The 144,179-nt window shown below is 45.0% G+C and overlaps 1 long non-coding RNA gene across 1 annotated transcript; it reads right to left on the bottom strand.

Annotated features, from left to right (window-relative positions):
* Positions 1-26,640: 26,640 nt before the first annotated feature.
* Positions 26,641-118,527, bottom strand: LOC141917721 (uncharacterized). Its single transcript, XR_012621416.1, has 4 exons — positions 117,837-118,527; positions 109,464-111,891; positions 108,729-109,010; positions 26,641-26,655 (listed from the first exon to the last, which is right to left on the bottom strand). It is a non-coding gene; the product is annotated as an uncharacterized LOC141917721 (long non-coding RNA).
* Positions 118,528-144,179: the final 25,652 nt, after the last annotated feature.

Below are 144,179 nucleotides of genomic sequence, written 5' to 3'. Positions count from 1 at the left end.
CCGGGAAACCCAACCCCAACCGAACGGTAACCGGCCTATACTCACGCAACCCTGCGTCTTCGTCCGGGGCTTCATGCACAAAGATTACGGGGTTACCGGTATTTTTTTTGCTCGTTGCTGAGTTTTGGAGTTCGTCGGTAGAGGGTGTGATGTGATAGCACTCAGCCGGGGCCGCTGAACTCAGCGGGGCGCCTCCCCGTATGGGGCTTCCCACCAGATTGCCTCTATCCGAGTCACGGCACCAATTTTGTTATAGACTATCTTGCCAAAATGATGCAAGTTAGGACAAATTAAATTTCAATTATTTATTTTAGCAAGCGGCAATAAGCAAAACAGCGCTGGGCGGCCGGGGAGTCCCTGCTCCACCAACGGCGCGCACTCACTTCCCGAGGGTCCGTCTTTTTTATATCCTCCGCCTTCCGTTATCGGGTCTCTCTGAGAGGTGTATCCTGCGTCTGCGCACTTTGCAGCTAGGGGGTCGCTCCATCCGGGTCTTCCTCACGTCACCAGCTTCTCGTATTTCCTACTTTCCTGAGAGTGGCTCACAAAGTCTTTGTTTATATCTTACAGAATATAGACACTACCCCCTTTTTTTTCTTCTTCTTCTCCCCTTTGTCTTTCTCCCCTTTGTCCTTCTTCCCTTTCTCCCTCTTTTCAGTCTTTTGCCTAGTAGGAGTCCTTGCTTCAGCATTTCAACTTAGATAAGCACTTACAGTCAGTTAGTCGTTACACAGTGTAATAGTTAAGATTAAGCTTAGGCCTACATAGTTTATGGAATAACATGTCACGAGCTCCCAGTATCTTCAATGGAATTTGATGAACAAACAGTTTACTGTCTATCACATGATCCATTATTTTTCCGCGGTTCTGGCAATGTACCACTGAGTGTTGGCGGCCCTGGCAGTCCACACGGTCTGTTGCCCTGGTCTGCTGAAGTTGGGGTCAGCATACGCAGCAGGAAAATCACTTTCCACGACCTCTTATTGTAAAGTGCATGCGTCGTCTGGGCCTAGAAACTTCTACCCCAGATTTAAACAAAGGTAAATGAGCAATAACACTACAAATAACAAATAAACCAATATTAACACTAACAATGGTTAACAACATTCTAACCAAACATATAATAAAGGTAACAGTAACAATAAAAATGTCAATTAACAATATTTTAACCAAACATATTTAACCAAAATGTGTCCCAGGTTGGGCCTAAGTATATGCTCTCGGTCCTTGGGAATTGGGGGGAGAAGGTGGTTGTCTGCATGAACAAGTACAATTACAGGATGTTTTACATGGACACTTACAAGACCAACACATACATATCACAAGGGAAAATATTCTGGTTGCTGTTGTCAATTGTGGAGCCGAAGATGGTGGTCTGGCTTGCTGGAGCTGGGGTCTGCCTACGCAGTAGGAAAATGGATTTCCATGCCCCCAGCCCAGAGTGCATGTGTGGTTTAGGCCTTGGTACTTCTGTCTTGCCTTCATGGGCCCAATAATGACTTTTTAAAGCCCAGGCCCCATTAGCAAAGGGACCTTCCCCTGATTTGGTGTCTGTTGTTTGCTCATAATACTGGCAACAGAATGACCTAAACCCACAAATTCGTTTTCCTCCCATTCTTGGTTAACACTTAGGAAGCCGGAGCTTCCCACAGAACCAAGGGAGAGGGGAACAGTTACCCAAAGCAATTTTTGCAATGATAGACAATACATCTTAGAAATATTAATAAGACAATGAACAGCAACACTATACAAAAATTTAAATTCACATAAGGATCCCCCGTCGTGACTCAGAATATTTGTCTCCGGGGGGTTTTACCTGCAAGAAAAAGGAAAGAAAAGCTTCTCGGTTCATTTTGAGAACCGGAAGTGGGTTATAATTAGAAAGATGGGATAATCCACCTTGTATTAATTTTGTGCACCTTTCCATGAGCATCTTTGGCTTTCCAGGTGTACTTGTTTATTTGGGTATCCAATACCAATGGTACTGCTCCCACCATGGGGAGTTCGACTAAGACAGGTTGTCCTGGAAAAGGAGATGGATTTCTGGGGTGGTCAAGGCCATGTGGGGCTGGCATGATTGTTGGAGCCTTTGGACAGAATGCTGTGATCTTTGGGCATCTATTTACTGACACATTTAACTCCACTTCTCCTTTCTGCAGAGGCCAGAAATCTAAAGCCTCTTGAATGGTTTCTTTAGCTAATTCAAAAGCAGCTTGTTCATTTCTCCATTCAAATTCATATTTTTTCCTTATACAAAGGGGTTAAAATTTGTCCCAAATGGGGAATATGTTGCCTCCAGAAGCCGAATAGCCTAATAAATCTTTGAGCTTCCTTTTGATTTTGTGGTACAGCAAAATCCAAAATTTTGTGTTGGGCTTTAGGCAGTATTTCTTGATGCCCATAATGCCACTGAATTCCTAGAAACTTCATCATCTGAGACGGTCCTTGGATTTTTTGCAGGGTTAATTTCCCAACCCTTCTGTTTCATGTGATCTACCACTAATTCAAGGACTTGCTGTACCTCCTCCTCCTCATTTCCTTGAATCAAAATATCATCTATATAGTGGCTTAATTGTGTGTGAGGAGGCAGCTGTATTTCATCTAAGTGTTCAGCTACAATTCTATGATAGATAGTGGGGCTATGCAACACCCTTGTGAAAGCAAATTGGTCCCAATGCTCTTCTGCAATTGGGATAGTAAAAAAAGCACTAGCTAAATCTATTACAGCGTACCGAGTTCCTGGATGTTTCTGAACTTCTTCTATTAAAGTGACTGTGAGAGACGAGAAACCAGGCCTGCGAGAAACTAAGAAAAACAGCCTGAGAAAGCAAAAGTTGAGGCTGATCAAAGAAATGCCTCAAACACTCGCAAGACAAAACTATGAGTCACAGGGTGGATAGTATGGAGGTCGAAGCTGATAAAGCTGCCCCAATAACACAAGATGCAGCTGGAGGAGGGAGCCCTGTGGAGACAGGACGGCTCTGCTCTGGTGCACCTGGCCAAATTTCAAGGGCCATCTGTCTGGTGAATGACCTTTGCTTCATTATCCACGAAATGCATATTAAAGTTAACACCCCTCAATATGCTAACGAGGGCTAACATGATCATGCTAATTACATCATCCCATGAAACACCTTACCCCTCCCTGTACATGGGATACGTAGGTATGTGGGTTGACCTAGGGGAGGGACCCAAGGAAAGTGGGTATAAATAAAGAGGGGGGAGAAAGGGGGGGCCTGGAGAGTGCAGTGAAGCGAAGAAGATGGATGCAAGTGAAAAAGACGGCTGCCTCCTGGAACCCTCACTGGCAGGATCAGCACAGAAACCCAGACCGGTGATCTGTATTTCCCCATTCCCTCTATCTCCCTCTTTTCCCTTTCCCATTAAGAAATGCAAGGCGTATTATATTGCTTGCCACAACTTGCTATATACTTAGCCAACTATCGTGTGTTCAATTAGTACATTGTGAGTAGTTAATAAATGTTTAGACTTGGAGACTTGTTGTCCGCTCCATTGGGGATTTGCGAATCTGAGTCACTTGTCTCCCTCGTCTGAGCGGGATGTGACATTAAAATTGGCGTAGTCGGCAGGATCCCCTTCGGTGTCGGAAAGTCTTATGAGATACTGGTTCTCTGTCCGACAAACTTGGACAGGGAGAACTGGGAATTGGCCCCTCAGCTATATGCTGGGAGAGGGTCAGAGGGATACTGATTCTCTATCCGATAAGGACAGGGAGAATCGGGAAGTGACCTCTCAGCTCTAAGCCAGGAGAGGTTCAAGCAGTGGCAAGCCATGACTGGCCAGGAAATGTCGGTGCTTGACTGCTCCCCTATTTTTGAGAAACTGAAGGAGTATAAGGCTTGTCCTCCTTCTTTAGTAGAGGTTTGGGCCCACGATAATTGGCATAATCCAGAAGTTGTGGCAAGTTATATTAGTGCACTTGTGGGGGTGCAAGGGTCGCAACCAGGCAAAGGAAAAGCTGTAGTGTGCGCTGTATTAGGGGCAGCACTGACTGCAGCCCAAAAAGATAAACATGTTAAGAAACAATTAGAAGGGGAAATGATCAAATCCTTACAAGATCTGGTAAAAGCTCTCCAGGATCAATCGGTTGAGGAACGTAAAGTTACTGAACAAGAAGCTAAACTCTGGCTAGAGCAAACTGAAGTTCTGAAAAGCCAATTAGCTGATGAGCGTAACACCTCTCAGCGATTTCACACGGCTCTGTTAGATGCCTTGGACCGAGAAAAAATCTCACGGTCCGAAAAAGAGAGGAATGAACAAGAAACCTGCAACCGGACAGATCTCAGCTCTGTTCCGGATAGTGAACAGGGAGTTACGAGTCTGGCAAAAGCAGCAGCCAGACCCTTGTATCCAACAAAGGATTTAGAGATAAGCCGAGAAATTTTTTACCCCGAAAATGAGGGGGCAAATTTAAGACCATTAATTAAAACGGAGACCACCGAGGGTCAGGGTGGAAGAGCTCCGCAGGTCACCATTCGAACTACACCATATCCAGCGACTGAGCTTGCAAAAATTCAGGAGAAATATACCAGACGAGCTCAGGAAACCGAGACTGAATACGTGTGGAGGGTATCTTTGACTGGTGGTGACCGAATTTTGTTATCAGAAGATGAGGCCCAGGGGTACTGGGGGCCAGGGGTTTTCTTAGTTACTGACGACCAGAGAGAGCTGTGGTCGTTAACTCAACGAGCTACTTATTGGGCTGGGGGTCTGGACCCCTTGGAAAGGAAGGATCCAGTATGTATTGAGACCCCAACCATAAATCATTTGACTGAAAGTCTGCAGAAGGCTGCTCGTCTCCAATTAATGCATGACAGGCGTTTGGTTCCGCAGCAGCCTTCCCCGATGCTATTAATTGCTAACCCCGATCAAATGACTCCCCTGATTCGGGGCTTGCCGGACTCTTTGAAATCACATGCAGTACAATTACAAGATCATTTGCGGAATGCATTAGCCCCACGAGGGGGGAGACGGGCAGGGGGAGAACCTATGACTTGGGGAGAGATAGCTCAGGACTTAATAAATTACGGCCGGAGAATGGGCCTTACCAGGGGAACGGGTAAACCTAAGCCCTCGGTACACAGAGTGGAACAGCAGGAAAATCCGTCTCCTTCCCCTCCGCAAGTGTTAAGGGCAAAGAGAAACCTCTTGTGGACTGAGGGAATTGGACAGGGGATTCCCTGAGAGTTAATGGATGGTATGCCTACTACAGTTTTAGAAAAGCTCATTCGAGCCTGGAAAGACAAAAGGAAGCTGCCCCCCCAACTGAGCATGTGGGTGTGCATGCTGGCTTACTGAACTTTCTGCCCACACTGACAATGGAGAAGTACAACCAGCACTCCGGTCAGAAGATTAACGATGTCTGAAAACAAGAAATAGTTACAAGAAGGCCAGAAGAAAAGAATGTGCTCGTTAAGGAAGAAACTGATAAAGAAGGGACCTTTTGGAATTGCAAAAGCAGGAACTTCTCTACTGGCTGTGTGCGGGTAGCAATGTTTGTGGAAAGTACCAAGGGGAGCTATTTTTAGAAATAAGCATGCACAAGAGTATATAAGGGCTTGCTGCTATTTTTAGAAGGCACAAGAGTATATAAGGGCTTGCTTGCTAATAAAGTTTGAGCTTGACTTCCAATCATATTGATTGTCTGTAGTCTTGTCTGCTGTGGCCTGTACGGGAATTCGTCCCCACAAATGGTGACCCTGACGTGATCTGCTATCAACGTGATCGAAGTGATATACTACCAACTCAGTCAGCGGTGGGGACAATGCCCTTCTTGGGTGAAGAAGGTAAACCCAAGGCAGGGAAGAAATGGCTGTGGGGTGAAGAAACAAAGAAAAAGAGACGAAAGTACGCACAAGGTGAGCAGCCAGGGGAAGCGCGGTATCCGCGGAAGAAAAGTCGTTCCAGGGGTTTTTAATGAGATTAGCAGACCGGCAGGGTTTATCAATAAACCCAGAAGTGCTGTCCAGATTATTAAAATGGGGACAGTGGACAGGACTTTTTTTTCAGACCACGAAATGTGTTTGACCTAGGACTTCGGGACTCTTTGGGGGGAGAACTATGGCAAGTGATCACTATAAGAAATTCTCAAACACCAAAGGCAACTCAGACTTGGGGAATAGTTAAAAAGAGGTTGGAAACTATGAAAGCTGACACTGCTACTGATGCTGCTGTAGCTCAAATTTTTCATGCGGCTGCCGAAATGAAGGATTTGGGGAGCAGAGAGTTAGGTACTACTCGGACAGAATCGCCCCCACCTGTTGCTTTATCAGTTGGGGCCGCTGAATATGCTGTCTGTAGACTGTGATAATCTTTTAGACCCTGACACTGTAAATCCTAAAAGAGACTCTGGCCTGTGTCCTCCCTTAGCTGGGGATGATCTGTGGGTAAAAGTGAGGCAAGAAGCCTTGGCGCAAGGGGATATGGACATGGCGAGAAAGACTGTTGCTCCTGTAATCTATGAGCTGGGACGTCAGCCACGTTGGGAAGGACTGCATTTTTCTGTTATTAAAGAACGACAGAAAAGCGTTAATGAGGACGGGCTTCAAAACTCCTTTACAACAGGTATACTGGAGGCAATCGCTCATGGATATCAATTGGTCCCGTGGGATTGGCTGGCACTTTTAAAAACGGTACTAACGCCGGCACAGTATTCTATCTGGAAACCGAGTGTGTGGATCTCTGTACTCAGCATTCGCGCCCCCCCACCTGCCAGCACGGAGTTGGCGGCGGCGGCCCGGGGCCTTCCCGAGCCCCACCCCCGCCACGGAGCAACCACCTGCGGCCAAGCCCGGCACCGCGCTCTCGGCCCCCGCCCACCAAAAGCAGCCGTTTTTACAGAAGCTGCTGACACTGGGATGCAGCATCCCTTGTCTGCCAACACCACATAATCAACAAGCAAAGGCTTATATTTTCTCAATGGTGGTTTGATGTTTGTAGTATTTGTCACTTTATGTTGTGTGAGTAATAAGTGTAAGGAGTCCCTTTGTGTGGTTCTGTGATTGTTCTGCAGGTGTGAGACGCAGCCCAGCTGCAGCTGCGGAGTGCGGAGTTCTCTGACCCGCAGTTCCGTTATCCCGCGAGGGAAGCGGCCGGAGAGGAACGAAGCGCAGGGCAGACTCTGTACCAGTGGGGGGGTAGTGCAGGACCAGTGAACATTCCTTAGTACAGAGCGCCCTAGTGCCCGCCCGCTGGGTCACTGGTGCTGCGTGTTTGTTCATGCTCAGTGTTTGAAGTGTCACAGGTGAAATATCTCCTCTAGCAGGAGGCAGTAATTCTGTGTTAGTTGTTGTCGTGAATTTAGGTGCATACTCTGTGGGGAGAGTGCACCTTTGTACCATCTGCCTGAGGGGGATACTGTCAGAAAATCATCTACAACCTTACAGGGGTTGTTCGTTTTACCAGGGGTCATAGATGCCGATTATGAAGGGGAAATCAGAATTATGGCCTGGACCCCTGGACCCCCATGTTCAGTAACAAAAGGGTCAAAAATTACTCAGCTTGTTTATTTTACTGCGGCTCCCCCTAATATTATGCCGAGAAGCCGGGGTGACTCAGGATTTGGATCAACAGGTACTCCTCAAATATTTTGAGCTCAGACAGTGACACAAGGTCGACCTCTGGTAAAATGTGCCCTCACTAAAGCAGAAGAATCTGTTGAACTGACAGGCATTTTACATACTGGTGTGGATGTGACTGTAATATCTGCGAGCAGATTGGCTGTTAGCTCGGGTAACTCGAGCACTTTTCGGGGTTGGTGGTCATGCTGTAACATTTCAAAGCAAAGATCTCATTCATGTAAGGGACCCAGAAAACTGGGTAGCAAATATTCATCCATTTATATTGGAAACCCCTATTACATCATGGGGTCGTGACTGTATGGCTCGATGGGGAACTCAAATTGGATCAAATTTGTCTTAAGGGCCACTGCAGCACAGCCCACCCCTAAACCCACCCTGAAACCAACCTGGAAAACAGAATCACCTGTGTGGGTGGGTCAGTGGCCTTTGCCAAGGGAAAAGTTGTGCCACCTTAATGATTTAGTTCAGGAACAATTAAGTGCAGGACATATCGTACCTACCACCAGTCCTTGGAACTCCCTGGTGTTCATTATTTTAAAGAAAAGTGGTAAATGGTGACTTTTACATGATCTCCGACGCATTAATGATGCCATGGAGGATATGGGTACGTTACAGCCAGGAATGCCCTCCCCAACAACGATTCCCCGAAACTGGCATCTTGTAATAACTGATCTGAAGGATTGGTTTTTTACCATTCCCTTGCATCCAGATGATGCACCTAAATTTGCCTTTTCTGTTCCCAGTATTAATGTTAGTGAACCTGCAAGATGGTACCACTGGGTTGTTTTACCATAAGGCATAAAAAAGTCCCACGATGTGTCAGTGGTTTGTTGCAAAGGCTTTGAGCCCTGTTAGAATGCAGGTCCCCCAGGCTGTTATATATCATTATATGGATGACATCCTTATAGCAGCAGAGACACAGATCATGGAAAAGCCTCTTGCTTTAACCAAAGACTCAGTATCTCAAATGGGGTGACAAATAGCACCTGAAAAGGTACAGAGATCATCACCGTGGCAGTACCTGGGGTGGAGAATTTGTGAACAGACCATTGTCCCACAACAGGTTGAACTTAAAACTGATGTTAAGACTTTAAATGATTTACAGAAACTGTTAGGAGCCATAAATTGGATACAGCCGTTGTTGGGCCTAACTAATGCTGATCTGCATAGCTTGCTTTATATTTTGCGAGGAGATCCTTCACTGACATCACCCAGAGTACTTACAGAGAAAGTGAAACAAGATCTCCACTGTGTAGCTAACGCCATGTCAGAAACACAAGCATCGCGATGTGTGCCCGGCCATCCGTATCAACTGATATTATTTAACCCTCCAGGGCAGCCCTATGCTCTGCTGGTTCAGTAGGATAAAACACTTAGTAACCCTCTTGTTATTATTGAATGGATTTTTTTTTTTGTCACACCAAATGCACAAGATGGTCACTACTCGTCCAGAAATGTTTGCCAAACTGATCATGAAAGGTAGGCAGCGCCTACTATTACTTGCTGGTCAGGAACCTGTGTGTATCATTGTTCCGGTTACTATGCACATGTTACAGTGGCTAATACAAATGTCTTTGAGCAAGCACGGCTTTCACATGCATTTTTTCCACCAAAATGCCAGGGCAATACAATAACAGTTTGCATTATCAAGGTGTCAGGCTAATGACATCGTTGCGACTTGCCCTGAATGCCAGAAGGACTCTCTCTCTTCAACAGCTAGTGGTGTCAACCCTCGGGGACTCACCTCCTCAGAATTATGGCAATCTGACGTCACTCCCTTTGCTGCATTTGGAACGTTAAAATATGTTCATGTGTCTGTTGATACCTTTTCTGGAGCAGTGTTTGCGTCCTGCCATACAGAGGGGAGTCAAGCATCTGACCGGCATTCCCCACTCACCGACCAGACAGGCCGTTGTGGAGCGTACGCATGGCACGCTAAAGCGTCTATTACAACAACAAAAAGGGGGAGATGGAGGGTATCAATCTACACCTCACGAAAGGCTAAATAAGGCATTATATGTCATGAACTTTTTAAACATTTCCCCTGACTCACAGGTGCCATCAATATTGCATCACTTCTCGTCGCAGATACCAGATCAACAAGAAGTCCAGGGCAAGGCTCAAGTGTTAGCAAAAAACCTGGAAAGTGCTAATTTGGAAGGACCATATCCTTTAATAACCTGGGGAAGAGGTTATGCTTGTGTCTCCACAGGTCACGGTCCCCGGTGGTTACCAGCAAGGTGTATGTGACCATACCTGAGGCGTGAGAGGCAGCTTTTGGTGGACACTCAGGAGCCGGCTGTGGGTGCTGTGGGTGCCCCTGTGCCGACAGTTTGCGGTCTCTTCAACTGATCATTTAAGCAGAATGGATGGGTAATGCTTGCTACTGCAATAGGACAAAATACACTATCTCTGTCCTTAATCACACTACAGTTGCCAACTCTTTTAAGGGAAAATGCTAACAGTAATTGCAACTCCTTAATGAAATATATAGGCTTACTAGTCACTGTGGGGATTCGGAAGGAGTCCCTGCGAGAAAATGGACGTGTGAGCAATCCTGCATATGAGCAAGACTGGTAAAGCCTCAGCGTCGGCAAGGAAATAACCCGGAAAGAATGAAGAAGAACACAGAAAGTTAAACAACTTCAGGGTGTGGGTTTGGGCAGAGAAGGAAGTTTGTACAATGTCGATGTGGCAGCTTCCATCCAATCAGAAGAAAGCTTAAGGCGGATGTGCAAAGCTAACTGTCCAATCAGAAAGAATTATACCATGTGATTATATCATGTGATTCTCACCTGCATTATAAAAGGCTTGCTCCACCATAATAAAATTGGCATTGCTTAATCACACTGATAGTCTGCACTGCCCATATCTCCCGCAAGTCACTAATGAAAGATGTAGCATAGACAAAATGTAGTTATTAATAAGGATGAAATGCTATAAGAATGTGTGTATTCAACTTCCTTTGTTTAGCAATATTAAGAATTAGGAACTCAAGTGTTTAACCTTATTAGAAACTCCCTTGGTTTTCCCCCTTGAGTGGTGGCCAGGCTCTGGGTGGAACCCAACAGGAGGATGAGATCAGATGTTTCCGCTCAAAGAAAATTGCCAGTTATTTTGGCCTGTTGATTTAGAGGCTGGACCTGCTTGCAGCGATGTTGGATGCCTCACCTACGGATGGACGCATCGCGTAGGATTTCCGGTTTGCGAGGAAGGGCACTCTAAATTCTCGCTGCATCCAGGGTTCCCCAGCAATTGCGGATCTGAATGTTAGTACCCCATTAAGTAAATGTACTATTATGTATCTTCCTTATTTTGTAATACTTAGTCAAAGACTGTCCTACTCTTTTCAGCTATTAACTGTAACTGCTATATTATTTTTAGACTTTTGTAGAATTATTTTATTTATACTGTGCTTTTTTGAAGTTTGTCTAAATCTTAATTGATAAAGCTCTGAAACAAGTCTTGCAGGTGCAGCTGTAAAACAAAGAAGGGGGAGATGTGGGAGACATCGGCCTGTCAGCCTTGCACAGCCCCTGAGAAGCAGCAAGGCTTTGATGAGAAACAGGCCTTGGGAGAAAGATAAGAAACTGCCAAGTTGTGCCAAGGTCGCAGGGAAAAACAACGGACAGCTGCAACACTGAACTGTGGAAAAGTACTGAACTGCATGAACAGCGCATGAACAAGAAGTTGATTGGTCTGCACAGCGCGTGTTAGAGTGGTCTTCTGCTGATAGGAGAAAAGGTTGATAGCTGTCTAATTGCTGATTTGCTAATTATGAAGTAAGAGCTTTGGCGAGAGCATAAGTATGTACTATTAGAAAAATAAAAGGCTTTGCTGGATATAACTCTCATAGAGTTGTGCAAGTCCAATATCCTCCTGCAACAGAGTAACGCTGGGCAAAAGTATAGAATGGGAGAGGAGTGGCTGGAGAGCAGCCCTGCAGAAAGGGATCTGGGGGTGCTGGTTGGCAGCAGGCTCAGTATGAGTCAGCAGTGTGCCCTGGCAGCAAGAGGGCAAACCGCATCCTGGGGAGCATTAAACATGGTGTAACCAGCCGGTCAAGAGAGGGGATGATCCTGCCGTATTCAGGGTTGATGCGGCCTCACCTTGAGTATGGTGTGCAGTTCTGGGCCCCACAATTTAAGAAGGATGTGAAGGTCCTCGAATGTGTCCAGAGTAGGGCAACAAAGCTGGTGACAGGGCTGGAAGGCATGTCCTGTGAGGAGCGGCTGAGGACTTTGGGCTTGTCTAGTTTGGAGAGAAGGAGGCTGAGGGGAGACCTTGTTGTTCTCTACAGCTTCCTGAGGAGGGGAAGTGGAAAGGGAGGTGCTGAGCTCTTCTCCCTGGGATCCAGTGATAGGATGTGTGGGAATCATTCAAAGCTGCACCAGGGGAGGTTTAGACTGGATGTTAGGAAACATTTCTGTACTGAGAGGGTGGTCAAACACTGGAACAGGCTTCCTAGAGAGGTGGTCGATGCCCCAAGCCTGTCAGTGTTTAAGAGGCATTTGGACAATGCCCCTAATAATATGCTTTAACTTTTGGTCAGCCCTGAATTGGTCAGGCAGTTTGGACTAGATGATCGTTGTAGGTCCCTTCCAACTGAAATAGTCTACTTTCTTTTCTATTCTATTCTATTCTATTCTATTCTATTCTATTCTATTCTATTCTATTCTATTCTATTCTAATAGTTGAATTTTAGCTACACACAACTGATTATTTGAAGTGAATCATTTTGGTACAAAGCATTTGCTTGAATTAGAAAAAGAGTATTTCCTCCTTTTTGTCTAAAAGGAAGACAAAGTGGTTGAGAATGGCAAATTTCCAACAACGAGACAGATGTAACAAAGATAATTTTAAGAAGTATTCACAAAAAAGCTTCAGACACATAAGTAGTTCTGAGCACAGGAAAGAGTTGGTGGGTATATACTGTGGCAGGGGATGACTCAAGAGAGGGGAAACTGAGCTTAAAACCTTAGCAAACTTTCAGCTGTTAAAGAAATTAGTGGATGGGAAACTGCCCTCAGGGATAAAGGAGCAGTAGAGAGCTGGCAGCTCTTTAAGGATATTTTTCTTAGAGCACAAGAACTTGATACCCATGTGCAAGAAATCAGGCAAGGAAGGCAGACCAGAATGGCTCAGTAAGGACCTCCTGGTCAAATTAAAGTGCGAGAAGGAAATGCACAGGCAGTAGAACCAGAAACATTTATTCTGGGAAGAATATAGGAATGCTGCCCAGATGCATAGACATGGGATCAGGAAAGCTAAGGCACAGCTGGAGCTAAATTTCACAAGGGATGCAAAGAATAATAATAAGGGCTTCTACATGTACATTGTCCAGAAAAGGAAGATTAAAGAAAATATACCCCACCCCCCAGTAAATGAGACAGGGAATCTGGTGACAACTGACACGGAGAAGGCTGAGGTACTCAACAACTTTTTTGCATCAGTTTTCACTGGTAATCTCTCTTCCCATGTCTCTCAAGCCCCTGAAACTCAAGGCAGGAAGGGACTAGGGGAACGAAGTCCCTCCCATTGTAGGAGAAGATCAGGTTCAAGACCACCTGAGGAACCTGAACATACACACGCCCATGGGACCCGATGGGATGCATCCCAGGGTCCTGAGGGAATTGGCTGAGGTAGTTGCCAAGCCACTCTCCATCTTATTTGAAAAGTTATGGCAGTCAGGCAAGGTCCCCAGTGACTAGAAAAAGGGAAACAATATGCCCATTTTTTAAAAGAGTAATAAGGACGATCCTGGGTACTACATCCAGTCAGCCTCATTGCCATGCCTGGTAAGATCATGAAACAGATCCTCCTGGAAGACATGTCAAGACATATGGAAGACTGGGAGGTGATTAGAGACAGCCAACATGGCTTCACCAAGAGCAAATTGTGCCTGACTAATCTAGTGGCCTTCTACGATGGTGTGACTGCATCAGTGGACAAAGGAAGAGCTACAGATGTCACTCATCTGGACTTCTGTAAGGCTTTTAATAAGGTTCCCCTACAACATCCTTGCTGCTAAATTGCAGAGACATGGGTTTGATGGATGGACTGTTAGAGGGATAAGGAATCATCTGGATGGCTGCATCCAAACAGTTACAGTCAATGGCTCAATGTCCAAATGGACACCAGTAACGAGTGGTGTCCCTCAAGGCTCTGTACCAATACTATTTAATATCTTCATCAGCGACACAGACAATGGGATTGAGTGCACCCTCAGCAAGTTTGCAGATGACACCAAGCTAAGTGGAGCAGTTGACACGCTTGAGGAGTGGGCCCATGTGAATCTCTTGAAGTTCAAGAAGGCCAAGTGTAATGTGGGAGTGTCAGTTCTGGGCAGCTGTGGGAGATTCAATATGTTAAGAGTCAAATCATGTGTTACTGGTAAATGATTAAGAGGCAAGTGGGCATTGGCCTGTCAGCCCTGCACAGCTGTGGGAGATTCAATACTTAAGAGCCAAATGGACATCAGCTAGTCAGCTCAGCCAGAGAGCTCAGTTTGGGGAGCTTGGTGAAGGTGGAGAGCTCTGCTTGAGAGAAATCTGCTTGGTGAGCCAGGCAGGAACTCTGTCCTGTGCTGGCTTGGAGAAGCGTCAGCTCTGCTCTGCACAGACCCGGAGAAGCAGCAAGGCTTTGAGGAGAAATAAGCCTTGTGTGATGGTGCAATTCTTACCCACCCCCACCGCCCCCCCCCCCCCCCCCCCCCCCGCCCTTCTTTGTTGGGCTGCTTGGTGCTAGGTGCAATTCCACCCACATCCCCTGAGCTATACACCAGCCTGTGGAGATAAGGACTGATAACATTAATGAGCCTGGCTCCTGCCCCCTGCCGATTGCTCGGAAATGGCCATAACGGCCCATCATCTCCTAAAGGCCTGGCACACCTGTGCCTGGGATGTGGTCAAATGGGAACAATAACAGAGTTGCACATTCATGAAGTTCTTGTGCAACTGCTGGAAGGCACCAGATGGTATCTGACAAAAGTCAATTATCTTGGACCCTATAAACTGCGACCACCAGGGAGACCCTTTGAGCTCTCCTGGATTGCAGCGGGCTTGTGACCAGCATCTCCCCTGAGCTGGGACACCTCTCAGGTACCAAACCCTTAAGGTGTCGTCTGCTCCAGACGGAAGGCCAGGGCGAAGTCCCCCGCTTGAGTCTCAATTATCGCCCGTTGAGGAATGCCAAGGCATTGTGAGTATTTGCTCTAAACTCGAGAAGAGGGAAATTTTCTTTGAGCTAGCTTCTCTTTCACCCGTTCTTTCTCTGTTTATTGGGGGGTGTGTGTGTGTGTGTACGTACCCTTGTTTCTGTGTGTGTATGTCTGTTCTGTGTTCATTCTACTGAATCCAAACACCTTTGTTTCTGTGTATGTCCATTTTGTGTATGCGCATATATATAAAAATTAAGGTACCATTAAGTAAGTTAGTGTGAATCTTGTCATTTTAGAATCTGTGAATAAGTCACTTTTCTTTCTTTCTTTCAGTATTTCTGAATTATTTTGTAATAATAAATTGCTGTTATTAATAAACCTGGATTTCTTACTAAATCATTACAGTGTCAATACTTTCATCTGCGATAAATTGGCGTAGTCAGCAGGATGACAAAAAAAGTCACCGAATACTTACAAAAACACGGTATCCAACCAAATCCCACCTTCCCAGAGGATTTGGCTTATAATAATTGGCACAACTGGGAAGAGGTAGAAAAACAGTTAACTAATGCTAGAGGTGCAACTAAATTTGAAAAAAATAAAGGTATGATTTGTAAAATGTTGGGAGTGTGCCTGGAAGCTGCCTGTCATGAACGAGAGAAAGTTAATCGTAAAATACAAAATGACTTGCGGAAACACGAGTCCACAACCTATAAGGTTATAAAGTAGGTACGTTTATTCAGTGCTGAGACGCATGGGGGATCGCTCCACCACAAACGTGCGCCCCTCTCGTGGCACCTTGTCTTGGCTTTATGCTACAAAGCATCACATATTCATAATACGCCTATACATATGCATGACCTATCCCCACTTCGTATTATAATGAGCCTGAAAGTCTTTTTCATATGTTCTGCCCCGGTCTCCTCCTAGTCGCGTCTGCGCAGTGTGTCCCGGTGGTCGTGGGCTGGGGTCGCAGAGATGAAGTAGCTCCTCTTCCTCACTGTTGAACTTTTTACCTCCATTCCTTGCGCAGTCTCTGTAGCCTCCTGGACTCGGGCTGGACCATAGGGTTGATTTTGACCAGTTTTTGGGGCTGTCTTCCTATTCCATCAGGAAGCGTTCCCTCACAGCTTCCATTAATCAAGGTTTCCATATTGTTCTGCTCTCTGGCCCATCGACTATGATCTATTATCCTATTCAATCTTAGTTATCTTTTAACTAATGGGCCTCTAGCCCCTAGCCTGATCTCTAAGTCTTCCATCTTTATCTCTAAACTAAGTTATACCTTCATTTCTTGAGTGCCTAATTTCTATATCCTATTTTAATTTCCTAGCTCCTCATGTCAAAAATTTACAAGATGAGATTACAGGGCACAAATCCACCAATCTACTGTTATCGATTAAAATAGATCAGCTGCAAGAACAACTTAAGGAATCCCAACTAAAACAACAAAAACTGGGGGAATGCGTTGAAAAGAAGCTAATACAGTCTCTGAACCCCCCTGATATAGTTGAAACCAGAAAATTGTGTCCTCTGAAGACTGGGATTGTAACATTTGGAGCGATACACATAATAATGACTCAGACGAAAATAATTATTTTCAACCGCCTGAGTCTCCCCCACTTGCAATCAGACCAAGTATTAAAACAGAAGAAACAACAGGACCTCGGGGTGGTGCAAGAAGTCACATCAGCAAAACAACCCCTTTTGATCCAATTCAAATAGCCAATTTACAAGACTGTCACGGCCGTAAGCCTGGAGAAACTGAAACTGAATACCTATGGAGAGTGTCTCTAAACGGGGGAGATAGAATTTTACTAGATGGTGATGAAGCCAGTGGTTATTGGGGTCCTGGTGTCTTTTTGGATGCTGGTCCCAACCCCCTGAGTGACCCCCACTCACTAACAAGCAGAGTGGCATATTGGGCTGGTGGCATTGATGCCTTAGAGAGAGGAGAACCTCTGTTAATACCTATCAAATCTCTAAATGACCTCTCCGCAGCTTTTACAAAAGCTGCCTGTGTTCAAGCCATGCATCAGCGTAAGCCTACTGATGTTCCTCTTTCGGCACCTGTAGCTCCTGCTATACTTAAAGTACTGATAAAAGGAGCCCCTGCCATGCTCAAACCTTTTCTCATTGCAAAACGGGATGAGATCCAGAGAGACTTAAATTATAATGAATTGGTAAATTTAACACAAACTATTGGAAATAGTGGGGAAGAAGAATTAGAACCGAGAGTATTACCCACTTGGGCAACTTTAGTGCCTGAAACTATAAATCATGCCTGAGAAATGGGATGGAATGAAATCCCCAATGAAACAAAAAATATAGGTCGCACTGTTAGGCAAATTAAACAGTCGCATCAAAATAATTCTCAGGAACAAAAACCCTCTGACCGACAATCTAGGGGTCGGGAGTGGAGAAATGAACTATGGAAGCAAGCATTGTCACTAGGAATTCCTAGAGCCGCGATTCAGAGACAGCCTACCGGCGTCATTCTGAGTCTGATTCAGGCATTTCAAAAAGGTATCGCTTCAAATGCTCCAACTCCCCCCATCGCCAGCTCCCAGAAAAAAAATAAGATAAGCCTTTCCTCCCTCAAGAGGATCAGTTGCAAAACATAAGATCAAAAAACTGTTAAGGTCTGGACGGCAATTGGGCCTGCTGGTCCGGCAAGTAAAAGCTTATCAGTGGATAAATGAGAACGGCCGTTACATTTTAATTCCAGTTGGTCCTCAACAACAATTAATAAAATTTTTAATTGATACTGGTGCACAAATTTCAATAATTACACAGCGAGATGCCGCTAAGCTAGGCATACGACCTGGCCGGTGAAAGGTTAAAATTACCAGAGTTACAGGAACTAGCGCTGTGTGCCAGACAGCAAAAGTTAATTTACTGCTCCCTGGCGAAAAACGTGTAACATCTCTTCGCTTTGCGATCAAGGAGCATTATGAAAATATCCTGGGTTTTGATGCATTGAACGGCCGGACCTGGCATTTGCCAGACAGCAGTCTGTGGTCTTTTGGTTCAATTGCCAGCCCTAACCCTAATAAAAATCAACAAACTGCCACAGTGCGTGTACTCCGTGCAGCTCCAACACTTCCCGAATCAAAAATTGCTAATGTCCCACAGTATCCAATTTCTGCTACAGCACGAACTGGAATTTCTAAAGTAATTGCAGACTTAGAAAAACGACAGATTATTTCCCGAACTCACTCCCCATACAATTCTCCTGTCTGGCCAGTCCGTAAACCAGACTGGAGGTGGTGTTTAACAGTCGATTATCGGCGTTTAAATGCCAATACAGCCCCATTGACAGCGGCAGTCCCCAACATTGCAACTTTAACGGCTACACTGCAAGGCGCCGTACATCCTTGGATGGCAGTGCTAGATATAAAAGACATGTTTTTCATGGTCCCTTTAAGGGAAAAAGATAAAGAAAAATTCGCGTTTACATGGGAGGGTATCCAGTATACCTTTAACAGACTCCCACAGGGATATAAACACCCACAATTGCTCATGCTGCACTTGCTGAACTTTTACAGACAGTTTCACTCCCTGCAGAGGTAAAACTATATCAGTATATAGATGATATTCTAATTGGAGGAACCTCTCCTAACAAGGTGGGAGAAGTGGCAGCAACAGTTTGGCAAACATTGCATGAAGCAAAAATTGAAATTCCACCTGAAAAATGTCAGGGACCAAGTAAAGAAGTGAAATTCCTGGGCACTTGGTGGATTGCTGAAAGTGCAGCAATCCCACCAGATACTCTAAATAAAATAGAACAATCAGAAATGCCCCAATCTAGAAAAGAATTACAACAGCTAATGGGCACTTTAGGATATTGGAGAAAACATGTACCTGGATTCTCCATCATTGCCCGCCCACTGTATTCACTTTTACGAAAAGGAAAATCGTGGAGATGGGATTCAGAACATGAAGAAGCCATTAAAACTCTAATACTGGAATTAAAAACCTATCAATCCCTAGGACCTGTTCATCCTCGTGACCCTATTATAGCAGAATGGGGTTTTGCAGAACATGGTACTTATTGTAACTTATTTCAAATCGGCCCTGATGGGCCAAAGAGACCTTTACTGTTTAGCTCAACTGCATTTAAAGAGATGGAACAAAGATATTCAGAGTGGGAAAAGGGTCTTTTGTCTCTAGTCCGTGCAATTAAACAAGTTGAGAAAATACGTCAAGAACAAGCTGTTCAGACCAGAGGTCCCTTCAATTTATTAGACACAATCCTAAAAGGGACTGCTCCCCCAGAGGGAATTGCACAAAACCCTACAATTAGGAAATGGTATGCCTATCTAGTGGGTGTGGTGGATGAAATGCAATTAAGTGAAGGACACACAAAAGTTTCTAAATTGCAAATGCCTGTTAATACTGACCCCCTGGCATTACAACAACCATTCAAACCTTCACCAATTTTAGATGCACCTCCCTTCACTGAAGATTCACCAACCGAGGGTGTCTGGTTTTCTGATGCCTCGGCAAAAAGAGTGGATGGTAAATGGCAATATAAAGCTGTTGCATTAGAAATCAAAACAGGCAAACAAGTTATTGAAGAGGGTGAAGGCAGTGCTCAAGTAGGAGAGTTAAGAGCAGTTGTTTTGGCAGCACAAAATGAAGCAAAAGCCATTTATGTAGACTCTTATGCTGTCTGGGCAGGTGCCACACAGTGGCTTTGTCAATGGGAAGCCCTAAACTGGGAGATAAATAAATCACCAATCTGGAGAACTGAAGACTGGCAATTACTATTAACCATGGCCAGAAAAACTCCATTCCAAATAGGATGGGTAAAAGCTCATGCTAATGACAATAAACCAGCTACAAATTGGAACCAAAGGGTGGATGAATTGACAAAAATTAGGAAAATAGACGTTGAAAATTCCTCAAACCCCACATGGTATCGATTGGGAGAATGGTTACATCAAAAATTAGGCCACACGGGTCGAGAAGCACTTTACTTTTCAGCTCGAAGCCGGGGATGGCCCCTCAGTAGGAAAACATGTGAAACCATCCTCACTGAGTGCCCCCAGTGTAAATTAAAATTGCAGATGGACCATCCTGCCAAAGCATCACCTTTACACATTAAAGAGGGGAAAACTTTGTGGTCTACTTGGCAAATTGATTACATTGGTCCTTTAAAATCCTCTGCTGGGTACAAATATATTTTAACAGGTGTAGAGATAATATCTGGACTCCTTACAGCTACCAAGTGCCAAAAGGCTAATGCACAGAATACTATCCGAGGCCTTTCCTCATGGTTCTCAATTTTACCTGTCCCTGATTCTATCCAGAGTGACAATGGCTCACACTTTACTAGTAAAGAAGTACAGGAATGGGCAAAGCAAAAAGAAATAAAGTGGGTATTTCACACACCTTATTACCCACAATCTAATGGTATAGTTGAATGAGCCAATGGACTGCTGAAAAAATATCTTAAACCACATGAAGGACAATGGGACAGACGTCTTTCTGAAATTTTACAGCAGTTAAATAATCAGTGTGATCCCTATGGAAGTCCAATTACTCGAGCCTTCTTAACACCTTCTTCAGGAAAAACCCTCAACAATGAGCTCACCTGGTCCTCAATGAAAGCAGGACAGCCTGTGATGGCAAAAATACCATCTGTAGGAACAATACCAGTAACCCTGGTCAAGCCACGAGGATTTCTAGCATGGGATGCTATTGATAATAATGGAATAAAACATAAAATCAGTACTAGATGGATTTATCCGGCATCCTAAGGGGTAACCTGTTCGGCCTCCCCACCCCCACACCCCCCCCCCAAGACCGTTCTCTTTTCTTTCCTTTTCAGAAATAACCAACTCCATCAACGACATCATGGAAACAAACACCACATCCAGCAAGCCCACCAGTAGCACTGTGAAAACAATCCTCGTCTTTAATATGAGAGTCTCTGCAGAATTGTGCCTACCCTCTAAAAACTGGACAAAAGGCTCTTATCACGGTCCAGCATGATATAGAAGAAATACATCAAGTGTTAACAAGAGTCAAAAGGGATGGAGAGCATTGATGGTGGGAAAGCTTATTTGGATGGTCACCAACTGCAACAGGACTGTTCAATTCCATGTTCCACCCGGTCATGATTTTCTTAATTCTAATTTTAATATCTTTACTGCTCATAATTGTATTGTATATTAAGGTTTGGAGGATGGTTAAACCAATTACTCAGTTGCAGAAGTATCCCCGTGTGTACACCATCCCAAAATAATTTTTTTTTTAAGTTAATCAAACACAAAATTTCCTTCAACTGTAATTGGATTATGGCATCCTCTGTTTATAGGCATAGAGGCAAGAGGCAACCACACTGCCACTCTATGGACAAGATAAATTGACTTTAGTCACGGGGTGGATTGTGGTGGTGCAATTCTTACCTCCCCTCCCCGCCCTCCACCCCCCCCCCCCCTTTGTTGGGCTGCTTGGTGCTATGTGCAATTCCACCCACATCCCCTGAGCTATACACCAGTCTGTGGAGATAAGGACTGATAACATTAATGAGCCTGGCTCCTGCCCCCTGCCGATTGCTCGGAAATGGCCATAACGGCCCATCATCTCCTAAAGGCCTGGCACACCTGTGCCTGGTATGTGGTCAAATGGAAACAATAACAGAGTTGCACATTCATGAAGTTCTTGTGCAACTGCTGGAAGGCACCAGATGGTATCTGACAAAAGTCAATTATCTTGGACCCTATAAACTGCGACCACCAGGGAGACCCTTTGAGCTCTCCTGGATTGCAGCGGGCTTGTGACCAGCATCTCCCCTGAGCTGGGACACCTCTCAGGTACCAAACCCTTAAGGTGTCGTCTGCTCCAGACGGAAGGCCAGGGCGAAGTCCCCCGCTCGAGTCTCAATTATCGCCCGTTGAGGAATGCCAAGGCATTGTGAGTATTTGCTCTAAACTTGAGAAGAGGGAAATTTTCTTTGAGCTAGCTTCTCTTTCACCCGTTCTTTCTCTGTTTATTGGGGGGTGTGTGTGTGTGTGTACGTACCCTTGTTTCTGTGTGTGTTTGTCCATTTTGTGTTTATTCTACTGAATCCAAACACCTTTGTTTCTGTGTATGTGTATGTCCATTTTGTGTATGCTCATATATATATATAAAAAAATTAAGGTACCGTTAAGTAAGTTAGTGTGAATCTTGTCATTTTAGACTCTGTGTATAAGTCACTTTTCTTTCTTTCAGTATTTCTGAATCATTTTGTAATAATAAATTGCTGTTAGTTATTAATAAACCTAGATTTCTTACTAAATCATTACTGTGTCAATACTTTCATCCGCGACACCTTGGAAGAGAGATAAGAGACTGCGAGGCGGTGTTAAGGTGGATGGAACTGTTTGTGGGATAAGAGTGTTGATGACTGTCTAACTGCTGATTTGCTTATTATGAAGTAAGAGCTAAGGTAGTGAGAGCATAAGTATGTACCATTTTAATAATAAAGGTTTTTCCATTTGCACTTCAATGGAGAGTCCGTGCCTCAGTTGCCACAGTGTAAGGTCCTGCAGCTGGGATGGTACAGTCACAAATATAGAATCACAGAATCATTTAGGTTGGAAAAGACCCTTAAGATTGAGTCCAACCATTAACCTAACACTGCCAAGTCCACCACTAAACCATGTCCCTAAGTGCCACATCTACACATTTTTGAAATACCTCCAGGGTTGGTGACTCAACCACTTCCCTGGGCAGCCTGTTCCAGTGCTTGATAACCCTTTTGGTGAAGACATTTTTCCTAATATCCTATCTAAACCTCCCCTGGTGCAACTTGAGACCATTCCTCTTGTCCTATCACTTGTTACTTGGGAGAACAGATCGACACCCACCATGCTACTATCTCCTTTCTGGTAGTTGTAGAGAGCGATAAGGTCTCCCTTGAGCCTCCTTTTCTCCAGGCTAAACAACCCCAGTTCCCTCAGCCGTTCCTCATAAGACTTGGTCTCTAGGCCCTTCACCAAGTTAGTTACTCTTCTTTGGACACACTCCAGCACCTCAATGTCTTTCTTGTAGTGAGGGGCCCAAAACTGAACACAGTATTCGAGGTATCCTGCTGGCCACACCATTGCTTATACAAGTCAGGATGCCACTGGCCTTCTTGGCCACCTGTGCACACTGCTGGCTCATATTCAGCCAGCTGTCGACCAACACCCCCAGGTCCTTTTCCACCAGGCAGCTTTCCAGCCACTCTTCCCCAAGCCTGTAGTGTTGCATGCGGGTGTTGTGACACAAGTGCAGGACCCAGCAATTAGCCTTGTTGAATCTCATAAAATTGGCCTTATCCCATTGATCCAGCCTGTCCAGATCCCTCTGTAGAGCCTTCCTAACCTCAAGCAGATCAACACTCATGCCCAACTTGGTGTTGTCTGTAAACTTACTGAGGGTGCATTCAATCCCTTTGTCCAGCTCATTGAACTGTCCCCAGTACTGAGCCCTGGGGAACACCACTTGTGACTGGCTACCAACTGGATTTAACTCCATTCACCACAACTCTTTGGGCCCAGCGAAGAGTACACCCATCCAAGCCACGAGTTTCTCCAGGAGAATGCTGTGGGAAATGGTTTCAAAGGCTTTCCTAAAGTCCAGGTAAACAACATCCACAGCCTTTCACCCATCCACTAAGCAGGTTATCTTGTCATAGAAGGAGATCAGGTTAGTCCAGCAGGACCTGCCTTTCATAAACCCATGCTGATTGGGCCTGATTGCCTGGTTTTCCTGTACATGCCATGTGATGGCACTCAAGATGATCTGCTCTAGAACCTTCCCCGGCACAAAGGACAGACTGACAGGCCTGTAGTTCTCCAGATACTCCTTCCAGCCCTTCTTGTAGATAGATGTTACATTTTCTAACCTCCAGTCAACTGGGACCTCCCTGGTCAGCCAGGACTGCTGATAAATGATGGAAAGTGGCTTGGTGAGCACTTCCGCCAGCTCCCTCAGTACCCTCGGGTGGATCTCATCCGGCCCCATAGACTTGTGTGTGTCTGAGTGGTGTAGTAGGTTGCTAACCATTTCCCCTTGGATTATGGGGGCTCCATTCTGCTCCCCATCCCTGTCTTCCAGCTCAGGGGGCTGGGTACCCTGAGAACATCTGGTCTTACTGTTAAAGACTGAGGCAAAGAAGCAATTAAGTACCTCAGCCTTTTCCTCAGCTTTTGTCACTATGTTTCCCCCCACATCCAAGAAAGGATGGAGATTCTGCTTAGCCCTCCTTTTGTTGCTAATGTAGTTATAAAAACATTTTTTACTGTCTTTTACGACAGTAGCCAGATGAAGTTCTAGTTGGGCTTTGGCCCTTCTAATTCTCTCCCTGCATAACCTCACGACGTCTTTGTAGTCCTCCTCAGTTGCCTGCCCCTTCTTCCTAAGGTCATAAACTCTTTTATTTTCTGAGTTCCAGACAAAGCTCACTGTTCAGCCAGGCCAGTCTTCTTCCCCACTGGCTCGTCTTTTGGCACATGGGGATGCTCCTGTGCCTTTAACATTTCCTTCTTGAAGAATGTCCAGCCTTCCTGGACTCCTTTGCCCTTCAGGACTGCCTCCCAAGGGACTCCGTCAACCAGGCCCCTAAACAGGCCAAAGTCTTCCCTCCAGAAGTTCAAGGTAGCAGTTCTGCTAACCTCCCTCTTTGCTTCTCCGAGAATCGAAAACTCTATTATTTCATGATCGCTATGCCCAAGACGGCCTTCAACCATCACATCACCCACAAGTCCCTCTCTGTTCACAAACAACAGGTCTAGCAGGGTGCCTTCCCTAGTTGGCTCCCTCACCAGCTGTGTCAGGAAGTTCTCTTCCACACACTCCAGGAACCTCCTAGGCCGTTTCCTCTCTGCTGTATTGTATTTCCAGCAGACATCTGCTAAGTTGAAGTCCCACACAAGAACAAAGGCTAGTGATCGTGAGACTTCTCCCAGCTGCTTGTGGAATAAATATTTCATCTGCCTCTTCATCCTGGTTGGGTGGTCTATAGCAGACTCCTACCACGATATCTGCCTTGCTGGCCTTTCCCCTGATTCTTACCCATAAACACTCAACCCTTTCATCACCATCATCAAGCTCTAGACAGTCAAAACAATCCCTAACATACAGGGCTACCCCACTGCCTCTTCTTCCTTGCCATTCCTTCTGAAGAGTTTATAGCCAGCCATCGCAGCACTCGAGTTGTGTGAGTCATCCCATCATGTCTCTGTGATGGCAACTATATCATAGTTTTCCAGCTGCACAATGGCTTCCAATCCCTCCTGTTTGTTGCCCATGCTGCGTGCATTTGTCTAGATGCACTTCAGTTGGGCTGTTGATCTCACCAGCTTTTTTTTGGGAGAAGCCCTAAATCCTATGTGACCATTCTCAGTTGTTTCCATGACTTCTAACACATCAATAACCCTTGCATCTTTGCTGCCACGTAGCTCTCCATCTCCTACCTCCACTGAGACATCAGCCCGAAGGACCTCCCTAGCACACCATCCTTCAAACATTGGCGTGCCACCCCCAGGATTATCTATAGAAAGCCTGGTTTTATTCCTTTCCCCCTTCAAATCTAGTTTAAAGCTCTTAGCCTTGCTAACTTCTGTGCAAAGATCCTTTTCTCCCTTTCAGACAAGTGTACCCCACCTGTCATTAGCAGGCCTGGTGTCATGTAAAGCGATCCATGATCAAAAATCCAAAATTCTGCTGGTGACACCAGTCTTGGAGCCAGGTATTGATCATATGGCTCTTCCTGTTTCTTCCCTCATTATTCCTTGCTACTGGAAGGATAGAGGAGATCATTACTTGTGCTCCTGATCCCTTAACCAGTCATCCCAAGGCCCTGAAGTCTCTTTTGATTGCCCTGAGACTTCTTGTTGCAACTTCATTACTGCCTACCTGAAAAATCCATAATGGATAATAATCTGAGGGCCATACCAGGGTAGGAAGTTGTTTTGCCAATTGATGGGATCAACAGAAAGGACACAGACACCAAGTTAAAAAGATAAGCTTATTTTACTTTAGTCTAAAGCAGCAGAAAGAATAAGCAAGGTAATGCACCTGACCATGACTACATAAAGTTAGCTATAGTCATTAAGAAAGATACATCACCAATTGCCCTAATACTTTACCATCATCCAGATCCGTGACTCAGCTGGGGAGCCCCGTCACAGCGAAGGATCGGAGAACCGCTCCCGGCAATTGGGAAGTCCCACGCAGTGCATCCACTCATAGGTGAGGTCTCCATCTTTGCTGTGAGAGGGTCCTGCTTTTATACAGTTTAACAAACAAATCATATAAAAAAAGGGGCATGGAAACATCTGGTAGATTGGCTTCACTTCACTCAGGTGCATCCTGGATCTGGCCAGGATCCCGGGCGTGTCTGAGGAGCTCCCGTCTTCTAGGAAACAGATGGCTTAGGGTCCAAAAATATATTTTTTTTTTTCTATAGTTTTCAGAGGATATTACCATGGTCATATTTCATGCTGATATGATGCTGGTCGGGAGGTTCACTCAGAAGTCAACTCTGGTTGGAGGCCTATGATTCAGGCCTTTTTATGTCAATCGGTCTTTTGACTTATGAGTGAAAATCATGACCCCTTTGGAAGAGCCCAATATGTTCGCTCTACCCATTTGATACGATACCATATATAACAGTTACATAAAGTAATAATAATAATGATAACTAACAATATTACAAGAGGATGTATCAAAAAATTCAATGCTTTGGTGTTATATATTGAGAAACCGAGACCAAAAGTTTCCAACCCAATCAGAATTTATTATAATTTCAGCAAGCAAAGTTAGTGAGCAAAAATCAGCGCTGGGCAGCCGGGGAGTCTCCGCTCGATCAACGGCGGCCCTCTTCCCTTTTTACAGTCCCTTTTTATATACAGTCTTCTTCCCGGTTGACGTAGTTTCTTTCGATATGCTCTGCGCATGTTCGTTTTGCTACTAGGGGGTCGCAGGGATGGAGGTTCTCAATCTTCCTTATTCGATCCTCTCAATATCTGGGTGGAGACTTGACCTGTGGGGGCTGATTAAGCAAGCCTAACGGCGTCTGGGTGGAGACCAGACCTGTGGGGGCTGATTAAGCAGGCCTAACGGCATCTGGGTGGAGACCAGACCTGTGGGGGCTGATTAAGCAGGCCAAACGACATCTGGGTGGAGACCAGACCTGTGGGGGCTGATTAAGCAGGCCTAACGGTATCTGGGTCTCACCCACCAAGAGGCCCCCAGCATATCCTGCCAAGCAAACAAGCACTTTATCCTGCTGACATTTTAGTGAACAAACCCACCCAATCTATCACATTGGTGGCAGATGGCGAATACCCTGTAAAGATGTCCCGCCAATGATGTGTAGTCTCTTTTTCCATCTGGCTAGCTTATGACATTAGTTGATTCTTTGTGATCACAGCCTGTATCATAGAGTCTGACAGAGTTTTATTCCGTCGTTTCAGGTATCGTCTTGCAAATGTTCTGATTGGTCCATGATGATTTCCAATGGAGTCAGGGATAAGCTGATTCCACTAAGATCTAAATTTTGGGGATGCCAATACATGTTTAGTTGTTCTTCATGTGCCGAATAAAAGGTATACATCTGTCCATGCCAAATGAGATAGAATACATTTCTAAGGCACCCTGAAAACGGAGTAGTAAAATTATACATTGTTGTAATAACTGATCTTCTGTTACTATACAAAGATGCTTAGCACTAATTTCTACAAACATATCAAAACTTCTAGGCAAGATTGTCCATAATAATAAATTCACTGAATGTTCCAATAAACATGGTTCATATAACCACAAGCTTTGTCCACACAATACACCATTTATTGTGGACGTACGCAAATCTATTTTATGGGTCCGATTGATTCTTAGAATCAATATAGTCTCCTTCCAAATGGGGTAGCCAATATTCTGTCTGAAATGGTGGTTTTTCACCAAAAATCACAGACAATACCACGAATTTACACATAACTTCTGGTTCGCTCACAGTATAGTGAATTACCTGGCCAGCACAGAATAAATCTGTGCACTGCACTGTCTGTGGAGATAATTTTACCCAATGGATCTGAGGAATCCATTTCTTAAAAATGTTTCTCCATAACAACTCATTATTTGCCATCAGGTCATTCTGGGCTTTGTTTTGTTGCATGCTAATATATAAAGTCTGTAATGTACACGTCATCTAATTAATAATCTGACTAATGTTATTATTGACATGCCACTGATTAATTCGAGTCCTATTAAGAAGCTTTAAAAATTCCACATCATATTTTAAAGATCCAATTTGTGGGGTCAAAGTGGTCAGAAACCACTTGTTCAAGGAAGAAACAGAATGACCAGACATGGGTTTGCTCTAGGTTTGCTTTATTAACAACTCAGAGTTGGGCCAACACCGCAGTGAATGGCAAATGTCCGAAGGACTCACGCAGTTTATATACTATTTCTAAATCTATTACCTAAGTCCAAAGTCTTTGTAAATTTCCACTCAACCTTTTAGTTCTTGATTCTCATCATTTATTAAAGTTCACTACAATCCCCTGTCTCAGCCTAATTCTTCTCTTCTGGTTCCAATCCTTGTTTCAGTTTCAGGGTCATCTTTCGGGTCATCATCTTCTTCATCTTTCTTCCACTGGTTTTCATCTCGCACAATTCTGAGAAAGACTTCAGGATGTTCTATTAAAAGCTTAGGTAGAGCAAGCAGTTTCTATATACTAAATTCTCTTAATCTAGCAAAACACCTGTGTTTAGTCAATTAATCATCCTCTGTTAAAACTGTCTCTATATGATTAGCTTGACTGGGTTTTAAACCAGCCTTGGGTTAGGACTATACAAGAAGCAGGCTAAGAACACTTTTCAGGCCTGTTGAGCAGCATTCCGGTTGCCTTGGTAATATTACAAGATAGCTAAAGTCCTGAACACATTTTACTAGGCCTTAAAATCTATTTCAAATACACCAGAGGTTATATTTAAAATTCTTCTACACACTGGGCTTGTAACCTAATTCCTTCCACCTCATCATAACTGTCATTCTTTACTTTGTTAGCTAAGGCATCAATGTCAATGGGATTTAAAACTCCCATTCCCACCCCAGCTCCTCCTAACAGGGTATGATACCATGCTTTTTTTAATCTACATGATGGTGGTGGTGGGGGAAAGAAATATTGAAACGAATAACATGCTTCTGATATTGTTGAGCTACTTGAACACAAGTAGATGGAATATGATACAAATGATTGGCAGAAATATGGGGTTTAGATTTTAACATAGTGAAAAAGTCACCCCAATGTGATCAATTTTGGATTACTGAATTATTATGACATATCAAGTTTTCTATCTCTTCCAAGGGAATGGTCACTGTTTGGGTAGCATTTATCACATAACCATCTGTTCGATTGACACATTTATAAAAATCTTTTGAACTGGGTAGGCCTGACATGCTACAACATTTGATAGATACTTTACTGGATATATTAACATTCAAATTATCCATGGGACAAGTTATAAACACATGTCCATGTTCCCTCCATTGTGACAAAGGCCCCAAAGGCCGCCAAAACATACAAGTTTCATTATCTTGAACCATAAATGTAAGATTTATTATAAGGCAGTTCACATTTGCTTCACATCTGAAATTATCCTGTTGTCTTATTTTAGTATCATTCTTCCAACTCCATGTGAACAGTGTGAGCCACGGTCCTTCCAGCAGCCATCCTGGGGTAAAAGCCTTTCCCAAATGGACCATAACAATAAACTGGCAAATCCATCTTAGGAGGACCCAGAAGATAAAATCTTGAGACATCTAGTTATTCTCGCAGATAACATCTAGTTGCAGGGACATATTCCCATTTTTCCTGTCCCAGTCTCATGATTAAAACGGTATTGTCTTTTCCTGTAGATATTACCTCAGCCAGTTCAGGAGGCCCACCTGATTTTGGACCCATACCTTAGCTCCATTATTAACATTAGTCCATCCAAACCCTTTATCTCCACGAATGGTGGTGACTTGAGGTGGATCCCCCTTTTTTACAATTGTTTTTAAAACTGGCAATATCAATAATTGGGCTACTCTGTCATGGGGATGAATAATCAAATCTTGTTCACCATTGTTTAACAGTGTCCTGGTTTCGACCAGGATGGAGTTGACTTTCCCTGGGTTGAGATGAAGCACAGCTCGAGGGCTGGGTCCCGATCAGTCATTGGAGTATTTCATACCATGTGATGCCATGCCCAGGGATACAGGTAGGTGGGCTCTCTCGGGCACGCACCGTTTTCGGGTTCCGGTGGGGTCGCGTGTTGCTGTGGGGGCGGTTGCCGCGCTCGGTAAGCCACTGCTGCATTTTACCTGTTTCTTTTTGGACTCACTATTGTTACTGTTGTTCTCTTGTTATATTTAGAAAATTCTTTCTTTTTATTCAACCTACGAATTCTCTTCTTTTTGTCCCTCCCCTATTTCACTGGGGAGGGGGGAAGTGAACGGCTGGCCACGTGGCATCTGGCTGCTGGCTGAGTTCAATCCTCAACAAACAGGATTACTTTAATTTCTCCTTGATAATCTGCATCAATCACTCCTCCCATGACATGAATGCTTTTCAAGGCTAGGCTCGAATGAGCAGTTATTAAACCAAAGTGTCCTGGAGGAATTTGAATTCCTATTCCAGTGTCGATAACTGTCATCTGTTTTTGATTTATTCTGATCAATTCTAATGCATGGAGATCTAGTCCTGCAGCCTCTGGGGTGGCCCGGTAAGGGGCCATCGCACCTGGAACAATTTCCCAGTAAATTAAAGTCTCACTTACTGTCAAAGGTTTTATTTGCAAATTGGGTGTAGTCATGCGCATCAAAGGGGTTTCCATCTCCCCAATGGGCCTACTGTTAAGGATATGTAGCGCATCTGTGAGATGGGCTCTCCATCTGCACAGGTTCCCATCTCCTAATTTTTTCAACTGCTCCTTCAACAATATCCATTCAGTCAATCCTGCAGCTTGTGGACAGTATGGTATATGAAAAACCCACTGAATATTTTGCTGCTCAGCATATTGTTGAACAAATTTGTTTTGAAAATAAGACCCATTGTCAGTTTAAATCTGCAAAGGAATTCTATAATACAAAATTATTATGTCTATAGTACAGATAGTACTATGATGAGTAGCTTTCTTACAAGGATGGGCAATCAAATATCCAGAATATGTATCTACAGCAGTACAGATATATTTACACCCTCAGTCCAGGGGTAAAGCTCCAATATAATCTATTTGCCAAATTTGTCCTGGCAGTTTTCCTCTCCCCAATTGTCCTTTCACAATATTTGGCACCGGGCGTTTGTGAGTATGTTGGCACACGGGGCATTGGGCAATTATAGTCTTGATCATATCAAGTGACATTGTTATGCCACGCTCTTGAGCCCACCTGTAAGTGGTTTTTTCTCCAACATGCCCACACTTTTGGTGCGTCTTTTTTGCCAAGCCTTCATGATCCTCCTTCTGAGGGAATTCCAGTCCAGCTTGGGAAATTTTTGCCTGGTTGTCTGCAACAGAGTTATAAAGTCATTCTAAAGGGTCCGTATTACTATGAGCATCAACATGAAACACAGTTGCTTTAGTCCTTTGTACTATTTCCCAAATATCTTTTCACAGTACCTTTACCCAGAATTCCTTGGAGTATATTTTCCAATCCTTGGCTACTCATGTTGGGAGCCAGGTAGCTAATCCATTAGCTACTGACCAAGACTCAGTATATAAATGGTATTCTCCTAGATCTTCTTGTTTTAAGGCCGTATAAGCTGCATATAATTCAGCATATTGGCTGCTTTTCCCTTCTCCTGTTGTTTCTAAAAATGTCTCTGAATGAGGATGGTAAGCTACCACTTTCCAAAACCCTTTTCCTCCTATACACTTAGCTGACCCATCAATGAACCAAGCATGTTCTTTTTCAAAGGGTGCTACTTGATCTAAAGTTTTTCCCCATCACACTGGGGGTTCCCATAGGACTGTAAAATCAGGGTTTATTTCTTGATCACTCGTGGGGGCAGCAGATACTTGCTCATGGAGGGTACTACCCTGCCAACTCCTACCTTGGCTCTATCCTGAATATACCATTTCCACTTTATGATACTCAATTTTTGATCATGACCAATTCGATGGGTTTTCAGAGAACTTTTATTTTAACCCATTGCATAATAGGAATTTCAGGATGAAGAGCCACTTCATACACTATTGTAAGTTGTTCCGTTTCTACCAATGCCCAATAACATGCTGTTGTGGTTTGATATTTCTTTGGAATTCTATATTGCTTCATAGTCACTAGTTTAGTAGCAGCTGGAATCTGTACAGGAGGCATTTTCACTTTCCCTACTAGAATTGTTCTAATACTGATATGATTTTTCACCCCAAACTGATACTGACCGTCAGGGAGATTCAAAGTTAATCCCTTCAAAATGTCTATTCCTATTATATATTCAGGAACGGGGACAATCATGACTGAATACAATCATTTTGGGAGATTTCCTATTTTCATTTCTATTTGTGTTTGTACAGCTTCAATTTGTTTTCCTCCCAAACCTGTAATAATTACACATTGTCCTTTAAATGTCTTGGGATTCCCATATATTAAAGGAGGCCTCTGCTCCTGTGTCAATTAAGGCTTTTAAATTTTGCGAGGACTGTTTTTTTCCAAAATATTTGGAGCTCCACATGGGGTCACCGGTCCTTCCGTGCCCATTGCACTGGTGCTTGGCCGTCACTTCAATCTTGTTTATTACACTAGACTATTTCCCTAGTCTCTTTCCATTGGTATAAATCAGAATACAGCTCCCAATCCTCCTTTTCCCCTGGAACAACTGATATGCCCATGGAGGGCCCACTGCGTACAGATGTGGAGTCCCGTTGAGGTTCAAGAAGAGGTGCTGTAGGCTGAGTTACCCCTGGATCCTTAGTTTTAGAGCTCTGCACTTTCTTGCTAGGTTTATTCAGCCCTCTCTGTGTATATATTTTCCACAACTCATTAGTTAGAACACCGTCAATTTTTTCACGAGACATGCCATCTTTTAACAAAGCTGTAAACATTTCCTTATGAGAAATCCTGTTTTCACTGCCTTTAGGGCTGTCTTGAGTATCTTGATTTCCTGCACTCCCTCAGGGGCCCCACTCTCCAAGGTCACCCAGCTGCTGTATTTTTTCTATCACATCACAAAGGGGATTTCCTGTCTCATTAATCAAAAGAGTCATGATTACATTTGTATATGCCAGTGGGGCAGTCTTAATTAATCGATTCCTGTGAGTAACCATTAAAGCACCAAGCATCATTGCATCGGGTTCTCCTACGAAGACTGCCATTTTCATCCCCTCCTCCTTCATTCGTTGTATACAGTCTCGCAAAGTATACCACGGATATTCTCCGTTTGGCCAATCATTCTCTGTAGGATACTTAGTATTACATCCCTGAGCTGCCAAAGCCAATAAATTTGTATCCTGATGATTATTCCAAAATGCATCTTGCACAAAAGAATCTGAAATTAAAATCAAAATTTCTTGGAATCCCCTGGATCTAGGATTACTCCTGCCGCTGCCTGATCGTAGAAACGCACCACCCAAGACAGCAGGGGTTCCCCTGTCTCTGTTTAAATCTTTCAATTGTATCATTGACTTCATGCTGAATATAATCTTCTACCACATCCTTCCTCACTTGTTGCCCGTTAACATCTAATTCTGTTTTCTGTCTCCACACTGGTTTCACATCCATTACTTCATCTGAGGGACCAGCCTCATCAGAATCCATAGAATCCCAGATATCTCCATCCCATCTATCTGAATCCCACTGTACACCCACTTCTGCAATCACTGCATGCACTTTCTTACAATTTACTTGTCCCCTTCTTTTCTTATACTGCACGTAGCCAGCAGGAACTGATCGGGTTGTGAGTATTCCTGAGGTTACCTGTGTATAATCCTTATGTGATGGGAGACTGATCCTTTACTAATGCACCTGTAGTGATAATTTGGTAAACAAATTTCTAGAGCTTTATGTGGACACCCAAACAGGACCTGTGCTAGTAAATTCATGGGTTAATTGGAACAAATGGATTGGGAAAAAAGATGTTTACAGAATATTAGAAGATGTAAATGACTCAACTGGCACAAAAAATTGTGCTCTAAATGTATATATTCTATACTTCTCTTTAGAAAAACAGAAAGCAAGAACTATTGTGCAAATAGACCAATCTTTGATCAATTTACTGTTAACATACTTCCTTACACACCAATAGTTTATCCTTCCTATAGCTACAAAGCTAATCAAGTTAAATAGCCAAAGGAATAACTTCTGATTTGATTGGTTACTTCTTACACTTTTCTTTGATACACTTCTGTTGGAAGTGCGGGAAAAGCAAAACAGCAAAACAACTGCAAAACACACATTTCCTTAACACATGGTGCCCAGAATAAACACAGGATGGGATGAAGACCCAGTGATTTGTGTTGCCATGGCACCAAGGAGGAATGCGAAGTGAGGTGGAGGCCGCACAGTCCTGTTCTTCCACTTTTCTCAAGGAATATTTGACACGACTATGAAGATTTATCTCCTGCTCTTCCTCTTCTCCCAAGGACTGTTTTGCACAACTCTGCAGACCTTATCTCTCATTCTTCCTCTTTTCCCACAAAATCAGCGCACACCTTGCACCAAGGAATGTGCTTGTGTCGTTACTCAAGAAACAATGGCTTGACCACAGTCCCACCCACTCACACATACACACTTAGATAAATAGTACACCGAGTTTGTATCATCTAACTCAGAAGGACGATAATCCAATACCAAATCGGAGGGACAGATCAACGGGTTTGTGCTCCTCACCGCCCTAGAAGGGACGCCTTCTGGTAAGATTTGGGCCCTCGGCTATGCTGAGTGATTACCCGGGAATTAAGTGTGTGTGATTGCAATCAGTTTTTGTGTGCAGTGCTATATAGCCAACCTGCAGTTTGTGCATTTATCATAGGCAATCTCAAAGAATCTGTAGATGTTGCATAAGAATAAACCGTACTATTCGTGAACCTGACTGCTTCTCCTGAATGCAACCGGACCTACATCATAGGGACTGTTTGTGCATCTTGTGTCAGGCCTATAGTCATGGCCATAATTGGCATAGCTATTAAGAGGTAAGTCGAGCCACCCCTAGCCCCTCTAATCTCTGAGGACCGGCTAGAATGCAAGGGGATTCATCTCTTACCAAATTAATTCATTACCTGAAATGCAACAGCTACTAATATAATTCAGATACAAACTAGAACAATTTAAGAGGTAGGGAAAAGCATAGTGAAAGGGAATATGGAAAAAGGTCAAGTTACTCTATACAGACTTCTGTATTAAGGGAATCCTGTCAATTTATGCACCTGTAGCCTATACACAATCTACCTGCATAAGTAGCATTAGAGCAAGCCTAAGAGGAATAATTTAGGAACTATACAACAATGGTATCATGATATCGAGTCCTATTTGGCTCTACATATTTGTAAGCAATAGCCTAAAAAGCATTTTTCTTGTTGCAACATTAACTAAAGCATACCCTCATCTCCCCTTATTCCTCATCTTTGCATCATGCTATTAGAATTGTTTGTGGGGCTGCTGCTGAACTGATCCTGTTCCTGTTCCTGTTTTGGTTTTTGTTTGTTTGTTTCCCCCCCTGCTTTTAACAAGTATTGTAGAACTCAATTAATTCTCTGTGGGAAAGGAGCAAGTCAACATCGGCCTGTCAGCCCTGTGCGGCCCCTGGGCTAGCAGCAAAGCCTTGATAAAAAGCAGGCCTTGGGAGTGAGATAAGAAACTGCTTGGGAGACAGCTGGGCACTGTTTGGAAGACAGCTATACTTAGAGTAAGATAAGAAGCTACCGAGCTGTGCCGACCTGGTCGAGAAAACAACAGGAAGCTACAACACCAAACTGTGGAAAATCCCCAGAACAGTTAGGGGTGGAATCTGAACTGTAGAAAGTATCGCTGCGTGAACAGCGCGTGAACAAGAGGGTGATTGGTCAGCACGGCGCGTGTTTTAAGTAGTCTTTATAGTGATAGGATAAAAATGGATAACTGCTTAATTGCTGATTTGCTAGCTAAGTAGTAATAACTTTAACAAAAAAGCATAAATATGTACTGCTGTAACAATAAAGTGTCTCTTGCTCTCTCTTTCCTGGCTTTTCGTTTCTCTCATCTTTTCCCACGTCTTTCATCTGGGAGAGTTCATGCCTTTCAGTACGCCACAATTCTCCAATCCAGTCCATCATCTGTCCCACAACAATACTTCTCCCATCAAGACATAGCCTAAGGGAAATTTAGGCTGCTCTAGTGAAAGAGAGAATAACTATACAATTAGAAATTGACAGACATGTTGATCTTCCTGTAACACACACACAGCAGGTTCACTAGACCACTATCATCACCCCCAAGCCCCCCCCAACCAATATCAACCAAAAAAATTTATTTTTTTAAAATAAAACTGTCCTCATCCAATATAGCCCGAAGCCCAGTGTAAGAATGTAATTTGATCAGTATACCTGGGATTCTAGTTATAGCTGTACCAATTTATACAACTAAACTAATTTTTAAGCCAGTTTGTAAACAATAGGAATCATAGAGTTTATGCCTATTATCTTAGAAAGTTTTCTCAGTTATAATCATCACAGTTAATTTTATCCAGAAAATTACACTCTATGCCTATTTCCAAACTGTTAGGGATATCTGGCTTTACTACAGCTGACTAGAAGTAGAAACCGTTAGGTTATGTGATAAAAAGCTTGTCTCCACATCCACAAAAGAGCACAGAGGCACAACAACAGGTGAGGGAACCCCAATAACCCAGGCAAAGAAATGAGTTCTCTGTCCTGGCCCCTACCAGGAAGGTCTCAGCCCCATAGGACAGGATAGTAACATCCCAATGAGTCAACAGGAACAGCTCTTCAGAGCACCTCACAGACTGAGAGGAGGTTACTACCTAGCACTATGGGACACATTATAATATACAGGCATTATGGGATGTTTAGGGGAGGAACCAAAGGCAGGGAAAGGGATGGATCTAGGTGATTTGGGGAGGCATAAAGTGTAGGAAAATAGAGGACTAAGAGAATAAGAAGAGCCAGTCATGTGTAAACAGTCAGTATGCTCGTTGGGCCATGCTCTGTGCCTGATCGATGCAGTTTCTCCTGGCTTATTATTAAATTTCATTTCTAACTCCCTTCCTGGGTGAAGGACTCTGTTCTGTGTGCATGTGTGTGCCAGCAACTCAAGTGAGTGTGGGGGTATGAGTGACTGCATGACTAGCCAGCAAGTAGGTTAAGTGGTATGAGAGGTGATGATAGTGATGGGGGTGTGTGTGTGTGTGTGTGTGTGTGTGTGTGTGTCCATGCGTCCCTGAGGATGAGGCATCTTGAGGAGTTTGCTACTGGAGGGACAAGAGGGTCCAGGCCAACTACCAGAGAGATCATAGGATCTGGCTGATCTGAGAGACTGACTCATATTGCTCTCTGTGTCTGTCTGCGTGGGAGAGCAAAGATACGGGGCCAGATATTGGATGGAAGGCATGTCTAAGCCCAACTACTGGAGGGATCCACATTCTGTTTATATAAAATCATAGAACAGCCCAAGTTGGAATGGACCTTAAAAGACTATCTGCTCTAACCTTCCATGGGAAAGGGAGCCTAGATGAGATTATCTAGGCAGCCTGTCCAATCACATCTTGAAAACCTCCAGCGATGGGGACTCTACCACAACCCTGGGGAGGTTGTTCCTGTGAATGATTGTTTTCACTGTAAAAAATGACTTTCTTATGTCGAGATTAAACCTCTCCTGGTGCAACTTGTACCCATTGCCCCTTGTCTTCTCCATGTGGCTCCTTGTGAAAAGAGCGCCTCTGTCCTCTTTGTAGCTGCCCTTTAAGTACTGGAATACTGTGATGAGGTCCCCTCTGAGCCTTTTCCAGGGAGAAAAGACCTAACTGCTTCAGTCTTTCCTCATAGGACAGGCTCTCCAGTCCTTTGATCATCTTCGTGGCCCTCTTTGAACCCTCTCCAGTCTGTCTGCATCTTTCTTGAACTGTGTGGACCAGAACTGGACTCAATACACCAAGTGTGGCCTGACAAGCGCTGAGTAGAGTGGGATGATCATGTCTCCACCTCAGCTAGTAATGCCCCTGTGGATGCAGCTGTTTTGCCAATTGATGGGGTCAACAGAAAGGACACAGACACCAAGTTAAAAAGATAAGCTTATTTTACTTTAGTCTAAAGCAGCAGAAAGAATAAGCAAGATAATGCACCTGACCATGACTACATAAAGTTAGCTATAGTCATTAAGAAAGATACATCACCAATTGCCCTAATACTTTACCATCATCCAGATCCGTGACTCAGCTGGGGAGCCCCGTCACAGCGAAGGATCGGAGAACCGCTCCCGGCAATTGGGAAGTCCCACGCAGTGCATCCACTCGTAGGTGAGGTCTCCATCTTCGCTGTGAGAGGGTCCTGCTTTTATACAGTTTAGCAAACAAATCATATAAAAAAAGGGGCACGGAAACATCTGGTAGATTGGCTTCACTTCACTCAGGTGCATCCTGGATCTGGCCAGGATCCCGGGCGTGTCTGAGGAGCTCCCGTCTTCTAGGAAACAGATGGCTTAGGGTCCAAAAATATATATTTTTTTATCTATAGTTTTCAGAGGATATTACCATGGTCATATTTCATGCTGATATGATGCTGGTCGGGAGGTTCACTCAGAAGTCAACTTTGTTTCAAGGCCTTTGTTCAGTCTTTGTTTCGAGGCCTATGGTTCAGGCCTTTTTATGTCACCATCTCACAGACCACCCATCCCCTCTGTATCTTGCCAGTTTGTCTAGGAGAAGGCTGTGGGAAACAGTGTCACACACTGCTGAACATCCAGTGCTCTCCCCCCATTGACAGAAGATGTTATTTTGTTGTAGAAGGTGATCAGGTTAGTCTGGCATGATTTGCCTTTGGTAAAACTGTGATGGCTTTTCTCAATCACCTGCTTCATTCTGTTTGTGATACTTTCTAGGAGGACGCGTTCCATTACTTTCCCAGGGACTGAAGCGAGACTAATGGGCCTGCAGTTTCCTGTGTCCTCTTTCGGGATTTCTTGTAAGATGAGTATGACATTTGCCCTCTTCCAGTCATCATGGATATCCCCTGATCTCCATGACTTTTCAAAGATTTTAGACAGTGGCTTTGCAATAATGTCAGCCACTTCTCTTAACACCCTGGGGTGGATTCTGTCTGGGCCCATAGATTTATACAGGTTGAGCCCTTGGAAGAGGCCACAGACCAGCCCTTCCTCCACTACTGGTGGGTCGACACATGCACTGTGGTAGCTACTTGATCTTGTGATCTGGGGTCCAGCTATGCTGCTGTATTTCCCACTACCAGACCTGTGACCAGTACTCCTTGCTCCTGATCCCTGGTAAAATATGCTTAGCATAACTAATGCCATTTTATAAGGCAAACAGACATTCTCTGTGACCTAGCTGATCACCTATCAGTCCCCTTTCCCCTTCTTATCAGGCCCTGAATGTCCTTTGCACCAGACAGATTTCTTCTTCCCCTCCCTATTTACCTCGAGGTACTTGGGCACCAGGCGGAAGTTAAGCAAGCGAGGCAGAAGGCCGGCTTGGCTGAGCAGGGATCTTCTTCTAGAACTTAGGTGGAAAAGGAAAGTGTATGGAGATTGGAAGCAAGGACAGGCAACACGGGAGGACTACAGAAATGCTGTTTGCCACTGTAGGGAGAAAATTCATGCGGCCAAAGCTCAATTAGAGTTCAAGCTGGCCAACACTGTGAAGGACAGCAAAAAGGGCTTTTAAAAATATGTTAACAGCAAAAGAAGGATCAGAGATAACATTGGTCTGCTACTTGATGAGGTTGGTCACGTCACAAATAGGGACAGAGACAAAGCAGAGATGTTTAATGCCTTCTTAGCCTCTGTCTTCAACACCGATGATGGGCCCTGGGACCCCCAGAGCCCTGTGTTGGAAGACCATGACTGGGGGAATGATAAACTCCTGGCTGATTCTGAACTTGTTTGAGACTTGCTGCTGCAGCTGGATGCACATAAGTCTATGGGGCCCAATGGGATTCATCCCAGGGTACTGAAAGAGCTGGCTGATGTTATCACAGGACCTCTGTCCATTATTATTCAGTGGTCTTGGGAGTCTGGAGAGGTCCCAGTTGACTGGAAGCTGGCAAATGTTGTCCCAGTTTTCAAGAAGGGTAAGAAGGAAGACCCTGGTCCTTCAGCTTGGAAAAGAGAAGGCTGAGGGGTGAACTCATTGCAGTCTACAAGTTCCTCAAGGGGGGCAGTGGAGGGGGAGGTGCTGATCTCCTCTCTCTGGTGACCAGCAATATGACACGAGAAAATGGAGCAAAGCTGCGTCAGGGGAATTTCAGATTGGACATTAGGAAAAGGTTCTTCCCTGAGAGGGTGGTCGGTCACTGGAACAGTCTCCCCAGGGAAGTGGTCATGGAACCAAGCCTCTCAGAGTTCAAGGAGCATCTGGACGACGCTCTTAGTCATATGAGTTAATTTTAGGTAGTCCTGTGAGGAGCAGGGATTTGGACTTGATGGTGCTTATGGGTCCCTTCCAACTTGAGATATTCGATGATTCTATGATTCTACTCCTCTCCTTACAGGCCTTGAAGGTACCAGGCATCCGGCCAACCAGGTGTTGTCGATGACCCCATCATAGAACAGGGAAGCATAGCAGCACACAGAGCACTGTCTATAAAATCAAGCAGTTTGTGGCAGGTGCATCCGCCCAGTGAAAGCAGAGCTTCATGGCTGCTGAAGTGTGGCAGCTTCTGGCTGTCTTTGTTTTCAAGGTCTCGTGGTAGTTGAGACCTTTGACCAATGGGAGCCGCTATTGACTACAGGTCAGATTCGGCCTGGGTATAAATGGAGTCCCCTGGGGGAGCCATTTTGAGCTCGTCCCCTGGAGCAGCACGCTGCGGTTGAGGACTCTCCCCTTGGGTCGGGACGCTGCCCAAGGAAACTCCTCGAGGTGCCTTGGGTCGGGACGCTGCCCTGAGCAGGTCCTCGAGGTTGAGAGCCCTCACTTATCAGGTGAGTGATAGAGCGTTTTGGGTTGTCGTTAAACCCTAGGTAGTGAAGTTTTGTTCTGCGTTTGGGGTTGCCGTTAAACCCCTAAGGAGTGAGGCTTTGTAAAGTGTTTTGGGTTGTTGTTAAACCCCAGAAAGTTGTTCTATTCTCCTCTCGCAGACATTCGAATCTGTAACTTACGGAGAGCTGGTTGGCTGTTTAATTAAAAAAATAAATATATTTATTTTTTTAAATTGGTGGTTGGTTGTTCATTTGGAAGCCTCCGTAACACAGTTACAAGTCCTAACTTAGACTGGAACTGCTGCTGGACAGCAAAACCCGTGATCCTCCGGTGGCCAGGGACACCTCCACCATCGTCTGCTTCCTCCGAAGATCAAGTGAGCCACTTATATTTTTTTATGTGTTTTGAGTCTAGATTATGATTGTTATGTTGATACAGCAAGCCAAGTATTAAGATTTGACCCAATCTACAGAGGGTCCAGGTGATTAGAAGCCATAAACTAAGCTGTGCTACAAAATTTTGTGCTACACTACTTATAAAATTGTGCTATGCTGATTCTGCTTATAGAAAACCTGTGCTACTCTGATCATAAAATTCTATGCTATGCTAATAATAAAGTTCTGTTTAAAAAATAAAAGCTTTAATTGTAACTACAACTTAGTGCCATCATCATTCTGCTAAGGATCCCCAAAAGAACCTGTCTGTCCCCGTAATGTCAGGTGACAGAACTTTTATCCTGAATAGCCAGACAGGGAGAACAGGATGAGGCCATTGATGCTGTTGGTGCGAGTGTTGAGTGCTTCCATTTGTGTTGATCTGTGGAGCCAGCCATGTGCATTGTATATACATGTGTGCTTGCATTCCTCCTGGGAACACATTCTCAGCTACTGGTTGAACCTGGTGGCATGGAGCAGTGTCAGTCTTGCCTCCATCAGACTGCCAGATTCAGTAACTCCATAACATCAACAAATCAAAGAACATTCCCATTAAATAGGATGAACCTTTTGTGCTCAACAACAAAACAAAACAAAAAATTATTTTATTCATCCCTTAATGTAGCTATTGAACTAAATCCATGTCCTGGTTTCAGCTGGGATAGAGTTATTTTTTCTTCTTAGTAGCTAGAATAGTGCTGTGCTTTGGATTCAGCATGGGATTTCGTATGAGAAGAATGTTGGTAATACACTGATGTTTTCAGTTGTTGCTAAGACATCAAGGCCTTTTCAACTTCCCATGTCCTGCTAGAGTACAGGTGTACAAGAAGCTGGGAGGGAGCAGAGCCAGAGCACCGGCCAAAAAAATGGTCAATGAAATATTCCATATCAGATAGCGTCATGCTCAGTCTATAGAGGAGGGTCAGCTGGGAAAAGGGGGCTCTCTCGCTTCTGGGATTGCAGTTTTGGAATCATGGCTTCTCTGAGATCTCTGGAACGGGCTGGGTATCAGTTGGTGAGTGGTCAGCAATCACGTTGTGCATTACCTGTTTGTATTTTCTGTTATTATTAGTATTATTATTTTATTTCAAATATTAAACTGGTTTTATCTCAACCTATGAGTCTCCTTACCTTTACCCCTCCAATTCTCTCTCCTGGAAGGAGATATATCTTGGTGGGAGTAGAGGTGGTTTCAGGATTAACTGTGGCTACATCTGTTAGCACAGCTACTGGAGATCAAACAGTCCAAGGTTTGCGAGGATGGTTTAGTATTTTGCCCATCCCTGAATGTATTCAAAGTGACAATGGATCACATTCCACAGCCACACTAGTGCAAGACTGAGCACAAGGAGAAGGTATCAAGTGGGTGTTTCATACACCGTATTATCCTCAGGCTAATGGCATAGTTGAACGGATTAATGATTTGATTAAGCGACATGCCAATGTCTCATGACATAACTGGGACATACGGTTATCACAAGCAGTTTTAATTGTGAATAGCCACTGGGGAAATTAAGGGAACCCAAAGATATGTGCATTTTTCCCTATGGGGTTATCTGTTGGTGATACTCCTATATTTAACAATCACGAGGGCCAGTTCCCATTGAAAATATATGCAGGCCAACCTGTTATGGTGAAAGTTACCTTCAGTTGGCATTGTGCCTATGACCTTAGTAAAACCTAGAGGTTTACATGCTTGGGAGGCCTTAGATAAAGGTGGAAGAACTCACCCTATTAGCGCCCGATGGATAATTCCTGACTTTTAACTTGAAGCCTGGCTGCATCAAGGCCCACTACTAGCACTTGACACTTCCTTTTGCAGCTTTTACTATGTGCTGCTAGTGTAGTTTCTCCCTGTGAATCTTGCTCATTGGTTTTATCTGCTGCCAAGGCTTCATATCTGTTGATGGTCAGTACATATGAGGAAGGGGAGTGAAGTGATATCCTGTTCCCATGGGTCACCAGAGACCATGGTGCCTCCTTCTCCAAGGTGCTGCCTGATCACTGTTGACGATCTTTGTCTGGTAGTCCTTGGAGATCAGTGCCACGGGGCCCTAATATTTGTTCTTGCAAAGTCTTAAATAATACTCTAATTTCTTGTTCACCCTCCCTAATACAGTATAGCCTGCTAACTTCCTCTTGCAGCTAGCTCCTCAACCCGCTGCCTGAGTGACTCCACCAGAGCACACCTTGCACAGGTGGAGCTCGCACCCTCCTCCACCCAGGAGGTGGGGGTGCAGTCTTTACAGACCTCCACCTAGACAGCAGCTTCCCTGATAGGAAGCTCTTTCTGAATGGCTGCCTCCACTTGTCCCAGGCTAGCCTGGCAGCTAGGTAGCTGATTCATGTCTGCTGCAGAGCACAGCCCTTGCCTGATATCTACCACCATGCTTCAGACAACCTCAAAGCACTGCCTAATAAGCCCTTCTAATTCCCTGGAGACATCAAGCTGCTGGGTAGGCAGCAGCCTGATAACTGGCAGAATATGCAGCCCTTCCCACACGCCCTGCTGTGCAATCTGCCAACGCCACTCCCAACAGACGCTGCTCCCTGTTTGCATGATCTGGTTTCTGGTGTTCCCTAGGGGCCGGTTATATGCAGCTTCCTGTAGTTTGAACTGGCCGCAGGGACAGCAGGCACCTCTCAACTCTCACTCGCCCCTCTTGTGACACCTCCTGCCTGCCAGCCTGCCCCTCTCCCCCACTCACCCCTAAGGGTGTCAGGGGCCCAGAAACCCCCTCAGACACCCCCCAGGTACCTCACAAGCCTCGCACTTCTCTCAGCACATGGCAACTGCTGCTGCTAGCGTTGGCATTGCACTGCCCTTGGTGAACTGCATGAGGTTCCTGTCAGTCCATTTGTCTAGCCTGTTGCCGTCCTTCTGGGTGGCAGCACGACCCCCTGGCATATCAGCCACTCCTCCCAGTTTTGTATCATCTGCAGGCTTGCTGAGGGTATACTCTGCCCCATCATCCAGGTCATTAATGAAGCTGTTAAACAGGACTGGGCCCAGTATTGCCCTCTGGGGTACACCAGTAGTGACTAGCCTCCAACTAGACTTTGTGCCACTGATCACCACCCTCTGGGATGGCCATTCAGCCAGTTTTCAATCCCCCTTGCTGTCTGCTCATCCAGACCATACTTCATCAGCTTCTCTATGAGGATCTTATGGGAGACAATGTCAAAGGCCTTCCTGAAGTCCAGGTAGACAATATCCACTGCTCTCATGCCAAATCAGTCATTTCATCATAGATAGTTATCAGGTTGGTGAATCCATGCTGACTACTCCTGATGATTTTCTTGTCCTTTGTGTGCCTGGAAATGGTTTCTAGGATTAGCTGCTCCATCACCTTTCCAGGGATCAAGGTGAGGCTGACCAGCCTGTAATTGACTGGGTCCTCCTCCTTGAAGATAGTAGTGACATTTTCTTTCCTCCAGTCTTTGGGCACTCTCCCAAACTCCATGATTGCTCAAAGATTGAGAGTGACCTTGCAATGATATCTGCCATCTCCCTCAGCACTCATGGGTGCATTCCATCAAGGGATCCCATCAAGGCCCATGGACTCCTCAGCACTGGTGAGGCCACACCTGGAGTACCATATCCAGTTCTAGGCTCCTCAGCACAAGAGACACATGGACATACTGGAGAGAGTCCAACAAAGAGCCACAAAGAAGATTAAGATTACTGGAGCATCTCTCCTATGAGGAAAGGCTGAGGAGAGCTGGGACTGTTCAGCTTGAAGAAGAGAAGGCTCTGGGGGGATCTCATCAAATTATATAAATATCTGAAGGGAGGGTGCATAGAACCAGGTTCTTTTCAGTGGTGCCCAAAGACAGGAGAAGAGTCAATGGGCACAAACTGAAACACAGGAGGTTCTGTCTGAACGTCAGGAAACACTTTTTTACTGTGAGGATGATGGAGCACTGGAACAGGTTGTCCAGAGAGTCTGTAGAGTCTCCCTCCTTGGAGATATTCAAAAGCCATCTGAACGCAGTCCTGGAGCCCAATATGGGTCTTGAAGGGTTGAGATAACGACAGATCTGTCCAGAGCGTATGACAAGAAATTTGTTATAAGTATTCATTATATTGGTTCAATAGTTGCTGGTCATAATGTTGGTTTATTGGCTCTTAGAGTCATGGCACTCATTCTTAGAGTTGTGCTATTGTACTGGGTCTGGCTGAGCCAGAATTGGTTTTCCCCTGTAGCAGCCCTCATGGTGCTGTGTTTTATGTTGGGAGCTGGCAGGGTGTTGATAGCACACTGGTGTTGTGGCTACTGCTGAGTAGTGCTTACACAGCACCAAGGCTCTTTCCAACATTTCCCCCCCTCAGTGGGACGGGGTGGGCAAGATCTTGGGAGGGGACACAACCAGGACAGCTGACCCGAACTGACCAAAGGGATATTCCAGACCATATGACGTCTGCTCAAGTATAAAGCTGGGAGAAAGGAGGAAGGGGGTGGGGTCACCCTTGGTCCTCCGAGGCATCCACTATGCTTATTGGAGCCCTGCTTCCTGAGAAGGCCCGACATCGCCTGTTCATGGGAAGTAGAGAATAAATCTGTTTTCTTTTTTTTTTGCTTCCGCGTGCGGACCTTTGCTTCGCTTTGCTTATATTAAAACTGCTTTTGTTTTACCCACAAGGGTTGTTTTTTTTCCTATCTTATTTTCTTTCCCCTCTTTGTCCTGTTGAGAAAAAAGGGGGAAGGGGGGGAAGTGATAGAGCGACTTGGTGGGTACCTGGCATTTAGCCAAGGTCAAACCACCACAGCTATAGTCCCTATGGTGCTGCTTATCACCCATGGGAAGTGGATTGAGATTTTCGCTTTGCTGTGCTATGTAACACTGGTTTATTGGTTATTGGTCCTGAGACTAGTCCGCTGTTTGTATTCAGCATTGTCATCACCTCTGTACTTCGGGGGTCATCTAGCAGAAAGGGTTAACAATTACACCCTTTACCTTTTCTCCTCAGAGAGCCAATCCATGGGGGAGACACCTTCCTTCACCTTCCCCTTCTCCTCCAGGCCACTTACGATAGCGTTTGAGAATTTTGGAAATATTGAATATCCTTGGAATATTGACATTAGCGTGATTGTCTTATTACTGTGAGCCAGCATGTTCCTGCATGTGGTTCAGGTTTTGTTCAGGGTTAAGCAACTATTCAAGAGTATCACCCGGAGATCTACCCCAAGGCTGGAGAGTTATGAGTGGCAGGGTGTGTGGGATAGCACAGGCAAGTACCTTGGACAGTGGGCACCTCTGGTGTATTGGAACTTCACCCCTGAAGAAGTGCAGAATCCTGAAAAACTATTTGGAAAAAGTCACGCTGGTAATTCCAGAGAGACACAGATCACTGCAACGTGCTGGGGCCTGGCCCATGCCTACTGAGCCCTGTTCAACACTATTCAGTACCCTCAAGGGGAAGAGAAGGGCTCTGGATCTGATAACAAAATGACAGGCACTGCAGCCACTCCAATCCCCGTTACAGGCAATGAAGCTGAACCAAAGGACCAACCTGCACCAGTATCAGGTGCCCCCATACGGAAGAAGAAATGGACACGAAAGTCATCACGTTTAGAAAGGGATGAAAATGCTCCTCCAAAGGAGGTGGAGGAGGAGGAGAAGGGAGGAGAAGATGTGACGGTAACCACCTCCACCTGATCTCTATCCCTGAGTGAGCTGCGGGATAGATGAAAACATTTCAGCCATTGTCCAGGCGAGCACATTGTCACTTGGCTGCTCAGATGCTGGGATAACAGGGCCAGTAGATTGGAATTAGAGAGTAAAGAAGCCAGGCAGCTGGGGTCCCTTGCTAGGGAAGGGGGCATTGATAAAGTGGTTGGAAGAGGGACACAAATCCACAGCCTCTGGAGGTGGCTCTTGTCAGGTGTGAGGGAAAGGTATCCCTTCAAGATAGAGATTGCATGTAATCCAGGCAAGTGGGTCAATATATAGAGAGGTATCCAGTACCTGAGGGAACTAGCTGTGCGGGAGCTGATTTATTATGACCAGACCAATGCACAGTTACATGAAGACCCAGATGACGTCAGGTGTGGACAACCATGTGGCGGAAGATTGTACGGAGTGTACCATCATCGTATGCCAACTCATTGGTGGTACTGGATTTAGGAGGAGACGATGAGACACCAACCGTGAATGAAGTGGATACCCAACTCCGGCAATTCGAAGAGACTCTCTCTTCCTCCCTACAGACCTGCGTCTCAGCTGTGGAGAAACTGCCAGACATCCTGGAGAAACATATGGAGAAACTGTCCCGAGAGTTCCAGCGATTCGAGGATAAGTTCTGCCCCCTACCTGTTGTGTTGGGCTTATGTGTGGCAGGATTTTGGTAGTGGGGCAGGGGCTACAGTGATGGCTCCTGGGAGAAGTTTCTAGAAGCTCTGCTGGCACGGAAGTCCCGGACACAACTTAGATGATCAATGTGATCAAGTTGATGCCACCTTATTAAAGGATACACAGCAATTTATACACTATTACAAAGCTTCACGCGCCGCTATCTTATTGCTAATAGGCTAAAGCTACTTGTTCACGTGCCCTTCTGCCCTCTATGACTGGTCCCGGTGTGGTGTCCACACGCTGCTCTCCCACTAGGTAGGCATCCTGTTTTCAACAGTCCAACTTCTTTATCTTTTGCCCAGGAATGTAGTTTCTCAATCTATCTCGGCCTTGCTTATGTCCTTGAACACAGTTGCAGCTTGTTGTTACAGTGAGGCCCCTTGGTCTGGATCGCTCACAACATGTTCGTTGTTCTCCAGCGATTCCACAAAGCTCCTCTGGCTCCAAGTTGGACCCGCCTCTGGCCAAGGCCGAGCCAATTAGTGACGGTGCCTCTGCCTCTGTGATAACATATTTAAGAAAGGGAACCTGGGAGGAGGAGGGGTTGTGAGGGAAATACCTATGCAAACACCAAGGTCAGTGTAGCAGGTGCACCTACCCAATGAAAATAGGGCTTCTTGGTTGCTGAAGTGTAGCAGCTATTGATTTCCTTTTTCTGTGCCCTTGTTCTCAGGGCTTTACCGTACTTGGGGCCCTCAGCCAATGGGAGCCAATATTGGCCAGAGATCAGATTTGGCTTGGGTATAAATGGAGTCCCTTGGAGGAGCCATTTTGAGCTAGTCCCCCACCTAGAGCAGCACACTGCTGTCGAGGACTCTCCCCTTGGGCCAGGCTTCCACCCAAGGAAACTCCTTGAGGTTCCTATGGGTCAGGGTGCTGCCCTAAGAAGCTCCTCAAGGTTGAGAGCCCTCATTTTTTTTAGGTGAGTGACAGAGCATTTCATGTTGTTGTTAAACCCTAGCAAGTGGTGATAGTTTTGTTCTCCTCTCACAGACATTCGAATCTGCTGTTATATGCTTGCGAAGTGATAGTTAATTGTGTTGACAATAAATTTTTATTTTTTAGTTGTTGTTTGTTTATTTGAGACCCTCTGCAACACTAAATTGATGAAAGGAGGAGGAGGGGAGAAGGTGTGCCGGAGCAGAGATTCCCTTGCAGCCTGTGGTGAGAGGGCAGGCTGTCCCCCTGCAGCCTGCGGAGGCCCTCAGTGGAGCAGATATCCACCCTCCAGTCCATGGAGGACCCCACGCCAGAGCAGGTGACTGTGCCCGAAGAAGGACGGGACTCTGAGGGAAGCCCGCGCTGGAGCAGTCTGTTGCTGGGAGGACTGCAGCCCACGGAAGGGACCCACGCTGGAGCAGTATGTGAAGAGCTGCAGCCCTGTGGGAAGTACTCATGTGGGAGAAGTTCATGGAGGGCTGTCTCCTGTGAGAGGGACCCCACACTGGAGCAGGGGAAGAGTGTGAGGAGTCTTCCTCCTGAGGAGAAAGGAGCAGCAGAAACAACAGGAGATGAACTGACGGCAACCACCATTCCCTGTCCCCCTGCACTGCTGGGGGGGAGGGGGTTGAGTAATTGGGAGCAAAGCTGAGCCTGGGAAGAAGGGAGGGGTGGGGGGAAGGTGTTTTTAAGATGTGGTTGTATTTCTCACTGTACTACTCTGTTTGATTGGAAACTTAAGTGGTGATGGTGGTACTGTTCAAATTAAATAGATGTTCTTTTTCTTCCCCAATTGAGTCTGTCTGTTGCCCATGACTGTAATGGGTGAATCATCCCTCCCTGTTCTTCTCTCGATTCCCGAGCCTTTTGTTGTATTTTCTCCTCCCCATCCCTGATGGGGAAGGAATGAGCAAGCGGCTGCATGGTGCTCAGTTGCCCTCTGGGCTTAAACCATGACACCTGTACAGACCAATCTCTCAGCTATTCGGAGCAAGCAGTCCCCTACTCAAGAGAAACAGTACACACCATGGGGAAACCTGTGGTATTGCCTGCACTACCATGGAGAAGACATGAGAAAATGGGTTGAAAAACCTACCTACCTCCTAGAAGAGCGGGTACATGAGTTGCAAGGAAAACCAACTACAAATAGGGGTTCTTTCAGGAGAATCGACACTCCAGTTTCCAGTAATCAGTTGCCCAAACAGAGCAGAAAGGTTGACTTTGCTCACGATCCTATGAGAAGAACTTCTGATTTGTATTCATGAGAGGTGAGTAACCAAGATGAGATTGAGACTCGCACATACCACACTAACCCATTTGTCGTTAGCGGGTATTATGACCAACATTAGAGGGGTCCTGCCTCCAGCCAGGCGGAGGACAGGGACAACCGATTTTACTAGACTGTGTGGATTCGATGGCCTGGCACATCTGACCCCCAGCAGTATAAGGCTCTAGTGGACACTGGTGCTCAATGCACCCTAATGCCGCCAAATTTTAAAGGGGCAGAACCCATTTGCATTTCAGGAGTGACAGGAGGGTCTCAACAGCTGACTGTGTAAGAGGCTGAGGTGAGCCTAACTGGGAATGAGTGGGAAAAGCACCCCATTGTGACTGGCCCAGAAGCTCCATGCACTCTTGGTATAGATTACTGTAGGAGAGGGTATATTTTAAGGACCCAAAAAGGTATCAGTGGTCTTTCAGTATAGCTGCCTTGGAGATGGAGAAAATCAAACAGCTGTCTGCTTTGCCCGGTCTCTCAGAGGACCCTTCTGTTGTGGGGCTGTGTGGCAGGTGCACCCGCCCAATGAAAATAGGGCTTCTTGGTTGCTGAAGTGTAGCAGCTATTGATTTCCTTTGTTCTCAGGGCTTCACGGTAGTTGGGGCCTTTGGCCAAAGGGGGCCACTGTTGACCACAGATCAGATTTGGCTTGGGTATAAATGGAGTCCGCTGGGGGAGCCTTTTTGAGCTAGTCCACCTGGAGCAGCATAGTGTGGTCGAGGACTCTCCCCTTGGGTCGGGACACCACCCAGGGAAACTCAGTGAGGTTACTTGGGTCAGGACGCTGCCCTGAGAAGTTCCTCATGGTTGAGAGCCCTCACTTGTTAGGTGAGTGATACAGCGATTTGGGTTGTCATTAAACCCTGGAAAGTGGTGCTTTGGTCTATGTTTTGGGTTGTCATTAAACCCTAGGAAGTTGTTTTGTTATCCTCTCACGGACACATGAACCTGTAATTGAATGGTTGCAGAGGGCTACTTAATTGTGTAGATAATAAATTTTTAATTCTTGGTTGTTGTTTGTTTATTTGAGATCCAACAGGTTGCTGAGGGTTGAAGAACAACGGCTGCCAATTGCTACTACAACAGTGCACCGACAGCAATATCACACCAACTGAGACTCCATAATTCCTATCCATGAACTGATTCATCGACTAGAGAGCCAAGGAGTCATCAGCACGACTCACTCACCCTTTAACAGCCCCATATGGCCAGTGCAAAAGTCTAATGGAGAGTGGAGATTGACAGTAGAGTATCATGGCCTGAATGAAGTCACGCCACCGCTGAGTGCTGCCGTGCCAGACATGCTAGAGCTTCAATATGAACTGGAGTCAAAGGCAGCCAAGTGGAACGTCACAATTGATACCGCGAATGAGTTCTTCTAATCCCTTTGGTGGCACAGTGCAGGCCACAGTTTGCTTTCACCTGGAGGGTGTCCATTGATGACATCATTGTATGGGGTAATACAGCAGAAGAAGTTTTTGAGAAAGGGGAGAAAATAGTCCAAATCCTTCTGAGCGCCAGTTTTGCCAGAAAGTGGAGTAAGGTCAAGGGACCTCCACAGGAGATTCAGTTTTTAGGAATAAAATGGTAAGATGGACATTGTCAGATTCCAATGGAGGTGATTAATAAAATAACAGCTATGTCCCCACCGACTAACAGAAAGGAAATACAAGCTTTCTTAGGTGTTGTGGGTTTCTGGAGAATGCATATGCCAAATTACAGTCAGATTGTAAGCCCTCTCTATCAAGGGACCCAACAAAAGAATGATTTTTCATGGGGCCCTGAGCAACAACAGGCCTTTGAACAAATTAAACAGGAAATAGTTCATGCAGTAGCCCTCGGGCCAGTTCGGACAGGACAAGATGCTAAAAATGTGCGCTACACCATGGCTGTGAAGAATGGCCTTGACTGGAATCTCTGGTGGAGAGCACCAGGGGAGACTTGGGGGTTGACCCCTGGGGTTTTGGAGTCGGGGATATAGAGGATTTGAAGCCTGCTATACTCCAAGCGAAAAAGAGATATTGGCAGCATATGAAGGGATTCAAGCTGCTTCAGAGGTAATTGATACTGAAGCACAGCTCCTAATGGTACCCTGACTGCCAGTGCTGGGCTGGATGTTCAAAGGGAGTGTCCCCTCTACACACCATGCAACCGATGCCATGTGGAGTAAATGTGTCACCCTGATCACACAATGGGCTCGAATAGGGACCCCCAGCCGTCCGGGAATACTGGAAGTGATTACAAATTGGCCAGAAGGCAATGATTTTGGAATGACACCAGAGGAAGAGGTAACACGTACTGAAGAATCCCCACCATATAATAAACTACCAGATAATGAGAAGTGATATGCCCTGTTTACTGACGGGTCCTGTCGCATTGTGGGGAAACATCGAAGGTGGAAAGCAGCTGTGTGGAGCCCCACACGATGGGTCGCTGAAGCTGCTGAAGGAGAAGGTGAATTGAGTCAGTTTGCAGAGGTGAAAGCCATCCAGCTGGCCTTAGATATTGCTGAGCAAGAAAGGTGGCCAGTACTATACCTCTATACTGACTCATGGATGGTGTCAAATGCGCTGTGGGGGTGGTTACAGCAGTGGAAACGGAGCAACTGGCAGCGCAGAGGCAAACCCATCTGGGCTGCTGAATTATGGCAAGAGATTGCTGCTCGGGTAGAGAATCTGGTTGTGAAAGTACGCCATGTAGATGGTCATGTACCCAATAGTCAGGCCACTGAAGAACATCAGAACAACCAACAGGTGGATCAAGCTGCTAAGATTAAGGTGGCTCGAGTGGATCTGGACTGGCAGCATAAGGGTGAACAATTTATGGCTCCCTGGGCCCGTGAGTCCTCAGGCCATCAGGGAAGAGATGCAACATATAGATGGGCTCGTGACCGAGGGGTGGACTTAACCATGGATGCCATTGCACAGGTAATCCATGAATGTGAGACGTGATGCAATCAAGCAAGCCAAACAGTTAAAAACCCTTTGATATGGAAGACAATGGTTAAAATATAGATATGGGGAGGCCTGGCAGATTGATTATATCACACTCCCACAACCACAGTACAGGAAACAGTACGTGCTCACAATGGTGGAATCAACCACAGGATGGTTGGAAACATATCCTGTGCCCCATGCCACTGCCCAGAACACTATTCTGGGCCTTGAGAATCAAGTCTTGTGGCAGCATGTCACCCCAGAATGAATTGAGTCAGATAATGGGACACATTTCTGAAATAATCCCATAGACACTTGGGCCAAAGAACATGGCACTGATGGGTATATCATATCCCCTATCATGCACCAGCCTCTGGGAAAATTGAGCAATACAATGGGTTGCTAAAAACTACACTGAGAGCAATGGGTGGTGGAACTTTCAAACACTAGGACGTGCATTTAGCAAAAGCCACCTGGTTAGTCAATACTAGAGGATCTGCCAAACAAGCTGGCCCTGCCCAGTCAAACCTTCTACGTACTGTAGATGGTGATAAAGCCCCTGTAGTGCGCATTAAAAATATGCTGGGGAAGACCATCTGGGTTACTCCTGCCTCGGGTAAAGGTAAACCCATGCGTGGGATTACTTTTGCCCAATGACCTGGGTGCACTTGGTGGGTAATGCAGAAGGACGGAGAAGTCCGATGTGCACCTCAAGGTGATTTGATTTTAGGTGAAAATAGCCAATGAATTGATTTTTGTGATGTGAATTGCTAAATAACCCTGTTATTGCATATCATCATCATTATGGTTGATATATATTATACTAATGGCATCATATTAAGAATCACCCAGATCAATGAAAAATGAACTTTGATAAAGTCAAGACTAATTTCCGCAATTGGTGCCTAGCAACTTTGAAATTAACGTCTTCAGACTGCAGACTGTGAGCATGGATTGCACCAGATACATCAGCAATGAGCTCCAAATGTAGCCATCCCCGGTCATCCACTCCACCAACTGAGCCAACTCCGCATCATCCCTCCTGCCTCGAAAGACTGTCATGACAGATGGAAACCAAAGTTATGGACTAAATGAACTCACTATACATTTTGGAGGGATGGCCCCTAGACTAAGGGAATGATATCTGTGTGTATACATCAAAAAACAGGGAAAGGGATGGTGATTAATTAGAATGTATTGGAAAACATGGAACCTGAGCATAATGTAAATGGTATGGAATAAGGGGTGGATACTGTCCTGGTTTCAGCTGGGATAGAGTTAATTTTTCTTCTTAGTAGCTAGAATAGTGCTGTGCTTTGGATTCAGCATGGGATTTCGTATGAGAAGAATGTTGGTAATACACTGATGTTTTCAGTTGTTGCTAAGACATCAAGGCCTTTTCAACTTCCCATGTCCTGCTAGAGTACAGGTGTACAAGAAGCTGGGAGGGAGCAGAGCCAGAGCACCGGCCAAAAAAATGGTCAATGAAATATTCCATATCAGATAGCGTCATGCTCAGTCTATAGAGGAGGGTCAGCTGGGAAAAGGGGGCTCTCTCGCTTCTGGGATTGCAGTTTTGGAATCATGGCTTCTCTGAGATCTCTGGAACGGGCTGGGTATCAGTTGGTGAGTGGTCAGCAATCACGTTGTGCATTACCTGTTTGTATTTTCTATTATTATTAGTATTATTATTTTATTTCAAATATTAAACTGGTTTTATCTCAACCTATGAGTCTCCTTACCTTTACCCCTCCAATTCTCTCCCCCATACCCCGGGCAGGTGTAAGGAGCTGAAGGAAGTAATGCCTCAAACATTCATTGACACAGGAAACCTCAGGAACAAGCTGTGGCCTTTGTGATTAGTCTAAGGAATGTCACCCAAGGAAGCGTGGAGTGTATGGAAGGATGCACGTCCCCACTCCCTTGCTGTTGTATTGACAAACTCCTTAGATATATGTAGGAATTAAGAACTGGTGGTTAGCAAAATGTAAACTGACCTTGAGGTTAGAAGAATGATTCTGAGAAACTGAGGCAACATTCAGAACACCGTGTTGTGAGCGTCAGAAACAGCAGGTCGGAACACTGCCTGCAGAATGCGTGATGAGAATGTGAGCAGTAAACAGATAAAACCTGAAGGTCAGTAGGATGTAGAAGTAAAAACAAACCTATGTAAACAAGTGGGAATAAATTGGGAGCTGGCACACAGTGCGGAGTGCGGCGGCATTTGCTCTTGGCAATGCCCCCCCTTCAACAAACTGGTGTGAATTTGTCTTTCTTCTGTGCGTTGCCCCGATCCTGGCTGGACTGAGACCGACAAATGGTGCCCCGTGTGAGCTGTACGAAAAATTGAAGAAGACAGCGGCATGCTTGTATGCAAAGGAGGAAAGTGGCATCTGGACTTCAATATTTATTTCGCTGGTAAGTACCAGACAGCAGCGCCCGGCTTTGGGGAAGCTGCCGGCATACGAAAGTATAAAAGGGGGTTTTTGTTTGGTTTTTTTTTTTTTTTCTTTAACTACCGGACAGCAGTGCCTGGCTGCGGGAAGATGCTGGTTTCTTTCTCTTAAGTTATCTGGTGGGTGCCAGGCAGCAGCGCCTGGTTGCGGGAAGCTGCTAGCATATGGTTTTTCTTCTCTTTCTCTTAAATCATAAGGGGTTTTTCTTTCTTTCTCTTTTTCTCGTAAATCACGGGTTCAGGGTTTTCTAAGGAACAAAAGCACTATATACAAGCTTTAAAGCAGTTATTGAACACTGCCCGATATTCAGTAACAGATGACCAACTGCATGAGTTACTGCACTATATCTTTAAGTATTGTAAATGGTTCCCGGTCAACAGAACTTTTGATTTAGCATTATGGTGGAAGGTCAGACAGGAGTTTAAAACTAATGAAGACCTAGGGAGTGCATTGCCGACCTCTGTCGTCCTTACATGGCGAGTGATTTACATGGCTTTACACCCACTGACAGGAAAAATACCAGAACCTGTCGGTACCTCAGGAGAAATACCAGAACCTGTCAGTACCTCATCCCGACAGGAGAAAGAAATAACTCCTATTACCCCCCTGGGAGAAGCAAGCGGGGATGAAAAGGTTAAAGATGAGGAATTACAATCTGTACCTTCTGATTTTCCACCTCCCCCACCAGAGGCATTCCTGTTAGAGATTCAGGGAGGAGAATCTAAGATAGAGACATGTCTTAAGGAGGCACTGAGCAATGGAGTTCCTATGGCGTTTCCAGCAATCTTAACACCCAATCAGCAGCCGCAGCATGAGCCCCTGCCATACCAGGTTCTTAAAGAACTACGTAAAAGCATTAATGAGGATGGGCTTCAAAACTCATTTACAACAGGTATACTGGAGGCAATCGCTCATGGGTATCAATTAGTCCCATGGGATTGGCTGGCACTTATAAAAGCGGTCTTAATGCCAACACAGTATTCTATCTGGAAAACCAAGTATGTAGATCTCTGTACTCAGCATTCGCGCCCCCCCACCTGCAAGCGCGGAGTTGGCGGCGGCGGCCTCGGGCCTCCCCGAGCACCCCCCGCCGTGGGGCGACTGTCTGCGGCCGAGCCCAGCACCGCGCCCCCAGCCCTCGCCCGCCCATCCCACCTCCCCTGAATGCCAAAAGCAGCAGTTTTTACAGAAGGTGCTGATACTGTGATGCGGCGTCCCTTGTCTGTCACCATGAGAAATAAACTGATTAAGGCTGCCCCACCAGCATATAAAAATGTAATCATGACTCTTTTGATTAATAAGACAGGAAATCTCCTTTCTAATGTGGTAGAAAAAAAATACAGCAGGTGGGTGACCTTGGAGAGTGCGGCCCCCGAGGGAGTGCAGGGAATCGAGACACTCGAGACAGCCCTAGCGAATATATACACAGAGAGGGCCGAATAGTTCTGAAACTAAGGATCCAGGGACAACTCAGCCCACGACACCTCTTCTCAAACCTCAACGGGACCCTCTGTCTGCTCACGGAGGGCCCCCGTGAGTGGATCAACGGTTCCGGGGGTGAAAGAGGATTGGGCATCATTTTCTGACTTGTACCCTTTGCAGGAGGCAAGGGAGGGTAATCGATATTATGGTCCCCACAAGCTGTAAATGCCCTGATTGATGCTGGAGCAGAGGCTTCCTTAATATATGGGAATCTCAGGAAAAGCTGTACAAACACAAATAGAAATGAAAATAGGAAACCTCCCAAGACAATTGTATTCGGTCATGATTCCCCCCGTTCCTGAATATATAATAGTATAGACATTCTAAAAGGACTAACTTTAAATCTTTCTGATGCTCAGTACACTAAAGCCCTTGATTTTAAAACAAAAAAGGGGGAATTCTCTGGACACACCACATAATCAACTGGCAATGGCTTTATATACTCTTAATTTCTTAAACAGAAATTCTTTTGCTTTGACAGCAGCAGTACGTCATTTTATCATCACAACAGACTCTACAATTAAACCACGGGTCTTGTATAAGGATCCCAAAGGAGACCCGACCTGGAGAGGACCAGTAGATCTGCTGGTATGGGGGAGGGGGTATGCTTGTGTTTTATCACCCACAGGTCCTCAGTGGATACCAGCAAGGAAAGTCAAGCCATATCATGAGCTGGAAGGAGCAACCCTCCAACCCGATGCCACAGACCCCTCAACTGACGATGCAGGAATCGACACGCAGGCTACGTTCCCCTAGGAACTCGGCAACTGCAGCTATCACTTGGGGAAGTCTGAAACAGCTACAACAGAAAGCAGAAGACACGGTGGCAGCGGTGGGATCCTGATGTACCAGTAGCAATAACAACACACAAGGGACTGGAGGAGCTTGGCTTCCTCCTCGAGACACAGAGAATCAGTCATATCATTTGAATGTTGCCAATATAGCATTGTATGCAGATGCCCCCCCTGTGTGTATGTCCACAGGAGGAGGGGGTGCGTGTGTACAGTCACCACAGCACCTGCATTTTAGACCGTCTGTGCAACTCATCCATATATTTTGTTGGCTAGAAAAGAAGTACGAATAAGATGAAATGCTTGTAGGTTCTGTGCCAATTTTCCACCACTGTGTACTTCATTACCTATAGATGAACTTTATAACTAAACATTATCCATTATTAGTTCTTGTTAATTAGTAAAATCTGTATTACTATTAGCATTAATTATTAGTATTTGATCATTAACAAAATATATAGGCTTACTAGTCACTAGTGAAAGATGTAGCTTAGACAAAATGTAGTTATTAATAAGGATGAAATGCTGTGAGAATGTGTATCCAACTTCCTTTGTTTAGCAGTATTAAAGATTAAGAACCCAAGTGTTTGACCTTGTTAGAAACTCCCTTGGTTTTCCCCCCCGAGTACTGGCCAGGTCCTGGGTGGAACCCAACAGGAGGATGAAAGCAGATGTTTCTGCTCAAAGAAAAGTGCAAGCTATTTTGGCCTGCTGATTTGGATATATGAGGCTGGACCTGCTTGCTGCGACTTTGGATGCCTCACCTACAGGTGGACGCACAGCGTAGGACTTCCCACTTGCAGGGAAAGGTACTCCAAATCCTCACTGCAACCGGGGCTCCCCAGCAATTGCGGATCTGGATATTAGCACCCCATTGTGTAGTAATGATTAGGTGCATTTGCCTTGTTTAATTATATATAGTAATAAGTAAGTGTACTATTCTGTATTTTCCTTACTGCTTATTTTTGTAGTACTTAGTTATATCCTTTAATTATTGGTCGTGAAATCAGCCTACTCTTTTCACTCTGATGTCTGAGTTTAATTGGCATCCTTGAAATTAATGCATGATGATATCATGAGAGAGTTAGGCAAAAGTTTATCATGGCTCAACCCTTGGCATTAATTTGCAGGTCTGAACCTATGGATGTGGGTTTTAGCAGGCCTGGGATGTTTGATTTGTTTTAGAGGATTTGCCATCCTGCAACACGTATGACACCTCCTGTCCACTGTGCGGAAGGCCGAACTGAGACTGATTGCAATGATTGCCATGGAAATGAAGCTATAAAACCAAGAAGGGGAAGATGTGGGAATTAAGAACTGGTGGTTAGCAAAATGTAAACTGACCTTGAGGTTAGAAGAATGATTGTGGGAAACTGAGGCAACATTCGGAACACTGTGTTGTGAGCGTCAGAAACAGCAGGCCAGAACACCACCTGCAGAATGCATGGTGAGCGTGTGAGCAGTAAACAGATAAAACCTGAAGGTCAGTAGGATGTAAAATAAAAACGAACCTATGTAAACAGGTGGTAATAAATTGGGAGCTTGCACATAGTGCGGCGGCATTTGCTCTTGACGATGCCCCCCCTTCAACAAACTGGTGTGAGTTTGTCTTTCTTCTGCGCGTTGCCCCGATCCTGGCTGGACTGAGACTGTCACTTGTTACCATAAAAGCTGGCAGAGGAACTCTCTAAGACTTGTTTTGGAGTGTTAGAAAGCAGGCATTCTTTATTGCAGCGCTGGGCACGCACACAAATAGCTTCGTAAAAAGTGAGTGCACCCCAGATCTATAAGCGGCAGCTAATATACAGTGAGATCATACATATTCATAACTTTTCCGAGAAATGAGTTGCATTTGCATTAGATTTCCTGGAACTAATTACAATATCTGCATCCTAATGACACATGCGCTTTCTTGCTGGGTGGTGGTCTCAAGGGGTCTCTGGTGGTCGTCAGTGATCTTCCTCACCGTGCCTGCTGGTTGACCTCAGTTGCTCACACATGCTCACAAAGGTCTGTTTAGGAGGTGTTGTGCAGCTGTGTTGTGTCTTGAGCTGGTTTGTTTTAGTTTGTCCCGTCCTTGTTCCTGTTATCTTCAAGAATAGGCCCCAACTGTCTTATTTATTACTGTCTTATCTTCAAACCCCTTTCTTCTTCACAAAAGCACCAACCTTCAGCTGTGTCTGCACATTCCAGAAGCTACATTGACATTGACCTACTTTATTCTCAGTAAAAAAATATTTATCAAGACAAAAAGCAAGTTGAAGAGGAAAAAAATTGTTAGCAAGACATTTTGGCTTACAGTCTGACCTGTCCTAAATTGTACTTGCGTTATTATGCATTTGGAGTCCCCACATTCTCCTACAATCTGACACTTACAAAGAAAGAACAACTGCTTAGGGATGCAAAGGTTGGGGTGCAGTGACTATGAGATGGAGTTCCAGATCTTATGGGGTGGGGGGAAGCAAATTTCAGGGCCACAACCCTGGACTTAAGGAGAGCAAACTTTGGCTTCTTCAGGGATCTGCTTTGAAGAGTCCTATGGGAGACTGTCCTGGAAGAGCTGGTTGATATTCAAAGATCACCTCCTCCAAGCTCAAAAATGATCCACCCTGATGAGTAGGAAAAGAAGTAAAGGTGGCAGGAGGTCTGCATGGATGAACAAAGAGCCCCTGACAAAAGTCAAACATAAAAAGGGAGTGTACAAAAGATAGAAGCAGGGACAGGAGACAAGTAATCCAGCAGGAATATAGAGACCCTCTTGAACCATACAGGGATGGTGTTAGGAAAACCAAAGCCCACCTGGAGTTGAATCTGGTGAGGGATATGAAGGGCAACAAGAAAGGCTTCTAGAGGTATATCAGCAGGAAAAGGAAGATTAGGGAAAATGTGGGCCCGCTGCTGCATAGGGGATCTGGTGACAAAAGACAGAGAAAAAGGCTGAGGTAGTCAATGACTTTTTCACCTTAGTCTTTACTGGAAAGATCAGTCTTCAGGAATACCAGGCCCCTGAGACCAGTGGGAAAGTCTGGAGCAAGGAAGACTTACCCTCCATGGAGGAGGATCAAGTTAGGGAACTTTTAAACAAATTGGACATACAGAAGCCCATTGGACCTGATCGGGTGTGTAAAAGGAACAAGCTTTAGAAAACTCTTTTCTCTTAGGATATTATTAATAGCAGGAATAATTAATAAATAGATATTGTTTTATAGAGCACAGGTGCTCTAGGAATAATACTGAAGATAAGTAACCATGATGACCAAAGACTGCATCAGAGAAGAGTGGTGTCCGAAGAGGAATTAGAACAGAACGATAAGAACTAGCCAAAACTGTGGAATACAATTGTGGTGGTTTGACCTTGGCTAAATGCCAGGTACCCACCAAGTCGCTCTATCACTTCCCCCCCCCTTTCCCCTTTTTTTCTCAACAGGGCAAAGAAGGGAAAGAAAATAAGATAGGAAAACAAAACAACCCTTGTGGGTAAAACAAAAGCAGTTTTAATATAAGCAAAGCGAAGCAAAGGTCCGCGCGCGGAAGCAAAAAGAAAACAGATTTATTCTCTACTTCCCATTAACAGGCGATGTCAGGCCTTCTCAGGAAGCAGGGCTCCAATACGCGTAGTGGTTGCCTCGGAGGACCAAGGGTGACCCCACCCCCTTCCTCCTTTCTCCCAGCTTTATACTGAGCAGACGTCATATGGTCTGGAATATCCCTTTGGTCAGTTCGGGTCAGCTGTCCTGGTTGTGTCCCCTCCCAAGATCTTGCCCACCCCGTCCCACTGTGGGGGGGAAATGTCGGAAAGAGCCTTGGTGCTGTGTAAGCACTACTCAGCAGTAGCCACAACACCAGTGTGCTATCAACACCCTGCCAGCTCCCAACATAAAACACAGCACCATGAGGGCTGCTACAGGGGAAAACCAATTCTGGCTCAGCCAGACCCGGTACAACAATAGACTTTGGAAATTGATGATGAATTGAGAGCTGAAAGTTCCTGGAAAATCACCAGACTCTTTGTATTGTATGTTAGATCATCTATAGAGAGAACGCTTATTGTTAGCTGTTGGCCACTCACCGAGGTGATGGCCCAGCTCTGAGTTGTTAATAAAGCCAGCCTAGAGATACCCACAGTCTGGTGAAATCCTTTAACAGGATGCACCCACGAGTGCTGAGGGAGCTGGATGATGTAATTGAAAGGCGACTCTTGATAATCTTTGAAAAGTCATGGCAATCAGGAGAGTTTCCTGAAGACTGGATAAAAGCAAATATCACCCTTATCTTTAAGAAGGAAGATTTGGGAAACTACAGGCCAGTAAGCCTCCCCTTGATCCCTGGGGAAGTGATCAAGTGACTAATCCTGAAAACCATTTTCAAACAAATTAAGGACAAAAAGGTGATTGGGAGTAGTTATCATGGATTTATGGAGAGGAAATAATTTTTAACTAACCTGATAGCCTTCTACAATGAGGTGACTGGTTTGGTGGATGAGGGGAGAGCAGTGGATGCTGTTTATTTTGATTTTAGCAAGGCTTTCAATACTGTCTCCCATAACATCCTGGTAGACAAGCTGATGATGTGTGGATTGGATAAGATGACAGTGAGGTGGACTGGAAGCTGGCTGATAGTCCAGGCTCAAAGGGCTGTGATCCCATAGTCCAGTTGGAGGCCAGTCACTAGTGTTGTACCTCAGTGGTTGATACTCCAGGCTCATTGGCTGGTCCAAGTCACTCATTGATGTGAGCAGCCATAAAGGCAACATGGTTAGAAGGGAAAATTACTGAACAGAAGAAATTATGTGGTGAAATACTGTGGGGACATGATCCAGACCGAGTGTTAGTGCTTTGGTCAGGGGTCTGACCTTTCGTTGCACTGGGCCCAAGCTTACCTGCTAACTGCAAGCACCAAGTTGTGGGGATTCTAAAGGATTTCCTGCTAGGAAATCGGCATGTGAGCAATCCTGCATAGGAGCAAGGCTGGTAAAGCCTCAGCTTTGGCAAGGATGTGATGAGGAGATGACCCTGGAAGAATAAGGAAGAACCCAGGAAGTTAAACAACTTCAAGGGTGTTGGTCTGGGCAGAGAAGAAGTTTGTACAATGTCGATGTGGCAGTTCTCATCCAATCAGAAGAGAGCTTAAGGAGCATGTGAAAGGTAACTGTCCAATCAGGAAGAATTGTACCATGTGATTGTATCTTGTGATTTTCACCTGCATTATAAAAGGCTTATCCGCCATAATAAAGTAGGCATTGCTTAATCACTGTGTGATCATTTGTATGTGTGTAGCTCCCACATCTGGCGCCCAACGTGGGGCAAAATCAGATTAGCACAAGTCCAAAGGGGACTCGGTGAGGTGATATCACGGGAAGGCCGGTCGAAATTAAGCCAGACGCTGCCCCGGTGTCTGAAGGTGAGAATCAGCACGCTGTACTCTTAAGGAGCTGCAGGAGGCGGCTAACGATCCGCGAGAGGCGGCGGCTGGGGAGGAATGGGGTCTACACTTACTAGAGACGAGCAAGCAGTAGTGAAACTCCTCCAACTGATCCTCTCTGTGAGAGGGATAAAATATGACAAGTCCGCGTTAGAAGGCTTATTAAAGTGGAGCCGAGAGAAGGGACTTATCCCCAGTGCAGGGCGTGTATTTGAAGCCGCTACCTGGGAAGCCACAGGGAAACAGCTATGGGACTCGGTCAGTGATGGAGGAAAGTCGGCAAGAGAAGTGAGCAGTTACACTGCGCTATGGAAATTAATCCGAGAGGCGTTACAGGAGATGAGTAGTGAGCGTACGGCTGCGGCGTATGCCGCTGCAGCTCTCGGACCAGCCCCTAATCTTGATATATCAGCCACGGCGCTGCTGCCGCCGCTACCGCCCTGCCCCGACCACGGCCGGAAGGACGGTCCGGCCCCTTCCCCCCCCTCAGCCCCCTCGCCCCGGAGCGACGAGAGACGGGGGTGCTCTACGCCGCTTGCGGCGCCCGCCGCGCTGGGTGAGCCGAAAAATCCGTTTGGCTTAACGATTGTGCCGCCGGGGCCGCGGCGAGTAGCGGGAGCTAAACCCAAAACTACGTCATCAGGGGCGGGAGGCACCGGAAGTGTGTCTGATGCCAACCGGAAAGGGACTGAAGAGAAACCGAAAGAGACCAAAGACGCCAGTAGTGGGCGGGACCCAGGCGAGGGCGGGGGTACAGAGGAGGACTTGTGCCCGCCCCTCCCGCCCTCACAGGACACCACCTCGGGAGAAGAGAGCCCCGCCTCACAAGCCGGCTCTGCAGACATTGAAACTTTACTTCTGCAGCTTGTAAAGAGCCTTGAGACATTGGCTGCAACACAGGAAGAGAAGATGGGGCAGAACAAGCCTGCAGAGGAGACGGCCACTGTCAGACTCCTGCTGCATATAGTCTCTAAGAGAGGGATAACTTATAATGAAACTTCTGTACAAAGGTTACTTAAATGGTGCAGAAACCATGGCTATCCTGCTGATACCCTCACAGCCTTTGAACCAGCAAAATGGGCTGAAATAGGTGAACGGTATAAAACAAAGAAGGGGGAATTTTCTGGACACACCACATAATCAACTAGCAATGGCTTTATATATTCTTAATGGTGTTTTGATGTCTGTAGTGTTTGTGATTTTATGTTGTGTGAGTGATAAGTGTAAGAGGCCTCTTTGTGTGATTGTTCTGCGGGTGTGAGACGCAGCCCAGTGGCAGCTGCAGAGTGTGGAGTTCTCTGACAGAGCGCCCAAGTACCCGCTGGGTCATCGGTGCAGCCTGTTTGTTCGAACTAAGTTTTTCAAGTGTCATAAGGCTCAGGTGTTAGCAAAAAACCTGGAAAGCGGTAACTGGGAAGGACCATATCCTTTAATAACCTGGGGAAGAGGTTATGCTTGTGTCTCCACAGGTCACGGTCCCCGGTGGTTACCAGCAAGGTGTGTGCGACCATACCTGAGGCGTGAGAGGCAGCTTTTGGTGGACATTCAGGAGCCGGCTGTGGGTGCTGTGGGTGCCCCTGTGCCGACAGTTTGCGGTCTCTTCGACTGATCATTCAAGCAGAATGGATGGGTAATGCTTGCTACTGCAATAGGACAAAATACACTATCTCTGTCCTTAATCACACTACAGTTGCCAACTCTTTTAAGAGAAAATGCTAACAGTAATTGCAACTCCTTAATGAAATATATAGGCTTACTAGTCACTAGTGAAAGATGTAGCTTAGACAAAATGTAGGATGAAATGCTATAAGAATGTGTGTACTCAGCTTTCCTTGTTTAGCAATATTAAGAATTAAGGACTCAAGTGTTTAACTTTGGTAGAAACTCCCTTGGTTTTCCCCCTTGAGTGGTGGCCAGGCTCTGGGTGGAACCCAACAGGAGGATGAGATCAGATGTTTCCGCTCAAAGAAAATTGCCAGTTATTTTGGCCTGCTGATTTAGATATATGAGGCTGGACCTGCTTGCAGCGATGTTGGATGCCTCACCTACGGATGGACGCATCGCGTAGGATTTCCGGTTTGCGAGGAAGGGCACTCTAAATTCTCGCTGCATCCAGGGTTCCCCAGCAATTGCAGCTCTGAATGTTAGTACCCCATTAAGTAAGTCTGCTATTCCGTATTTTCCTTACTGTTTATTTTTGTGGTATTTCGTCATATCCCTTAGTTGTGGGTACTGCAATTAGCTTACTCTAGTAACTGTAACTGCTGCATTGTTTCTAGCATTCTGTGAAACTATTTTAAGTATGCTGTGTTTTGAAGCTTGCCTAACCCTTAATTGATGAAGTCTCGAAATAAGTCTCGCAGGTGCAGCTTTACACAGCCTCTGAGCAATAGCTAGGGAGAACAGGCCTTGGAAGATAGATAAGAAACTGCTGAGTTGTGCCAAGGTAGCGGGCAAAGACAGCAGACAGCTGCAACTCTGAACTGTGAAAAAGCACTAAGCTGTGAGAAGTTACCATCGCAGTAGGGCAGAATGCGCCAGAGAATATGGGAAATTAGTTCAATTGACCTGTGAAACTAATAATGGACCAGCCTATACCTCTAAAAAATTTGGGGTTTTTTGTCAACTCTGGGGTATACGTCACATCACAGGTATACCACATTCCCCCACGGGGCAAGCCATAGTGGAGAGAGCACATCAAAACTTTAAAGGCGCTTTTGCAAAAACAAAAAGGGGGAGAGGTCTTGGCTGCTGCAGAACCACTTGCAAAAGCGGTGTATGTCTGAAATTCGGTATAAGCCGGTGTGGAGATAGTGCTTTTGCTCAGTGCAAAGATGTTGCTATAGGAGAGTGGAAAGAACCTGTGGAACTAACAATGGCGGGTCGAGGCTATGCCTGCGTTATTACCAATACCGGCACTAGATGGGATCCATCTCGCTGGGTGCGGCCTTGGAAAGGAGATCAAGTTTGTGATTCTAAGCCTTGTGATGGTTCTGACAGTGATTAATGCTCATCCAGCAAAAGTAGTGTTTCCCTGACCAAACATATGGGTAACTATAGCTAAAGAGACAGGTCAAGAATCCTTCTGCCTTTCGATGGCTACTCCGTCGGACCCATTCAGAACATGTTTATTGAGATTCCCTTACTTTGACCCACAAGAATTCATTGGGTTTGTGTCAGACAATAGTTGGGCAAAAATGAAATTTTCACAGGCCAATGACATTGCTCAAATTACCCAGGCCGGCACCAACGCCACAACCTTTTGGCAAGGTCAACTTATTATGAGCAAAGAATTGTTAAAAGGAGTAATCATTGTAATTATTGTGATTATTGTGCTTGCTATTATTTTGCCGTGCTTAATTTCTTGTATTAGACAATTGTTGCAGAAAAGCTTGCAAGGAGTTTGGATTGCTCAAAAACAAAAAGAGGGATATGCGGGGATTCTAAAGGATTTCCTGCTAGGAAATCGGCATGTGAGCAATCCTGCATAGGAGCAAGGCTGGTAAAGCCTCAGCTTCGGCAAGGATGTGACAAGGAGATGACCCTGGAAGAATAAGGAAGAGCCCAGGAAATTAAACAACTTCAGGGTGTTGGTCTGGGCAGAGAAGAAGTTTGTACAATGTCGATGTGGCAGTTCTCAGCCAATCAGAAGAGAGCTTAAGGAGCATGTGCAAAGCTAACTGTCCAATCAGAAAGAATTGTACCATGTGATTGTATCTTGTGATTTTCACCTGCATTATAAAAGGCTTGTCCACCATATTAAAGTAGGCATTGCTTAATCACTGTGTGAGCATTTGCATGCGTTTATCTCCCGCACCAAGTATGCCCAGAAACAGCAAAATGATACTGCTAGGTGGTGACCACAGAAACCACTGAGGAAGGGTTATATAAACTGCTCCCTGAGAGCCCGATTCGAGTGCTCATGAGGAACAGCTGGCCCACGCCTTGGTGATCTACCCTTACTTGGAATGCCAGGTAAGGATATTTTCCTGGGAATTGAGGGATACTGTTAGGTATCTATTAGGATACTATTAGGATCTATTAGGCAGATTATAAAGAATTTGGAATAGAAGCAGAATAGTCCCCACTTGTAGGATGGTGTAACTGTTATCCACTTAATAATTGCCTTATCCCAATAAACCTCATTTTGTACCTTGGGTTCAGAACCTTATTCCTTCAAGGGACAGATAGCGGCAGAGGGTCCGATAACCAGAAATACTGACAGAGTGCATTCCAGAAATCCCCTGGACTGATTGTGCCCTGCTGTGCTGCTCTTCCAGCAGATATCAGAATGGTTAAAATGCCTTCTGAGAACCAGGGCCTGTGAATCTGAAGCATCTTCCAGTTGTCTGAAGAAAGCTTCATCGTCTACTTCTTCCTGTTCAGGTGGTCTGTAGCAGACATCTACTACAATGTTGCCATGTTGTTCTGCCCTCTGATTCTAACCCATAAGCTCTCAGCTGGCTAATCATGTGTCCCATGGCAATTTTATCCTTGGTAAACCCATTCAATCTGCTCCAAATCATCTTTTCTTTCATGTGCCCAGAAATGTTTTCCAAAAGGACTCAATGATTTTCCCAGGGACCAAAGCAAGTTTGACCAACCTATAGTTTTCCAGGTGACCTTCTGGCCCTTTTTGCAAATGTGTGCAACATTTGCCTTTTTCCAGTTGTGAGGGAGCTCCCCTGGTTTCCATGACCTTTCAAAGATGATAGAGCGCAGCCTGGCTATGAAATCAGTCAGCTCTATCAACATGCTTGGATGCAGCCCATCTGGCCCCATGCACTTGAATGGGTCCAGTTCTGCAGAAACAGCAGGTCGGAACACCAACTTCAGAATGCATGGTGAGTGTGTGAGCAGTAAACAGATAAAACCTGAAGGTCAGTAGGATGTAGAAGTAAAAACAAACCTATGTAAACAAGTGTTAATAAATTGCGAGCTTGCACTTAGTGCAGCGGCATTTGCTCTTGGTAGTGCTCCCCCTTCAACAAACTGCTGTGAGTTTGTGTGGTGGTTTAGCCCCTGCCAGGGTCTGAGACCACGCGGCCGCTGCCCCTCCCCCACAAAGGGAGTGAAATACAAAGCCCCAAGACTGAAATAAGGAAAGGTTTAATACAACAGTGCAATAGCAACACAACAAACCACAACAATAACAATAACAGTAATAGTGATAGCAATGAACAGAGCAAAATAGCTACCAAATACAGCAGTGGGAAGCCTGATGTACAAAACCACGAGTGCACCGCGCTCCTGCGCCAGGAAAATGTGACCTGCCAGGATGTAACATCAGCATGGTATCTGAATAACCCGGCTAGAGCTCCCCCCCACTGCTGGGGAAACTTAACCCTATCCTGGCTAAACCAGGACATAATCCACCCCTTTATTCTATACCATGTGCGTCACATCCAGCTGCCACTTAGCAATTAGCATTGACAAGGAAAAATTAACAAAAACACAGTATAACTCACGGTGTGTTTTCACCCACAATCAAGTCCCTTTGTGGTACGCATCGGACCTCTCCATCCTTTTGCATCACCCACCAGGTGCACCCAGGTCCTTGAGCAAAAGCAATCCCGTGGATGGGTTTGCCTTTGCCCGGCGCAGGACTAACCCAGACCATTTTTCCCAGCAGGTCCCTCATGCGCACCACAGGGACTCTATCCCCGTCCACAACACGTGGAAGTTTTGACTGAGCCGGGCCAGCTCGATTGGCAGATCCTCTTGTGTTGACTAACCAAGTGGCCTTTGTCAGATGTGTGTCCCAGTGTTTGAAGGTTCCACCCCCCATTGCTCTCAATGTAGTTTTTAACAGTCCATTGTAGCGCTCGATCTTCCCAGAGGCTGGTGCGTGGTAGGGGATGTGGTAGACCCACTCGATGCCGTGTTCTTCTGCCCAGTCATCTATGAGGTTATTTCGGAAGTGAGTCCCGTTGTCCGACTCAATCCTCTCTGGGGTGCCGTGTTGCCACAGGACTCGCTCTTCAAGGCCCAGGATGGTATTTCAGGCGGTGGCGTGGGACACTGGATAAGTTTCGAGCCATCCAGTGGTTGCTTCCACCATTGTGAGCACGTGGCGCTTGCCTCGGCGGGTCTGTGGCAGTGTGATGTAGTCGATCTGCCAGGCCTCTCCATATTTATATTTCATCCATCGATCTTCATTCCGCTGGGGCTTCACCCGTTTGGCTTGTTTGATTGCAGCACATATCTCACATCCGTGGATGATCTCTGCGATGGTGTCAATGGTGAAGTCCACCCCTGGATCTTGAGCCCACCTATATGTTGCATCTCTGCCTTGGTGGCCCGAGGTCTCATGGGCCCACCGGGCTATGAACAGTTCACCTTTACGCTGCCAGTCCAAGTCCACCTGAGCCACTTCGATCTTAGCAGCCTGGTCCGCCTGCTGGTTATGCTGATGTTCATCAGTGGCTCGACTCTTGGATATATGGGCGTCCACATGGCACACCTTCACAATGAGGTTCTTCATCCGGGCTGCAATGTCCTGCCATACTTCAGTGGCCCAGATGGGTCTGCCCTTGCATTGCCAGTTGCTCTGTTTCCATTGCTGCAACCACACCCACAGGGCACTTGCCATCACCCACGAGTCAGTGTAGAGCTAGAGCCTCGGCCACCTTTCTCGCTCAGCAATCTCCAAAGCCAATTGGGTGGCTTTCACCTCTGCGAACTGGCTCGATTCACCTTGTCCCTCAACAGCTTCAGTGGTTTCTCGTGTGGGATGCCACACTGCAGCCTTCCATTGTCGTTGTTTTCCCACAATGCGGCAAGACCCATCAGTGAACAGGGCATATTGTTTTTCTTCCTCTGGCAGCTCGTTATATGGTGGGGCCTCCTCAGCACGTTTCACCTCTTGTTCTGGTGACATCCCAGCATTTTTGCTCTCTGGCCAGTTCATGATCATTTCCACTAATCCTGGGGGGTCGAGGTTCCCTATTCGAGCCCGTTGTGTTATCAACGCAACCCATTTACTCCACGTGGCATCTGTTGCATGATGTGTGGAGGGAGCCTTTCCTTTGAACATCCATCCCAGCACCGGCAGTCGGGGTGCCAGGAGGAGCTGTGTCTCAGTGCCGACCACTTCTGAGGCAGCTCGAATTCCTTCATACGCTGCCAGTATCTCCTTCTCAGTCAGGGTATAGTTAGCTTCAGAGCCTTTGTATCCCTATTGCCTTGTCAATACCAGCCTGCTTGGCTAAAGGTCCCACCTGCTTGGCCTCTCTACTCTCCAATTCCAAACCAGCAGCTCCACTATCCCAGCACCGGAGCAACCAGGTGCAAATTTGCTCGCCTGCAATGCGGCTGAAATCCTTCCGCATATCTCGCAACTCACTGAGGGATAGAGATCGGATGATTACCTCCGGCTCTTCCTCCTGCTCTCGTGATGGGCCTGGTTCATTATCACCCTGTACACTGCGAGGGGATTTTTTGGTATATTTGGTTTTCCGTATCGGGGCAACTGATACTGGCACTGCTTGTCCCTCCGGCTCAGCTGCTGTGCTGGTGGAGGCGACCGGTACTGACGCTGCCTGTCCCTCTGGTCCAGCTGCTGTACCAGCAGGCTCACTTTCAGACCCTGCAGCTCTTTCGCCCCCTTGAGGGCAGTGAACAGTGTTAAGGGCGATGCGGTAAGCATGGGCAAGCCCCCAGCACATCGCAGCGAGCTGCATCTCCCGGGGTTTGTCAGATTGGCAACACACCTTTTCCAAACACTCCACCAGTTTATCAGGACTCTGCACTTGTTCGGGAGTAAAATCCCAGAACGTTGGGGGTGACCACTGACTCAGGTACTTGCCCATCTTCTCCCACATACCTAGCCATTTATAACTATCTGCCCTCAGGGCAGGTTTCCGAGTGGTGCTATTGTTGGAGAAGTACCCCATGGCCCAAAACAAGATCTGGCAGACATTCAGAAAGCACAGAGCCGCAAGCACAGTGGCCTGGGTGCTCCAGGGATAGCTGAAACTCTCAAAACCCGAGAGAATCTCTTCCCCTGGCTCACCCACAGAGGGGGTGAGACCCCAAACAAAAGACCAGGCAGCAAACAGGTACCGGTTCACCCCCACAAGCAGCGAAACGAGCCCATTATAAGCAGACAGTAACCAGTAGAGCAGAACAAGACCCTTGATACATTTTCCACCGAGAACAAACACCAGCACTGGGAACACAGAGTGGATATGAGGATTAATCCAGCCCCACCACGCAAGCAAGTTGGCCAGCATTGCAAACATTTCTTATCAAACAATACAAGTAAAAACAGAAAAATTGCACCTAACAGATTGCTCTAACACACCTTCTCCTTTTGTCCTTATTTCAGTCTTCTCCAGCCTCACGTTGGGCGCCAAAGTTGTGGTGGTTTAGGTCCTGCCAGGGTCTGAGACCACGCGGCCGCTGCCCCTCCCCCACAAAGGGAGTGAAATACAAAGCCCCAAGACTGAAATAAGGAAAGGTTTAATACAACAGTGCAATAGCAACACAACAAACAACAGCAATAACAATAACAGTAATAGTGATAGCAATGAACAGAGCAAAATAGCTACCAAATACAGCAGTGAGAAGCACGATGTACAAAACCACGAGTGCACCGCGCTCCTGCGCCAGGAAAATGTGACCTGCCAGGATGTAACGTCAGCATGGTATCTGAATAACCCGGCTAGAGCTCCCCCCCCGCCCCACTGCTGGGGAAACTTAACCCTATCCTGGTTAAACCAGGACAGTTTGTCATTATTTAGCGCTTCGCCCCAGTCCCGGCTAGTCCGAGACCGGCAGGAGTCCTTGTTGGTGATGAGTGAGACAAAGGTGGCATTGAGTACCTCAGCGTTATCTGTATCCACTCTTACTAAATCACCTGGTTCCATTCAGCAAAGGGCCCACAATTCCTTGTTCATCCTTTTACTACGAACATAGCAATAGAAGCTCTTCTTGTTGCAAGTCTCAAGTCTACTGGAACTGGGTTTTTTAAAGCCATCCCTACATGCCAGGCAATTTTTCTAAATTCCTGCTTTGTAATTTGTCCCTGCTTCTACCTCCTGCATACTTCCTTTTTTCATTGGAGGCCGCACCTCGATTACTGTGTCCAGTTTTGGGCCCCTCACTACTAAAAGGACATTGAATTACTCGAGCGTGTCCAACGAAGGACAATGAAGCTGGTGAAGGGTCTGGAGCACATGTCGTACGAGGAGCGCCTGATGGAACTGGGGTTGTTTAGTTTGGAGAAGAGGAGGCTGAGGGGAGACCTCATCGCCCTCTACATCTACCTGAAAGGAGGTTGCAGAGAGCTGGGGATGAGCCTCTTTAACCAAGTAATAAGTGATAGGACAAGAGGTAATGGCCTCAAGTTGCGCCAGGGAAGGTTTAGACTAGATATTAGGAAGTATTTCTATACAGAACAGGTTGTTAGGCGTTGGAATGGGCTGCCCAGGGAGGTAGTGGTGTCCCCATCCCTGGAGGTGTTCAAGAGGCGGGTTGATATAGCGCTTAGGGATATGGTGTAGTTGGGATCTGTCAGTGCTAGGTTAACGGTTGGACTAGATGATCTTCAAGGTCCTTTCCAACCTAGATGATTCTGTGATTCTGTGATTCTGAGCTCAGTCTGTTTCTGTTTAGCCAATCTGGTCTCCTGAGATGTCTATTCATTTTCCTGAGTATTGTAATTGACCATACTTGCACTTGGAGGACACTGTCCTTAAAGACCTGCTAGCTTTTCTGAGTTCCTTTACCCTTCAGAGCTGACTCCCATGGGATCCCACCTACCACCTTCCTGAGTAAGCCCAAGTCTGGTCTCCTGAAGTCCAAGGTCTGTATTCTACTACTTGCCTTCCTCATTTTCACTATTTCATGGTCACTACAACCAAGGCTGCCACTGATTATCACATCTCCAACCAGTTCTTTCTTGTTTGTGAATAGCAGATCCAGAGGTGTGTTACCCCTGGTTGGCCCTTCCAAAGCAAGAATTTGGTCAAAGGTGTAAGAACGAAGCTCATCCCTGCCTTAATACCTAATGTCCAAAAATGAGGGAAAGGAGAACTGAGTTTTGGTCCAACAACTGCTGTTATCATGCTGTATGACATTCAGCTGTGGCAATATGTCTGTTAATCTCCAAGGAGTCTTCCCAAGGTGTCTCTTACTTTAACCCAGACTGACCAGTGAGGTAGCTTTGCTCAGGTCCCCAGTTTTAGAGAGGCAATATTAGGCACCTTAGACTTCCGCAGGGCAGAATTTGACCTGTTCAAAAGACTGATTAACAAAATCCCTTGGGAGGCTGCCTTGAAGGATATGGGAGTCCAGGAAGGCTGGACATGCTTCAAGAGAGAAGTCTTAAAGGTACAGGAGCAGGCTGTTCCCGCGTGCCAAAAAACAAGCAGGCGGGGAAGGAGACCATCCTGGATAAACAGGGACCTTTGGCTGGATCTCAAGAACAAAAGGAGAATCTATGACCTGTGGAAGAGGGGACAGGTCTCTCATGAAGACTATAAAGTCGTAGTGAAGCTATGCAAGGAGAACATTAGGAGAGCCAAAGCGCAGCTAGAGCTCAACTTGGCTACAGCTGTTGAGGATAATAAAAAATGTTTCTATAAATTCGTTAACAGCAAAAGGAGGATTAGGGAAAATGTCCCTCCTTTATTGGATGCAGAGGGAAACATGGTAACTAAGGATGAGGAAAAGGCTGAGGTGCTCAACGCCTACTTTGCCTCAGTCTTTAGCAGTGGAACTGGCTGTTCCCTGGACACCCAGCCTCATGAGCTGGGAGATGGGGAGGGGAAGCAGATTGAGGTCAGCACAGTTAAAGAGGAGGTGGTCAGAGACCTGCTACACCACTTGGATGCACACAAGTCTGTGGGACCGGATGGGTTACACCCAAGGGTGCTGAAAGAGTTGGCAGATGTGCTCGCCAAGCCGCTTTCCATGATTTACCTGAAATCATGGCTAACTGGGGAGGTTCCATTGGACTGGAGGGTGGCAAATGTAACACCCATCTATCTACAAGAGAGGCAGAAAGGAGGATCCAGGAAACTATAGACCTGTCAGTCTGACCTCGGTGCCAGGGAAGGTCATGGAGGAGGTCATCTCGAGTGCCATTAAAAGTCATATAATGGACAACCAGGGGATCAGGCCTAGTCAGCATGGGTTTATGAAAGGCAGGTCCTGCCTGACAAACCTGATCTCCTTCTATGACAAGATGACCCGACTATTGGACGAGGGAAAAGCTGTTGATATTATCTACCTGGATTTTCGAAAAGCATTCGACACAGTTCCCCATAGGATTCTCATAGAAAAACTGGCTGCCCATGGCCTGGACGAGCGAACGGTCTGCTGGGTCTAGAACTGGCTGGATGGACGATCCCAGAGAGTGGTGGTCAATGGAGCTAAATCCAGCTGGAGGCCGGTCACAAGTGGTGTTCCTTAGGGCTCGGTGTTGGGATCATTTCTGTTCAACATCTTTATTGATGATCTTGATAAGGACATAGAGTGTATCATCAGTAAGTTCGCAGATGACACCAAGTTAAGCAGGAGTGTCGATCTGCATGAGGATAGGGAGGCACTACAGAGAGACTTGGATAGATTGGATCGGTGGGTCAAAGTCAACGGGATGAGCTTCAACAAGGCCAAGTGCCAGGTCCTGCACTTGGGCCACAACAACCCCATGCATGGCTACAGGCTTGGGGAGGTGTGGCTGGAGAGCTGTGTGGAAGAAAAGGATCTGGGGGTTCTAATTGACAAGCAGCTGAACATGAGCCAGCAGTGTGCCCAGGTGGCCAAGAAAGCCAACGGCATCCTGGCTTGTATTAGGAATAGTGTGACCAGCAGAAGTAGGGAGGTGATAGTCACCCTTTACTCTGCATTGGTGAGGCCACACCTTGAGTATTGTGTCCAGTTTTGGGCACCTCAATACGAGAGAGATCTCAAGGTGCTGGAGCGAGTGCAGAGGAGGGCAACGAAGCTGGTAAAGGCCCTGGAGAACAAATCCTGTGAGGAGCAATTGAAGGAGCTGGGACTGTTCAGTTTGAGGAAGAGAAGGCTGAGGGGAGACCTCATCACTCTCTACACCTACCTGAAAGGACATTGTAGAGAGGTTGGTGCTGGTCTCTTCTCACAGGTGATTAGTGACAGAACAAGAGGGAGGGGTTTTAAACTGCAACAGGGGAGGTTTAGACTGGACATTAGAAAAAAATTTTTCACAGCAAGAGTGGTCAGACAGTGGAATAGGCTGCCCAGGGAGCTGGTGGAGTCACCATCCCTGGATATGTTTAAGGGTCGTTTAGATGAGATGCTGGGGGATATGGTGTAGGGGAGAACTTTGTAGAGTAGGGCTGATGGTTGGACTCGATGATCCCAAGGGTTTTTTCCAACCTGAATGATTCTGTGATTCTATGAATATATCCCCTTTAGAGAGGCAATATATGTAGAAGGGTTACAGCCTCAGTTTCTGCTCCTGTTTCCTTACCATCACAAGGTTTCCACATGGGCCAGATGCTCTTCTTACACAAATGACTGTACATAACTGTTGGAAGTGTGGGAAAAGCAAAACAGTGAAAAAAATGCAAAACACATTTCCTTAACACATGGTGCCCAGAATAAACACAGGATGGGATGAAGACCCAGTGATTTGTGTTGCCATGGCACCAAGGAGGAATGTGAAGTGAGGTGGAGGCCACGCGGTCCCATTCTTCCACTTTTCTCAAGAAATATTTGACACGACTATGAAGATTTATCTCCTGCTCTTCCTCTTCTCCCAAGGACTGTTTTGCACAACTCTGCAGACCTTATCTCTCATTCTTCCTCTTTTCCCACAAAATCAGCGCACACCTTGCACCAAGGAATGTGCTTGTGTCGTTACTCAAGAAACAATGGCTTGACCACAATCCCACCCACTCACACATGCATACTTAAATAAATACTACCCCAAGTTTGTATCTAACTTGGAGGGCGATAATCCAATACCAAATCAGAGGGTTTGTGCTCCTCACTGCCCCCACCCCGAGAAGGGACACCTTTTGGTAAGATTTGGGCCCTCGGCTACGCCGAGTGATTACCCGGGAATTAAGTGTGTGTGATTGCAATCGTTCTTTTTGTGTGTAGTGCTATATAGCCAACCTGCAGTTTGTGCATTTATCGTAGGCAATCTCAAAGAATCTGTAGACGTTGCATAAGAATAAACCGTACTATTCATGAACCTGACTACTTCTCTTGAATGCAACTGGACCTACAGCATAAGGTCTGTTTGTGCATCTGGTGTCAAGCCTATAGTTATGGCCATAATTGGCATAGCTATTAAAGAGGTAAGTCCAGCTGCCCCTAGCCCTTCTAATCTCTGAGGACCAGCTAGAATGCAAGGGGATTCATCTCTTACCAAATTAATTCATTACCTGAAATGCAACAATAACCATAGCAAGAGGCTACCCCTTCTGTGAAGAAACAGTAGTCTGAACTTGCAGGGCTAGAAGGGTCAATGTGATTTGCATAGCGAGACTCACTACATGTCTTCAGTTGTAGTTTCTATGACCAAATTGTTGCTTTACCCATGCAATGCTTTCAGTGAGTCTATGGTAGAGTAATAAAAATAGAACATCCCCCATTCCTGCTTACCTGAATTTCAACCACTGTCTTATATGTGGCCTATACTTTAAGGGTATGTAGAATGTTAGAGCATCTGGTTCATTAAGTTATCTGGTTGAGGACTATTCAGTGTAAAAGGAATAACAAGTAACAAAGAAAATTATAAATTAAACAAACATTAATGAGCACGTGATAATGGGCAATAACAAAGACCAGAGCTCTTTAGTCAGCAATTGATGGGTCATTAAAAGAATTACTCAGGCATAGCCTTGAAGAGGGTCAGCCTAAACTTTGTAACTGATAAGAAGGGGGAAACATTATCATGAGTATTCTGGAATAGCAGAAGGGGCTTATGGGGTTATGTAAAACTTATTGTGAGCTGTTTAAGGAAAGGGCCAAAGGTGGGAAAAGGAAAGGATCAGAGTGGATTGGGAAGGAACAAGAAAGGGAAAATGGAGAAGGAGGGGATAAAGGGACCAGTCACGTGTAATCAGGCTATCAGTCAGTATATTTGTCTGACTGAGCCCTGTGCCTGATCACTGCAGTCTATACTTCTTATTAAATCATATTGCTTTTTTTTCCCCTAGTGTAATCTCGCTCTCTATCCTATGTGTGAGTGCTGCAATGTCTAAGTGCCAGCAACTGGGGAAGAGGCTGTGGGTCACAGGGCCTGTAGATCTAGCTGCCAGAAACTGGAAGGACCAGACTGTGTGTGTTTATATTTCTTCAGTGAATTTAATTGTGTGTGTGTATAATTGTGGTGGATTAGCCTTAGCTAGCTGCCAGACTCCTATCCATTCATTTGCTCACACCTACCGCTCCAGTGGGAAGAGGGGAGAAGGTAGGAAGAAAAGGAACGAGAAAGCTTATGAGTTGTGATAAAGACAGAGAGATCACTTACTAATTACCATCACAGGCAAAAGAGACTCAACTTGGGTAAAATTGACTTTATTTATTGCTAATTAAAATAAATATTTAATTACTATTTAGGTAGTGGAAAACAAAAAAACCCAAACATTAAAACAACACCTTTCCTGACTCCTTTCCCAGGCTCAACTTCATTCCTTAACTCCAGACAACTCTCCTCCACTCCCCCTGCCCTGCCGTTATTGCCTCAGGTTACACTCTGTCCCTTCAGTGAGGCAATAAGCAGCATAAAGGTGGTGTGGGGGGGTGTTCTGGTCTGTACATAGAGGTTTCTCTCTGCCACTCCTTCCTTCTCACTCTTTTCCTCCAATCTGGCATGGGTCCTCCACAGGCTGCAGCTCCTTTGGGAATATTTGCTCTGCCATGGAGCACCTCCTCCTCTTATGATCTTGGTGATTCTTTTGTTGTTTGTCACTCCTCTTTGTTCAGTGCTCCTCTCTTGCTCCAGCATTTTCTCCCCTTTCTTAAAAACATTTTCGCAGAGGTGCCACCATATTCACTGATTGGCTCAGCTTTGGCCTGCGGTGGGTTTGTTGCTGAGCTGGCTGGAACCAGCTGTGGCTGGCACAGGGCAGCCACAGCCTCTTCCCACAGAGGCCACCTCTGCACCCTCCTCCCCAGCTACCAAAACCTTGCCACGTATACCCAATATAGTAATTCACTAGCAAACGTCAAGTGTAGGAGTCTGGGCCGCGCTGGGAGAAAGTTAGTGCAGACAGAAGAATGCAAGGACGAAGACAAGGCCAGCAAAATAAGGCTGGCAAAAACACACAAGATAGCAGATAAGTGAGAAACACCTGTGGTCAGCAAAAGCACACAAGTCTGAGCAAAACAGGGTATGAGATAAGGGAGTTTTGGCAAGTTTTGGGCTTTACGTGCTAATTGCAATTAACCAATGCAAATGCTTGTAGAGGCGCGTGAACAGCGTGTGTAGATAACCTGTAGCCTATTAGAAGATAGATGAGCGCGTGTATGGAACTTAGTAGAATATAAATGTAACCAGAAAAGGAATAGAAAAACTAAAACAATAATATATAATAAAAAGATGGACGACCTGATCATCACATTGGTGTTGCGTCGTTTCTGTTCCCGCACGGAGAAATAAGGACCCCGGCTAATGGTGACCCCAATAGTCAAGCTGGACTAGCCAGCAAGTAGGAAGAGGCCTGCATCTAGAAAGACTCAAGGTGTAAGCCACCAGCTACTGGGTAAGGAGGCCTAGGGTCCAGGCATAGATATTAGATGGCCTTAGAGCCTGTTCTGGTATTTGAGGGATCCATGAATGTGCTTGTGCTTGTTAATCTAGAGGGTGAGAGCATGCATGTGTTTTCACTATTGAACTCCAGATCAGCCAGAGAGGAGGAACAGGAATGGGCTATCCGTACTTATTTTATTGTTGTTGCTATTTATGTGGGTGATGCTAAAGTTACTAATCTGAGGCAGTCTGTGTGGCCAGTTGTGTTAGTGTTCTCTATGTGTGTATGTGTCTCTCTGGGATACATGCTCAGCCTTACTACTGGCTGAACCTGCAAAGGGGAACAGCAGAAGCTGCATCCCTCAGACTGGGATGGAGAGACCTCCTGGGTTTTTAGAGTGCACCAGGATAGGCCTCAGTAATGGGGAAGGAGAAACCCCTGGTCCCAGCATGCACTGGATTTGGTGGCTCCCTATGGGAGACTGGTTTGGTGGTGGTGCATCTCACAGCTGATCAACATCCTGTTATCCATGGCTTTTTAACACACATCATCTCATTAACTCATTGATTGTGGCATTCAACGGTGTCATGCATGTAATAAAACATATATGGTATTTGTTATTCAAATCTCAAGGGGAAAAAGAAGTTGTAGTCAGGATGTTGTGGCCGAACAGTTTTGTAATTCTCTTATGTAAATAAGAAATAAGATATATGTATATAGTTTCTATTGTTAAAATCAGTTGTTAGAAGGGAGCTAAAATGGCCCCCATCTTCAAGCCACTACAAAAACCCCTGTGCTGAGTCATCCCCCCTTCTGTGACGGAAACCTGAGAAAAGCCCGCAAAAACAGGAGAAAAGCCCGGGAAACTTGTTTACACCTTTGCAGACCCCTCAGGGTACGCCCATCATGAATATGGATGAAGCCTACACTATAAAGGGACTCAGTTCTGTCCTGTAAGGTGTGTGTCTTGGTAGAGCAGAGACTCCCGGCACACCCAGCGCTGTTTTGCTCACTCGCCGCTTGCTAATAAAATTTTATTCATCAGTAAAAATTGAGAAGTGGTTATTTCCCACTAAATTACAATTAATCAATAACAATGCACCTTTCCAATATATTGTCACAAAGGGAAAGAGAAATCCTTAAAGCTGCTGTGTCAAAAATCTACAGAATGAGTTGAAGGCTGTGTTTATGGTGTGTTGCAACTTCCATAGACATCCTGTCAGGTGAGGTTCATGTTCTCTGGCATCACCTAACAAATCTCAGAAGGAAGGTGCTTGCAAATAATTGTTTCCAAATTTCATGAAAAAAAGTCTTCTGTAGCAAAAATGTTGGCTTTGTCTGCACTGATCTGCACCTGCATTGCTGCTTGGTCTGCTGGGTTAGAGATGCTGGTTATTTGAATTTTGGAGCATGGTAAAAGGTCAGCTCACCTGACAATGCCTGGAGACAGGAAAGCAGACTTTCTTTCGTGGAGTTATGACATGTTCTCACAAAGCTAAAGAACAAGGGGCCAGATTTCTAGGTGGGGCAAAAATAAATAAAAAGGAAATGCCACAGCAGATACTTGTGCATGGTTACATCAGCTGGGAGCATGACCCAAGCACTTGGTCTCAGTAGTAACTGTCCTATTGCTGACTGCTATGAAGCCTCCATGGTCATTTACTTGGTAATTATGTGAGAAGCAAAGGGATGTCTCTCTATGAGAAAGAATGGTAAAGTGTCTCCAGTATTTTATTTCTGATAGACTATTCAACTCAAATTAAGCTTCAGATAAAGATGGGGCTCTGAGCAACCTGATCTAGTGAAAGTTGTCCCTGCTTATTACAGGGGGGTTGGACTAGATGATCTTTAAAGGTCCCTTCCAACCCAAACCATTCTATGATTCTGCAATACTGAGAATACTTTAGAAAATATCCTTGCATTCTAACTCAGATTGGCAAATGGTAATCAAAGAAACATCCTATTACAGCATTTGGGATTAAGGGCAAACTGAACATTAGTGAGGTCTTCTTGTACTGCGCATAAGGCAAGCATATCAAGACTTTCTAAAACTTCATTTTTTTCAACTGACTCTGGAACCAGAAGTTCTACCTTCCTCCTCCATATCTTGTGAGCCTCACCTGGAGTAAGCAACATGGATCCAATCAGTGGAATGCTGTATGCTCTTCACCCAGGATACCTGAATGTATACATGCTTTCTTTTCTTCAAGCATATGCACTGCAAAAGAACAGCACATAGGTTTAGGATTCAGTTGAAAGGTAAGCAAATCCCTGCTCTCCCCAACATTGAACACAGATGATCTTTTCATTGATTCATTGATGCTAAAAGCAGTGAGGACCATGAGATCATCTGGCCCCGACCTCTTCTGTATCACAGACCATTAAATTTCACTCAGCTGCCAATGCATTGAGCTCAGTAGATTGTTTTTGACTCACATCTATCTTCCAGAAACCCAGCCTGCTATACGTGGGGGGTCAAGGGACAGTGAATCTATTGCTTCCCTCTGCAGTTGGTTCTGATGGTCAGGCATTCTTCCTACTAAAAAAGGGTGGCCCTTATTTCTAGTATGAATTTGTCTAATTGTCGGGGGAGGCAGCGGGTCTGCCACCAGCCTGATTGAAGAAGAATTTAGCCTTGACGAAATTCCAGTGTATCCATGAGGAGCCAGAAAGTCCCAAGAAGAGCCATGTAAACAAGATTAAGGAACTGCGAGACAAAGGTAAGAAGAACTGTCCTGACAACTCAGCAGGGAAACTATTACCTATTCATGAACTGTTAGTTACAAAGTAAACCAATCCTGTATGAACACATACTTTGAAGAAGGGTATAAAAAGGCTTGTTAGAACAATAAACTTGCCATTGTAGCCATTTTGGCCATTTTGCACAATTTGATGTTTGTTGTGTCCGTCTCTACTGTGACATCTAATTCTAGTTTTCAGCTCTTAGGCCTTCTTATGCGTTTGTCTGCTAGACTGATGAACACTTTAGGATGGTGCATCTCCTTTTTAAAATGCATAAAGGTATATCTGTGTTGTACTGTACTGTGGAAGTATCCAAAACACTCTAAATGGGAAAACTCAGGTCCCAGAGAAGTCCCAATATAGCAACATATGCTTTTTTTTTTTCCCCTGAAGCACACGGTGTTGGTCACAGGGGAAGAAAGCATATGGGCATGATGTGTTCTCTTGGACTGATCTGTTCTTCTGTGCTGGGCTGTTTTTTCCAGTCACTGGCTTGCTACGCAACTTATTAGTGATTTACTGTGCCGCAGTTTCCTTGACTGGATTTAGCAATTCTGCCATAAAATGTGGCAGCATTTGGACATTCGGTGACATTCATAACACCTTTTGCTTTTTACTTAGAGAAGAAGCAACATAAAGTGTAACGTACTGTCATGGAATCAATGAGATCCCTGAACTGTTTTTTTTGCCTTTCCCCCTGTCATAGTTTAACTGCAGCCAGCAAATAAGCAACACACAGCCACTCACTCACTCCTCCCCGGTGGAATGGGGGAGTGAATTGGAAGGGTAAATGTGAGAAAACAACTCGTGGGTTGATGCCGACGCGGAAGTCTCGGACACAACTTAGATGACCAATGTGATCAAGTTGATGCCACTTTATTAAAGGTTACACAGCAATTTATACTCTATCTCAAACTTCACGCGCCGCTATCTTATTGCTAATAGGCTAAAGCTACTTGTTCACGCGCCCTTTTGCCCCCTATGATTGGTCCCGGTGTGGCGTCCACGCGATGCTCTCCCCCCAGGTAGACCCCCTGTTTTCGACATTCCAACATCTTTATCTCTTGGGAAGGAATGTAGTTTCTCAGGCCGTCTCGGCCTTGTTTTTGTCCTTGAACACAGCTGCAGCTTGCTGTTACAGTGAGGCCCCTTGGTTTGGATCGCTCATAATATGTCCGTTATTTTCCAGCCATTCCACAAATCCCCCTTTTTGTTTTTGAGCGATCCAGACTTCTCTTTTCTTAAACATTTGTTCACCCAGACTATTCAACATCCGTCACAAACACTGAAACAGACAGGGAAGAAGCAACATCAAGATTAGTAAACCTACTAGCACTATCAATACTCTTTTGACCAAGGTCTGCAACCAGCCCCTCATCCCGAGTCTAGTCGTCCAAGATAACAAGGACCACTGACAGGTCGTACAGGAATACCAGGCCATGCTCTATCCCCACAAATCAGAAAACACTCCAGGTGGAAGTTTAAAGCCTCCGGTGGTTTCTACGGAGAATCCTCCTGTTTTCAAATTATTCCAAGAAGAATGCCCTGTCACATTTTGACAACCTACAAATAAATCTCGGTGACCATTCTGAGCTAACCAAATATGTCATGGGTCACCAAACCAAACCACTCCTGTGCCATTCACTGGCTGCAGCTGAGGAACCACATTATGGCAATTTGGCATCTCCGTAACATCAACATACTTAACAGGTGTAACACTAGCCAACAAATCCAATTCTTGTAAGGGTAAAGAAGTTAACTGGTTTAGATTCTCAATGACTGTCTTTTGCCAAGCTGCATTACGCATGGAGGGCCAATTTAAAATGAAACAACTATCATCATCTGGTCTGCCAATCAGGTCCACTCTCTGTTGTTTCCAATATCCTTCAAAATCAGTTTCATTTTCCTGCAACGGAATGCCAATTAAACAGGTCCTAAAAGGATCATCTGCTTGTTGTAGACTCAAACAGAAATCCTTTATCCCAGATGCGTTTGCCCAGGTTACCCAAATGGTTGCTCTGGGTTCGATGTCAAGAATCCCTTCATGGCTTAATGTGAGCCAAACTAGAACAAATGTGGCCCACATTTGACGTGTAGTCATCATTTCACTTTCCTTTCTCAGGTGTCCTGGTACACCTGCCAGCTTCGAGAGCCATTCTTTCCCAACACCACAACTCTTATCTACTATCTTATTGTTCTAATTAACACACTGCAAAGCCAAACGTCTACAAAGCTTCAAACTCAATTTCTGCTAGAATCCTTTATCTAAGGTTTTCAATTAAGCCTATAACTTTAACAAACTACCGCTGTTTTCTAAAAAATTAAGCCTGCCTTTCTGTAACTAAAAGTGGATTGCTGATATGTTGGCTCGTTGGCAAATTCAGACAACCAGCTTGCTTCAGTATAAACTTCTGAACTGTGATAAGCGGCTGTATTCGAACAGCCGTGCAAAACGACTGCAAGCCCAGGAAAAGACAAAAGGCTTCTCTGTTTGCTGGATGTAGTGCTGTTAGCAACGAGGTCAGAACCAGGTGCAGTCGATGTTCATGTCTCTGAAGTGCCTCAAAACACAGGGTCCTCCGTCCAGTTTGCAGAGGCCTACGTAGATGAATTATTACCTGTAAAAACACAAGCATAAACCCCCGCCTAGGACCTGTGAGTGAGCCTAGTGCTCTGCGTCGTTCTTCCTGACTTCCCTTTTCCAGGGCCGCACCCATCGACTCGGTACCCATCTGACGCCGGTATCTGTAACAACACAAGCATATCCCCGACCGGTCATTCTTAGTTCTGCAGGTCCTTTCCATTCTCCTGTAACGACATCCCTGTATTGAACAAAAACATTACTGTCACATTGGTTTGTACCAGATTTCAAACCCAAACTATGTATTATTACTGGTGGTTCATTTCTATCACCTGTGAACCGCAAAAAATTTAACACATACACCGCTTTTGCAAGTCGCTCTGCAGCAGCCAAGACTTCTCCCCCTTTTTGTTTTTGCAAAAGCGCTTTCAAGGTTTGATGCGCTCTCTCCACGATGGCTTGTCCCGTGGGGGAATGCGGTATTCCTGTGATGTGACGTATACCCCAGAGTTGGCAAAAATGAGTAAATTTCCGGGAAGTGTAGGCCGGACCATTGTCAGTTTTGATCTCTGCAGGCACGCCCAGTGCCATAATTGCAGCATGCATATGTTTGATGACATGCCGTGCTGTTTCTCCTGTTTGCGCTGTTGCCCAAAGGGCTAGAGAAAAGGTATCAATAGAAACATGCACATATTTAAGCCTGCCAAATTCTGGGATATGGGTCACGTCCATTTGCCAGAGTTGTAAAGGTTGGAGTCCTCGGGGGTTTACTCCCAAACCGAGGCCTACTCCCACCTTCTGGCAATCGGGACAGGATTGCACAATTCCTCTAGCATCAGCCACAGGAATGTGAAATTGTCTGGCTAACATTTTTGCTGATTGGTGAAAAACTGGTGTGACAGCCTGGCCTGTTCAAAGGTGTTAACGGCAGGGCCCGTCCAGGCTGGAGCGACAAGTTGATCGGCTCGAGCGTTTCCCAACGCAAGGCCTCCACATTGTTGATGACTGCGGATGTGCATAATAAAATATTCATCCTGACGTTGGTTCAAAAGCGTCAGCAATTGTAACAACAAAGTATGTAATACAGGATTTCGCACAGGTTTCACCATGCTGTTTTCCAGACGTTGTACTGTACCTACCACATACAATGAGTCTGATACTATATTGAGAGGTTCTTGAGACCAGCGTTGAAATGTCCAGATAACAGCTCGAAGTTCTAAAGTCTGTAAAGAGTCACCAGGCACTCCAGGGAGTAATTGATGTTTCCAGGTGTCCCCTTCCTTCCAAGTGACTGCAGCCCTTCGAGATTTTCGTCCAGCATCAGTGAAGACAGTTATCCCTTCTACTGGAACCTCTGATCGCAAGGGTAAATGTACAAACCGCTGATGGGATAATAATGACAAAAGCTTATCCGATGGATAACTATTGGTGATAGTACCTAAGAAATCAGCAATTGCTATTTGAAAGACAGTTGAAGCAGATAATAACCAATCTAAATAAAACTGAGATACAGGTATGTAGATGACTTCTGGTTCGATGCCTGAAATATCTGAAATTCGCTGCCTCCCTTTTATGACAAGCTGTGAAAATAATTCAGGACGTGTAACTACTGTGTTTCTGGGCTGAAAAGGGAGAAAAATCCATTCCAAAATTCGTAAATTTGGTTTTGTTTCACTCAACTGAATAATAAGCCCCAATGGGTGTTCACGTTTACCCCCAGAGTTAACTATCATAAAAGAAAGAGCTTTATCATCCAGTCGCCTGTGAGTATAAGTTGTCATGATTTTGTTGCTAATTACTTGTAAAGCTTGCTGTTGATCCTCATCCAGTTGACGGCGCTCCTGAGCTTGTACAGACGTGCCCAGGAGTGGCATCAAAGGTTTCAGATCATCGTTCGTAATTCCACAGATATTACGAACCCACTGGATATCCCCAATTAATCTTTGCGCATCAGACAATGTTTCTATTTTTGTGTTGATTTTAACCTTTTGAGGGCGAATCACTGCGTTTGTAATAATCCAGCCCAGATACAGCCATGGACCCTGTTTCTGAATTTTCTCTGGCGCTATCTCTAATCCCCTCTCCCTGAGACTGCATGTTAGCTGGCCCAATATTGTCTCGCAGTCTAGTTGTTTTCCTGCTACTAAGATATCATCCATGTAATGATAAATGAGTAAATGAGGATACTGTTTTCGGATGGGTTCCAGAGCCCACGCGACGAAAGACTGACAGATCGTGGGTGAATTTTTCATCCCTTGTGGTAGCACCACCCAGTGATACCTCTTTGCTGGTTCGGCCTTATTAATCGATGGCACTGTAAAGGCAAACCTTTCAGCATCCTCTGGATGTAAGGGGATTGTAAAGAAGCAATCTTTTAGATCGATAACTACCAGATCCCAGCCTTCAGGTAACATTACTGGGGAAGGCAAACCAGGTTGTAAGGTGCCCATGTCACAGATAACCGCATTAATCGCTCTCAAATCATGTAACAGATGCCATTTCCCAGACTTTTTCTGGATTGTAAAAATTGGTGTGTTCCATGGGCTAGTTGAAGGCAGGATATGTCCGGCATCTAGCTGTTCCTGTACCAAATCCTTAATAATTTGCAGCCGGTCCAGTTTTAGCGGCCACTGGTCGATCCATATGGGATCATCAGTTTTCCAGGTTAATTTTAGGATTGGCTGCTCTACCGTGGCCGCACCTAAAAAGGCGAAGTAATCAATCGAGCTCCCATTTGACTGAGCAGATCTCTGCCCACCAGTGCCACAGGTGAGTGCATCACATAGGGACGTGTGGTTACTAGCTTGCCATCCGGAAACATAAATGCTATTGTGTCTCTGCTGATGGATGTGACTTGAGTTCCTCCAACCCCTAGAATTCCTGTATTAGCAGGCAGTAAAGGCCACTGACTAGGCCATAGATAAAGTGGTACAATTGTGACATCTGCTCCAGTGTCAATGAGCATTCGTAATTTACTCGTCTGTCCATTAGGGTGTCTCATCTCCATCTGCTCCTCTGGCTTCCCCCGACTAATGTCCAGGGCTAACAAAACATCTGGTTGTCCGGTGGACCCAAAGCCTTTTTCACCTCTCTTCTTTTGTTCTGCATTAGGCACTTTTGATTCAAATGGAATTAGCTGAGCAATTTTCGATCCCTCCATGATAGTCAAAGGAGGAGTAAGTGTGTATACCATGATTTTAATTGTTCCCTCAAAGTCAGCATCAATAAGTCCTGGGATGACAAAAATACCTTTTTTAGATGCTGAGGAACGTCCAATTAATAAGGCACTTAAACCATGTCCCAGAGGTCCCACCAGATTAGAATCAACCAGATGTATTGTAGTATCTGTAAGAGTAACAGCTACTGCTGTTGCCAAGTCCACTCCTGCGCTTCCTGAGGTGGCAGCGGAGCAGCGGTCCAAGCACCCTGGACTTGTGTCGTCGCGCGAGGGCGGGGCGCGCTCTGCCTCCCGTTTCCCCTCTTACGAGACACGTGAGCACGACATTCTGCTTTAAAATGACCCAGTTGCCCACAGTTAAAGCACTTCTTATCTCGCTTGCCTTTGATGTGTTTGCCTCTGACAATTGGTGTTACTGCAGCGCCTACCACAGCAGCCATAAAGGCAGCTTTCTCCTGATCAAGCATTCGCTCTGCTGCCTCCAGCAGCTGACCTGCAGTAGATTGTCGTGGGAGAAGGCTTAAAGCTTTCTTAGTTTTGTCGTTAGCATTGTCATAAGCAAGCATATCAAGGAATTTAACTTTCATTTCATCACTTAAATCAGGATTGCTATTAATGGCGGCATGCAATCTGTCGATGAATTTTGGGTAGGGCTCCGTGGGCCCCTGTCTCACTCCTGTAAACGCTGGCGCCGCTTTTTCATCATGTACGGCTAGAATGATTTTGAGAGCCAATTCCTGGGTTAACCGTAACACTTCTGTTTGAAATCCCACTTGCCAATCTGGGCTAGCAAAAGGACCTGCCCCCATCAGCATCTGAGCTTGCACCCCATATAGAGGGTCTCCTTGCTGACGGGGTGTGGCTGCCGCAGCCTCGCAGGCCACTTGCCAGCGCTGGAAAAACTGCAATTGTTGTGAAGCTGTTAGTAAGGTTTGTACAATCATGCGCACGTCATACGGAGTCAATAAATGTGCTGTAAAGATATGCTGAATTACCGAATTTGTATATGGTGATTTCAACCCATATTGTGTTACGGCTAATTTTGCTTCTTTAATCATTTTCCAATCTAAGGCTTCCCAATCATTGCCCTGTGGGGTCACTATTACCGGGAACGTCATTGGGCCAAGTTCGTTAAACTGCCCCTCTATTATAGCATCCCGAATAACTCCCCGCCAACGGTTTGCCGGATTATTATTACCACTCGCGCGTCCCAGTGCCCCCCCTCCCCTTTGAGCCAGTGCCCCCCCTCCCATTTGGGCCAGTGGTGGCGGAGACCCGATAGCCACCGTTTCCCTCTGACCAACGCCCCCCCCCGTGTCACGGAAGAAGGGGTTAAAAGGAAGAGGCGGCGGTGCTGTGGGGGTGGGCTGAGCCGCTTGCTGCATTCGGATTTCAAGTTGCTCTAACTTTCTCGTTAACTCTTGCAAGTGCTGATCTTGTAAACCATAACGAGATTGTTCTTGCGGCGACAGAGGTGTCGGGGGCGAGGACGGGGGCAGGGCTGGGTAGGCGCCGTCCTCTAAAGAGGAAGCAGCTGCGGCGGCGGCGGCGGCGGCGGGGGGGTCGGGCGGGGGCCGGCGAGAGCGGGGCCGGCCCGTGCGCTCCGGTGATTGATCTTTTGGGCTTGAGGGAGGGGAGTCGAGCTGGAGCAAATCGGCTGATTTTTGCTCGCGCCGTACGGGTGCCGCGCGTGCAGCGTCCCCGTCCCTCCTTTTTGGAGCCACCTTAGGGAACAGGGATCCCGCGAACGTCATAGCGGTAGCGGAATCCTTGGCACCAGCACTTTCTGCCTCTGCTGACCAGGCAGCGAAAGCGGAGGCGGTGGTCTGCCGTTCCGCTTTCATTTCTTTCAGAGTGTCTAGGACCACTCTCCACACGGTGGAAAGTTTCCTACTGTCTTTGGAACCTGAACTAATGTCATCCCACAGTGCCGCGCCGATCTTTTCCCAAGTAGTTAACTCGAAGGCTGCGGTCTCTGAAGCAATTAGTTCGTGCTGCCGAGCCCACAACAGCACCCTCCTCAGGTTCCCCTCATCATAAGAAACTCCTCTCTTAGAGAGTATGTGTTGGAGGAGCTTAACCACTGCCGCTTCTTCTTTACCCAGCGCGGACCCCATCTCCTCCCCAGCCGCTCACCTGATCAGGGCGAGATTCCCGACGATTGCGCGCGCGTCTTCCCAGGCGCCGGGGCAGCGCCTGCTACGGCTGATACTGCCCCCTCTGGGCCGTCTTCTCTTGCTCGGGCGAGCACCGACGGGAGGGTCCCGATTCCCCAGGGCTTGAGTCCCGCGTATTCGATGAGGCTCCCTCGGGTCCCTGTTCAGGCGCCAGTTGCCGACGCGGAAGTCTCGGACACAACTTAGATGACCAATGTGATCAAGTTGATGCCACTTTATTAAAGGTTACACAGCAATTTATACTCTATCTCAAACTTCACGTGCCGCTATCTTATTGCTAATAGGCTAAAGCTACTTGTTCACGCGCCCCTTTGCCCCCTATGATTGGTCCCGGTGTGGTGTCCACGCGATGCTCTCCCCCCAGGTAGACCCCCTGTTTTCGACATTCCAACATCTTTATCTCTTGGGCAGGAATGTAGTTTCTCAGGCCGTCTCGGCCTTGTTTTTGTCCTTGAACACAGCTGCAGCTTGTTGTTACAGTGAGGCCCCTCGGTTTGGATCGCTCATAATATGTCCGTTATTTTCCAGCCATTCCACAGGTTGAGATAAAGACAGTTTAATAGGGAAAGCAAAAGCTGCACACAAGCAAAGCAAAACCAGGAATTAATTCACCACTTCCCATTGACAGGCAGGTGTTCAGCCATCTCCAGGAAAGCAGGGATCCATCATGCATAGCAGTTACTTGGGAAGACAAAAGACCATAACTCCAAACGTCCCCCCCTTCCTTCTTCCCTCAGCTTTTTATTGCTGAGCATGACATCATATGGTCGGGGATATCCCTTGGGTCAGTTGGGATCAGCTGTCCCAGCTGTGTCCTCTCCCAACTTCTTGTGCACCCCCAGCCTGCTCACTGGTGGGGTGGGGTGAGAAGCAGAAAAGGCCTTGACTCTATGTAAGCACTGCTCAGCAATAATCAAAACATCCCTGTGTTATCAACATTGTTTTCAGCATAAATCCAAATCATAGCCACATAGTAGCTACTATAAAGAAAATTAACTCTATCCCAGCCAAAACCATCACACCCCCATATTTTCATAATGAAATGTGAGATACATGTCTTGGCTTCCCTCAGACATACTTGTACTAATTCTACATTGCTGAGATTTCACCATTTCTAGTGAAGTTTAGAGTGTGTGATGTGCAAATGAGGGAAAGAGGTTCTTTTTTTTTCTTGCCCTACCAGTGATGTCTCTGAATCCCAAGTATCTTTGATTTTGTGTTGTAGCCTTGTAGCCTAGTAAATATTGCTTGTGACAGACTATTGGCTTTGTATTAAGCTAACAATGCAGGCTTCAGGACCTGTCAGACTTTCTATGGAGCTTGTTTTAGCTGGTTTAGATGTAACAGCAATTATCTAACAAATGCATGACTACTACCTACTGTTTTAGCTTTTGCTTAGCTTTGTATGATTGTGTGGTATAATACTTATTTTATATATTTCTGTAACTAATAGATAGTAATAACAAGTAGTTATTCTGTACACAATGAACTAGTGACCCTAGAATAAAATGCAGCACAAAGGAGTGCAGGCATGGGATGATAGAAGAGGCTTTGAATGTACAGGCCCAAGATGATACCAGAGATACCAGAACTATGAATGACTCGCCAGTGCTCCATTACTGGTCATCAAAGGAACACAAACTTGGGAGCTGGACAGAACTGGTTTTAGGGGTAACAAAGAACAAGGAAATACAAATACAGTACATCAAAATTTGGATGCAACATGGACTTGCAGGCCAATGAAGAAAGAGTAAAGTGTAGAGTGTGTTAGAAAACATTATAAGATGACCCTAAATGGATACCAAAGTGAGGAGGAAGAAACCATCAACACCAACAGCATAGCTGATGACTGTCCTTAAACCTCCCTTCCTCACTGAAGGCATCCACCTTGGGGCCCAGAGAAGCAGTGGAAGAATAACAACAAAGAAAGTGCTAGATATTGGGAAGTTTGTGTATATATTATTTTAACTATATATTATGTATTATATAATAAAGTATATATTATATACAATTATATTATATATTTATCATATGGTATACATTGTATTGTATTTATATTATATATTCTATACATCATATAATATATATTATATTATATATAGTTTAATATATATAACTATATTATAGTTCAAATATATTTGAACTATAATTTTAACTGTGTTAGCATCTTAGAATCACTGTAATTGGACCAATAATAATTCTTTGATTGGACTGTTAAGACTTCAGTCGAACAAGGAATTATTGGGTTTGCATATAAGATGTGTTTCCTTTTGCCCACATAAACAACAGCTCTTCTATTAGGTTAACAGTAGCAGTCCCAGTTTACATGATTGTATGCCATATTTCATTGTGAATCACCTCACTTTTTCATTTGTAGATACTAGTTACTGATTTCAGTTAAGTATGATGAAACACCAAATCTGTTTTTTCTTTTTTTTCCATATACAAAATACTATATTGAAACCTGATCAAAGACCTCCTAGAAATGAGCCATCTGGAAGGTTTTTATTTTCACAGGTAGATATGGACCTTGTTCAAATCAAATTGCAGGATGCAGGCATCGATGTTGAATCAAAATCTTGTGAGGTACTAGAAAGGAAGCAGATGAAGCCATTCACCTAAATAGTGAAGGAACATTCCTTTGATATCTTTCATTTTGGTTTTTAGAGCAGAGAAAATCAGAATAATTTCTCCTTCCTGTGAGGTCAGGCTTCACAGGAAGATTACAGAGCCATGGTTCACATATGCAGGGAGAAGACATGAAAGGCCAAAGCTCAACTAGAGTTGAAACTGGCCAGTGTTGTGTCAGACAACGAAAAAGGCTTTTTAAAGTATGTTAGTAGCAAGAGGAAGTCCAAGGAAATCATTTGACTGATACTTGATGAAGATGGTCATCTGACTAAGAGGGATGAAGAAAAAGTGGAAGCATTCAATACTTTTTCTGCCTCAGTCTTTACTAATACTGATAGACCTTGGGCTGCCTGGTCCTCTGAGCTGGAGGACCACGAGTGTGGGAGCAGTGACTTTCCATTTGTGGACACTGAAATTGTAAGGGACCAGCTGTATCATCAGCTGAATGTTCACAAGTCCATGGGGCCTGATGGGACTCATCCCAGAGTACTGAAGGAGCTAGAGGATGTTATGGCAGGACCCCTCTTGATCATCCATTCCCCGCTGGCTGGAAGCTAGCCAATGTTATTCCAGTATACAAGAAGGGTGTGAGAAAAGACCCAGGAAACTGCAGACCTTTTAGTCTAACCTCAGTTCCTGGAAAAATTATGGAGAAGATCATACTGGGTGCTACTGAAAGACATTTAAAGGACAATGCAATCATCAGGTACAGTCCTGTCTAACTAATTTAATATCCTTCTACGATAAGGTCACCCACCTAGTGGATGAAGGGAAGGCAGTTGGATGTAGTTTTTCTGGATTTTAGTAAGGCTTTTGATACTGTCCCTCACAGCATTCTTCTGGACAAGTTGTACAACTGTGAGAAGAGCAGATACATGGTGTGCTGGCTGAAGAACTGGCTGAAGGGCAGAGCTCAAAAGGTTGTAGTGAATAGGGCTACATCTGGCTGGCAGCCAGTAACCAGCGGTGTTCCTCAGCGCTCAATTCTAGGGCCAGCTCTGTTCAATATTTTTATCAACGATCTGGATGCAGGAGTTGAATGAACCATTGACAAGTTTGCTGATGATACCAAACTGGGAGGTGCTGTTGACTTTCTCAAGGGACAAGAGGCCTTGCAGAGGGATCTGGATAGATTGGAGCATTGGGCAATCATCAGTGACATGAAATTCAACAAGAACAAACGCTGGATTCTGCACCTGGGATGGAGTAATGCTGGGCACAAGTATAGACTGAGAGGGGAGTGGCTGGAGAGCAGCCCTGCAGAAAGGGATCTGGGGGTGCTGGTTGGCAGCAGGCTCAGTATGAGTCAGCAGTGTGCCCTGGCAGCCAAGAAGGCAAACCACATCCTGGGGTGCATCAAACACAGCATAACCAGCTGGTCAACAGAGGTGATTATCCCGCTGTATTCAAGGTTGGTGCGGCCTCACCTTGAGTATGGTGTGCAGTTCTGGGCCCCAGATTTTAAAAAGGATGTGAAGGGACTTGAATGCATCCTGAGGAGGGCAACAAATCTGGTGAAAGGGCTGGAAGGCATGTCCTATGAGGAGCAGCTGAGGACTCTAGATTTGTCTAGTTTGGAGAAAAGGAGGCTGAAGGGTGACCTCATGGTTCTCTACAGCTTCCTTCAGAGGGGAATCATAGAATCATTTAGGTTGGAAAAAACCTTAAAGATCATTGAATCCAACCATTAACTTAACACTGCCAAGTCCGACACTAAACCATGTCCCTAAGTGCCACATCAACATGTCTTTTAAATACCTCCAGGGATGGTGACTCAACCACTTCCCTGGGCAGCCTGTTCCAATACTTGATAACCCTTTAGGTGAAGAAACTTTTCCTAAAATCCAATCTAAACCTCCCCTGGCACAACCTGAGGCCATTTCAAGGGAAGTAGAGAGGGAAGTGATGATCTCCCTGGTATCCAGTGAGAGGACACATGGGAATGGTTCAAAGCTGTGTCACGCGAGGAACAGACTTGACATTAGGAAACATTTCTTTACTGAGAGGGTGATCAAACACTGGAACAGGCTTCTTAGATAGATGGTCGATGCCTCAAACCTGTCAGTGTTTAAGAGGCATTTGGACAATGCCCTTAACAACATGCTTTAACTTTTGGTCAGCCCTGAAGTGGTCAGGCAGTTGGATTAGATGATTGTTGTAGGTCCCTTCCAACTGAACTATTCCACTCAGTGGATAAGGAATTGGCTGGATGGTCACACTCAAAGAGTTGTGGTCAACAGCTTGATGTCCAAGTGGAGAGCACTGACAAGTGGCATTCCTCAGGGGCTGATGTTGGGACCAGTGCTGTTTAATATCTTTGTCAGCGACATGGACAGTGGGATTGAGTGCACCCTCAGCAAATTTTCTGACAACACCAAACTGTGTGGTGCAGTTGACATGCTGGAGGGAAGGGATGCCATTCAGAGGGACCTTGACAGGTTTGAGAGGTGGGCCCGTGTGAACCTCATGAAGTTCAACAAGGCCAAGTGCAAGGTCCTGCACATGGATCCATGCAATCCCGAGTGCAAATACAGTCTGGGCAATGAGTAGATTGAGAGCAGCCCTGTGGAGAAGGACTTGGGGGTATTAGTGGATGGAAAACTGAATATGAGCCAGCAATGTGTGCTTGCAGCCCAGAAAGCCAACCGTATCCTGGGCTGCATCAAGAGAAGTGTGGCCAGCAGGTCGATGGACGTGAGTCTCCCCCTCTACTCCGCTCTTGTGAGACACCACCTGGAGTACTGTGTCCAACTCTGGAGCCCCAAACATAAGAAGGATATGGACCTGTTGGAGCAGGTCCAGAGGAGGCCATGAAGATGATTGGGGGGCTGGAGCACCTCCCTTATGAGGACAGGCTGAGAGAGTTGGGGTTGCTCAGCCTGGAGAAGGGAAGGCTCTGGTGAGACCTCATAGTGGCTTTCCAGTATGTAAAGGGGGCCTACAAGAAAGCTGGAGAGGGACTCTTTTATCAGGGAGTGTAGTGATAGGACAAGAGTTAATGGCTTTAAACTGAAAGAGGGTAGATTTAGATTAGATGTAAGGGAGAAATTATTTACTGTGAGTGTGGTGAGATACTGGAACAGGTTGCCCAGAGAGATTGTGACTGCCCCCTTCCTGGAAGTGTTCAAGGCCAGATTGGATGGGGCTTTGAGCAGCCTCATCTAATGAAAGGTGTCCCTGCCCATGGCAGGGGAGTTGGAACTAGATGATCATTAAGGTCCCTTCCAACCCAAACCATTCTATGATTCTATGATTCCATGATTCCGTGATTCTATTCTATTCTAGCATAGCTTGGAAAAGTTGGTCCCATCTTTTTTGTCATCCAAAAATTTCTCCTTGTCACACATAACCTCATCATACTTGCAACTGAAAATGTTACAATATCAATGTGAATGTACTGCTGAGTATGGTACTGGGGATGAACTGCTGACCTTTATGCTGTTCCCATGCACTTCTGGAATTTATCATACTACAGTTTGAAACACCCAGTCTAGCAAACAGGGACATAACAAGGCTGCGATATGTTCCCACTCCTGCCATAAATTTTCTAGGTCACCTAGGTCAGTTATCCATTGTATTGGATGTACATGGCAAGGTTTTGGTAGCAGGGAAGGCCACAGGGGTGACCTCTGTGAGAAGAGAGGCTATTGCAATAAAAGACAATAAAAAATTTTTCTGTAAATGCATTCACAATAAAAGGAGGTCTAAGGAGAATCTCCATCCTTAATTGAATGCGGGGGAATACATAGTGGCAAAGGATGAGGAAAAGGCTGAGGTACTTAATTGCTTCTTTGCCACAATCTTTAATAGTAAGACCAGTTGTTCTCAGAGTACCCAGCCCCCTGAGCTGGAAGACAGGGATGGGGAGCAGAATGAAGCCCCCATAATCAAAGGGGAAATGGTTAGCAACCTGCTACACCACTTAGACACACACAAGTCTATGGGGCCAGATGGGATCCACTCAAGGGTACTGAGGGAGCTGGCAGAAGCGCTCACCAAGCCACTTTCCATCATTTATCAGCAGTCCTGGCTGACCAGGGAGGTCCCAGTTGACTGGAGGTTAGAAAATGTGACGCCCATCTACAAGAAGGGCCGGAAGGAGGATCTGGGGAACTACAGGCCTGTCAGTCTGACCTTAGCACCGGGGAAGGTTATGGAGCAGATCATCTTGAGTGCCATCACGTGGGTCACATACAGGACAACCAGGTGATCAGGCCCAAGTCAGCATGGGTTTATGAAAGGCAGGTCCTGCTTGACTAACCTGATCTCCTTCTAATGACATGGTGACCCGCTTAGTGGATGAGGGAAAGGCTGTGGATGTTGTTTATCTGGACTTTAGTAAAGACTTTGAAACCTTTTCCCACAGCATTCTCCTGGAGAAACTGTCTGCTCATGGCTTGGATGGGTGTACTCTTGGCTGGGTAAAAACCTGTCTGGATGGCCAGGCCCAAAGAGTGGCGGTGAATGGAGTTAAATCCAGTTGGCAGCTGGTGACACGTGGTGTTCCCCAGGGCTCAGTATTGGGGCCAGTTCTGTTTAATATCTTTATCAATGATCTGTATGAGGGGATCGAGTGCACCCTCAGTAAGTTTGCAGATGACACCAAGTTGGGCGGGAGTGTTGATCTGCTTGAGGGTAGGAAGGCTCTACAGAGGGATCTGGACAGGCTGGATCAATGGATTGAGGCCAATTTTATAAGATTCAACAAGGCTCAGTGCTGGGTCCTGCACTTGGGTCACAACAACCCCATGCAACACTACAGGCTTGGGGAAGAGTGGCTGGAAAGCTGCCTGGTGGAAAAGACCTGGAGGTGTTGATCTCTCTGTCTTTATCTGACTGATAAGTGGCTGGAGCACTTGCCCGTGAAGACTGAGGCAAAAAAGTCGTTGAGTACATCAGCCTTCTCTACGTCCTGGGTAACCAGGCCTCCCATTTTCTCCTGGAGAGGGCCCACATTGTCTCTAGTCTTCCTTTTATCACCTATGTACTATAGAAGCTTTTCTTGTTGCCCTTGACGTCCCTGGCCATATATAATTCTGTCAAGGCTTTGGCCTTCCTAACCTGATCCCTGACTGCTCGGACAGTTTCTCTGTATTCCTCCCAAGCTATCTGTCCTTGCTTCCACCCTCTATAGGCTTCCTTTTTGTGCTTGAGTTAGTCCAGGGGCTCCTTGTTCATCCATGCAGGCCTCCTGTCATTTTTACCTAACTTCCTCTTTGTCGGGATGCATCGCTCCTGAGCTTGGAGGAGGTGATCCTTGAATATTAACCTGATTTCTTGGGCTCCTCTCTACTCCAGGGCTTTATCACATGTTACTCTGCCAAGCAGAGCCCTGAAGAGACCAAAGTCTGCTCTCCTCAAGTCCAGGGTAGTGAGCTTGCTGCTCACCCTTCTCACTGCCCTAAGGATCTTGAACTCCACCATTTCATGGTCACTGCAGCCAAGGCTGCCCTTGAGCTTCACATTCCCCACCAGCCCCTCCTTGTTGGTGAGAACAAGGTCCAGCATAGCACCTCTCCTCGTTGGCTCCTCTATCACTTGGAGAAGGAAGTTATCATCAACGCATTCAAGGAACCTCCTGGATTGCTTGTGCCCCGCTGTGTTGTCCCTCCAACAGATATGGGGGTGGTTGAAGTCCTCCATTAAGATCAGGGCTAGTGAATGTGAGGCTGCTCCTATCTATCTATAGAGGGCCTCATCCGCTCAGCCTTCCTGGTCAGGTGGCCTCTAGCAGACCCCCTACATCTCCTGTCCCTGCCCTCCCTTTAATCCTGACCCATAAGCTCTTGGTCAGCTCCTCATCCATCCCCAGGCACAGCTCCATGCACTCCAGCTGGTCACTGACATAGAGGGTGACCCCCCCGTCCTCGTCTCCCCTGACTGTCCTTCCTAAAGAGCCTGTATCCTTCCATTCCAACACTCCAGTCATAGGAGTCATCCCACCACGTCTCTGTGATGCCAATAAGATTGCAGCCCTGCAGGTGTGTGCACGTCTCTATCTCTTCTTGTTTATTCCCCATGCTATGTGTGTTTGCATAGAGGCATTTAAGTTGGGCCCCTGATGAAGCTGACTTACTGGCTGGAATTCCTTTGTGCTACTTTGTGCAGCCAGTAGGGAGAAGAGCAGATAACTTGTACTTTGATTACATATCCAATACTCTTGCTATAGGATACATGCTATCTCTATTAAGAAAAGGCGCCAAGCTGCTCAATCCAGCGAGTGAATAACCACCACGTATTTCAGCATTTGTTCCCTGAACAAGCTAATCCATGAAAAGCAGAAAATTAAAACCTTGCTGGAGTCTGGAGAGCTCAACTTACTGCATTAAGAAAACTCCATGTTATTTGTAAGAGGAGACTCCTTTCCTGCAGCAGAGGGAGAAACTGACTGTTACAAGGAATATAACCTAAAAATCACATGGTCTGACAGATTCCCTGACAGAAAAGAAGAACCAGCTTCGTTTAAAATCTTAAGTTCACAAACCAGTTCAAAATTCAACTAGTAGTAAAACAATATAATAATCTGACCATGGTAGAAAAATTCTAAAGCATTAGCAATTTTGCTGTTATCTCTCATATGCATTGAAATGTATGATAAACTTGCATGCTAAAATTGCACTACTTGGCTAAATGTACCAAAAATATTGAGTAAATTTAGAAATAAATACGTTCTGTCACAAGTCAGGTAGAATTAATTCTGCTGCAGATGTATGATTTAAGATTAAAAGGTTCTTTTTCTAAGGATGTGTATCCTGGATGCCAAAGAACTGCTTAGACTAGTGTAGAAGATTATCTCAAGGCAGAACTAGATTAATTCAAAGTGTTGAATTCTGTGGTAACCTGCACAGACAAAAAGCAATACTATCAAGTCATCTTTATTTCTGTATTTCTCCAACCCGGACTTCAGTCATGGAACTAAAGCGACATAGCAGAACAAATCCAATATAATCATCATGTTTTTAAATCCTTTCCTGTACCTACTGATAGAAAGAAAGTGGATTTGTAGTACTGCAATATGAATGACAAGAAATTCGATGAACGCTTTCTGGTTTTCCTGGAAAAGCAGAAATACCAAGCACATAAGCCAACGTAGATAGCTTCATGCGTTGGGTTTGTGTGTGGCAGGGTTTTGGTAGAGGGGGAGAAGCTATAGGCATGGCTCCTGTGAGAAGCTTCTCGAAGCTCCCCCAGCTCCAAGTCAGACCCACCTCTGGCCAAGGCTGAGCCAATCAGCAACTGTGGTAGTGCTTCTGTGATAAAGTATTTAAGAGGGGAAGAACCTGCCGGGCAAGAAGGAGCAGAGGAGAGGAGTGAGATGTGAGAGAAATACCTATGCAGAAACTAAGGTAAGGGAAGAAGGAGCGGGGGACGTGCATCAGAGCATAGAGTCCCCTACAGCCCGTGGTGAGAGGGCAGGCTGTCCCCCTGCAGCCCATGGAGGTCACCAGTGGAGCAGATGCCCACCTACAGCCCATGGAGGACCCCACGGTGGAGCAAGTGGCTGTGCTCGAAGAAGGCCAGGACTCTGAGGGAAGAAGCCCTCACTGTTGTAGTTTGTCGCTGGGAGGACTGCACCCCGTGGCAAGGACACATGCTGGATCACTTTGGGAAGAGCTGCAGCCCTGTGGAGAGGACTCATGTTGGAGAAGTTAATGGAGGACTGTCTCTTGTGAGAGGGACCCCATGCTGGAGCAGGGGAAGAGTGTGCAGAGGAAGAAGAGGCAGGAACAATGTGTGATGAACTGACCACAACCCCCATCCCCTGCCCCCCTGCGCCACTTGGGGAGGAGGTAGAGAAATCAGGAGCAAAGCTGAGCCCGGGAAGCAGGGAGGTGTTTTTAAGATGTAGTTGCATTTCTCACTATCCTGCTCTGGTTTGATTGGTAAATTAGTAGTGGTGGTGGTGGTCAAATTAAATTGATGGGGTTTTTTCCAAGTTACTTTTGTCTTTTGCCCATCACTGTAATTGGTGAGTGAGCTCTCCCTGTCCTTGTCTCGACCCCTGAGCCTTTTGTTATATTTTCTCCTCCCCATCCCCCTGGAGGGGAGGAATGAGCAAGCAACTGAGTGGTTATGGGCTGGGCCTAAATCATGACACTTCAATTCAAATGTAGTTATTTCAAAGGAGAAGAGATGAATAAGAAAGTCAACCTTCACTCAACACCCCATACTGAAAGAAAGGATGGTCTTGTGACTATGTATAGATCTCACTGTACGTAATTTGATACAGCATAGCATACCTCTGATTCTTAATGATAGTTACTAGAAAGGATAGCAGCAGGTAAATGAGTTAAATGCTAGTTTCACTGTGGAAATCATAGGTTATACTTCTAGCCAACTTCATGATTTGCTGTTGATAGAGTTTCACTACAGCGTTAGAAGCATGAATTACCTTCTGGTTGCCACTGTTGTGAAATGTTCTTAAGAGCCTTAGTGAGCCTACAATTTCCAATTTCTTTAAAAAAAAATAAATCTGCTGACTTTTATATTAGGCATATGATTCAAAAATATGCACTAATGATGCCCATATAAGCTGTGAAAGGAGAAAAGAACATAGAGACCAGGTGTGCACTTCCCTCGCACGGTACTCACAGGCCTCACTGGACGCGAGGTGAGGGTAGCTGTGACAGCCAGGATCCCAGGACTCCACCACCACCTGAAGCTGCAACAGCTCCAGTCGAGCAGCAAGTGGCTTGCAGCCCCACTTCCACCACCAGGAGTGCCCGAACACACCTGACAGGGAAGCAGATGCCCACAGGACTCTAAGGTAACTGCTCTCACCACTGGGCTGCAGCCTAGAATCCCCTACACCCACATCCCCACCACCCCTCAGCTACGGAAGGTGTCCTGCAGTGGACCGCAGGCCAGCCCCACGAAGAAGCTGAAGTGCTAAGGCTTGGACAACAGGCCCAAGCCAGAGTTGACCTATAGATGAATCCTGTATATTTTATAACTGATAACCATTGCGCTAACAGGTATTATACTAAGTTATAACAACCCACTTATGCTGATGTAAAAAGTGCTAAAGTGTTGAAGTACTGAAGCCTGAACAACAGGCCCAGAGCTGAAGCTGCTAACTTAGTATGTAATCATTAACAAAGTATGTAAGCTCACTAGTGAAAGATGCAGCTTAGACAGTAGTGAGGATGAAAGGCTGAGAGAATGTATCCAACTTCCCTTGTTTAGCCTTGTTCAAGGCTGAGAACCCACGTATTTGGCCTTGTTAGAAACTCCCTTGGTTTCCCCCCCCGAGCCCTGGCCAGACTTTGGGTGGAATCCAACAGGAGAATGAAACCAGAAATTTTCCACTCAAAACAAAGGTGCCAGCTATTCTGGCTTGTCGATCTCTGGTATATAAGGCTGGGCCCGTTCACAACAACTTGGGATGCCTCACCTACAGATGGATGCATTGCGTAGGACTTCCCACTTGCTGGGACAGGCTCTCCAAATCCTCGCTGTAACCGGGGCTCCCCAGCGTCTGTGGGTCTGGATGATGGTAACGTATGCAAGTGGTGATGGATCTTTCTCAATCACTATTCTCTCTCTCATGTAGTAATGATTTGATGCATTACCCTGTATTTTCCTATTTGTTGCTTTAGGTGCATTATTCTGCCTTTTCTTACTGTATGTTTTCTGTATTACTCTGTTACATTATTTAGTTATCACTAGCAAAATACACCTGCTCTTTTCACTCTGGTGTCTGAGTTTAATTGGTATCCTTAATCAGCAAAACATAAATTGGTGTCAGAAGTGGGATCCGAAAAAAATGCCATTATTTAAATTCAAAGGTAATTTGTCAAGTCCACCAGATACTCCTGGTTGGAAAAATCCTCCCTGTAGTTCATGGGCCCAGGAGTGGGCTCAGGTCGGAGGACCGTGTGAACAATGGGAGAGCTGGCTGAAAGAAGCCGAACCATTAGATGTTCTAAATTATATGAAAAGGATACCTATTGGAAAAGGAAAAGAGACTACAAATTCAAGTAAATGAGGATGGATTTTATTAACTGCATATAGAAAACAACACCAGAGTAAAGAGAGGCTGTTGTTGGAGTGCTCCCAGATGGAGCGACAGATATGTGACTTATGGAGTCAAATAGTGATGTTGTAATGCTGGAATAAGTTGCTTGCCGATAAGTTGGATACTTATCAGACAGTGGCAGAGAAAGCCACAGTGCGAGTAGCACAATATAAGTATAGAAACAGGAGAGGGCTGGATTTGTTGTGAACTTTGACCATTGGCACCGATATTGACTCTGAGACTTGGAACTTGTATATTGTATGCATGGTGTTAAATTTAGTTTGTCGTTTGTCATAATTGTCCTAGTGGTACTTGTGGTTATAAGTGTAATTCTGTGTTGTTTGTGTAAATGGTGTAAGGGAGCTCCTTGTGTGGTAATATAAGATCGATCTGTTTAATCTAAGAGTGTGTGTGAGTGTGTGAGACGCAGTACTACTGTAAAAACGTTATCACGACTCTTTTGATTACTGAGATAGGAAATCCCCTTTGTGATGCGATAGAAAATACAGCAGCAGGGTGACCTTGGGGAGTGGGACCCCCGAAGGAGTGCAGGGAATCGAGATACTCGAGACAGCCCTAAAGACAGTGAAAGAAGGATTTCTCGTAAGGAAATGTTTATGGCTTTGCTAAAAGATGGCATGTCTCGTGAAAAAAAAATGATAGCATTCCAACTAACGAGCTGTGGCGAATATATACACAGAGAGGGCTGAATAAACCTACAAGAGAGTGCAGAGTTCTAAAACTAAGAATCCAGGGACAACTCAGCCTACAGCACCCCTTCTCGAACCTCAACGGGACCCTGCATCTGCCCATGGAGGCCCCCCCCCCCCCCGCCCATAAGTGGATCACCGCTTCCGGGGGTGAAAGACTATTAGACACTGTTTTCTGACTTGTACCCTTTGCAGGAGGCAAGTGAGGTGAATCAATATTATGATCAGTACAAATGAATTAATGGCCAAGCTCTAAGGCAGTGCGTGCAAAAGAACTGATGACCCCACGTGGAGCTTAAAAATTTTATTTTTTTTTTTAGAACAAGCAGTCCCCACAAACTGTAAATACCCTGATTGACACTGGAGCGGAGGCCTCCTTAATATATTGGAATCCCAAGAAATTTAAAGGACAACCTGTAATTATTACAGGTTTAGGAGGAAAATAAATTATAGCTGTACAAACATAAATAGAAATGAAAATAAGAAACCTCCCAAAACAATTATATTCAGTCATGATTGTCCCCATTCCTGGATATATAAAAGGTATAGAGATTCTAAAAAGACTAACTTTAAGTCTTTCTGATGATCAGTATCAGTTTGGAGTTAAACCCTGTATTAGTGCAAGACCTGTTACTGTCGGTAAAGTGAAAATGCCTCCTGTGCAGATCCCGGCTGCAACTAAGTTAGTCATATTGAAGCAATATAGAATTCCGGGAGGACATGAAGAGATATCACAGACAATTAGAGATTTATTAGATGTAGGAGCTTTAAAGCCGACCACGACAGCGTGGAACAATCGGATATGACCTGTCAAGAAAAGTGATGGATCCTGGAGAATGATTTTAGAGAACTAAACAAACACACTCCACCGCTTGCAGCAGCTGTGCCAGACACTGTCACTTTAATAGAAAAAGTTCAGAAACATCCAGGAACTGGGTACGCTGTAATAGATTTGGCTAATGCATTTTTTACCATCCTGATTGCAGAAGAGCATTGGGATCAATCTGCCTTCACATGGCAGGGCCGGCAATACACTTTCAGTAGATTACCACAAGGGTGGTTGCATAGCCCCACTATCTGTCATAGAATTATAGCTGAACACTTAGATGAAATACAGCTGCCTCCTCACACACAATTAAGTCACTATATAGATGATGTTTTGATCAAGGAAATGATGAGGAGGAGGTACAACAAGTCCTTGAATTAGTGGTAAATCACATGAAACAGAAGGGTTGGGAAATTAACTCTGAAAAAATCCAAGGACCGTCTCAGACGGTGAAGTTTCTAGGAATTCAGTGGCATTGTGGGCATTGAGAAACACTGCCTAAAGCCCAACAAAAACTTTTTAGATTTTGCTGTACCGCAAGACAAAAAGAAGCTCAAAGATTCATTGGACTATTCGGCTTCTGGAGGCAACATATTCCCCATTTGGGACAAATTTTAACCCCTTTGTATAAGGTGATAGGGAAAAAATATGAATTTGAATGGGAAAATGAACAGCAAGCTGCTTTTGAATTAGCTAAAGAAACCATTCAAAAGGCTTTAGATTTATGGCCTCTGCAGAAAGGAGAAGTGGAGTTAAATGTGTCATTAAATGGATGCCCAAAGATCACAGCATTCTGTCCAAAGGCTCCAACAATCATGCCAGCCCCACATGGCCTTGACCACCCCAGAAATCCATCTCCTTTTCCAGGACAACCTGTCTTAGTCGAACTCCCCATGGTGGGAGCAGTACCATTGGTATTGGATACCCCAATAAACAAGTACACCTGGAAAGCCAAAGATGCTCATGGAAAGGAGCACAAAATTAATACAAGGTGGATTATCCCATCTTTCTAATTATAACCCACTTCCGGTTCTCAAAATGGACCGAGAAGCTTTTCTTTCCTTTTTCTTGCAGGTAAAACCCCCCGGAGACAGATATCCTGAGTCACAACAGGGGATCCTTATGTAAATTTAAATTTTTGTATAGTGTTGATGTTCATTGTCTTATTAATATTTCTAGGATGTATTGTCTATCATTGCAAAATTGCTTTGGGTGATCATTCTCCTCTCCCTTGGTTCCGGGGAAAGCTCTGGCTTCCTAAGTGTTAACCAAGAATGGGAGGAAAACGAATTTGTGGTTTTAAGTCATTCTGTTGCCAGTATTATGAGCAAACACTAGATACCAAATCAGGGGAAGGTCCCTTTGCTAATGGGGCCTGGGCTTTAAAAGGTCATTATTGGGCCCATGAAGGCGAAATGGAAATTTCAAGGCCTAAACTATACATGCACTCTGGGCTGGGGCGTGGAAATCCATTTTCCTGCTGTGTAGGCAGACCCCAGCTCCAGCAAGCCAGACCACCATCTTCGGCTCCACAATTGACAACAACAACCAGGATTTATCCCCTTTTGATACTTAATTTTGTGGAGGTTGCTCTGTTAGCTCTTGCTATATTTTCTCTTGTGGTATGTAAGTGTTCATCTTGTCAGTGTCCATGTAAACTGTCTTGTAATTGTACTTATTCATGTAGACAACCACCTTCTTCCCCCAATTCCCAAGGACCAGGAGCACATCCTTAGGCCCAGCCTCAGACACATTTTGGTTAAATATGTTTAGTTAAAATATTATTGACATGGTTATTTTTACTGTTACTTTTATTATATGTTTGGTTAAAATGTTGTTAACCATTGTTAGTATTAATATTGTTTTATTTGTTATTTGTAGTGTTATTACTCATTTACCTTTGTTTGAATCTGGGATAGAAGTTTCTAGGCCCAGATGACGCATGTGCTTTAGGATAAGGGGGCGTGGAAACCAATTTTCCTGCTGCGTATGCTGACCCCAAGTTTGGCAAACCAGGGCAACAGACCGCGTGGATTGCCAGAGCCGCAAACACTCAGTGGTACATTGCCAGAACCGCGGAAAAATAATGGATCACATGTTAGTGGTGATTCCAATTAACTTTATAGCCTTAACTTTGTTAGCTATTATCTTAACTGCTCTTTGAATACTTATTTCTTGTCCTTATAAATGTCCACCATGTAAATTGCCGTTGTGTTCTTCTACTAATTCCTCCCAACCTTAAAATCGGTTTGTAGAATGTTTTGGTTTTGTAAAGTTAGTTAATTTTAAGCATGACATGTTTGTTAGAGATGTTGTTAGCTATATGCTTGTTAACTGAAGATATTCATATTTGTTAAAGATATTATTAGTTACATGTTTATTAATGGAAAATTTATATATCTGTTAAAGATGTTATTAGTTATATGTTAGCCAAAAATATTATTAGTGATCATGTTGCGTGCTATTTCTATCCTTTCTCTCTCTCTCTCTCTTTATATCTCTATCCTTCGTGCCACCACGAGGACAGCAATGTCAAGCCACGGAGTGGTGTGAAAGACTGTGTTAGACTGTGCTTGTCTGGACATTGCTGCTGCACCACTACCACTACCTGGCCTCAACATCCTGTCGCCATGAAGGAGTACGCTCTGAAGGAGATGAACTGTCCCCGAAGAAACCACCATATCTGCCTGAAGCCAGAACAACGACATCCTTGGCTGTGCCTGTCAAGCTGCACCTATTCTCTCTCTCATGTAGTAATGAGTTGATGCATTACCCTGTATTTTCCTATTTGTTGCTTTAGGTGCATTATTCTGCCTTTTTTCACTCCATGTTTTCTGTATTACTCTGTTACATTATTTAGTTATCTCTAGTAAAATACACCTACTCTTTTCACTCTGGTGTCCGAGTTTAATTGGTATCCTTAATCAGCAAAACAGAAGCCAGCACCATGCACCACCTGGAGTTGGTTGAGGGTCAGCTGCAGCTGGTGGCAAGTCGTGCGGAGCCACTGCAGTAGGGGCCAGAGTGAGTCCTCAGGGAAGGTGTCCAAGGCTGTCTCCCACTCAGCCAGCTCTTTCTTGGGCTCAGCCTGCGGGGTACCGCAACGAAGGCTGGTGCTCACTAGCACAGCAGGCACAAGGAACAGCCCCATGAGCAACCCCATGACTCTGGCCACAGTGCAGCAGATCCAGCAGCCCATGGCAACTTGCTCAAGGGGCAGCCCAGTTCCACTATCACAGGACCAACGAGGGAGGGGGCAAGCTTCAGCACCTGCTCAACAGCTCTCCATGGTCACTCAACAGCCCTTCGGCTGTGCATCTAGGGAGGGGATGGATTGCCCCAGCCAGAGCAGGAGGCTGGGTGCTGCTACCTGCAACTTGCTCCTCTGGATGAGTTTCCTTCTGCTGTCATTGCTTGGTCCTATTTGTGAAACCACTCAAAGAGATAATGGGGGAGTGATGCTGGGACAGAAATTCTGAGTGGTTTAATTTTTGTATGGAAAGGTCTTGATTTGGATTACACTTTTATAAAGGGAAATCTAAGTTATCACTTGTATTGCTACAAAACAATTTGAGTGTCAGCAGATTTTTTAAAAGGCTTTATGCAGATTGTGTTATAAACTATATCATGAATAAGCAGAAGTCTGACTTGCAATGAAGTATTTCAAGCTTTAACCAAACTAGGTGTTTTGACAGATGCCAGTACAAATTTTGGAAAGGTGTTGTGAAGTGTTCAGAAAGTAAATCAAGTGTTTGAAAGCTGGAAATTGCAGTGGAAAAGAATTAAGGCTTTAAGCCACCTCTAATTAAACGGTTAATGCAAACACCAAAGTGTCATTGTTGTTGCTTAGGCTGATGTACCAGTTCAACTCATAGGGATGAGGGAGTTCACACCTGCATGCTGTTATTGCAGAGTATCTGAAGAGCCAGTCATCCATCACTTGCTCAGTGATTCTCCATATGTGGAAGGTTAACTCTGTAGTCACACACTCTGGATTGAGAAATAGACGAAGTTAAAAAAAAGCAAAACAGTTTCTCCATAATGAAGGTTACATCTGTGTATTGGGTTTGCATGGCAAGGTTTTGGTAGCAGGGAGGCTACAGGGGTGGTTTCTGTGAGAAGATGCCATAAGCTTCCCCCCATGTCTGACAGAGCCAGTGCCAGCCGGCTCCAAGACAGACCCGTCACTGGCCAAGGCCAAGCCCATCAGCAACAGTGGTAGCACTGCTGTGATAACATATTTAAGAAGGGGGAAAAAAAAACCCAAACCTGTGCAACTGCAGTGGGAGAGAGGAGTGAGAATATGTGAGAGAAACAACTCTGCAGACACCAAGGTCAGGGAAGAAGGAGGGGGAGGAGGTGCTCCAGGCGTCAGAGAAGAGATTCCCCTGCAGCCCATGGTGAAGACCATGGTGAGAGGGCAGGCTGTCCCCCTGCAGCCCATGGAGGTCCACAGTGGAGCAGATGCCCACCTGCAGCCCATGGAGGACCCCACAACGGAGCAGGTGGATGCTCCCAAAGCAGGCTGTGACCCCATGGAGAGACCGTGCTGGAGCAGGCTCCTGGAAGGACTGTGGCAAGTGCACCCACCTCGATGAAGATGGGGCTTTCTTGCCATTGAGACATAGTGGCTGCTGATTCTTTTCTCGCACCTTTGTTCGCAGGGTTCTACGGTAATCGGGACCCTCAGCCAATAAGAGCTGATACTGACCACAGATCAGATTTGGCTCGGGTATAAATGGAGTTCTGTTGGGGAGCCATTTTGAGCCAGTCCTCTTTGGAGCAGCGTGGCTGCAGTTGAGGACTCTCCCCCTGGGTTGGATGCCGCCCAAGGAAACTCCTTGAGGTTGAGAGCCCTCACTTTTCAGGTGAATGATTGAATGTTTTGGATTATCATTAAATCATAGGAATTCCTTAAATTGACTGTGCAGTAATAGTTTTTCTCTCATGGACATTCGACTCTGTAGTTTATTAATGATTGCTAGAGTGCCAATTGATTGTACTTAAAATAAATTTTTTTTTAAAGTATTTGTCCTCTTTATTTTGAGAGTCTCTGCAACAAGGACCTGTGACCCATGGAGAGAGAGGAGCCCACGCTAGAGCAGGTTTGCTGGCAGGACTTGTGACCCCATGGGGGACCCATGCCTGAGCAGTCTGTTCCTGAAGGACTGCTGTTATAAGTTGAGAAACGGGACCAAAAAGTTTCTAACCCAATCAGAATTTATTATAATTCCAGCAAGCAAAGTTAGCAAGCAAAATCAGCGCTGGGCAGCCGGGGAGTCTCCGCTCCACCAACGGCGCACCTTTTCCCTTTTTACAGTCCCTTTTATATACAGCCTTCTTCCTGGTTGCCGTGGTTTCTTTCGGTATACTCTGCGCATGTTCGTCTTGCTGCTAGGGGGTCGCAGGGATGAAGGTTCTCAGTCTTCCTTATTTGGTCCTCTCAGTAACTCTTTTCCTTATTTGGTGTTTTTTTTGTAGACCTGTGGGGGCTTGATTAAGCAAGTTAAAGTATACCTCTGGATGGAGACTTGTAAGAATGGATTGAGCAAGCTAAACGGATATCTGGGTCTCATCCACCAAGAGGCCCCAGCATATCCTGTCAAGTAAACAAGCACTATATCTTGTTGACATTTTAGTGAACAAACTCACCTAATCTATCACAATCCCCCCTTTTCTATTTCTCATTTTGTTCACTAAACCTTTTTAATTCTTGTTGACTCAAAATCAGGCTTTCCTTTATTTCTATATCTTCTCGGAGTGGTTCGTATTTAGCTCTAACAAGCATTAAGTGTGCAGCTTCCAAACGACTCTTTACAATTGTAATTAGTTTGTTAAAAATGCATGGTCCAAAAGTTAATCCCAAAATAAGCAACAGCAGGGGGCCAGCTATAGTCAAAAGTAAAGTTGTTAGCCAAGGGGAATAATTGAACCAAGATTCATACCAGCTCTGTTGAGCTTCTTTTTCCCATTTCCGTTGTTCCAACCTCTTTCGTAACTCAGTCATTGTATCAATTATTATCCCTGTATGATCTGCATAGGTACAACATTCTTCTTTGAGTGCTACACATAATCCTCCTTGTTGTAGTAACAAGAGATCTAATCCCCTTCTATTTTGCATTATTACCTCAGATAAGGATCTTAATGACTTTACCAATCCATCAATCGCTTGCTCAATTTTACCGAGATCTTCGTCTACCGATACTCGGAGTGCCTTCATTTCTTTTTGATTGTTTACTAAGGAGGCGATTCCTGTTCCTGCGCCTATGCCACTGATGGTGAGAAGAGTAGCAATGGTAAGGACAGTGATTGGTTCTCGTTTTACTAAATGATGTTCAGGGGTTTTATGCTGATCATAAATATATTCGCTAGAATGGTAAGTAATACGTGGTATTATTGATACCTGAATGCAGTATTCACTGCTTTCGTTAAATGCAACAAGAGATATACACGGGGTGATCCCAATGTTTGAACATATCCATTTCGTGTTAGCGGCGGGAATCAGCCACTGTGCAGGTCTCTCGTTTTTTGATATTTTTGCTCCACAGAGATGCATTTTATGGGTGGGGACCTTTCCAATGCATCTCCCTTTACCTGTTACTTGGGACAAAGTGAGTCCCTGTGTCTGGTCCTTTCCTTTTTTCCACAGGCACTGTGCAGGGTTAGTTCCATTTACTCTTTTAGCTTTAGCAGTCATTCCTACAGCCTCATAAAAAGGTGGCCTAATGTTATAACATAACCAACAGTCTTCCGTTAACTCAGGTTTGGTTTTGTTTAATATCCTATAACTAGCTTGCATAATTTTCCATAGAGTACTATATTCATATATACTGATTTAGGAGGTCAAATTAGTGGGTTGGGTATAATTTTCCTGGTTATCAGTGGTATTGTTTTTAACATCAATAGTAGAGATTGCTAGATTTGGCCCAATGGGTTCTGGGGTTTCATTAAGTGCAATTTCTTTCTTAATTGTTATAAGATTTCCCCGATCTGTTCCAGGTTCCCAATGTCTAATTCCCCAGGTTCTTCCCAGGATCCACCCTGGGTCTTCTGGCTTTGTTATATTAATATATATATATGAACATGTTCCTTTAGAGAGCATTTCTCCTGAGGGACCTTTCCAAGGTGGTGTACACCCAGCTGGACCAAATCCTGCTTTAAGATACTGATCTGGTCCCCCTCCTGGAGCCCAATCAGAAGCGATAGTTTCACAGCCCCAATAGGCACAAAAATAATGGCCAGGGTAATTACAATATGGTTTCCCTCGGTTGGAACTAGGACACATGTAAAATCCTGTTAAATTCAAAATTTTACCACAGTGGTCTATTCCCGTTAGATCACATAATCCTACAATGAAGCTTGGAGCCCCTGGTACAGTTGATGTACGTAAGATTTTACCATCTAGTCTGGTTAGGGACCATTTAAAAGGTTGGTGTGTTTCCAGTTCTGCAGTACAATAACTTAATTTTAGCCATAACAATATTACAATTATGATATGCAAGGTTTGGGATGATGTTCCCCTGTGTACCAGATTCCCTCCTGGTTGGTTCCTGTGAAATGCAGACAGGGTTAAAAGTATGTTATTCACCCATTTTTCTTTACCAATCCCGTGGTAATTCTGCCAGCATCTCAGCAACGCTCCAGTTGGATGGCTCCTTCCTCCACAGTCGTCTTTCCCTCTGCCTCGCTCGTCGACTCGGGTGCTTCGAGCCACGAGGTGTACCATCTTCTCGGCAGCAAGGATGCTCTTCAGGAGGAAACGCTCGCCGTCTAAGATCCTGTCTCGTAAAATAGGATCTCCAATTTGTATGTTTAATTTCAGGAACGTCACAGCGGACTTTACTGATGAGCTTACGACAGAGGCTCTCAGTGATTTCCGCTACAAAAGGCCTTGGTTCATTCGGGTGATAACAATAAAAATTTGGTTCAATTCCTTTTGTAAATATATCCCACCATTCTTTTGAGCCCGAGGTTAATTCTCCTTTAGATATTTTGCAGGTTAATGTCCAATTAGTGATTTCCCTTTGCAATTTATAACAGGAGATGCAAACCCCTCGGGGAGGGTATCCTTCAACACAATGAGTCCACCACCTTTCCTTGCATACCTTACAGGTATAACATACAAAGGGATGACAATTACAGTACTTATTTCCGCACCTTATTCTAACATTATCATTACTTATAAGTCCATCATCTAAGTAATAAGGGTTAGGTAAATACTCAATCCTGTAAGGGTCCAAGTCCATTAAGTCCTCTGGAATTTTAATTTCAAGTCTCCAACCGGGCTGGTGATTTTCCACGAAGAGTTAGTGATAGGTCCTTTTATTAAGCGGGCATGGGTCCAACCTCGTTCAGCAGTTCGGACAGCAGTCTCTGTGGTAAGCAATACAAGGTAAGGTCCATCCCATTGAGGGGTTAGTGATGATTCCTTCCATGATTTAATTAATACCAAGTCTCCTGGCTGAATTTTATGAATAGCCAGGTCCAGAGGAGGTCTTTGCACCACCATTCCCTTTTTCCATAATTCATATTGATATTTCATTAAGTTTATAACATAAGAGTTTAATTTCTGGTCTCTCAGTCTAGGATGGTCTTGGGGTTCCTCTAAATCATAAGGCATTCCGTATAGCATCTCAAAAGGTGAAATCCCAAGATCAGCCCTAGGTCTAGTTCTCAAATTAAGTAGTGCAAGTGGTAAACACTTCACCCAGGATAACCGGGTTTCCATCATTAGTTTGGTGAGCTGTTTCTTAATTTCTGCATTCATCCTTTCTACTTTCCCCGAACTTTGGGGATGCCATGGGGTATGATGTTCCCATTTTGTTCCCATTGCCACCAAAACCTCCTGTATTATCTTGGACACAAAATGGGGACCTCGATCTGAGTCAATAACTTCACTCATCCCATATCTTGGTATTATGTTTTCCAACAGTGTTTTTACTACTGTGTGAGCAGTTGCTCTAACAGTGGGGAAAGCCTCTACAAAATGAGTTAGGTGGTCTACTATCACTAGCAAATATTTATATCTTCCCACTTTTGGTAGCTCGGTAAAATCTATCTGAATGTTAGCAAATGGTCTGTGGGCAAGCTGTCTGCCACCCAGTGGTCTCTCTCTAACTTGGGTTTTATTGACCCTTTTGCAAATTAGGCAGTCTTCTACTACTCGTTTTGCCAAATTGTATATTCCAATGCTCATATATTTAGTAGCAAATTGGTCTACTAATGCTTGTACTCCCCAATGAGTCTGATCATGAAACCTTTGCAAAGTTTCTAGTGAAAGTGATTTTGGTAGAATAGTTCTCCCATCGGGGAGATTCCAATGTCCCTCCTGGTTTTCTTTTACGCCCATCTCCTTTAATTTAGCTTTCTCCTGTAGGGTAAAGCTATACAATCTGTATTTCTTTACCTCTGAGGTATCGTTGCTAAGAGTATCAACTGGGGTCCAGTCTTCTAGGGCCGCTCTTTTTGCTTCTCAGTCAGCTACATTGTTTCCCCTACTCCGGATATCCACTCCTTTTTGATGTCCCCTTAGATGTACCACTGCAATTCCTTTGGGACCCCGTAGAGCTTTTAATATCTGTACTATTAGTTCCTGATGGGTTAAGTCCTTTCCCTGTGAATTTATTAATCCTCTTTCTTCCCATATTTTCCCAAAGGTATGCACTACTCCATATGCATACTTAGAGTCAGTAAATATAGTTCCCACTTTATTTCTTAGATATTCCAAAGCTCTTAGCACTGCGTATAATTCACACACCTGGGCTGACCAGGAATGATTTAATGGTCCTGATTCCAATACTTTGAGATTTGGTCCTTTAATTATTGCATATCCTGATTTTCTTTTCCCATTCACTACTCGTGACAAGCCATCCACAAATAATTTTTCTCCTTCTCCTAGTTCTTCCTCTTCCAAATCTGGTCTAATTTTAGTTTGACTTTCTATGGTTATGAAACAATCATGTATCAACTGTGAGTCCCAGGGTTCTCCGTACAAAAACTGGGCTGGATTCTGGAGGGTTGTGACTTCCAGGGATAATTTTGGGGAATCAATCAATATTCCTTCATATTTCAAAAGCCTAGAATCTGTGACCCATTTCTCTGCCTTTTGCTGCAAGATGCCCCGAATGTTATGAGGCGATAAAACCCTTAATTCTCCATTAAAAGTTATTTGCTTCTTCTACCAGAAGCGCAGCTGCTACTACTGCTTGTAGGCAGGTGGGCCAACCCTTGCTAACCGGGTCTAGTAACTTAGACAGATATCCTACTGGTTTCTTTTTTCCTGCCCAGTCCTGGGTAAGGACTCCATAGGCAGTTCCCTCATCAGTATTAACAAAGAGGGAAAAGGGTCTTTTTAGGTCAGGTAAGCTTAGTACTGGGGCAGTTATAAGATCTTTTCGCAGTTGTTCCAAATGTTGTTCATCTTCCATGGTCCATTTTAGCAGGTTATCCTGGCTCAATTTATTATACAAAAATTTTACTTTGCTGCTATAATTTTCAATCCATTGTCTGCAATACCCGACCAGACCCAATAATTGTCTTATCTGCTTTTTATTTGTGGGAGGGGGTATTGACAATATCCCTTTTACTCGTTCGGGATCTATTCTCTTTTCTCCTTTTGATAAATAGTGCCCCAGATATTTAACTTCTTCTTCCACAAATTGTAGCTTGGATCGTGATACCTTCAGTCCCTTTAGAGCCAGGAAGTTTAATAATTTAATGCTTTCTTGCCTTACTATTTCTTCCTCCTTCCCTGCAATTAAAAGATCATCCACATACTGGATCAAGGTGGTATTTTCATTTACCACATATTCTTGGAGAATTTTCTCCAATGCTTGCCCGAATAAATTCGGTGACTCGGTAAATCCTTGAGGTAGGACCGTCCACCTTAATTGCTGTCGACGGTGAGTTTCAGGATCTTCCCATTCAAAGGCAAAATAATCTCGGCTTTCCTCACTCAAGGGGCAAGCCCAGAAGGCATCTTTTAAATCAATTACACTATACCAGTGATTTTCTGGCCCTATCCTACTAAGCAAGGTATAAGGATTAGCCACTACGGGAAATCGAGTTACGGTTCTTTTGTTAATTTCCCTTAAATCATGCACTAATCTATAAGACCCATCTGATTTCTTTACGGGTAGGATGGGAGTGTTAAAGGGGGACATACATGGTTCTAAAAGGCCTCTTTCAAGTAACCTTTCAATTTCAGGCTTTAGCCCCCACTTTCCTTCTGGTGGAATTGGATATTGTTTGATTCGTATAGGTACCTCCGGATTAATAATGGTTACTGAAAATGGAGGTATCTGTAGCTTACCAATTGTTTCTGGGGTATACCATACCTCTGGGTTAACTTCCTTTTCATCTTCCACTCGAAGGGGGCATAACCTAATCTTTAGTTCTTTATCTTTTACTTCCAAACTAATTCCTAATTCTATTATTAGATCTCTACCGAATAAATTGTAATCGGCCTCAGGGACTAATAATAATGATCCCATCCCAAATTTGGAATGTGTTTCAAATACTATATTTTTAATAATTGGTACTTCAAAGGGTTCTCCCTTGGCTCCTATAACTTGGGCCGTTTCAGATGACGCTTTACAACCCTAGGGCATTACCTGGATAGTGGATCTTTCAGCCCCTGAATCTACCAGGAACTCGAATTCCTGTTGCTGGGGACCTACCTTAACTTTTATCAAGGGCTCTTTATGTTTTTGGGTCCCCAGCAAATAGAGCCCCTGACACCCCTAATCTTCCTTGAACATTTTTTTGTCCCGCAGCCGCTTCCTGCATTCCCTTTTTATATGTCCTCGGGCACCACAATAGAAACAGGTGCCCTGTTCTCTTCGTCTTATCATTCCTTCAGTTTTTTCTGTCCTTAATCTGGGATTTTCTTTTAGGAAATCCCCATATTTTCCTAGTGTACGAGAAGGTGTCTGATTCCCTGGGCCTTTTTGTCCCTCCCGGACAGCTGCCACCATCATCCTGACTTGCTTCTTATGATTTTCGTCATCCCTTCGAACGTACACTTTCTGAGCCTCTCGCAATAACTCATCTAACCCCCGGTCCTGCCAATTGTCCATCTTTTCTAATTTTTTTCTTATGTCATCCCAAGATTTGGCTACAAATTGAGTTTTCAGCAATGCCTGTCCCACTTGGGTGTCCGGATCCAATCCTGAATACATCTGGAGGCTTTTTCTCAGCCTCTCTAACCAATCGGTGGGGCTTTCCTCTTTTTTCTGCCTCTCATTAAAGTCTTTGTTTATATTTTGCCCCCTGGGCACAGATTCTCAGATGCCTTGAATAATAATAGTCCTTAGGTCCTGCATGTGAGTTCTGTGGTTTGGGTTTTGGTGGTCCCAATTTGGCCGCTGTAGGGGCCATTTTTCATCTGCAAGAGGACCTTGTACATGCTGGGCATCCCATATTCTCATTCCGGCCCTTCTGATCATATTTCTTTCTTCTGCAGTAAATAGTATACTCAAAATAGACTGCATTTCATCCCAGGTATAGGTGTTAGGACCTAGGAATTGATCAATCCTTTCAGCAACCCCCAAAGGATCTTCTATCAGGTTTCCCATTTCTTTCTTGAATTCCCTAACATCCCCTGAGTTAAGGGGTATAGATACAAATCCTATCCCTGGTTGTGGTCCCCCCATTGGTATCTCCCGGAGTGGATATAATTTTTGTTGTTTTGCCTGACTCCTAGTTGCCCTTCTGTGGTGGTGCAATCCTTACCCACCCCACCCCACCCCCCCCCCGCCCCTCTTTGTTGGGCTGCTTGGTGCTAGGTGCGATTCCACCCACATTCCCCGAGCTATACACCAGTCTGTGGAGATAAGGACTGACAATGTTAACGAGCCTGGCTCCTGCCCCTCCCAATTGCTCGGAAATGGTTAAAATGGCCCATCAACTCCTAAGGGCCTGGCACACCTGTGCCTGGGATGTGGTCAAATGGGAACAATAACAGAGTCGCACATTAATCAAATTCTTTTGTAACTGCTGGAAGGCACCAGAAGGTATTTGACAAAAGTCAATTATCTTGGACCCTATAAATGGCGACCACCAGGGAGACCCTTTGAGCTCTCCTGGATCGCAGCGGGCCTGTGACCAGCATCTCCCCTGAGCTGGGATGCCTCTCAGGTACCAAACCCTTAAGGTGCCGTCTGCTCCAGACGGAAGGCCAGGGCGAAGTCCCCTGCTCGAGTCTCAATTATCGCCTGTTGAGGAATGCCAAGGCATTGTGAGTATTTACTCTAAACTCGAGAGGGAAATTTTCTTTGAGCTAGCTTCTCTTTACTCTGTGTGTGTGTGTGTGTGTGTGTGGGTACGTACCCTTGTTTCTGTGTGTGTATGTCCGTTCTGTGTTCATTCTACTGAATCTAAACACCTTTGTTTCTGTATGTTTGTCCATTTTGTTATGTGCATGCATGTGTATATATATATAAAGGTACCGTTAAGTAAGTTAGTGTGAATCTTGTCATTTTAGAATCTGAATAAGTCGCTTTTCTTTCTTTTAGTATCTCTGAATTATTTTATAATAAAAAATTGCTGTTAGTTATTAATAAACCTAGATTTCTTACTAAATATTACTGTGTCAATACTTTCATCCGCGACACCTTCTGGAACTTCTGGGGGTGTCTGAGGAAGTTCCAGAGTCGCTCTCAGTTTCCTCAGGGGCTGAGGGTGGTGGATTGGCAATAGGTGGTGGGGGTGGTATATAAGGTGGGGGTAATAAGGGAACCTCTTCTTTGTCTCGTTTTTTCTTATTGTTTTTCCCACCCCCCTTTTCTTTTAGGGCAAACAGATAGCTTTTGGCTCCCGATCCCATCCACATACTAGCATAATCACTCTCCTCCGGATTAACCGGTTCCTTGGAATTAACATATGTGTTTAGGGCCTGACATACCCAATTTTCAAAAGACCCAAAGATTGGCCAGAAAACATGTTCTTCCTTAATTTTCTGACCTCCCCAAATTTCCATACAAAAATGGATCATTTTTGCTTTATTCTTTCCTTTGCTTTTTGAAAAGTCCCTCCAATTTGTCAACATTAATCCTAAGGGACTATCAGGCGGGATAGGGGGCAACCGCACAGGGGGCCCTCCACCCATGGGACCAGGGGGCTTGCTTTTTCCCTGTCCCATCTTCCGAAGCGCAGTCTTTCTCACTCACACACGTTCCCCTGGTTCGTGGCCCACGCCCTCGCGGGCTATGGGAACCGCACTACTGAGGGTCCACACTCGCTTGGTTCCACTGGAACCTCTCACATGCCACGCTTCAGGATCACCAACCCCAACCGAACGGATTTCCAAATATACTTACACGTCCTGTGTCTTCGTCCGGACCTTTTGTGCACAAAGATTACGGGGTCTACCGGTTCCTTTTGCTCACTACTTTAGATTTTGGGTTCGTCAGTGGAAAGTGTGGAGACTTTGGGAACAGCTAGGACCACCAAAGGATGGTGGGGCGCCTTCCCTGCTGCCCAAGTCCAGCCACTATATTTCCATCCGAGTCACGGCACCAAATTGTTATAAGTTGAGAAACGGGACCAAAAAGTTTCTAACCCAATCAGAATTTATTATAATTCCAGCAAGCAAAGTTAGCGAGCAAAATCAGCGCTGGGCGGCCGGGGAGTGTCCGCTCCACCAACGGCGCACCTTTTCCCTTTTTACAGTCCCTTTTATATACAGCCTTCTTCCTGGTTGCCGTGGTTTCTTTCGGTATACTCTGCGCATGTTCGTCTTGCTGCTAGGGGGTCGCAGGGATGAAGGTTCTCAGTCTTCCTTATTTGGTCCTCTCAGTAACTCTTTTCCTTATTTGGTGTTTTTTTTGTAGACCTGTGGGGGCTTGATTAAGCAAGTTAAAGTATACCTCTGGATGGAGACTTGTAAGAATGGATTGAGCAAACTAAACGGATATCTGGGTCTCATCCGCCAAGAGGCCCCAGCATATCCTGTCAAGTAAACAAGCACTTTATCTTGTTGACATTTTAGTGAACAAACTCACCTAATCTATCACACTGCACCCTGTGGAAAGGACCCACGCTGGAGCAGTTTGTGAAGAGCTGCAGCCTGTGGAAAGGATCCATGTTGGAGAAGTCTGTGGAGGACTGTCTCCCATGGGAGGGGCCCCACACTGGAGCAGGAGAAAAGTGGGAGGACTCCTCCCCCTGAGGAGGAAGGAGCGGCAGAGACATGTGATGAACTGACCGCAATCCCCATTCTCCATTCTCCTGTGCTGCTGGGGGGAGGTGGTAGAGAAACTGGGAGAGCAGTTGAGCCTGGGAAGAAGGGAGGGGGTGGGGGGAATGTATTTTAAGATTTGGGTTTTGATTTAGATTTTTAGTTTAAGATTTGGATTTTCTCATTATCCTGCTCTGATTTTGATTGGTAATAAATTAAATTAATTTTCCCTAAGTCAAGTCTGTTTTGCCCATGACAGTAATTGGTGAGTGATCTCTCCCTGTCCTTATCTCGACCCACAAGCCTTTCGTTATATTTTCTCTCCCCTATCCAGTTGAGGAGGGGGAGTGATAGAGCAGCTTTGGTAGGCACCTGGCATCCAGTCAGGGTCAACCCACCACAATCTGTTTGCAAGAACACAGATATTGATATAGGCATATTAAGAAAGTTAAGCATAACTGTAAAATAGTTAGCTATAGTAAACTTAAATTGTACTTTAAACTAAAATTCCTTTAAGCTGTAAAAGCAAGGCATCTCTGAGCTGTAAAAGCAAGGCATTTCTGAATTGTAAAACAAGGACAAAGGACTGGGGCCTCTGACACCTGGAGATGGAGGACATCTGCATACCCGGAGATGGAGGACACCTGCACCCCACCCCCCCGCAGATGAGGGACACCTGTGATTTGCAACCCAAAGGATGACTCCCCATTCAAGGATATGCATCACACATCAAACCGAGAACCAAGGAAGATGGCACCGATCAAGGATGCGCATCATATCACGTTTCGATAAGATGGAGGAAAGCATGACAATGTTGATAAGCGGATGACATCAATCTCAAGGATACACATCACGTCTCAGACAAGACGGAAGAGACTGTTAATACAGAAAATTCTAGGACTATTTACACATCATTATGAATATGTATGTTTGTATTGTAAGACCTCGTGGATATGTATGAGATACCTGCATTTAAGTCGGGGTTTCACTGGCTTAAGGTGTGCATGTTTGGTGGAGAGATCCCCCATGCACCCAGCGCTGAAATAAAGAATGCCTGCTTTCTAACACTCTGACTTCTGAGTTTTAGAGAGTTCTTCTCCAACCGACTTTTACAGTATCAATATCTTGTTGTGGAATTATTAAGAAAGCAAGTCCCTCTTTTTCTGTAGGGTTTGTCCTCTTTCCTTTACTCACTTGTACATTTTGAAGAAGCTTGTCTCAGAGATACTAAGTTTCTACATCTACCTCTCTGCCAGTTTTGCTTGAAATTGGCCACTGGGATTTAAAAGTTATTGAATGGAAGGGTGAAGTAGGCAGACATGAATGTGCTATCCTCATTTTCTGAGGAAACCTGGCTAAAAAGTCCCGTAGTGTCTTTAATAACCACAAGCAATCTGAGTTTGCATTGGTATTTTCAGATGCTATTGTGTTTGAAGTGCTGTAATTTAACCCAGTTTTATATTACATCTGGTGACTGGCTCTAAGCTCATAGGGAAGAAGTAGAGGTTAGGCAGGGAGATGTAGAATTGAAGAGTATTTGACTGCAAGCTGCAGTCCTCCAGTATGTCAGCATCTTCAGAGGCCTACTAATTTCAGTGGGGTTTCCGCTGAGCATAGCACACTAATGAAACTGCAGAGCTGGGACTGTAATTGTTTCCAGTATGTGCACAAGGAGAGAAGACATCAGTGTGATTCAAGACAAGCTCTTTATAAAAAAAATAAAATAAAAAAGCTTTAGTTGATTCTAGGAACATATCAAGGGGGGAATTTAAGAACAACAAAGAGACTGGGTTAGTACTACAGAGATAGGGAATGGAGTATGAGGTCAGACAGCAACTGTTTGACCAGTGCCTGTGATTTTCCTCTGTACTTCCTTGGCAGTGAAAGAACACAAGACCTGGAAGATTAAATGGATCCCAAATGCACACAGCTGAAGCTTTCAATTCCTTAAAGACAAATAACAAAGCAGACAGAAAATATTATGTGCATGGCATAAATCAGTTGTCAATATGAAGCAATTTCACTTAGATTCATTAATCCCACAAATAAAATCTTTATTCAGAAGGGTACAGGGAAAATAGCCTGTGCTGGATTTACGTGGCAAGGTTTTGGTAGCGGGGGGGGGGGTGTGTGTGTGTGCAGCTACAGGGGTGGCTTCTGTGAGAAGATGCCAAGAGCTTCCCCTGTGTCAAAGAGCCAGTTCCAGACAGCTCGAAGATGGACCCACCGCTGGTCAAAGCCAAGCCCATCAATGACAGTGGTAGCGTCTCTGGGATAACATATTTAAGAAGGGGGAAAAACTGCTGCACAGCAGCAGCCCGAGAGAGGAGTGAAAATATGTGAGAGAAACAACTCTGCAGACACCAAGGTCAGGGAAAGAGGGGGAGGAGGTGCTCCAGGTGCCGGAACAGAGATTCCCCTGCAGCCCATGGTGAAGACCATGGTGAGGCAGGCTGTTCTCCTGCAGTCCATGGAGGTCCATGGTCGAGCAGATACCCACCTGCAGCCGGTGGAGGATTCCACACCAGAGCAGGTGGATGTGCCCAAAGCAGGCTGTGACCCTGTGGAGAGCCCATGCTGGAGCAGGTTTTCTGGCAGGACTTGTGACCCCGTGGGGGACCCCTGCCCAAGCAGTCTGTTCCTGAAGGACTGCACCCCGTGGAAAGGACCCACGCTGGAGCAGTTTGTGAAGAACTGCAGCCCATGGGAAGGACCCACATCGGAGAAGTTCATGGAGGACTGTCTCCTGTGGGAGGGACCCCACACTGGAGCAGGAGAAGAGTGTGAGGACTCCTCCCCCTGAGGAGGAAGGAGTGGCAGAAACAGCGTGTGATGAACTGACCACAACACTCATTCCCTGTCCACCTGTGCCACTGTGGGGAGGAGGTAGAGAAACTGGGAGAGCAGTTGAGCCTGGGAAGAAGGGAGGGGTGGGGGGAAGGTGTTTTAAGATTTGGTTTTTATTTTTCATTATCCTGCTCTGTTTGATTGGCAATAAATTAAATTAATTTTCCCCAAGTCAAGTCTGTTTTGCCCGTGACGGTAATTGGTGAGTGATCTCCCTGTCCTTATGTCAATCCATGAGCCTTTCATTATATTTTCTCTCCCCTACGCAGTTGAGGAAGGGGAGTGATAGAACAACTTGGTGGGCACCTGGCATACAGCCAAAAGTCAACCCACCACATAGCCACACTTAAATTATTATTTAAGCCAAGGAGATGACAGACTCCCAGACCAGACAGTATGTTTTAGTTACCTTGTCTCTTATGAACTTCATAACCACACCCCCTTGCTACACAAAAAGCTTCCTTCCATTTCCCCCTCCCCAAACAAACACTGAATGTCCCCTACGCTGTGTGAATCACAAACCCTGGTATCAGTGATGGAAATACATCTGCATGCACTGGCAGAATAAATGGTTCCTTATGTTCTTAGAGGAAGGTAGGATTCCAATAGAAGGTATTTTATGTGGTATGTTATTTCCTATTATTTTGTGGGGAGGAGTCTTAGGGGAAGTTATTAATAGGACATGTAAGTGGAAAGATATGTCACGTCCCACTCAGACGAGGGAGACAAGTGACTTAGATTCGTAAATCCCCAAAGGAGTGGACAACAGTGAGACAAGTCTCAAAGTCCATAGACATTTATTAATTTTCCACAATTGGATACATGATAATTGGCTAAGTATATAACAAGTTATGACAAGCAATACAGTATGCCTTGCATTTCTTAATGGTAATAAGGGAAAAGGGGAAAAAGAAAAGAAGAGAGATGGAGAGAGAAGTAGAAATAGAGATCATCGGTCTGGGTTCCTGCATCAGTCCCACCAGAGAGGGTTCAAGGAGGCATCTGTCTTCTCCGCTTCACTGCAGTCTCCGAACCGCCCCCCTCCTTGCCCCCCCTCAATTTATACCCACTTTCCTTGGGTCCGTCCCCTAGGTTGACCCACATACCTACGTATCCCATGTATGGGGAGGGGTAAGGTGTTTCATGGGATGATGTAATTAGCATGATCTTGTTAGTCTTCATTAGCATGTTCAGGGGTGTTAACTTTAATATGCATTTCGTGGATAATGAAGCAAAGGTCATTCACTGGACAGATGGCCCTTGAAATTTGGCCAGATGCACCAGAGCAGAGCCGTCCTGTCTTCACAGGGCTCCCCCCTCCAGCTGCATCCTGTGTTATTCGGGCAGCCTTATCAGCTTCGCTTCGACCTCCACACTATCTACCCCACGACTATAGTTTAATTACTTGCGAGTGTTTGAGACATTCCTTAGCTTGGAGGGCCTCCACTCCCCCCACTATCCTTTATCTCTTTCTCAGGCTGTTTTTCTCAGTCTTTGTTTCTCACAGGCCTGTTTCTTTCAGGACCTGTTTTTACAAGTCGTCTCTCACAATACATCATGGTCATTTTCTTCACCTAAAGAATATGCATCGTTGGATTTAATTTTTGAGTAACTTTAGTGTCTTTTACAGAATCACTATCTGTCTCTGCCTTGCCTTTTCCACAGAATCAGATATGGATGTTGGCAGTTTAGGCTAGAGAGGCAAGATGAGATGTAGTAAGTGGAATAAATGTGGATAAAACAGGAGTCTGGGAAAGAAGGAATCTTTTTCTGCTATATGTAGAATTAAGGAAATGGGGCCATAATATTTGGGAACACTGATGGAGAGAACACATCAGCTGAGACATTTTAACCTCATTTGTGCATGGAGCCTTTGACAATAGGAGTAAATTTCAAGTAAGAGGTACACTTTATTTTAGGTACTCATAGGGGGCTAACAAAGTGTCACAAATTGAGGGAGAACTGTTTTATGTTGTTTGTTTTTCTTTTTTAAATTTATAGGTAGGCTGATACATCAAGTGATAGCCAAGACCATCTTTAATGATAACAGATACAGTTATGCTTCTGAAACAAAGAGCTTCACTCAACAGTCAGAATTGAGTATAACTGTTCAGCAGGTATTCTTTATTGCAGCGCTGGGCAGCACTGGGGATTGCTCCACCACAAGTGCCACACTTACTAACAAAATTCTCTGAGTAATATACACAAAAAGCATACATATGCATTAGATTTCTTAGAAAAGGCAGTCTTATGCTAATGGGTTCTCAGAATTCATTTACACAGTCTGAGCATGCGTAGTGAAAATAGAGCGAGGATCTTCTTCCCTCCTTAGGGGTCCACACAGCCTTTCTCACACTGTCCGTTAGTGAACTTTTCTCATGTCCATATATGGTCATAGAGTTACTTCATCCGTCCTTCAGCTCCTGTTTGTTCCAAGGAGGTTAGTTTAGACCAGCTTTATTCACTTATCTTGACGCTGGCGTCTTCTTAGGCACTTGTTTTCTTTAGGTTCCTGCTATTAGGGATGTACTCAGGGAGCTTTTCAGACTGTCCAAGGTCTGTCTTATCTTTACTAGGCAAGGAGTTACAGGTTTCAAAACATCTTATAAGTGGGTAATGACTACAGAGGGTAGTTAGGAAAAAGTATAAATGAAATTATATACATTACAGTAAAATACAGGAAAAATAAAAGCTAGTAAAACACAAGTGATGGGTAACATTAAAACTAAATGTCTTATTTTACAGGTCCCTGTACATTAGCAATTTCAAGTATACTTGTAGCAGCTTCCCTTCACTTCCAGACTGTACTATGATTAGCAAATGCTGTTTTAAAGTATCTGTGAAGTGTTTATGACTTTATACCTCTAATTCATAGGACAACCAATTTCTGAAAGATCACTGTGCTCCAATATCAGCTCAAAGTCTTGGATGTGGAAAGCTATCATGCTTTATCCTTAGCCTGTTTGTAAGTTTCATGTCATGCTTCTGAGAGGAATGGATTTTGATTATTTGTCGAAGTTTTCTCTTTTATTGTAGACTTTTTGCTTAGATTGCTTAGATTTATATGGGAATGTACTCTTATCTATGCCTGTAAAGACATAATTTTATAGCTTATACATACCTACTAAATGAGTACTAGAAGTACTTCTTTGCATTTTCTGTGGAAATTTTTTAAAACTCAGAAGTGCAAAGATGAATCATTATTGAGATAAGGAACCTGTATCCCCCGTTCTATTAGAGATAGCTTTTTCATTCTCTACAGTAAAAACTAAGTGTCAATTAGTTATAGTCTAACACTTTCTTCTGTGAAGTCTTAAAAAGGGAAAAAATGACTGCGGTGAAAAATAAAACATGACATGAATCTAGCTGAGCTTGACTTCTACAACAGAATTGTACAGATTCCTTCACTCACACACACGCGCACACTCTCTATGTTAAATAGGAGAAAAAAACAAAACTAATTTTGGACATTAAGGAATCTCAAAGGTTCATCTTGCTAACCAAAATGGTGGAATAGGGCTGGACAGAAATATGGGAGGAAGTGGTAAAGGTGTTTTCAGGTTATTGAATCTGGGTCTCAGTTCTTCCAATTCTGCTGTGGCTATAGCAGTCACTTCAAACTGACTGGAGATCTCTCAGCAGTGTTTCCAGGTGTGCAAAGGGATTTACCATATAGTCCCAGCAGTTCACTTCCCATCTTACTTGAAAAATTATGAAGAGGCAGAGAGGAAATAGTGACTTATTATCACCCATTAATATTCTGTGGCCACTGTGGTCTGGTCAACATATGGGGATGTTACTGCTCAGTAAACTAGAGTGTGAATTGACACCAGATGGGGAATTGCACATTGTTGTCTCTTGAAGACATTTTTAGAGTATGTTAAAGGCCTATCCATTAATTTTTGAAATAAATTTATCAAAGTTAGCAGGAAGTGTGACTTTCCCATTATTTGGAAATCAGGTGATATTTTACTTGCTGCATTTTCCAAGCTAAGTTAAATTTCTAAGTTAACTGAAACTGACTTAAATTACAAGTAAATGTTTTCACTGTGGTTGTAAGCAGTTCAGCTATTCCACTACATGAGTTGGTTATCCTTTGCAGACAAGCCTGAATAGTACCTTTATTTGCAATAGCTTACTCTCTAGATAAATGGCATAGGGTACCTCAGCTGAAGGGCTTGCCTATAAGGAGACGTTGTGGCTGAGTAAGGTAGGATCATAGAATCATAGTACAAGGAGTTGCTCTCATTAATTTCCTATAGAGAAAGCTTGTGAAGATTCTACAGTTTGGAAATGGAATAAACTTCTAGCAAGAAGTCACTTGCTGCACTGTAAATTCCTAACCTAGCTTATGCATTGTCTTCTGTATGGCAATTGTATGTTCAGGTTTTTCCAGATGTATCTTCTCTTTTATCCTGGTGACTTTGTACAGATTCTATTTATTTGTTTATTTATTTTTAAGGACAACCTTTATATATCGGGGTATTTGACCTAGAAGGTTGGAAACCCCCAACAGCCTAGAAATCCTGTGTGTGACCACAAAGTGCTTGAATTATGGGCTTAGGCATGGCTGACTCCAAGTATGTTTGTTGGCTGGCTGAGGAGAATTTCAAAATGGAAGATTATATAGGAGCTGTGTGTGAGCTGCACACTGAGAATGCTGGTACTGATGTTGACATACATAAGTAATTAGGGATGAGAACTAACCAAAACAAGATGTTTAACTGATGTAACTTGAAGAAAATTCACAGGCCAGAAGTGCTTCAAACAATAGCAAGGACAGTTTGTGAATGGATGCACATTCCAGATGCATGATTAGTGTAAGTATGTGAGCCAGCTACAAAGCAAACTGTGGACACAGTATATGTAATATATGCATATTGTTTTGTAAAGGGAACTGTGATTTAGGCTGACAGCCTCACTGTATGTTACTGTCTGATTAGTGTTTCAGAATTTGCTATGTTGCTTGAACACAAGAAAATATGAATGATTCTGGTACTGAGTCAAGTCTGTGGTTTCAGTATTTAAGCCCCTAGAAGGTGTGAAAAACATGTTGGGAGAAAATGCCAGCATATGCCAGATGCAGAAACATTCTCATCTACTGCATTTATTGGATTGCTCTAAAACTCCTCATGGTCTACTGTTGATTTGTCTTTTTGCTTCACAGCTGTCCTGGAATTCTGAGGTCTGGAGCAGTGGCTGACTCCAGGTTTGGGAACTTCAAACTGATGGAGTCTTCTGTTCCAGTGGAGAATTGCTGTTCCCAAATAGATTGTTCCAGGGTCTTTAGTTTCATCAGCCCCAGTTCTTTGGTCTCCCATGATCACAATGGGATATCAGAGGGGGGAAAAGGCTGAAGTGAGTAAGGGCTCTTGCACAGTCTGTTCTTGGGTAATGATTTGAGCCTGATCATTACCTGCTGCTTTCTCAGATCACTGTCCATCACTGCACACACAGTTTGGCAGGGTAGGACAGGACATGTTAGGGCTGTGCTGGATTAGACGGGGGTAGTTATCAAATGGGTCACTATTTTGATCACAGAGGAATAAGGTCTATTCAAGCAGAAGGAGAATTTCTTATGCTTTTAGGACCCCTTCCCTAGAGATCCCCAGATCTTTTACCACTACAGCCCAAACATTCAAGTAGTTCTGGCCTTCTACTAAACAAAGTTGTCCTTAAAAATAGCTCTAGTTGTTCTCCTTGACTCATTTCTGGGCAGGCTTCTTCACAATTAGGCAATATAGTCTCCAGCCTCTTATCTTTCTGGCTTCCTGCATCTGCATTCCCTCAGTCATGGAACTATGAGCTATTAAAAGGTCTTTTACTGCAAAACTAATCATGTTAGAGCTGCTTTGTTCATATAGAGAGGGTGCAACTCAGATGGGGAGAGGGGACTCAGAGAGGACCACTAGTTTGTGTGTGCAAGATAACTATAATAACAGTGCAAGACAGTAATTTCCCCAAGTTTTCTGATGCTAAACATTCAGGGCATCCTGTCTCTTTGCCGCTTCCTGGAGGAGATAAAATCCAGGGTCCCAGCATAGCTCCGGCTGATAACATGACAAGGCAGCATAGCACATAGACCAGGTGCCGAGTTTGCTGGTTAGATTCTCTGTCTCTTGGGTTGTGAGCATGGAAGTGGACCAAACCCATCTGCACAGCAGCACAACAAAGGCAGAACCACAGAACCATAACTACTATATACTTGTTTGAGGTTAAATTACTGTCAGTTAGAGAATCATAGTCACTTCTCTGTTGCATCATTGTAATAAATGACATATTGCAGATACAGATCCTTCTACATCCCTTGCTTTACACTAGACTAAACTGCCTGTGTGTATAAGCTCTAAAATAGATGTTTTCTAGAGAAGCACCTTGTCAGCATTGAATATGAACATGATAGAATAATTGAAATGGCCCAGAAACACCTAGTAGCAGTCTCCACATCTGAGGCACAGAACTCTTGCAAGCTTTATATGTTGGAGACTTCTTTAATAATCAAAGAGGATGAAGTCTATACAGAGAGTTAATTTTTTTTCTTATTAGAACTAGCAATATTACCAGAAAAGATGGCAAAAGTTTTTCATCCCTTCTGAAGCCTTGTCTTCAGCATCAGGTAGTGCTGTGCTCTCACTGAATCATCATTTGGCTTTCATTTTTGGGGACAACACCCTGAAAGTGGAACTACAGTGTGATGGAAATAGCAATTAGTCTCATCTGCACCTTTTATTGGGTGATTAGAAACCTCCTGGGATTCCATGCACATAGTTTCTTTGCTGAGTTCCTCTATGCTGCATGTATATGGCAAAATAAAATTACTGCATTTTGTCACTGAAGAAATCCATGCAAATCAGATGCCAACTTCATGATTACCTATATTGTGAGAAGTAGCACTCAAATTTACTGATTACAGATTGTAGATACTAATTAATTGTGTAATTGTTGCAGCTTCTGAGACAGGGCAAAATTCAATGCACAGGGGTAAGCCCGTGCTCTTTAAGGACACTAAAAGAATTTTCCTGTACTAAAAATGCTAAACCAGCTACATTTACAGAGGCAAGAAAAAAAGTTATGTTTTCTCGAGATCTGAGTGGATCTTGTTTTGTTCATGCCTCCCTCTTCCCTATCACTGAAAACTTAAAACTTAGGATGAATTCAGTTGCCAGGGTTTTGGAAACATTTTGATCTCTTTCTCCTAATGATTTTATTCTATACTAAGTCCCCACTAAACAAACACACACAGTGGTTTCAAGTGGAGTCCCAGTTCTCTAGGGAGGGTTATGCAGGCACATGCAGCAGATATGGTCTGTTGTGATGAGGTGTCCAATTTGTGGACAGTACTAATTTAGTAGGAGAGAATGACAGAATGTGCTGGTTTTGGCTGGGATAGAGTTAATTTTCTCCATAGTAGCTTGTATGGGGCTATGTTTTGGATTTGTGCTGAAAACAGTGTTGATGATAACACAAGGATGTTTTAGTTACTGCTGAGCAGTGCTTATACAGAGTCAAGGCCTTTTCTGCTTCTCACCCCACCCCACCAGCAAGGAGCTGGGGGTGCACAAGAAGCTGGGAGGGGACACAGCCGGGACAGCTGACCCCAACTGACCAGAGGGATATCCCAGACCATATGGCGTCATGCTCAGCATATAGAGCTGGGGGAAGAAGAAGGAAGGGGGGACATTCAGAGTGATGGTGCTTGTCTTCCCAAGTAACCATTACGCGTGATGGAGCCCTGCTTTCCTGGAGATGGCTGAACACCTGCCTGCCGATGGGAAGTGGTAAATGAATTCCTTATTTTGCTTTGCTTGTGTGCAGCTTTTGCTTTCCCTATTAAACTGTCTTTATCTCAACCCATGAGTTTCCTCACTTTCACCCTTTTGATTCTCTCCTCCATCCCACTGTGGGGGGGACTGAGCAAGCAGCTGTGTGGTGCTTAGTTGCCAGCTGGGGTTGAACCTTTCTACTTAAAGGTAGAACTTCAGTTCAGTGGGACTTTGAGAAACTTAAGGACCAGACTAACAGAAATTTCACGAACCTCAATGAGGAGAAGTGTGTGGTGATAGAATAGCCCTGTGCATCAGTACAGGCTGGTAACTTCTTTGGTGCAGCACTGGAAGAAGCTATCTAGAGAGGCCATAGAGATTTTTGAGGTTTTGCCAGGCAAAGCCATGGCTGTCCTGATCTGGTGTTGGTGTTAGTCCACTCTGCACAGAGGAAGAGGTCCTTTCCTGCCAATGCTCTTTGATCAATGCTTCTGTGGCTTAGTGCCAGCTGCAGTACAGTTATTGTAATTTAATAACAGTTAAATTAAGTATATGCACTGATTAGTGAGGTAAATGTATGTGACAGCAAAGTTATTAGGCACAGTACCCTAATGATATTGTCTCTGTCTTCCTTGGATACCCTTAACTAGGTTCAGTGCTCTATGCCACCTGGCCATGCCATACCTCTCCCTTCTGCAGCTGGAGGGAGAGACCCTGCAATTTCGTTCTGACTGTGCCTTAGTGTGCTGGGGCAGGTAGGGTGCAGGAACAACTGACTTGGACACAAAGCAGAGTTACTACTGTATTTATGTCATCCTGGAAGGGGAGTAAGTCTTTTAGGGAGAGCAGAGGAGGAGTGTGTGTGTCACTCAGTGCTCCAGGTTTTCCAATGAGGTAAAGTTCCATGAGTCAAGTTCTGGCTCAAGAGCAGTCAGATCACCTAACAAGAAAGGGATTAGCAAAAGGTGAAAGGCAGAGATGCTCCCAAAATGTGTTGTTTATGATGCTTGTGTTATGATATCTATTTGGTATCTGTATGTCCAAAAACTCAAATAGTGTTGCCCACCACTAACATGTTCTAGTGCTTTGCGAAACATAGATCTGGTGCATTGTTCAGTGCTGGCAAATTGTTACTGATTTTCCATTATTTTAAAACAGGAATGCGATCCCAAAAAGCAGCTAGCTGCATGCAGGGTAGTCTGTTAAGAAGAAAATAATCTAAAATAATTTAACTTTTATTCTTTTTCAATGTCAAATACAGACTCCTTAATGCAGGATGGAGTAGATGGGGGATATGGAGGAAGGAGGTATGAATTACACTCCTTAAGCTCATTTCTTTTTTATCACAATCTTTGATTACAGAACAGGCATACTTTATGGAACAGTAAAGAAGTCAGTGAATACAAACTCTTCCACCGGTCCTTATAAAAATGAAACAAGAACATGTGTTAGGATTACAGCATGTATGCGAACAGGACCCAGCATGCATACAAGGCAGACACATTTTCTAGTCCAGAAAATCAAAGATAGATGGATATCCTTTTTTCCTTGGATTTCATGAGAACTACAAAATTGTGGGAGATAGACACATGCAAATGATCACACAGTGATTAAGCAATGCCTACTTTAATATGGTGGACAAGCCTTTTATAATGCAGGTGAAAATCACAAGATACAATCACATGGTACAATTCTTCCTGATTGGACAGTTAGCTTTGCACATGCTCCTTAAGCTCTCTTCTGATTGGCTGAGAACTGCCACATCGGCATTGTACAAACTTCTTCTCTGCCCAGACCAACACCCTGAAGTTGTTTAACTTCCTGGGCTCTTCCTTATTCTTCCAGGGTCAGTCCCTCGTCACATCCTTGCCGACGCTGAGGCTTTACCAGCCTTGCTCCTATGCAGGATTGCTCACATGCCGATTTCCTAGCAGGAAATCTTTTAGAATCTCCACACAAAATTACAATATTTTAGACAATAATATAGGTAACAGTATATTGAAAAATCCCCAGAGGGGCAAACTCTGAGGATACAGTTTTGTTTTTAACAACACTCATCTTTCTCTTGGACAAAAGTGTTGTAGTGACAGCCTGCAGATGCTTTCAATAAAAATTGATAGTGGGACACAGGTGAATGCATTACTGTAAAGACTGGGGATGAGGCCAATTTTACCTGCCATATAATTTGCAACTGTTTTGATTTAGCTTGGGATTGTTCCATCTCTGTGACTTGGTTAGCATGTTTTTGGCTAGCATGTTATATTTGGAGACTTGTGTCTACTTTGCAAAGTATTTGGAGACTTCCTAGCATAAACACTACTATTAGTATTTATAGTCCTTATGTTCTTAGCTTTGGGAAAAAAAATCCATTTTGAGCATAAAGGTGTAAGTCTTGTAATGTTTGTAACAAGCTGCTTGTTTTGAATTCTGTTATGTGTTTTTATTGCTGTAGTCAGTCAAATTTAATTTCATTCTCTTAGATACGCTACAGACATATTCTAAGTGACAGATTTGAGCCCTAGAGGTGTCAGGATATTTAGCAGCACAGAGAAGATGAGTTGTTTTTACTTTCAGTAGCAGGAGTCATGCAGACTCTCAAGAGCATGTGCTTCTTTATGGGATCCACAAAGGAACAATTTACTTGTTTCCAGCACAGAAACATTGTAGAGAATATACAGAATATTTTTCTTCCAGCACTGCACAAGTACATTGTCTCTCTCTTCATGGTGGCGTTTGTACACAAGATTTCTGTGTGTTCTGTCCTCTTTGAGCAATCCATTGTACAAACAGAATCAGACATGCTCTGTCCGGTTTGCTTTCCATTTACTATGAGAGAACAAAGACTTGGAAAGAGAAAGGGAAGGAAATCATGCAGTAGTGACTAGGCTGATACATGCAGTGAGAAATATTAATTACCTCCTTAGTCTTATCACAGCTATCTCAATCATTATACACAAACCTTTTGAGAGGGGATGTGAGAACTCTTCTGGCTTTGGCCACATACCACATTAAGAAGCCATTCAGCTGGCTATTCACTTCCACCAAGGGGTCTTGTGTTTAGCAAAGATAATCTCCTGTGCTGTGCAACTCAGTCTAGATGTCCTGGTCTTGTAGCTGACAGTACACTAAACCACATGTTGTCTGACTGGGTTAAGGGGCCTGCTGAAATGCTAATCAATAAAGCAGATGCTGGAGCTGTCTAGAGAGAAGAAAGCTAATGGCTGCAGCAGGACAGGTCTTAACCTTAGAAGTAGGGTATGTTATTGATGATCATTCTAACTTGATTTCTGAGGAACTATCAGTGATGGTGGAGTAACCATCATATTTTTCACGGACAAGATGATGAATACTTTCCCATTTTTCTGAGTCCCGTCTAAGCTTTGGGTCATGTTTATAGTCTATGTTAGGTTTTAGGTAAATACAAGTTATGGGGTCATGGTATTCATAGGACTGAAATTAATTTTACTATCCCAGCCATGATGTATCTCAAACAATTTGGAAATATTTTCTGAGTTTTTAGTCTTGTGGTGGTTTGACCTTGGCTAAATGCCAGGTACCCACCAAGTCGCTCTATCACCTCCCCCCCTTCCCTCTTTTTTCTCAACAGGGCAAAGAGGGGAAAGAAAATAAGATAGGAAAAAAACCAACCCTTGTGGGTAAAACAAAAGCAGTTTTAATGTAAACAAAGCAAAGCGAAGCAAAGGTCCGCGCGCGGAAGCAAAAAACAGAAAACAGATTTATTCTCTACTTCCCATGAACAGGCGATGTCAGGCCTTCTCAGGAAGCAGGGCTCCGATACGCGTAGTGGTTGCCTCGGAGGACCAAGGGTGACCCCACCCCCTTCCTCCTTTCTCCCAGCTTTATACTGAGCAGACGTCATATGGTCTGGAATATCCCTTTGGTCAGTTCGGGTCAGCTGTCCTGGTTGTGTCCCCTCCCAAGATCTTGCCCACCCCGTCCCACTGTGGGGGAAAATGTTGGAAAGAGCCTTTGTGCTCTAAGCACTACTCAGCAGTAGCCACAACCAACACCAGTGTGCTATCAACACCCTGCCAGCTCCCAACATAAAACACAGCACCATGAGGGCTGCTATAGGGGAAAACCAATTCCAGCTCAGCCAGACCCAGTACAAGTCTTTACTAGCAGAATCTTCTGCCAAGCCTTCCATGTTTAACTACTAGCAAAGTTTGGGGGAGAGAGATACTACCCACAGTAGAGGAAGATCAGATTAGGAAATACTCAGGTAAGCTGGACATATACAAACCCATGGAACCTTCTATCCATGAAACAAGCAGTAACAAGTTTAACAACAACAAATGTGAAGTCCTTCACTTCGGGCAGAAAAACCTCATGTGTTGGTACAAGCTGGGCACTGACTGGTGAGAGACCAGCTTTGCAAAAAAGGACTGGGTCTCTTGGCGGACAGCAGGTTGAACCTGAGTTAGCAGTGTGATCTTGTAGTGATGAAGGTGAACAGAATCCTAGGCTGTATGAGAAAGAGCATCATCAGTGGCTTGAGGGCAGTGAATATCTTCCATTCTTGGAGATGTTCAAAATTTGCCTGGAAAGGGCCCTGTCATGGTTTGAGACCAGAGGACAACTGAGCACCATGCAGCTGCTCGCTCACTCCTTCCCCCCCAGGGCTGGGAAGGGGAAAATACAACAAAAGGCTTGGGGATTGAGACAAGGACAGAGAGGGATGACTCATCCATTATGGTCACGGGCAAGAGACAGACTTGTTAGGGGAAGAAAAAGAACATCAATTTAATTCAAACACCAACAACACCACCACTTAATTTTCCAGTCAAACAGAGGAGGACAGTGAGAAGTATAATCACATCTTAAAAACAAGTTCCTGCCACCCCTCCCTTCTTCCCGAGCTCAGCTTTGCTTCTGATTTCTCTCCCTCCTCCCCCCTGTGGGAGAGAGGCAAGTTGACATCGGCCTGTCAGCTCTGCGCAGCCCCTGAGAAGCAGCAAGGCTTTGATGAGAAACAGGCCTTGGGAGAAAGATAAGAAACTGCCAAGTTGTGCCAAGGTGTCAGGGAAAAACAACGGACAGCTGCAACACTGAACTGTGGAAAAGTACTGAACTGTGAGAAGTTACCGCTGCATGAGCAGCGCGTGAACAAGAAGGTGATTGGTCTGCACAGCGCGTGTTAGAGTGGTCTTATGCTGATAGGAGAAAAGGTAGATAGCTGTCTAATTGCTGATTTGCTAATTATGAAGAGCTTTAACCATAGCATAAATATGTACTATTGTAATAATAAAGGGTCTTTCCTTTTGCACTTCATGAAGAGTCCATGCCTCAATTGCCACACCCCCCCAGCAGCATAGAGGGGCAGGGGATGGGGATTGCAGTCAGTTCATCACCCATTGTTTCTGCCACTCCTTCCTCCTCAGGGGGAAGACTCCTCGCACTCTTCCCCTGCTCCAGCATGGGGTCCCTCTCATGGGAGACAGTTCTCCACAAACCTTCTCCGACATGAGTCCTTCCCACGGGCTGCAACTTTTCCTGAACTGCTCCAGTGTGGGTCCCTCCAGTGTGTTGCAATCCTCCCAGAGACGAACCACAACAGTGCAGGCTTTCCACAGAGTCCTGGCCTTCTTCGGGCGCAACCACCTGCTCCACCATGGGGTCCTCCACGGTCTGCAGGTGGGCATCTGCTCCACTGGTGACCTCCATGGGCTGCAGGGGGACAGCCTGCCCTCTCACCACGGGCTGCAGGGGAGTCACTGCTCTGGCACACTTTCCCCCCCCACTTCCTCCTCCTTTCTTCCACTGACCTGGTTGTTTGTATAGGTATCTCCCTCACAACTCCTCCTTACAACTCCAGCTCCTCCTCCCAGGTTCCCCTTCTTAAATATGTTATCACAGAGGTGCAGCTACCATCACTAATTGGCTCGGCCTTGGCCAGAGGCAGGTCTGACTTGGAGCTGGGGGAGCTTCTAGAAGCTTCTCACAGGGGGCCACTGCTGTAGCCCCCTTCCCCGCTACTGAAAACCCTCACCATACACACACAAACCCAACACAGGCCCTGAGCAACCTGATTTAACTTCAGAAATAACCCTTCTTTGAGCAAGAGGTTGGACTGGAGACCCCTAAAGACCCTTTCCAGACAATATTCTATGGTTCTGACAAATCAAAGAAGATAATCTGATATACTTTAGTCTGTTGAGGCCTCTCAACTCTCAAAATAGATTTAATCACTTAATGGAAGAGTGCAGAGTAAATTCTATGGTATTGTACTGGGTCTGGCTGTGCCAAGGTCAAACCACCACAGTCTTTTTTGGCTCCCAACGTGGGGCACGACAATGGCAATTTTATATTAATTGTGCTATAGCTATAGTAGTTATTAAGCGACAAGCTCTTGTGCTGGTCACGGGTTTGTTTATTGCTCTGCTTTTGCTAAGCTCGGGAACATGCTGGAAGAAATTGGGAACATCATGAGTGGTTTTATTCTGCAGGCTCCCGAAGTACTTATTCATCCTTATGTTAGCTCTTTGATACTGTTCATTAATGCTGTTCTCCTGTTGTGGGTTGTGTGGAGCTCGGTAGTTTTTGGTGTAAGAGAAGGCAAATTTTGGGTGAGACAATACCAAAATGTGCCCTGAGACGGCCTGTCCCTGGGTGGCAGGGGGGAGTGGAAGGATTTGGGCAGATTCCTAGGACGGTTATCACCTCCCGTAGCCTGGGATCTTCCCCCTGAACAGGCAAGCAACCCTGCAAAATTGACACAACACCTGATAGAAGGCTGCCTTGCCTATCCCAGTGAAAATCAGCAACTCCTAGCGCTGTACTGGGGCCTGGCCTGTGCTTATCGAGCTGCAGTTCAGTGCTCTCAAAGGACTGTGGTGGAGATGGGAACTCAAACAAAAACAACAACAGCAGAGATTGCCCCAGTAGTAAAAAAGAAACAGTGGACAAGGAGAACAACAGCCCCATACCCTCGATTAATAAGGGAGGAGAAAGAAGAGGAAGAAGTGGGTCCTTCAGCAAAGGGATTGGAAGAGGGAATAACCGAACTCAAACAGGAGGCGGAAACTACCCGGTCCCTGACGTCATCAGAACTGCGAGATCTGTGGAAAGACTATAGCCGCCAGCCAGGTGAGCGGATTGCTGCCTGGCTGCTTCGATGCTGGGATAATGGGGCTGATGCTCAGCAGCTGGAAGGTAAGGAAGCCCAACAGCTGTGTTCCCTTGCTAGAGATCGAGGAATTGAAAGGGGAATTGGAAAAGAGACAGCAATTTGCAGTCTGTGGAGACGGCTCCTTTCAAGTGTTAAAGCAGGATATCCTTTCCAGGAAGATATTATGGATAACTCCCCAGGGAAGTGGGCTACTGCAGATGAAGGTGTTCAGTACCTGAGAGAATTAGCAGTGCTGGAAGTCATCTATGGTGATCCAGATAATGATGAAGCCCCTAAAAATCCAGAGGATGTCCTGTGCACACGGGCCATGTGGAAGAAGGTGATTAAAGGTGCGCCATCCTCGTATTCTGCCGTCTTGGCTGCGATGTACTACCCAGAAATGGATGTGGGAGAAGGACTAAGATGTACACCAACTGTGGAGGCAGTCTCTTCCTGGCTTCAGAACTTTGAAGAGAGTCTTGGTACCTCCTCATCTCTACGGGCGAGCACCCTAGATGTCAGGAGCACCCCAAGAAATCAGTTCTCTTCCACCCCAGTCAGAGGGAAAGGGAAACCCAGGCGCATGACACGTGGTGAACTTTGGTTCTTCCTGCGTGACCAGGGGGAGGACATGAGGAAGTGGGATGGTCAACCCACCTTCAAGTTGGAAGCTCGTGTACATGAATTGCGAGGAAAGACACCTGCCAAGAAGAAGACATCCAAGAAGGTTGTTAATGTAGCTGGTGTGAAACCGCAAGAAAGTAATCAGCGATCTCCCAGATACAGGAAGACTGAGATCACCTCCCTTGGCCCTGATGAAGGAATCTCCGGCCTGGCACAGCAAGGGTCAGACAGTGAATGCTCCGACCAAGAACAGGAATAGAGGGCCCCTGCCTCCAGCCAGGAGGAGGAAAGGGATGATCGGGTGTATTGGACAGTGTGGATTCGATGGCCTGGCACATCAAATCCACAGAAGTACCAGGCTTTAATCGACACCAGGGCACAGTGTATATTAACGCCATGAAGTTATAGAGGGGCAGAACCTATCTGGATCTCAGGAGTGACAGGGGGATGTCAAGAACTGTCAGTACTGGAGGCCGAAGTTAGCTTGACCGGGGACAAGTGGGAAAAACATCCCATTGTAACTGGCCCAGAAGCCCCTTGTATCTTGGGCATTGACTACCTCAAGAGGGGGTATTTCAAAGACCCAAAAGGATACCAATGGGCTTTTGGTGTGGCCAGTGTGAACACAGAGAAGGTCAAACAGTTGTCTAATCTGCCTGGCCTCTAAGAAGATCCTTTTGTTGTAGGACTGTTGCGAGTTGAAGAACAACAGGTGCCAATTGCTACGAGGACCGTGCACCGACGGCAGTATCGCATGAACCGAGACTCTCTGGCTCCCATCCAAGAACTGATCCGTCAACTGGAGACCCACGGTGTCATCAGTAAGACACATTCGCCTTTTAATAGCCCAATATGGCCGGTGCGAAAGTCTGACGGAGGGTGGAGGTTGACAGTAGACTATCGTGGCCTGAACGAAGTGACACCACCACTGAGTGCTGCTGTACCAGATATGTTAGAGCTCCAATATGAACTGGAGTGAAAGGCAGCCAAGTGGTATGCCACAATCGATGTTGCCAATGCATTCTTTTCAATTCCTTTGGCAGAAGAGTGCAGGCCACAGTTTGCTTTCGCGTGGAGGGGTGTCCAGTATACCTGGAATCGACTACCCCAGGGGTGGAAGCACAGCCCCACTATTTGTCATGGACTAATTCAAACTGCACTGGAAAAGGGTGATGCCCCTGAACATCTACAGTACATCGATGACATCATTGTGTGGGGCAACAAGGCAGAAGAAGTGTTCAAGAAAGGACAAAGAGTAATTGAGATTCTTCTGAGAGCTGGGTTTGCCATAAAGAAAAGCAAGGTCAAGGGACCAGCACAAGAGATTCAGTTCTTGGGAATAAAATGGCAAGATGGACGCCGTCATGGGCCTAAGGATGTTGTCAACAAGATAGCAGCTATGTCTCCACCAACCAACAAGAAGGAAACACAAGCTTTCTTAGGACTTGTGGGATTTTGGAGGATGCACATTCCAGGTTACAGTCAGCTGGTGAGCCCTCTCTATCAAGTAACCTGAAAGAAGAACCATTTTGAGTGGGGTCTTGAGCAACAACAAGCCTTTGAGCACATCAAACAGGAGATAGCTCGGGTGGTATCTCTTGGGCCTGTTCGGACAGGACCAGCTGTGCAAAATGTACTCTACACATCAACTGGGGAGCATGGCCTCACATGGAGCCTCTGGCAGAAGATACCAGGTGAAACTTGAGGTCGACCATTAGAATTTTGGAGCCGGGGATATCGAGGATCAGAAGCCCACTGCACCCCAACTGAAAAGGAGATACTAGCAGCATATGAGGGGATTCGAGCCGCTTCCGAAGTTGTTGGTACAGAAGCACAGCTCCTCTTGGCACCACGATTGCCTGTATTACATTGGATGTTCAAAGGAAACATCCCTTCTACACACCACGCAACCAGTGCTACCTGGAGTAAATGGGTAGCGTTAATTACACAACGAGCTCGACTGGGAAAACCCAACCGTCCAGGGATCCTGGAAGAGATCATGGACTGGCCAGAAGGTAGGGATTTTGGAGCACTGCCTGAGGAGGTGGCTCGTGCCCAAGAGGCACCGCCATATAACGAGTTACCAGAAGATGAAAGGTGGTATGCTCTGTTTACTGATGGATCCTGTCGTGTGGTAAGAAACCATCGAAAGTGGAAAGCTGCTGTGTGGAGTCCCACAAGACAAGTCGTTGAGGCCACTGAAGGAGAGGGCGAGTCAAGTCAGTTTGCAGAAGTAAAAGCGATCCAACTAGCCCTAAAGATTGCTGAACGAGAAAAGTGGCCAGTACTGTATCTCTACACTGACTCCTGGATGGTGGCTAACGCCCTGTGGGGGTGGCTACAGGAGTGGAAGAAGACCAATTGGCAGCGCAGAGGTAAACCCATCTGGGCTGCTGCATTGTGGCAGGACATCACTGCCCGAGTGGAAAACGTGGCTCTAAAGGTACGTCATGTAGATGCCCACGTGCCCAAAAGCCGTGCCACCAAAGAACATCAAAACAATGAGCAAGTAGACAAGGCTGCCAAAATTGAAGTAGCTCAGCTGGACCTGGACTGGGAGCGCAAGGGTGAGCTATTTGTAGCTCGATGGGCCCATGAAACATCCGGGCATCTCGGGAGAGATGCAACGTACAGATGGGCTCGTGATCGAGGGGTGGACCTGACCATGGAGGCCATCTCACAGGTCACTCATGAATGTGAAACATGTGCTGCAATCAAGCGAGCCACACGAGTAAAGTCTCCCTGGAACAGAGGGCGATGGCTGAGTTTTCGATATGGTGAGGCCTGGCAAATTGACTATATTGGACCATTGCCACGAACATGCCAAGGCAAGCGCTACATACTCACCATGGTGGAAGCAACTACTGGTTGGCTTGAGACGTACCCTGTAAATCATGCCACTGCCCGAAATACCATCTTAGGTCTTGAAAGGCAAATTTTATGGCGGCATGGTACTCCTGAAAGAATCGAATCAGATAATGGGACCCATTTTCGAAATAATCTTATAAACTCCTGGGTAAAGAAACACGGCATTGAGTGGGTGTATCACATCCCTTATTACCCACAAGTGTCTGGAAAGATTGAAAGATACAACGGACTGTTGAAGACTATGTTGAGAGCATTGGACAATGGGGGATGGAAACACTGGGATATAAATTTAGCAGAAGCCACTTGGCTAATTAACACCAGAGGATCTGTTAACCGTCCTGGTCCTGCCCAAACAAAACCCTTTCATACTGTGGGAGGAGATAAGGTCCCTGTAGTACACACAGGGAAATGGCTGGGGAAGGCAGTGTGGATTGCTCCTCCCTTGGGAAAAGGCAAGCCCACTCGTGGGATTGTTTTTGCTCAGGGACCTGGATGTACTTGGTGGGTAATGCGGGAGAATGGGGCTACTCAGTGTGTACCTCAAGGAGATTTAACCTTGGGGGGGAAATAATCTGTGGGCTGAGTTGTATGTTGCAGGAAGTGATGGAGGAAGTAGGAATGACGAAGAGTGAACCAGATACGTGCGATGATGACCCAAACCTAGCCGGTGCTGGAGTCCAACAGTCAAACATACTGCTCCTGTCCTGAACATCCATCTTGACAGATGGGAGACAAGTCACTGAACATCTGGAGGAGTGAAGAAAGCTTATGGAATGGATAAATGAGTGTTATGTGGGACCTGGGCATGACGTAAATGGTATGGAATAAGGGGTGGAGACTGTACTGGGTCTGGCTGAGCCGGAATTGGTTTTCCTCTGTAGCAGCCCTCATGGTGCTGTGTTTTATGTTGGGAGCTGTCAGGGTGTTGATAGCACACTGGTGGTGTGGCTACTGCTGAGTAGTGCTTAGAGCACAAAGGCTCTTTCCGACATTTTCCCCCACAGTGGGACGGGGTGGGCAAGATCTTGGGAGGGGACACAACCAGGACAGCTGACCCGAACTGACCAAAGGGATATTCCAGACCATATGACGTCTGCTCAGTATAAAGCTGGGAGAAAGGAGGAAGTGGGGGGGGGGGGGGGTCACCCTTGGTCCTCCGAGGCAACCACTACGCGTATCGGAGCCCTGCTTCCTGAGAAGGCCCGACATCGCCTGTTAATGGGAAGTAGAGAATAAATCTGTTTTCGTTTTTTGCTTCCGTGCACGGACCTTTGCTTCGCTTTGCTTATATTAAAACTGCTTTTGTTTTACCCACAAGGGTTGGTTGGCTTTTTTCCTATCTTATTTTCTTTCCCCTCTTTGCCCTGTTGAGAAAAAAAGGGGGAAGGGGGGGAAGTGATAGAGCGACTTGGTGGGTACCTGGCATTTAGCCAAGGTCAAACCACCACAGGTATTTATGGAGCTTATATTTAAAAATGCTGTGTATATAAGAAAGACTTTAGGTTCAAAATATCTTGAATTTTCTGTGTATTCATAAAATAAATAAATGATCGTTTAATGCATAATCAATGTAGTTACTGATAAATTCTCCCCCCCCCCCCCAAAAAAAATAGTATTTATTGAGAATGTATTATTTATTGTGCTAGTTTCATTTATTAGGCAGAATGTGCAGTCAAATGGGACCGCATGCTTAGAATTGTAGTGCTGCTACCCACGCTGATAGTGCAAATTGGCTTTAAAAAAAAATCCTGAATGGAGGAAACCTGTGCCACTCACATTTCGTGTTCCTGAAGTAGCATGCATGTACTGCTACTTTTCTGCTTCCTCCCCTAAGGTTACTGAATATAAATGCTTTGAAAAGAAGCTTGGAGGTGGTTTTTTGCTTTGGCTGTAGCTGAAACTGGAGAAAGGGAAACAAAGAGGAACACAGTTTAAAGCCATATCTATCTACTGCTTTCAGTTCTGCCAAGAGCTGCTGTGCCAAGGTGCCAATATTTTAAGGAGGTTGCCTAATATGATTAGTCATATGCTTTGTCATATGTAGATTTATTATTAAAACAATAATCATACAAAAAGACACCTCAGTCAAAAATACATACCTCTAGGCAAAGAGTCTGAAATAATAACTACACATTTTTGTAAAACTCAAATTGATTTTCTGATGAAAAATGAGATCTGGAATTTTTATTATCTTATATTTTCTTGATATTTCATGTTAATTGTGCAGAAGAATATAACATAAAATCTACCAATGTCTAGTTTACAAGCTTTGCTATTCAGAAGAAAATGGGAAAATACCTAGCTCCTGAAAGAGTCAGAAAATAGGCTTGCAGACAGGAATTGATACTACATATACTTGATGGCATGTTTTAGTGTATCAGTTCAGAAGTCAGAATGGTTTGAATTCAAGTTTATTAGAATTCTGTCTTCCAACAAAAGAAACACATAGTAAATAAATTTGGTGATTTGCTGAAGTTGCCTGATTCTGTTGCCAGCAAAGGCTAACTTGTCTCTACTTTGCTGAAAGCATGATGGGATGCCTAATAAAATTACTGTGTAATACAGCATGATTGGCATTTCCTGCTTAGGAAGCCAAGGAATAAGATAGCAGAGGCATCAACATTCACTGGCAAAACCCCCATTGACTTCACAGGAGCTGGGTTTTAGTCTTAAAAGAATAATGTTGAGAAAATGTGCTTCAGAAACTTTGAGTTATCTGTTGGTTCAGATCAGGATAGACTGGACAACTATGTCTGCAGGCATTAACAGATCAGACCTATCTTTTCATGGTTGTTGGATTTACTGAAATAAGTGGATCAGATAGGGAGTATGGTACCAAAACCTATCAGGGTGGAATCTGTGTAATCCTTCCAAAATCAGTCCATTACCAGGGTGTGACTGAGTATATTTTGGCTGTGCAATTGTCAGGCTCCCCTCTCTGCAGCTCCTTTTACCTTTATGGACAAGTACTGCTAAGCTAGGAGGGCAGCTGAGAGAAATATATGTTATGAATAGTTAGGACATGGTCTGAATGCACCATCCCAAGATGGAGCAAGACAGGAATGTGCAAAGAGACATAAATATATGCAGAAAACAAGAAGGGAAAAAATGCCATTGTTATGAGTTCCTTAAGAATGTGTTTATCTATAAAGAATAAGTCATTGTACCATAAGTAATAATAAAAGAGGGAGGAGGGATGTATTTAAAGAGGGAAGGGTCGAGTTAGTTTTACATCTGTGAGCCTAGGTAATATGAATGAATGTCTGTTTCACTAAACATAATTGCGTATCTCTGTAACAATTAGTAAGATAAAACCATGTCTCTGATCTTCTGTATACTGTCTTCAACAAAGCCAGGATTCACCCAATCCCTTTTCAGATGTCTTATGTTTGTTCATAAGTGATTGCCTTAACAGTAAGTTAAGATTATTTCTCACAAGTTTTGGGCAGCTTCTTGCCTTGCCTGGTGCCATGTGCTCGTCTCCCAGCCAGAGCCATGGAGGGTGTTTGTGTCATGCCTTGCCTGCAGAGGTGCTGACTTGGGGCAGGCATCTGCCACCTCACTGTGAGGGAGAGAGAGAGGAGTGGGGAGAGATGGCTGCAAAACTCAGACAAGATTTTACAACTGTCACAGTTTAAAAAGTGGTGTCTAAAGCATTACATCCAGTAAGTAAACAGTTGAATGTGACAGTAGTTCCACAGTTGTGGTACTGTAACCGTAACCATCTAGCACTGGAAAAAGAATGAAGGTTTGAAAAGATTTCCTCTTCTTACTCTTATTGTATTAATGAATTATTGAAGGATCTTTTTTTGTGTTGTCCCTTAAAAAAATGGACTGAATTTTTTTTTTTTTTGTGCTTATTTTTCATACAGAAATATATACTGAAAGGAAAACATTGACAAAAAGTCTAAAAATTAGTCCTCATTCAAGTTTACTCTGAATATCACTGACAAAATTTTATGCTTTATATTTAGATGGACTAGGAGCCCTGTGTTTTAAATGTTTTTTTATTTCTGTAGTCTGTTTATTGATATGCATTAGTATGAACAAGCTAAATCACATCTCATTGCTTAATGCACATTCTAGAAGTTCGGAAATTTAAATCTGTTTTGCTCTCAGACAATGCAGCTCTCTTGCAGAAACAAATCCTCACTAGACCTGCTCAGAGAAGTGACATAAAATCATTTTCTTTATTGATTTTATAAAAACTGTATGGAATCTGCTGTGTCAGTAGTAAAGTAGAATTCTATGT

This window comes from Strix aluco, chromosome W (genome assembly GCF_031877795.1).
Source record: "Strix aluco isolate bStrAlu1 chromosome W, bStrAlu1.hap1, whole genome shotgun sequence".
NCBI lineage: Eukaryota > Metazoa > Chordata > Aves > Strigiformes > Strigidae > Strix > Strix aluco.
Note: the sequence above shows the minus strand (reverse complement) of the source record. Positions and strands in the feature narration are given on the sequence as shown.